This window comes from Ahaetulla prasina, chromosome 7 (assembly GCF_028640845.1).
Source record: "Ahaetulla prasina isolate Xishuangbanna chromosome 7, ASM2864084v1, whole genome shotgun sequence".
In the NCBI taxonomy this organism is placed as follows: domain Eukaryota; kingdom Metazoa; phylum Chordata; class Lepidosauria; order Squamata; family Colubridae; genus Ahaetulla; species Ahaetulla prasina.
The window spans coordinates 94,977,221-95,121,399 of record NC_080545.1 but is presented as its reverse complement, the minus strand read 5'-3'; the positions used below and the strand labels follow the sequence as shown (position 1 = coordinate 95,121,399).

At 43.1% G+C, this 144,179-nt stretch overlaps 2 long non-coding RNA genes across 2 annotated transcripts; one reads left to right on the top strand and one right to left on the bottom strand.

Moving 5' to 3' along the window:
• Window positions 1-34,605: 34,605 nt before the first annotated feature.
• On the top strand, window positions 34,606-109,404 carry LOC131202515 (uncharacterized). The gene is made up of 3 exons (XR_009156168.1): window positions 34,606-34,696; window positions 69,307-69,503; window positions 109,255-109,404. It is a non-coding gene; the product is annotated as an uncharacterized LOC131202515 (long non-coding RNA).
• On the bottom strand, window positions 74,253-120,798 carry LOC131202516 (uncharacterized). The gene is made up of 3 exons (XR_009156169.1): window positions 120,648-120,798; window positions 97,096-97,194; window positions 74,253-74,324 (listed from the first exon to the last, which is right to left on the bottom strand). It is a non-coding gene; the product is annotated as an uncharacterized LOC131202516 (long non-coding RNA).
• Window positions 120,799-144,179: the final 23,381 nt, after the last annotated feature.

Below are 144,179 nucleotides of genomic sequence, written 5' to 3'. Positions count from 1 at the left end.
CCTACCGTTCCTGTCATATTGTTTCCTTTCATTATATCCAATTGGTATAGTTATTGCATGCTTATACTTACATATATGCTTATATATTATATAGTTACTTTCATGCTTACGCTTAAGTATACTGTTGTGACAAAATAAATAAATAAATAAATAAATAAATAAATAAATAAATAAATAAATAAATAAATAAATAAATAAATAAATTTGGGGGTTCTCCTAACTGCACAGAATCTTAGCTAGTGGTTCTCCCGAACCGCTGCGAACCCCCAGCAGCCCAGCCCAGTGGTGGGATTCAACCAGTTCGCACCACTTCGGGAGAACCGGTTGTTAACTTTCTGAGCAGTTTGGTAAACTGGTTGTTGGAAGAAATCATTAGGGCAGAGAACCGGTTGTTAAATTACTTGAATCCCACCACTGGCCCGGCCCAGCCCACCCCTAGTCATGGTTTGAACCTAAGCACAGTATTCTCTGGTTCTAAATTGCCCCTTGTACTGGAGATCTCAGGTGCTGGAAATCCAAAGTAACAAAAAAAGAAGAAAAAAAAAAGAAAAGAAAAAAGGAGGATTATTCTTAAGCTTGTTTAATGAAGATCTGTCAACCACTTTGAAGATTGGAATGACACATTCCCCCCCAAAAAGTAATTCCTTGTTCAAAAGAAAAATGGTGACGTCATTGCCCTAAATTTATGCTTTTCTCAGAAGGGGGTTTCCTTGGGTCTTTTCGTGGTGTTTTACCGAACAATATTAAATTCATATAAATCATTATCCCAAGGAGTATCTGGAAACCTGTCCCAAAAAATAAATAAAATAAAATAAATCATAGATGACTCGTCAAGAAAACGACTAGCAATTTTAGCCGCAAAAATATTCTCTTCAGAATCTCTCTTTGAAATATTTCCTGGATTGTTCGCCCCCCCCCTCGTATCCCCATCCCCTATTTTACTTTGAATGGGTAGTCTCTGACTTAAAGCAGTTCATTTCATGTTTCAAATTACGACGGCACTGGAAAAGGAACTTACGACCATTTTTCACATTTCTAACCTCCGTGCAACATCCCCATGGTCACATGATCAAAAGTTGGACGCTGGGCAAATGACTCACATTTATGATGGTCTGGTCGCTGTGTCCCAGGATCATTTGATCCAGGGGTGAAATGCTCCCGGATCGGACAGGATCATGCGATCCGGTAGCGATGGCGGCTGCTGGTTCGGAGGATCGGTAGCAAAAATCCTTGGCCCCGCCCCCCCTGCATCTGCTGAGCCGCACCATCTGCAGAGTTTTTGTTTTTTTACTTTTAAAAGCGGGTTTTGCTTCAGCCGAAACAGGCCTTTAAAAGTAAAAAACAGCAGAACCTTACTTGTACTCTTACTTGTAGAAAACATGTTTTCTACAAGTAAGAGTAGAGATTCTAAGGCATTTACCTGATTACTGATGAATGCATGGCTCTTTTTCCAGCCCGAAAGCAGTTTCAGTTTCAGCCCAGACAGAATCAATCGCTTAGCTAATCTATTTCCTCGGGTTTTTTTTTTTTAATTTACATTTATATCCTGCCCTTCTCCGAAGACTCAGGGCGGCTTACAGTGTATAAGGCAATAGTCTCATTCTATTTGTATATTTACAAAGTCAACTTATTGCCCCCCCAACAATCTGGGTCCTCATTTTACCTACCTTATAAAGGATGGAAGGCTGAGTCAACCTTGGGCCGGGCTTGAACCTGCAGTAATTGCCTCAACCTCCTTCCCAGGCTGAAGGTAATCAACAACTGGCAGATGACCTGAATGAGTTTTACTGCAGGTTTGAAAGGAAACTACAGCCACCTATCTCCACAACCCCCATCTCAGACACACCAACAACAGCCAAGCCTCCTACAACTGACCCCATTTCATTGGGTTCACAACCCCTAGTGATCACAGAAAAGGAAGTGCAGGACCTATTTCACAGACAAAAGCCAGGAAAAGCTCCAGGCCCAGACAAGATAACTCCTTCTTGCTTAAAAGTCTGTGCTGACCAATTGGCCCCCATCTTCACCCATATTTTCAATAAATCACTAGAGATGTGCTATGTTCCTTCTTGCTTCAAACGCCTACCATCATCCCAGTGCCAAGAAGCCCACCATCAAGGAACTGAATGACTACAGACCAGTTGCTCTAACATCTGTAGTCATGAAAACCTTTGAAAGGCTAGTGCTTTCCTACCTGAAAACCATCACGAATCCGCTCTTAGACCCCTTGCAATTTGCATACCGAGCAAATAGATCAACAGATGATGCTGTTAATATGGCTCTGCACTACATCCTACAACATCTTGAGTCTCCAAAGACCTATGCAAGGGTCCTTTTTGTAGACTTTAGTTCAGCATTCAATACCATCATTCCAGACATTCTTCTAACTAAGCTAAACCAGCTACAGGTACCGGAACAGACTTGTAAGTGGATCACAAGCTTCCTAACAAACAGGAAGCAGCAGGTGAAGCTAAGCAAGATCACATCAAATACCTGTACAATTAGCACAGGGCCCCCAAGGCTGTGTGCTCTCCCACTTCTCTTCTCTGTATACCAATGACTGCATCTCCATTGATCCATTTGTTAAGCTACTGAAGTTCGCAGATGACACAACAGTGATTGGTCTCATTCGAGACAATGACGAATCCGCATATAGACGAGAGGTCGAACGACTAGCCTTGTGGTGCAACCAAAACAATCTGGAACTGAACACACTCAAAACCGTAGAAATGGTGGTAGACTTTAGGAAAACCCTTCCATACTTCCACCTCTCACAATACTTGACAACACAGTATCAACAGTAGAAACCTTCAAATTTCTGGGTTCTATCATATCGCAAGATCTCAAATGGACAGCTAACATCAAAACATCATTAAAAAGGACAACAAAGAATGTTCTTTCTGCGCCAACTCAGTAAGCTCAAACTGCCCAAGGAGCTGCTGATCCAATTCTACAGAGGAATTATTGAGTCTGTCATTTGCACCTCTATAACTGTCTGGTTCGGTTCTGCAACCCAACAAGAAAAACACAGACTTCAGAGGATAATTAGAACTGCAGAAAAAATAATTGCTACCAACTTGCCTTCCATTGAGGACCTGTATACTGCACGAATCAAGAAGAGGGCCGTGAAAATATTTGCAGATCCCTCGCATCCTGGACATAAACTGTTTCAACTCCTACCCTCAAAACGACGCTATAGAGCACTGCACACCAGAACAACTAGACACAAGAACAGTTTTTTCCCGAAGGCCATCACTCTGCTAAACAAATAATTCCCTCAACACTGTCAGACTATTTACTGAATCTGCACTACTATCAATCGTTTCATAGCTCCCATCACCAATCTCTTTCCACTTATGACTGTATGACTATAACTTGTTGCTGGCAATCCTTATGATTTATATTGATATATTGATCATCAATTGTGTTGTAAATGTTGTACCTTGATGAACGTATCTTTTCTTTTATGTACACTGAGAGCATATGCACCAAGACAAATTCCTTGTGTGTCCAATCACACTTGGCCAATAAAATTCTATAAATTCTATAAATAAATTTAATAACAGGCTTCTTACAGCCTGAGCTACCACGGCCTTTTTTAATCGGTGATCAACTGGCTGGCTTTGCTGACTGAGGAACTCTGGGATTTGAAGTCCACAATAAAATAAAATAAAATAAAATAATAAAATAAAATATTTGTGCAGCTTTCTGAGATTTGGTGTGTTTCTGTAGTGTTTCACTCTAACTACACAAACACACAAAATCTCAGAAAGCTGTATGTGGCATATTGTGTGTGTGTGTGTGTGTGTGTTAGTTGTGTGTGTGTAAAGTGTGAAAGTTGGTTTTTGAGCTTTTTGTAGCTGTGTGAAGTGTGAAGTGCAGCTGCTTTTACACTGTGTGTGTGTCAGTTGTGTTGTGTTGTGTTGTGCGTGTGTAAAGTGTGAAAGTTGGTTTTTGAGCTTTTTGTGGCTGTGTGAAGTGTGAAGTGTGAAGTGCAGCTGCTTTTACATTGTGTGTGTGTCAGTTGTGTTGTGTTGTGTTGTGCGTGTGTAAAGTGTGAAAGTTGGTTTTTGAGCTTTTTGTGGCTGTGTGAAGTGTGAAGTGCAGCTGCTTTTACATTGTGTGTGAGTCAGTTGTGTTGTGTTGTGTGTGTGTAAAGTGTGAAAGTTGGTTTTTGATACCTCTTATTGTTTTTTGATACTTTGTTTATTATTTTTATTATTTATTGTTATTGGCCACGCCCACCAAGCCATCTGACCACCAAGCCACGCCCACCGATTAAGCCACGCCCACAGAACCAGTAGGGAAAATTTTTAGATTTCACCCCTGATTTGATCCCCTTTTGCGACCTTCTGACAAGCAAAGTCAAAGGGGAAGCCAGATTCATTTAACAGCCGTGTTACTAACTTATTTATTTATTTATTTATTTATTTATTTATTATTTAAATTTTTATACCGCCCTTCTCCCGAAGGACTCAGGGCGGTTCACAGCCTGATAAAAAATACAAAATAATACAATATAAATACGATTAAAATATAATTTAAAAACTTATTAAATTGGCCACGGTTAAAATTTAGAATAAAAACCCATTAAAAACCCATAAGTTTAAAAACTAACCCAGTCCAGCGCAGATGAATAGGTGAGTTTTAAGCTCGCGACGAAAGGTTCGGAGGTCCGGAAGTTGACGGAGTCCTGGGGGGAGTTCGTTCCAGAGGGCGGGAGCCCCCACAGAGAAGGCCCTTCCCCTGGGCGTCGCCAGACAACACTGTCGCGCCGACGGCACCCTGAGGAGTCCCTCTCTGTGAGAGCGCACGGGTCGGTGAGAGGTATTCGGTAGCAGCAGGCGGTCCCGTAGATAGCCCGGCCCTATGCCATGGAGCGCTTTGAAGACGTTCACCAACACCTTAACAACTGCAGTGATTCGTTTAACAACTATGGCAAAAAAAAAGGACGTAAAATGGAGGGGGGGAAAACTACTTAGCAACTGTCTCGCTTAGCCATGGAAATTTTGAACTCCATTGTGGTTGTAAGTCCAAGACTACCACACATTTGTGTCTCTCTCTCTGTGTGTGGAATCTGCCACAGAAGGGTAGTTGTTATTGAAATGAAAGCTATCATTTCACTGGGGGGAAAGCAATATTGCATAGACATAGAATTCAGTTCTGCTTATATTTATTTTAAAAAGCACATCCTTCAAAGAATGAATGACTTGACCTAAAACCTCAACAAGAAAGGAGAGAAAAGCTACTTGTTCTCCAGAATTGAGTTGTCTACAAAGAACTAAGGTAACCTTACTCTGTCTTATTGACAGATATATAATTGGCAGTGTCAATCTCCAAATGATGAGGAGCTCAAGGAGGAGGAGGAGGGAGGAGGAGGAGGAGGGGGGAGGAAGAGGAGGAGGAGGAGGGGGAAGGGGAGGAGAAGGGAGAGGAGGAGGAAGGAGGAGGAGGAGGAGGAGGAAGTGGAGGAGGAGAAAAGCAAAGGTTGAATTATTAAGGATTTACCTCTCCTCCTATTCTTTTTTTTTTGTAACTCAACATTTTTATTAGTTTACCCAAATATAATATAAAATACAAAAAGAAAAAAAAAGGGAAAATAAGGGCGGGAACTGAAAACTTATTTATTTATCCAAGCGGGACTGGCCTGATTTTTAAATTTTTAAATTTTAAATTTTTCAATTTTAATATTTTATTGGGTATTTTATATGGTCAATTGGACGGTTTTAATTTCGGCCTTTATTGAATAAGTTTTTTAATTGTTATTTTAGTGTGTATACTAATTGTTTTAATGCAGGCTGTACACCGCCCTGAGTCCTTCGGGAGAAGGGCGGTATAAAAGTTTAATTAATTAAATAAATAAATAAATAAATAAATAAATAAATAAATAAATAAATAAATAAAATAAAAGTGTAGGGAAAAAAGAAAAATAAAGCATTAACTTCCAACGCCTTTCGGTGCAGTAGAATAAGTTAAAAGCATCAAACCTCATCTTTTTACTTTTTCGTAATAACTAGCCATTTCCATAATGACAAACCTATTTAATCAGCAGAACCCAAAATCAAGGTTTCATTTTCCCCCCCCCACTTCGAGCACAAAATCCAGAAGCGGTTTCCAAGTAGAAACAAAAGTCATTTGTATGGTTTTTTTTTTCCTTTGATCAAAGCAGTCGATTTGGCCATCTCTGCTCAACTCAGCTGGGTTTTGCAGCTGTTCATCCATTGTGAGAATCAAAAGTCTTCTTCCATTTTGGAGCATAAAGTAATCTTCCTGCCATCAACCTATATAACATCACAGTCCCATTTTTCCCCCCCTTCCAAATATTTCCCCATCAAACCCAAAAGAAAACTCTCTGATTTTATCTTTATTTTCACTTTAAGAATCCTCTGTATTAAGATGTGATATTTATTATCCTGAAGATGTATGCAATATTTCTTAGTTTTGTGTCATGCCCACCATAAATGATAAAAAGTCCCTTCTTTACCTTTGCATTTCCAATGTTCATTTGAAATGCCTTTATAGCGGTGGCAGTGGTGAAATCCAATTTTTACTACCGGTTCTGTGGGCGTGGGTTAGTGGGCGTGGTGTGGCTTGGTGGGCGTGGCAGAGGAAGGATAATGCAAAATCTCCACTCTCACCCCACTCCAGGGGGAAGGATATTGCAAAATCTCCATTCCCACCACACTATGGGGCCAGCCAGAGGTGGTATTTGCCGGTTCTCCAAGCTGCTCAAAATTTCCACTACCGGTTCTCCAGAACCTGTCAGAACCTGCTGGATTTCACCCCTGAGTAGTGGCCAAAATTGTGGAAACCTTTTGGGAAAAGTGTATTTTCTAAAACTAGCTAATAACACCACTTTTTTTTGGGGGGGGGGGAGTAGTGCCATAAAATTATATATCAATGGAAAGATAATTTAATCAGGAATGTAATGCAATCGCTTTTATGAAGGATTTGCTGTTAGAATAGCAATTACGGTATAAAGAAGAAAAGTGAAACATGTAGAAAAAACTACGTATGCAAAAATTATCACCATGTCAATTAATGCTTAGCTGGGTAACCTTTAGCATGAATGACGGCCTTACAACGTCTTCCCATGGAGTGAACCAAGTCTTTGAGTTCTGCAGCTGTAATAATGTGAAACCAAGATTGAATGATGGCTTCTATTAACTGGGTTTTACTGCTGGGTCGCTTCTGACTAACAAGTTTTTTTAGTCGGCTCCATAGATTTTCAATTGGGTTAAGGTCTGGTCTATTCCCAGGCCATTCCAGCTGTGGAATAGGATGATCTTGAAACTCCCCGCCAAAAAAGTGGTGTTATTAGCCATCAAACCTTAAAAATACATTTTCCCCAAAAGGTTTCCACAATTTTGCCCACTGCTGTATTCTTGACAACTTGTCCCGTGTTAAACACCAACGCTATGTCATCTTACAAAAATCTACCCCCCTCCCTTCTATTCTCTGCAATTGTCTCTCATCCCTGCCTCATCCACGTAATTTAAGCCCTCAAGCCATACTAGAGAAGGCGAGATCTAATTGGATGAAAGATTCCACCGCTTCCTTAACTTCTAATTTGCCGTAATAAGGTTTTCTTTGGAGAGGTCAGTCACCGGTGGTCATCTTGGCCCCAACAAGGAGAACAAGGAGTCCATTGGGGTTGTGGTGGGAACGGGTAAAGGAATGCCAGTAATTGATGTAGTGACAGCTGTGTCCTGCATGGGACAAGAGGAGGGCAGACGCAACGAAAGATCTGGTGCCATGATGCAAACAATGCTTTTGGTCCCGCAGAATAAAAGAAGGACAAAGGGTAGTGAGCAGAATTGCTCCCTGCTATTTACGTACAGCTTGTACTTTGGAGTAGGTGGACTGTCTGCTGAGGATTCAAATGCTATTCCAAAATTCACATATTTAATGTCTCTCTCTCTGTCTCTCTCTCTGTCTCTCTCTGTCTCTCTCTCCCTCTACCTACCTACCTTGTTGTTGTTAGTTGTGAAGTCATGTCTGACCCATCGCGACCCCATGGACAATGTTCCTCCAAGCCTTCCTGTCCTCTACCATCCTCTGGAGTCCATTTAAGCTCACGCCGACTGCTTCAGTGACTCCATCCAGCCACCTCGTTCTCTGCCATGCCGTTCTTCTTTTGCCCTCCATCATTCCCAGCATTCGGCTCTTCTCCAGGGAGTCCTTCCTTCTCATTAAGTGGCCAGAGTATTTCAGTTTCATCTTCAGGATCTGGCCTTCTAAAGAGCAGTCAGGGTTGATCTCCTCTAGGACTGACCGGTTGGATTGCCTTGCAGAAGTCTTCTCCAGCACCAGAGTTCAAAGGCCTCAATTCTTTGGTGCTCAGCCTTCCTTTTGGTCCAATTTTCACAGCCATACATCGCAACTGGGAAAACCACAGCCTTGACTGTACACACTTTTGTTGGCAGAGTGATGTCTCTGCTTTTTAGTAAGCTATCTAGATTTGCTATAGCTTTCCTTCCCAGGAGCAAGTGTCTTTTAATTTCTTGACTGCAGTCCCCATCTACCTACCTACCTATCTACCTACCTACCTACCTACCTACCTACCTATCCTCTATCTATCTATCTATCTATCTATCTATCTATCTATCATTTTTTTAAGAAATTTTTTTTAAAGAAAATGTTGGATAGCCATTTGTCTGAAATGGTGTAGGGTTTCCTGCCTGGGCAGGGGGTTGGACTAGAAGACCTCCAAGGTCCCTTCCAACTCTGTTATTATGTTATGTTATCTCTAATGTATCTCTAATATATATTCTATCTAATGTTGTATCTAATATTTTATGATGAATGTATTTTAAAATGACTATATTAATGATATCACAATTGCTGTATGTACACGGAGAGCTTATGCACCGGAAACAAATTCCTTGTGTGTCTAATCACAATTGACCAATAAAGAATTCTATTTTATTCCATATTTTGTTCTCTTCTCTTCTCTTCTCTTCTCTTCTCTTCTCTTCTCTTCTCTTCTCTTCTCTTCTCTACTCTACTCTACTCTACTCTACTCTACTCTATATTCTATTCTATTCTATTCTATCCTATCCTATCCTATCCTATCCTATCCTATCCTATCCTATCCCATCCCATCCCATCCCATCCCATCCCATCCCATCCCATCCCATCCCATCCCATCCCATCCCATCCCATCCCATCCCATCCCATCCTATCCTATCCTATCCTATCCTATCCTATCCTATCCTATCTATCTCTATTCTCTCTCTCTCTCTATATTCTATTCTGTTCTCTTCTCTGTTCTATTCTATTCTATCTCTATCTCTATCTCTCTCTATTCTCTCTCTCTATATTCTATTCCATTCTGTTCTCTCTCTCTCTATTCTATTCTATTCTATTCTATTCTATTCTATTCTCTACTCTTTTCTACTCTACTCTATATTCTATTCTATTCTATTCTCTACTCTTCTCTTCTCTTCTCTTCTCTTCTCTACTCTATATTCTATTCTATTCTATTCTATTCTATTCTATTCTATTCTATTCTATTCTATTCTATTCTATTCTATTCTATTCTACCTAATCTTACCTTATCTTAAGCAAAGGAAAAAAGGAAAGAACGCAGGTAGTTCTTGATTTAGTGACCGAAATTACATTGGCATGGAAAAAGTGACATGACTATACTTCACACTTAAAACCGTTAATCCCCATGGTCACGTGATTTACATGTTGATGCTTGACAGCTGGTCCATATTTATGATGGTTGCAGCGTCCCGGGTGTGCGTGTGTCATATGTTCTCCTTTTGTGGCCTTCTGACAAGCAAAGTCAATGGGGAAGCCAGATTCCCTTACCAACCATGTTGCTAGTTGAACAACTGCCGTGATTCATTTAACAAATGTGGCAAGCAAAGTTGTAAAACAGGACAAAAACTCATTTAACAAATTTCTCCCTTAGCAATATAAATCCTGGGCTTAGTGGTGGTCGTAAATCGAGGACTACCTGTATCGCCAAATGCCCTAAAGTTGCCATTTTCCCTCCCCCTCTGTTGAGAAAGGGCTGTTCAGTCTTAATGCAAAAAAAAAAGAAATATATAAAAAATAGTGGTTTCCCTCTTTATCACAAATGTATAAACAATTGTAGCAACTTATTGCCTGATTGCCTTCTCTTAAAATGTAACAAATGATTGCTTCTTTCCAACGGTGAAATCCAATTTTTTTTTACTACCAGTTCTGTGGGTGTGGCTTGGTGGGCGTGGCAGGGGAAGGATACTGCAAAATCCCCATTCCCTCCCCACTCCTGGGGGTAGGATACTGTAAAAGCTCCATTCCCACTCCACTCCACGTGAAGGATACTGCAAAATCCCCACTCCTGGGGAAGGATATTGCAAAATCTCCATTCCCACCCCACTCTGGGGACAGCCAGAGGTGGCATTTGCCGGTTCCCCGAACTACTCATTTTTTTTTGCTACCGGTTCTCCAAACTACTCAAAATTTCCGCTACCGGTTCTCCAGAACCTGTCAGAACCTGCTGGATTCCACCCCTGCTTCTTTCCATATTTCATCTCTTGTCTAAAGTCTTGTTTTTTCAGTGCATTAGCAAAAGCCCATTAAGGTTTACCAGAAATAAACAATAACATGTCTAACTTTGATCAAATAAACCAACCTTATATCCCTTGCTTTACTTCTAACTTGATCTGTAGTCTCTTTCAAATAATGCTGCAGAACTTGGTTTCTTTTTATGTATTTGCAATGGTTGCTGAATCCCAGAGTCATGTGATCACCATTTGCAACCTGCCTGCTGTGCCTCGTCCTCCCTTCTCTCCTCAGCTGGGCCCCTCCCATCTACACCCGGGCCTGCTATCAGACTTGGAGTCTGATAATGAAGATGAACGGCCTGTCATGCCTCCAGCGCCCGGCCCTAGCCCCATGCCTGGACAGGATGTCAGGAATGAACAAACAAACTCATACGGCGTGTGTTCCTTTGGCTCAGCCATCAAGGAAGCAGCCACGGATTGGAATTACTCGGCCCTACTCCTTCTGACCCCTCCCTTTCTCAAACAGCAGAAGACAATTCAAAGTGGGAGGATCCTCGCTTCCGGAGATCTGAGAGGCGACGCCAGCAGAAGGAAGGGTGGGGCAGGCCTGGATAAATGCTGAGTCAAAGAGCCACACCCCACAGCCTATATAAAGGACCTGCTTTTGGCATTCCAACTTTGAGTCAAGCAAAGTCTCATCTAGTTTGCTGAAGTCACAACTTGGACTCCTGCCTGCCCTGAGAAACCTGGAAGGAATTTGGCAAAGCTGCAGAGGCTTTGTTGCCACGCTTGATACGGACTTCCTAGACCCGGTCGTCGGAGGGGGAGGGGGACACGACACCGCCTAGTCCACTTCTGAGAAGCAAAATCAATCGGGGAAACTGGATTCGCTTAATAATGGCATGGTTCACTTAACCATTGCAGTGATTCATTTCACAACCATGGCAAGAAAGCTCATAAAATTGCCACGACTCCCTTTTACAACATCCTTGCTTAGTAATGGACATCCCATTCTCTTTTGAGGTGTGTGGAGAAAAATACGGAGAAGAGCAAGGTTTTACACCTGGGCAGGAAAAACCAAAGGTAAAAGTACAGAGTTTAGGGAAAATCTGGCTCAAAAACAATAATTATGAGAGGGAGTCCTAGTGGACGATCACTTAAATATGAGCCAGCAGTATGTGAAAGCAGTGAAAACAACGAATATAATCCTTGGTTGCATAAAGAGAGGCATAGAATCGAAATCATGTGAAGCCTTAGTATTATTTATTTATTTATTTATTTATTTGATTTCTATACCGCCCTTCTCCCGAAGGACTCAGGGCGGTGTACAGGCAAAAATAAAACAAACAGTGCAATATATAATTTAAAATGCAATTAAAAAACTTATTTTAAAATTGGCCTGAAAATTAAAATATACAGTAAGCTAAAAACCCCATTTAAAATTAGTTAATAAGAATTTTAAAAATTTGATAAAATTCAATTTAAGCCAGCCCCGCGCGAATAAAAAGATGTGTCTTCAGTTCGCGACGGAATGTCCGAAGGTCAGGTATTTGGCGTAAACCCGGGGGAAGTTCGTTCCAGAGTGTGGGAGCCCCACAGAAGGACCTTCCTGGGGCCGCCAGCCGACATTGCTTGGCGGACGGCACCCTGAGAAGTCCCTCTCTGTGAGAGCGTACGGGTCGGTGGGAGGCATGAGGTAACAGCAGGCGGTCCCGTAAGTACCCAGGCCCTAAGCCATGGAGCGCTTTAAAGGTAGTAACCAGCACCTTAAAGTGCACTCGAAAGGCCACAGGCAGCCAGTGCAGTCTGCGCAGGAGCGGTGTTATATGGGAGCTACGCGTAGCTCCCTCTATCACCCGCGCAGCTGCATTCTGGACTAACTGAAGCCTCCGAGTGCACTTCAAGGGGAGCCCCATGTAGAGAGCATTACAATAATCACTTTATAAAGCATTACAGTATCACTTTATAAAGCCTTGGTAAGGCCACCCCTGGAATACTGCATCCAGTTTTGGTAACCACATTACAAAAAGGATGTTGAGATTTTGGAAAAAGTTCAAAGAAGAGCAACTAAGATGATTAAAGGCCTAGAGACTAAAACATATGAAGAACAGTTGCAGGATTTGGGTTGGGCTAGTCCAGGGGTCAGCAACCCGTCCTCTGGAGCTGCTTATGGCTCTTTCATAGCTCTGCTGTGGTTCCCTGTCACTCAAAATATACGTCACAACCACCAATGTGTGACACCCACTGGCACGTGATTTATTGAGCTTTTCTTTTTTTTTTTTAATTTGAAAAGGTTTACAAAAACAAATAAATTTTTCTCCCCCCCCCGTCCCCCCTCCCTCCTCCCTCCCTCTAGAACCCTCCTCCCCCCGCAGACTTCCCGGAGCAAACACAAGGTATAGTTCAAGAAACTAACATTCATACATTAAATTTTTAAAGTCTAACACAATTATAATCCTTCTCTTTCGCATATCCTGACTTCCTCCTTTAAAATCAAAAATTACGTCCTTCATTCAAAGGCAGTCTGATATCTCTTAGTCTGATATCTATTTTGAATATAGTCAATCCATTTCTTCCATTCGTTTAAATATTTTTCTTGAGTATTGTCTTTCAAAAAGGCTGAGATTTTGGCCATCTCCGCCAAATTAGAAACTTTCAATATCCATTCTTCTATTGTGGGTAGTTCTTTTTTCTTCCAGTACTGTCCAATCAGTAATCTTGCTGCTGTTATCAAGTTCAAAATCAATTTAGTATCAATTACTGTATAATCCATCGTAATCCCTAAAAGGAAAAATTGTGGTTGAAACTTAATCATCTTCTTCAAAACATTCTGCATAATCCACCAAATTTTTATCCAGAGAGACTTAATTTTCTTACAAGTCCACCATACATGAAAATATGTAGCATCTGATGAATACTGGAAGATGGAATATCGTCTTGGTCTTGATCGATGAAGATTGGATATTAAAAACTATAAGATTCTGAAGACTTCAGGAGTGGAATGGATTGATATATATTTGGTGTTAATTGATGAAGATTGGATATTAAAAACTATGTATTTTATTGATGAACTGGAAATACTAATTTAATTGGAAGATTCTGAAGATTTTAGGAGTGGAATGGACTGATATATAATGGACTGGAAGAAGAATGTACTTTTTTGTTTGGGGGTCTTAGAGAGAGGAGTGACTATGGATTATGACTTATGTTGTATTTTAATTTATGATTGTTAATCTTATACCCTGTACTTTGTTCTGGGAAGTCTCGGGGTGGGAGGGGAGGAGTGGAAGGGGGAGAGGGGAGATGAAGGATCAATGTAAAGGAATGATTGAAGATATGTAATTAAGAAATAGAAATAATTTGAAATGAAATCGGGGCTGCTCAGCTGCCATTTCAGAAGGGAATGGAAAGGGAGAGGAGAGAGTGAAGGAAGAAAGTAGGTAGGAAAGAGAGAGGTAGAAAAGAGGGAAAGGAGAGGAAGAAGAAAGGGGAAAGAGAGAGGGTTAGAAAGGGTGGAAGAGAAGAGTGGGGAAGGAGGAGAGGATGTAGAAAAGCGAAGGAGAGGAAGGATGAAGAAAGTAGAAAAAAGTAGAGAAGGGAGGAGGAAAGGTTTGTTAAGGAAGGAAGTGGTAGCTGGGCAGGTCCGAATAAGTAACAAATGAAAGTTAATGACTAATGTTGAATAAGAGACTGTATATTGAATAGGTTGTTGGAAAATGGAAATAAAACTTTTTTACTAAAAAAGAAAAAAAAAGAAAATATGTAGCATCATCACAACTGCATCTCCAACATTTCGCTTGCATATCTGGATACATACATGATAATTTCTTAGGATCTAAATACATTTCATTTAGATTTATTGAGCTTTTCAACTCCTGGTAGGCCAACCATGGATAAATCCAAGAAAAGGAAAGTTTCAGAAGAAAACAGAACATTTAATTCAACTATATATGCTAGTTTTCTAGCCATTCAGGAAATAGTCAGCAGAGGAAGGGGTTGGGTGGCTCCCGCTGTTTTCTTTTCTTTGGAAAACGGGTCCAAATGGGTCTTTGAGTGTTTAAGATTGCTGACCCCTGGGCTAGTCTAAAGAAAAGAAGGACTGGGGGGGGGGACATGATAACAATATTCCAGTATTTGAGAGGCTACCACAAAGAAAAGAGGAGTCAAATCATTCTCCAAAATGCCTGAAGGCAGGAGAAGAAGCAACAGATGGAAACGAATCAAGGAGAGGAGCAACCTGGAATTAAGGAGAAAGTTCCTAACAGTGAGGACAAGTGGAACAGCTTGCCTCCAGAAGTTTTGGGTGCTTCACCACTGGAGGTTTTTAAGAAGAGACTGGACAGTCCTTTGGCTGAAATGGTACAGGATCTCCTGCTTGAGCAGGGGGCTGGACTAGAAGACCTTCAAGGTCCCTTCCAGCTCTATTTTGATTCTGAGGTCATAAGTCAAGGACTCCCTGAATGCTGCAATGGTAGAAAATGGAGTGTTGTATAATGGGGCCTATTGGAGTATAAGTCATGCTAAATATTTCAGTAATGTTCTCCCGAGGAGCAATGTCTACAGCAGGGGTCTCCAACTTTTTTTTTTTAATTTCTTTTTGTCTCAACAGTATACACAAACAATTGTCATAGATAAAACAACGTATCTTGAAGAATATATATATATGTAAAAAAAATATGCATCAACTATCTTAATTTGATATAATGAAGGGAACAATAGGACAGGAGCGGTAGGCACTTTTGTGCTCTTATGCATGCCCCTTATAGTCCTCTTAGGAATGGGGTGAGGTCAATAGTAGACAGTTTTTGGTTGAAGATTTTGGGATTTTGAGTAGAGACTATGGAGTCAGGTAATGAGTTCCAAGCATTAACAACTCTGTTACAGAAGTCATATTTTCTGCAATCAAGTTTGAAGCGGTTGACATTTAGCTTGAATCTATTTTTTGCTCTTGTAATATTGCGATTGAAGCTGAAGTAGTCTTTTATAGGAAGGATATTGCAATAGATGATTTTGTGTGTTAAACACAGGTCATGTCGAAGTCGATGGAGTTGTAAGTTTTCTAATCCCAGGATTTCAAGTCTGTTGGTATAAGGTATTTTGTTGTTTTCGGAGGAGTGAAGAACTCTTCTAGTAAAATATTTCTGGACTTGTTCTATTGTATTTATGTCAGAGATGTGGTATGGGTTCCAGACGGATGAGCTGTATTCAAGAATAGGTCTGGCAAATGTTTTGTATGCAAAATCTTTTGCATACAAAATGTTTTGTATGCAAAATCTGGCAAATGTTTTGTATGGTCCCTTTAAGACTTGTGGACTCTGGAAGTTGAAGTCCACAAGTCTTAAAGGGACCAAGGTTAGAGACCTCTGGTCTTCAGGACGATCCAAAAACTCAAGGAGGCAGCTGTGATCATGTGTTTGAAACCCCACCTCCTTTTGACCTGACCTACCAAGAAAGGTGTGGGACTTAAATTCTTAAAAATTTGATTAAATAAATAAAAAAAAATTATGTTGGTACAGCTGTCGTCTTGACTTTTTAGATCCTTCCTTGTGGATATACCAGATGGTGAGGCCAAAAAACAAACAAAACATGAACAACTTTAATATTTTCCAGAAGAAATATATCTTTGGAGAATTTCCAGTTGGGTTAAGTAGGAGCATTACACCCATATCATTAAAAAAGAGAGAGGGGGGTGGGGAGGGAGAAGAATTCAACTGCCTATGCGTAATATTTCTGGGAATAAGTACCCTCTGGCAAAGTCAGCTAGGACCTGAGATATTTTGGCATTCTCCTCTCCAAAAAAAAAAGAGATTTGAGATCCCTCTTACAAGTTGGGGTTGTTGAGCTGGCTGTTTAAATAAAAATGTGAACTGATAGGGCAAATCTATCAGGACCGATTGATGTTGCACCAACAAAGGAGAGCATTGGTAGCTCAAGATTGAAATAGAAGAGTCCTTGGCGCTCTCCGAGCTTCCTTGTTTCCTTGCAGAAGTTTCATTACCCAAACTAGGTAACTTCATTAGTGCTAGAAGGGAGCAAACCCCACTCCCTTCTAGCACTGATGATTTTATCTAGTTTCTAGTAATCATCATCATCATCAAAAGCCGGGACAAAGAGGGAGAAACAAACATTTTCAAAATTGAGCGTGTCCAGAAATATTTTACAAGAAGAGTCCTCCACTCCTCTGATCACAACAAAATACCTTATGCCACCAGACTTGAAATCCTGGGTTTAGAAAATTTAGAACTCCGCCGCCTTCAGCATGACCTGAGTTTAACTCATAGAATCATCTGTTACAACGTCCTTCCTGTTGAAGACTACTTCAGCTTCAATACACGAGCACACAATAGATTTAAGCTTAATGTGAACCGCTCCAATCTTGATTGCAGAAAATATGACTTCTGTAACAGAGTTGTTAATGCCTGGAATGCACTACCTGACTCTGTGGTCTCTTCTCAAAATCCCCAAATCTTTAACCAAAAACTGTCTACTATTGACCTCACCCCATTCCTAAGAGGTCTGTAAGGGGCGTGCATAAGAGCACCAACGTGCCTACCGTTCCTGTCCTAATGTTCCCTTTGATTGTATCCAATTTATATAGTTATTTCATGCTTATACTTATATATACTGTTGTGACAGATAAACAAATAAATAAATAAATAATTTTTTTTCTGTATTGTTTCTCTGCCTAAGATGAACTCGGCAGGAAAAAAACACCACAATCTCATTTGCAGGTGTTCGGTTAAGAGAAGGCAACCAGTGGTGGGTTGCTACCGGTTCGCCCTGGTTCGGGTGAAGGGGTAGTAGCAGCAGTGGGAGGCTCCGCCCACCCGCCCGGACGTCATCAAATACGCTCTGCGCATGCACAGAAGCAGCGCACGTGGAAGCGAACCGGTAGCAAAAGCAAGTGAAACTCACCACTGAAGGCAACCCTATTTGATCTACCTGCGAATGCAAAATGTCTACCTTTTTTGCACCTGGGTTAAGAATAATGATGAATTATGTTTTAATTAGTGGCCTGATTTACAAATCTACTCTGTCTGTGGGAGATTAATCAAGCAGCGAGGCTTTGGAAGGCAAGAAAAAAACAAACAAACAAACCCAGAAGAGGCAGGACTAGGCCCAACCCTTGAAGAGCGCACACACATACACACTCCCCAAGTTGTCAAAACAAATGGCTCAAACTTTGTAATTAATTTACAAGCGGATTTGGGTGCCTTCCAATGTAGAACATAGGCGGATTTTCCAGCTGTGTGTGTGATTCACGGAGAAAACTAGAATAGAATAATTTTTTTTTTTTATTGGCCAAGTGTGATTGGACACACAAGGAATTTGTCTTGGTGCATATGCTCTCAGTGTACATAAAAGAAAAGATACCTTCATCAAGGTACAACATTTACAACACAATTGATGGTCAATATATCACTATAAATCATAAGGATTGCCAGCAACAAAGTTACAGTCATACAGTCGTAAGTGGAAAGAGATTGGTATGGGAACGATGAGAAGATTAATAATAGTGCAGATTTAGTAAATAGTTTGACAGTGTTGAAGGAATTATTTGTTTAGCAGAGTGATGGCCTTCAGGAAAAAACTGTTCTTGTGTCTAGTTGTTCTGGTGTGCAGTGCTCTATAGCGTCGTATTGAGGGTAGGAGTTGAAACAGTTTATGTCCTGGATGTGAGGGATCTGTAAATATTTTCACGGCCCTCTTCTTGATTCGTGCAGTATACAGGTCCTCAATGGAAAGGAGGTTGGTAGCAAGGAACCAAATCTAATTCGAGGGCTGAATTTGTTACCGTCCTCCTTTGATGCGGTTCAGATAAGATCAGGGGGCGGGACTTCAGGAATAAGCCCCACCTTCCCTCTCGTTCCTTTCCCCTTCCTTCTTCAGGACAACTTTTCTTCCTGTCCCACGTAACGATCTCAGCTTTCTTTGACTACAGTTAAAGCCAAAGGTTCACAAAAATGTTCAACCAAAATCAACCGTTGGTGAGACCATGTCCCTCTTGCTGGATCTGATGGGTAGATTAATTTATTTGATTTATATGTTTCATTTCTGGACCCCTATCTCAAAAGTAGGGTGGGGTCTAGATGTGAACAGAGAGAGGTGGTCCCTCAAATTTTACTTCTTCCTTTGGAACAAAATATATTATTTTCTAGGTTGATGCAACAACACCCTTGCAACCCTAGATATTGATTGACCCAAAGTAGCCTATTGCTACCATCCATAGAAGAGAATATTTGTAACTTAGGGTTGAATTGTGGAGTCCTGGATACTCTCTCAGCTTGGCTGTTTTCTTTCAGGTGTCTCAATACCCAGCTAGGTCATCAGTGCTAAGAAGGGAGTGCGGTTTGCTCTCAGTTTCTCTTCAAATGGCTTGTACTGTCAGTGTTGGTGGGACTACCTTTGGGGTCCCTTGATTGGGTTGTTGCTTACTGTTAGCTTGTTTGACAATTCCTTGATTGGTGTTGTGTCCCACTCCTCCTCTGCCAGCCAGGTCTGGGAAGTCTGTATCAAGTGTGGCCACGAAGCCTCTGCAGCTTTGCCAAATTCCTGTCAGAGTTCTCAGGGCAGGCAGGAATCCAAGGTGTGACTTCAGCAACCAGATGAGACTTTGCCTGACTCAAGGAATGCCCAAAAGCAGATCCTTTATATAGGCCATGGGGTGTGGCTTCATGACTCAGCACTTATCTAGGCCTGCCCCTCCCTTCCTTTTGCTGATGTCACCTCTCCATTCTCCGGAAGTGGGGATCTGTCCATGTTTTGTCCTCCTGCTCAGCTGCCGGCAATTCTAGCTCATGGCTGGCTTCTTGCTCACACGCTGTAGGAGGGAGGTTTGTTTGCTCATTCTGTCTGGGCATGGTGCCAGGGCTGGGGGCTGGAGGCATGCCAGGCCATTCTTCTTCACTATCAGTCTTTGGCTCAGATAGCAGGAGATGGGAGGGGCCCGGCTGAGGAGAGGAGGGCGGGCGAGGCACAACAATTGGGGTGTTGTTTACTTCTCGATTGTTGGTCTAGTGTTAACCTTGGTGTTAATCTTTGCTCACATGGGTGTTGATTGCTGGTGAGGAGGTGTGATCATGTGTTTGAAATCCCACCTCCTTTTGACCTGACCTACCAAGAAATTCTGTTGGTACAGCTGTCGTCTTGACTTTTTAGATCCTTCCTTGTGGATATACCAGATGGTGTGTGGAGATGCGCGAGCTATTCTGGGACGAGGCACTTTTGTTTGCGGTCGCACTATAGCGCCATTTAGTTTCACTTACGTAACGTGAACTAAACTTATACAATACAAATTGTATATTTTCAGAAATTTAAATTGTCACGGGGAATTTTATGAAAACCGAATGAAAATGTTTTTAAATAATGCTATGACAATTTTTTAAAAAGTCAATTAAATTAAAAAAAAGGAAAGTGCTTCAGTATCGGACCAAACCCCTACCGTCCACCATGAAAGCTGGAACGCCCACTAATGAGCGGTAGGGACCAGGTCAGTGGTGGGATTCAGCCAGTTCGCACCACTTCGAGAGAACCGGTTGTTAACTTTCTGAGCAGTTTGGCAAACTGGTTGTTGGAAGAAATCATTAGGGCAGAGAACCGGTTGTTAAATTACTTGAATTCCATCACTGGACCAGGTTGACTATCACTGCTCTGATGTTTTTAGACTTGGCTTGGCCTAGGACGGTCACGGTTTCCCAATTAAAACTATGGTTAGGCCAGTGGTGGGATTCAAATAATTTAACAACCGGTTCTCTGCCCTAAGATCAGCTGGATAGGTGTGGCTCGGTGGTCATGTGACCATGTGGGCGTGGCCAACTCAATGTCACTCACTATGATTTACTTTGCCTTAGCTGTTACAATGTAATAAGGGTTAACCAGAGAGGCAGTTTCTGTAAGCAGGGCGATAAAGATTAGGCTAGAAACACCACCAGAATGTTTCCTTCCTGCCTTCCTTACAGGATTAACCCTGTAAAGTGGGAAAAAAACAAAATAAGATTTCTTCCAACAACTGATTCTCTGAACTGCTTAGAAAGTTAACAACCGGTTCTCCTGAATAGGTGCGAACTGGCTGAATCCCACCACTGGTTAGGCCCAGTAGTGAAATCCAATTTTTTTTTTATTGCCGGTTCTATGGCCGTGGCTTGGTGGGTGTGGCAGGGGAAGGGTATTGCAAAATCCCCATTCCCTCCCCACTCCTGGGGGAAGGACATTGCAAAATCTCCATTCCCACCCTACTCTGGGGCCAACCAGAGGTGGTATTTGCCGGTTCTCCGAACTACTCAGAATTTCTGCTACCGGTTCTCCAAACTACTCAAAATTTCCGCTACCGGTTCTCCAGAACCTGTCAGAACCTGCCGGATTTCACCCCTGGTTAGACCTCTAAATGCAGTACTCCCTGTGCTGCCCCCATCAGAAGCTGGCTTGTCCCACTCGGCTATCACAAAAGCCTACTCCATTCTTAATAAGTCAGATTTGTGTTGCTACATCCGCCTTTGTATAAAAGGAAGGGATTACTACGGTTACGTGTGGCTGTAGCAAAGTGTTAAAATGATTCAGACAGATTTAACTTAATCCTCTCCTAAAATCAAGGCAACAAAAGGTGCCAGCAAATTCTCTATTTTTAAACAAACGTGGTTTTTTTTTTTGAAAGACAAGATGAATCATGTTGATTAATTCACTTTCCAGAGCAATCCAATTTTACAAAACCCAAGTAGCGCAGAGCCTTTTTTTTGTTTTTTTGTTTCTTGAAAACCTCCTGTTTTGCCAAGTTGACAAAGTCCAACTTGTCAGATTTAAATCGTGTGTGAAAAGGTTTCTTTCTTTCTTTCCTTTTTTCCCCTTTGTTTAAAAAAGACAGATGTCACATTTCAGTTACTTCTGGCGGTTACTTTACCCGTTTCATTAAGCCACTTTTAGAAACATATATATATTAATTTTCCAAAGTATCTCTTGCAAACAAACATCTGCATATGTGTGTATGTTAGATTTTCTAGGGGAAAAAAGGAGAGACATCGTCTTAGAACACAAGGAAATAAATTTTGGTGAGAGAAAGTGAAGGTTGAAGGACTGAATAAAGGTATAGAAATGTTTAGAGAATTTATTTATTTATGGCATGCAGAGATCAATCTATTTCCAGAAAGTATATATATTTCTTTTCTTTTATGCACACTGAGAGCGTATGCACCAAGACAAATTCCTTGTGTGTCCAATCACACTTGGCCAATAAAAAATTCTATTCTATTCTATTCTATTCTATTCTATTCTATTCTATTCTATTCTATTCTATTCTATTCTATTCTATTCTATTCCATTCCACTCCACTCCACTCCACTCCACTCCACTCCATATTCTATTCTATTCTATTCTATTCTATTCTATTCTATTCTATTCTATTCCATTCCATTCCATTCCATATTCTATTCTATTCTATTCTATTCTATTCTATTCTATTCTATTCTATTCTATTCTATTCTATTCTATTCTATTTCCATTCCATTCCATTCTATTCTACTCTATTCTATTCTAGTCCATTCCATTCCACTCCACTCCACTCCACTCCACTCCATATTCTATTCTATTCTATTCTATTCCATTCCATTCCATTCCATTCCATTCCATTCCATTCTATTCTACTCTATTCTATTCTAGTCCATTCCATTCCACTCCACTCCACTTCACTCCACTCCACTCCACTCCATATTCTATTCTATTCTATTCTATTCTATTCTATTCTATTCTATTCTATTCTATTCTATTCTATTCTATTCTAGTCCATTCCACTCCATTCCATTCCATTCCATTCCATTCCATTCCATTCCATTCCATTCCATATTCTATTCTAGTCCATTCCACTCCACTCCACTCCACTCCACTCCACTCCACTCCACTCCACTCCATTCCATATTCTATTCTATTCTATTCTATTCTATTCTATTCTATTCTATTCTATTCTATTCTATTCTATTCTATTCTAGTCTAGTCTAGTCTAGTCTAGTCTAGTCAATTGCACTCCACTCCACTCCATTCCATTCCATTCCATTCTATCCTACCCTACTCTACTCCCATATTTTCTGACACTGCACACATGCACGGATGGCGCACATGAGCAAATTCCCATGTTTTGTGATGCTGCATGCATGTGCGGATGGCGCTCGCTCACATTTCCAGTGCTGGGCAAACCTGTTATTATGGTATGTGAAGCCCACCTCTGGCTGGGTGCTAACTTTCTACATCTGGAGGCAAGTCGTTCCACTGGTTAATGGTTCTAACTGCACCAAATAAAATCATGGTGAGGTTATTTTCAATTTTTTTCACACTTCCTCCAGTCTTTCTTAACAACTCACTCCTTTCCTTTCTCTGCAACAGCTCTCACATACCTTCCCCGAGGTCAGCTGTAGATTCCTCTTCAGTGTTCCAATAATATCTTTTGGATGTTATATATCTGTGATGGCGAATCTATGGCTTGCGTGCCACAGATGGCACGCAGAGCCATATCGGTTGGCACATGAGCGTTGCCCTAGTTCAGGTCCGGCGGGGCCTTTTGGGCCCACTGGAAGTCAGAAAACAGGCTGTTTCTGGCCTTTGGAGGGCCTCTGTGGGGATGGGGGATGGAGAAGGCCCATTTTCCATTCTCCCCAGGCTCCAGAGCCTTTCTAAGAGCCTGGGGAGGGCGAAAATGGACTCCCCCCAGGAGGCCTTCCAGAAGCCAGAAATGGCCTATTTGCTGTTGGGAAACGAGTCATTTCTGGCCTCTGGAGGGCCCTCTGGGGGGCCCCCCAGGGGTTTGTTTGTTTGTTTATTGTTTGTTTACATTTATATCCCGCCCTTCTCCGAAGACTCAGGGCGGCTTACAGTGTATAAGGTAATAGTCTCATTCTATTTGTATTTTTTTTTTTCAAAGTCAACTTATTGCCCCCCCAACAATCTGGGTCCTCATTTTACTTACCTTATATTTATTTATTTATTTATTTATTTAATCAAATTTATATACCGCCCTATCTCCCGAAGGACTCAGGGCGGTGTACAGGCATTTAAAAACACATAAATACAATTTAAAAAACAATTAAAAAACTTATTCTAAAAAGCCCGTTAATTTAGAATTAAAAATATAGAATAAAACCCAATTTAAAACCGATAATTTAAAATCTAGCTCAGTCCTGCACAGTTAAATAAATATGTTTTAAGCCCGCGGAAGGTCCGGAGGTCCGGAAGCTGGCGAAGTCCGGGGTAGTTCATTCCAGAGGTGGGGCCCCACAGAAGGCCCTTCCCTGGGTGTCGCCAGACGACATTGCCTGGCGGCACCTGAGAGACCCTCTCTGTGAGGCGCGGGTCGGTGAGGGATATTCGGTAGCAGTAGGCGGTCCCGTAAGTAACCAGGCCCAATGCCATGGAGCGCTTTAAAGGTGGTCACCAGAACCATGAAGCGCACCCGGAAAGCCACAGGTAGCCAGTGCAGCCTGCGCAGGATGGGGGGTATACGGGAGCCACGGGGGGCTCCATCTATCACCCGCGCAGCCGCATTCTGGACTAACTGCAGCCTCGGATGCCCTTCAAGGGAGCCCCATGTAGAGAGCATTGCAGTAATCCAGGCGAGGCGTCACGAGTGCGTGGTGACCGTGCATAGGGCATCCCGGTCCAGAAAGGCGCAACTGGCGTACCAGGCGAACCTGGTAGAAAGCTCTCCTGGAGCGGCCGTCAAATGATCTTCTAGAGACAGCCGTTCATCCAGGAGGGCGCCTAAGTTGCGGACCCTTTCCATCGGGGCCAATGACTCGCCACCGATGGTCAGCCGTGGATTTAGCTGACTGTGCGGGATGCGGCATCCACAGCCACTCTGTCTTGGAGGATTGAGCTTGAGCCTATTTCTCCCCATCCAGACCCGTCGGCCTCCAGGCACGGGACAGCACTTGATAACCGTTGGGGTGGTCCGGTGTAGAAAAGTACAGCTGGGTGTCATCCGCATACAGCTGGTACTTCACACCGAAACCACTGATGATCTCACCCAGCGGCTTCATGTAGATGTTAAACAGAAGGGGCGAGAGGATCGACCCCTGCGGCACCCCACAAGTGAGGCGCCTCGGGGCCGACCTCTGCCCCCCCGTCAACACCGACTGCGGCCGGTCGGAGAGATAGGAGGAGAACCACCGATAAACGGTGCCTCCCACTCCCAATCCCTCCAACCGGCGCAGCAGGATACCATGGTCGATGGTATCGAAGGCCGCTGAGAGGTCTAATAGGACCAGGGCAGAGGAGCAACCCCTATCCCTGGCCCTCCAGAGATCATCCATTATAAAGGATGGAAGGCTGAGTCAACCTTGAGCCGGGCTTGAACCTGCAGTAATTGCAGACTACTGTGTTCTAATAACAGGCTTCTTAACAGCCTGAGCTATCCCGGTGGGTGGAGAAGACTGTTTTTGCCCTCCCCAGGCTCCTAGAAAGGCTTTGGAGCCTAGGGAGGGTGAAAAACAGGCCTACTGGGCCCACCGGGCCATTAAGTGCCAAAAGCTGGGGGAGCATGGGGGAGGGTGTCACACGCGCATGCACAAGGGGGCAGGGCACATTGAATTATGGGTGTGGGCATGTGTGCGCATGACCTCCCCCGCCCCCGTGCTTCCCCTGCTTTTGGCACGTGACGGCAAAAAGGTTTGCCATCACTGTTATATATTATGTTCTAACGCTTCCTCCGTAGCCTTGTAAGTTTTGAAGCAATGCTAAATAGAGACAGCAACAGGATAGATATTTGTCTCCTGGTGCTGAGATGCGTAGCTTTCTTGTCCGATAAGAATACATGATTGATTAGATAGTTGGAGCTACAATTCTGCTTTAATTTGGGGATGGCAATGTTAGCTGTTTTCTTTTATCTTGGAGCTTTTGATTTGCTAATTACTTCTCACTTCCTGGTTTTCAAAATTAACTTTTGTATAATTTGAGGTTATATTTGTTTCACGTTCTGTGTTGTACTGGTACTCCTCAACTTACCACTTAATGATTTGAAATTACGCAGAGCTCTCCAAAGTTTTTGGAGTTCCAATCGCTGCCTTAGGTTTAGACTTAGGATAACTCTATGGTCACTTTGTATGGACACTAATCGGCATACATTAAAATAAAATTTCATTGCATGCAGCTCTCAAAGGGTCACCACCACCTCCAATATACACTACGTAAACATGACAAAGTAAGTAAATAAATGCAAGATTATGTTTATACCCACATATATTATATCACACCGAGAAACAGCAACACAGTCTAGTTCAGCTGTATACATGCACAGGGTGAGAGAAACTAAACTTGCAAGTTTACCAGACGGATGGCATAGGGAATAAAGTTGTTACAGAATCTGGAAGTCCTGCTAGAAATATTTTGAAAGCCCCTCCCAGAGGAGAGCAACAGAAACATACAGTGAAGTGGATGTGTGGGGTCTGTAACAATGCTTTGAGCTCTAAGCACATAGCACTTATAAGCAGTATCCTGAATGACAAGAAGTGAAGTTCCTATAATCTTCTCAGCCATCCCTCAACTTCCCTATGGTCAGGTATGTCATAAATCACATTCTCCAACAGAGCACTTTCACAGGCTGTAGAAAACATGCCTCTCCAGCTGGCTCTGGTAACCTAGGCTGCAGCCTTGAGGAAGGTATGTGTGGAATGTGCTTCTGGTTGTTGCCGTGTTTTTTTTTTGTTTTTTTTTTGTTTGTTTACATTTATACCCCGCCCTTCTCCGAAGACTCAGGGCGGCTTACAATGTATAGGGCAATAGTCTCATTCTATTTGTATATATTTACAAAGTCAACTTATTGCCCCCCCAACAATCTGGGTCCTCATTTTACCTACCTTATAAAGGATGGAAGGCTGAGTCAACCTTGGGCCGGGCTCGAACCTGCAGTAATTGCAGGCTTTGTGTTCTTAATAACAGGCCTTACCAGGCAGTGTTGCTCTGTCAGTCCCCCCCCCCCCCGCCTCCTGCCTATGGCAACTTGAGAGCAGGCCAGGAATGCTTTACAAGTTGACAACATGGTTGTATTTTGGGGTTTTGACAACAACTCTCATTTCCAGCTGCTTCTAGTGTCCCAGTGTCTGTCTGTCTGTCTATCTGTCTGTCTGTGTCAATGAATACAATAAGAATCTTGCTTCATAGAGAGAGAGATGCAATGTTATGACAAGGAAGTTTTGCTTGTATGCGCTGGCAATTCCACTATTACTTATGAGCAGGGATGAAATCCCGCAGGTTCTGACAGGTTCTGGAGAACCGGTAGCGGAAATTTTGAGTAGTTTGGAGAACTGACAAATACCACCTTTGGCTGGTCCCAGAGTGGGGTGGGAATGTGGATTTTGCAGTATCCTTCCCCTGTCACACCCACCAAGCCACATCATGCCCACCAAGCCACACCCACAGAACCGGTAGTAAAAAAATTTGGATTTCATGACTGCTTATGAGCCTACATGGCAAATTGCTCCTGAAAGATCATTTCATGACTCTGGCTTAAGAACAATTACATTCCAAGTCAAATCTTGCTGCTTTGGAGAAATTCTGTGATTTGGATTCTCAGTGACAATATCAGGGTTCCAAGTAACACCCCCAATGAAATCAAACTCTGAGGCTTGCAATTCCTCAAAGTTAACTTTTATTAGAGATATCGTATTGGCACATCTGTGGAAAACCCGAATCTGAGATCTTCCGGGTTTTCCTCACCCAAAAGAAAGTTCAAGACCTTGCCCACTTCTCCCACATGTCCATCACTGCTCCAATCAGTTCCTTCACGTACAGAAGACAACCTCCACTTTCTTCTCAGCACAGCTGTCGGACACCATGGCCTTGAACTTCTCTGCGAAATTTTTTAATGGCTAATTCTACTTCACTCATGCAATCCCCTCTCCCAAATTCCCACGGTAGGATTGTGGCAGGCCTGGATCCTGAAGGCACCAAGGTAATACGGCTTCCAGGCCTGACATACAATTCATGGCAAAACAGATGTCCCTCAAGTAGCCAGGACGGCATTGTGGCAGAGACATAACGAATTCTGGCTGGAGAAGTCTCTTTGGAAAAAGGAGGGATTATAAGATTGCCCACTCGTACTCCGGATAGCTTCTCCTTGTGAATAGACTGCAGGAACTCTGGTTTCTATGGTTTGACTTGTGAACCAAGGAGCTGCGAGTTGAGGGATTTCAATCAAGGGAGAACCGGTAGCAGCGGTGGCAGTGGTGGCAGGAGGCTCCGCTGACCTGCCCAGATGACATCATGGATGCTCTGTGCCTGAGCAGAAGGCTCTGTGTATGCACAGAGGTGGCGCGTACGTGCGCTCACATTTGCAAACCGGTAGTGAAGGGAGACAGTGGTGAGTTTGTCGATCGAAAGGTCAACAGTTCAGCAGTTTGAATCCCTAGTGCCACGTAACAGGGTGAGCTCCTGTTACTTGTCCCAGCTTCTGCCAACCTAGCAGTTCGAAAGCAGGTAAAAAAATGCAAGTAGAAAAAATAGGGACCACCTTTGGTGGGAAGATAACAGCGTTCCGTGCGCCTTTGGCGTTGAGTCATGCCGGCCACATGACCACGGAGACGTCTTCGGACAGCGCTGGCTCTTCGGCTTTGAAATGGAGATGAGCACCGCCCCCTAGAGTTGGGAACGACTAGCACATATGTGCGAGGGGAACCTTTATCTTTACCTTTAGTGAAGGTAAGTAAATACCACTACTGGTCCAGATTGATTTGAAATAAGATTTAGAAATTAATTATAGAAATCCTTCCTGTGGGGGAAATGCGGTTGTGTTGAATTCTTGAGGAAAGACATGATAAGATCAGTGGTGGGATTCAAATAACTTAACAACCGGTTCTCTGCCCTAATGACCAGCTAGGTAGGCGTGGCTTAGTGGTCATGTGACTGTGTGGGCATGGCCAACTCAACGTCACTCACATTGATAGGCACTTTGCCTTAGCTGTTACAATGTAATAAGGGTTAACCAGAGGCAGTTTCTGTAAGCAGGGCAATAAAGATTAGGCTAGAAACAACACCAGAATGTTTCCTTCCTGCCTTCCTTACAGGATTAGCCCTGTAAAGTGGAAAAAAACAAAATAAGATTCCTTCCAACAACTGGTTCTCCGAACTGCTTAGAAAGTTAACAACCGGTTCTCCCGAATAGGTGTGAACTGGCTGAATCCCACCACTGGATAACATGGGACTTTGAAAGTTACACACTGGAGGGAACTAGAAAGGAAGTAAGGATTACAATTAAAGGAGATGAACATTTAAATGTGACTTCCTAATATAGAATAGAATACTTTAGCAATGGAGGTGCTGCACCATATTTGTGAACCAAGGATCTAGAAGTTAAATTTAAAAGTGTCTGCCATTATAAATAGGCTAAGTTTAAAAGATGATAAGGAAGAGGAACAAGTTTTACTGGACAAGACTGAGCTTGTTTCGAAAATGGATTTAAAAATGACAGGCTACAAGAATGATATGGAAAAAAGATGTTACGCTGGATATAGACATGAAACTGTCTGAAGCCTTCATGATTAAAAAGGAATATACACATAAGAAAATAAAAGAATGACCTGGATAACTTTCCTATATTGGATTTATAAAAGAGACCTGTTAATATCAATGAAAAATTGAAAAATAAAAATAAAAATAAAGGAATAGGGCGTTATTTGAAGGGATGAAAAATCAGGATTGTTAAAAGTAAAAAAAAGAAGGAGTTTAAAGTTGGTTGATTTGATCGAGGTTAAAATAGATACACGCTGTTATGTCTGGTGATGATTAATGGAGTTTTGCTGATCAGGATTGAACAATGAGGTTTTAAGGATTTGTTTATAGATAAGGACCTCCGGACCTTCTGTCGCGAGCTCAAGACACACTTATTCATCTGTGCAGGACTGGCGTAGATTTTAAATTTTATAGGGGTTTTAAATTGGTCTTAATATTTATATTTCTAGTTTTAATAATTTGGGCATTAGAATAAGTTTTTTAATGTTTATTTTAAATTGTATATAAGTGTTTTATATGCCTGTGAACCGCCCTGAGTCCTTCGGGAGATAGGGCGGTATATAAATATGAATAATAATAATAATAATAATAATAATAATAATAATAATAATAATAATAATAATAATAATAATAATAATAATAATAATAATAATAGATAGAATAGGGAAGGAAGAAATTCTTTGTTCTATTTAAAGAGGTGATAAGCTGTCAACATTATCAACCACAAAGTAAAAAGGGTCAACCTATTTTCCAAAGCACCAGAAGGCAGAACAAGAAACAATGGATAGAAACTAATCAAGGAGAGGAGCAACCTGGAATTAAGAAGAAACTTCCTAACAGTGAGGACAATTAACCAGTGAAACCAATTGCCTCCAGAAGTTGTAGATGCTACATCATTGGAGGTTTTTAAGAAGAGACTGGACAGTCACTTGTCTGAAATGGCATAGGGGTTGGGGCCTAATCCTGCAACCGTTCTTCATATATTTTAGTCTCCAGGCCTTTAATCGTCTTAATCGCTCTTCTTTGCGCTTTTTCCAAAGTCTCAACATCTTTTTTGTAATCCCTTAAATATGAGCCAGCAGTGCACGGCAGCGGTCAAAAAAGCCAGTGCTGTCCCAGGCTGCATTAATAAAGTCTTAGCAAAACCACACTTGGAATAGTCCATTCAATTTTGGTCACCACAATATAAAAAAAGATGTTGAAATTCTGGAAAGAGTGTGGAGAAGAGCAGCAAAGATGATTACAGTTCAGGATTAATGATTACCAACAGTTACAGGAATTGGGTAGCGAAAAGAATGATTAGGGGAAACATGATATCACTGGTTTAATATTTGAGGGGCTGCCACAAAGATGAGAGGGTCAAATTATTTTCCAAAGCGCCTGAAGGCAAGAGAAGAAATAATGGATGGAAACTAATCAAGGAGAGAAGCAACCCAGAATGAAGAACTAACTAACTAACTTAGAACTAACTAACTAAGGAGGAATTTCCTGACAGTGAGAACAAGCAATCAATGGAAGGACTTGCCTCCAGAAGTTGTGAATGCTCCAACGCTGGAGGCTTTCAAGAAGAGACGGGACATCCATTTGTATGAAATAGTGTAGGGTCTTCTGCTAAAGCAGGGCATTGGACTAGATGACCTCCAAGGTCCCTTCCCCCTCTGTTATACTGCTACGGGTAAGGCTTCCCCAGTAACCAAAAATATAATATAATATAACAACAGAGTTGGAAGGGACCTTGGAGGCCTTCTAGTCCAACCCCCTGCCCAGGCAGGAAACCCTACACCATCTCAGCCAGATGGTTATCCAACATTTTCTTAAAAATTTCCAGTGTTGGAGCATTCACAACTTCTGCAGGCAAGTTAACATAACATAACATCAGAGTTGGAAGGGACCTTGGAGGCCTTCTAGTCCAACCCCCTGCCCAGGCAGGAAACCCTACACCATCTCAGTCAGATGGTTATCCAACATTTTCTTAAAAATTTCCAGTGTTGGAGCATTCACAACTTCTGCAGGCAAGTCGTTCCACTTATTAATTGTTCTAACTGTCAGGAAATTTCTCCTTAGTTCTAAGTTGCTTCTTTCCTTGATCAGTTTCCACCCATTGCTTCTTGTTCTACCCTCAGGTGCTTTGGAGAACAGCCCGACTCCCTCTTCTTTGTGGCAACCCCTGATATATTGGAACTCTGCTATCATGTCTCCCCTAGTCCTTCTTTTCATTAAACTTGACATACCCAGTCCCTGCAACCGTTCTTCATATGTTTTAGCCTCCAGTCCCCTAATCCTCTTTGTTGCTCTTCTCTGCACTCTTTCTCCAAAGGAGAAATTTCTGCTTGATGTCCTTGATGTTAGAACAATGAATCAGTGGAACGACTCGCCTCCAGAAGTTGTGGATGCTCCAACACTGGAAGTATTCAAGAAGAGGTTGGATAACCATTTGTCTGAAGTGGTGCAGGGTTTCCTGCTTAGGCAAGGGGGGTTGGACTAGAAGGCCTCCAAGGTCCCTTCCAACTCTGTGATTCTATTCGATCGTCCTCTCAAGATGGAAGCACGGGAAACAAGGAAGATTGCAGGTTCATTTAGTCACTGTTCAAAGTTACAACGGCAGGGGAAAAAAAAGTGACCGATGACCCTTTTTCACACTTAACGACCGCTGCAGCCTCCCCCGTGGTCACGTGATCAAAATTTAGATGCTTTGACAACCGGTTCACACACGTATGACTATTGCAGCGTCCCGGGGTGCATGCGATCCCCTTGGGGCGACCTTCCGACAAGCAAAGTCAAAGAGGAAGCCAGATTCACTTAACAACCGGGTTACTCCCTTATGCACTGCAGTGGTTCACTTAAGGACGGCGGCGTGGAAATTGGTAAGATGGGGGCAAAACTCAGCCACCGAAATTTTGGGCTCCGTTGTGGTCGTACGTGAAGAAGGACTAGCAATACAGAATGTTGGAGAGAGAGAGAGAGAGAGAGAGAGAGGTTATACAATAGCAGAGGAAACATCCGCACACATTTTGGGGCTACCTCTTAATAGAATAGAATAGAATAGAATAGAATTTTTTATTGGCCAAGTGTGATTGGATATACAAGGAATTTGTCTTGGTGCATATGCTCTCAGTGTACATAAAAAGAAAAGATACCTTCATCAAGGTACAACATTTACAACACAATTGATGGTCAATATATCAATATAAATCATAAGGATTGCCAGCAACAAAGTTACAGTCATACAGTCATAAGTGGAGAGAGATTGGTGATGGGAACCATGAGAAAATTAATAGTAGTGCAGATTCAGTAAATAGTTTGACAGTGTTGATGGAATTATTTATTTAGCAGAGTGATGGCCTTCGGGGAAAAAACTGTCCTTGTGTCTTGTTGTTCTGGTGTGCAGTGCTCTATAGTGTCGTTTTGAGGGTAGGAGTTGAAACAGTTTATGTCCTGGATGGGAGGGATCTGCAAATATTAATTAATATTTAATTAATTAAATATTATATTTAATTAATTAATGTGCTAAGTGTAAGAACAGCATACTGCCTGAGGATATTTCGCCGATCGCCTTGTCTCCATTGCGGTGAAATCCAGAAAGAATATCCTCTTTTAAACCAAACCGATGGTTTTGAAAAATAACATTTTTTTTTTGCAAAGGAGTTGATGCAGAAGGCAGCGAAGCTCTTCTGACCCAAAAGATTTATAACCTCTCCCCCCCCCCCCCGCCTGCCCATTCCCCCAGTTTCTGTAATTGCTGGATTTTGAGCTGTACATTGTGTTTTTTTTTAAAGTCATGGCTAAAATAGTCTTTGAAATGATGTGGCAAAGGGCTTCTAGAACTGTCACCTTTTCTTAACCTCTGTTTTTCAGCCTTAGTTTATATATCCTCCTTGTTTCAGGCTATTCAGTGTGTGTGTGTGTGTTGAGAAAGACACTTGCTCTAAGGCAAAAAAACAAAGTCTTGAGCACTGGCAGTTTTATCCATGACGCTTCAAATTCCTTTTGCTGCTGACTGCATTTTCACCTTCAAATCCCGAAGGTCACCAGAAGGTAATGTTTTCATTAAAACATACCTGTTAAGTTGACCTGAAGCCGTAACCAAAATAAATCCCTTGAAAATGCAGACACCTGAAATCTCTTGGTTTCTTCCAGAGAGGGGGGAGGAGGAGGAGGAGGAGGAAAGAAAGGAAGAAAGAAAGGAAGAAAGAAAAAAGAAAGGAAGAAAAAAAAGAGGAAGGATATGAAAAGGAATGAGTAGGAAAAGAGGGAGGGAGGAAGAAAAAGATATAAAAATAAAGGGAAAACAAGAAGAAAGGAAGGAAAGAAAGAAAGGTAGGTAGGTAGGTAGGAAGGAAGGAAGGAAGGAAGGAAAGGAGGGAGGGAGGGAGGGAGGAAGGAAAAAAGGAAAGAAGGAAAAAATGAAAAAAGAAAGAAAAGCAGGATGGAGGGAGGGAGGAAGAAATGAAGGAAGGAAAAGATACGAAAAGAAAGGAAAAGAAAAAGGAAGAAAGAAGAAGGAAGAATGGAAGGAGGAAACGAAGGAAGGAAGGAAGGATAGAAGAAAGAAAGAAAGAAAAAGAAAAAACAGGAAGGCAGACAGGAAGGAACGAAGGAAGGGAAGAAAAGAGAGAGGGATGGTGAGAGGGAGAAAGGGAAAAAGGAAAGAACGAAGAAAGGAAGAAAGAAAAGGAGGGGGAGGAAGAAAGGAAGAAAAGAAGGGAGGATGGAAGGAAGGAAGAAAGAGAAAGGGAGGGAGGGAGAAAGGAGGAGTGGGAGATAGGAAAGAAAAAAGGAAGGAAGAAAGGAAGGAAGGAAGGAGGAAGGGAAGGAAAAAGTAAAGGAGGGAAGGACGAAGAAAGGAAGGGATCAAGGAAAGAAGGAAAGAAAGAAAGAAAGAAGGAAATAAGGAAGGAGGAAAAAAGTCCTTAAAAATCAAATTTGTCATCTTGTAGGAATCTCTGATCCTAAACCTGACTTTTTCCTCAAAGTGGTCACCTAAAGCTTGCTAAGAATGCTCCATGCTCCATGGTGTATAAGATACACATGTCGAATAATTATGACAATTTAAAGGAAGCTGCACCCTGTCTCTGCCTTGTGGCGAACAATGGTGACTAGATAACTATCCGCTTTGAGGATGCTAAAATATTCCTGCTTGTTGCTTCTTCTTTCTGGTCTCCTCAGCTAAAGCCAGAACTGAAACCAAATGCTATTCCAATCCAATATATCTTTAAATAAATGAGTGTCCTTTGGAAAATAGGTCGTCTGGCTGGCCGATTAAAGCTTTCTCGTGTAATACCGGGCTATCAATCTACATATTTACGCAATCTGCCTATCTGCCTATCTTCCTGTTCATCTCTGTGTTATCTAAGCGTTTAAACTTAGTTCACACCCTTTCATGTACAGTTCCAGCAGCAACTAGCAAAAAAAATCTCACACTATATTTAATTGCCCGGTTTTTAGCTTTCCTTTCCCTATTTATTTTTCTTCCAGTTTTCCTCGAGTATGCTTGAGAGTTATTGAACTAGGGGTGAAATGCTACCAGTTCACACCGGTTCGGGCAAGTTGGTAGCGGCGGCAACAGGTGGTTTGGAGAACTGGTAGTGCCCGGATGTCATTACTTCCTGGTTTTAACCAGGAAGTAACCTGTTTTTTTACCCTCTGCACATGCGCAGAAGGCTTTGCGCATGCATCAGAGGGTCCAAAATCGCATTACCAAACCGGTAGGGAAGGTAAGTAGATTTCACCCCTGCATTGAAGCCCCTCGTTTTATTATTCCATTTCAGTCAAAATTTGGCGCATTTCAGCTCAGTAGGAAGGCTCTGAAAACCAGAGCCTGAAGAAATGCATCTGTTTTTTTTTTAAAAATAAAAACATGGTGCTTCCAGATTTTTCAAAATCCAGTTCTGCTTAATCACACACTCTCAGTGAGAGTCAGAGCAGCATTTTCTTTAGTGAATAAAAGTTGTTCTAATAATTATTTATTATAATGATATAAGTGGTTAAGGTATCAGGCTGGAAAGCAGGAGGTGGTGAGTTCTAGACCTAACTTAGCCGTGGAAATCAATTGGGTGACTTTGGGCCAATCACCAGGAGACTGTGAGTTCTAGTCCCACCTTAGGCCTGAAATCAGGGTGGATGATGTTGGGCCAATCACCAGGAGACTGTGAGTTCTAGTCCCGCCTTAGATCTGAAAGCAGGATGGATGCTGTTGAATCAATCACCAGGCGACTGTGAGTTCTAGCCCCGCCTTAGGCCTGAAAGCAGGATGGATGACGTTGGGCCAATCACCAGGAGACTGTGAGTTCTAACCCCGCCTTAGGCCTGAAAGCAGGATGGATGACTTTGGGCCAATCACCAGGAGACTGTGAGTTCTAGTCCCGTCTTAGGCCTGAAATCCGGGTGGATGACGTTGGGCCAATCACCAGGAGACTGTGAGTTCTAGTCCCGCCTTAGATCTGAAAGCTGGCTGGGTGACTTTGGGCCAATCACCCGGAGACTGTGAGTTCTAGTCCCGCCTTAGGCCTGAAAGCAGGATGGATGACTTTGGGCCAATCACCCGGAGACTGTGAGTTCTAGTCCCACCCACAGCCCTTAGCTGTGTGGCTTTGAGCCAGTCCTTCTATCACAGCCCAACCCACCTCACAGTTTACTGTTGTGGGGAAAATAGGAGAAGGAAGATGTGTTGGCTATATCTGCCACCTTGAGTTATTTGTACAAAATAAATAAATAAATAACAAAGGGCGTGATACAAATAAAATAAATAAATAAATCCGAAGAAGGATAATGTCGTTCGCAGGAGTGACGTTTCCCCTTAGGTCACCCCATTCCTTCTACACAACTGCTTTCAAGATTTCTCATCGGGTTGTGTGAAGTGAGCTGGATTTGCTTTGAAGGAGGGACTGGATATTATGCAGGTGGGGGGGCATCATTTCCTTGATCAAAGCGAAGGAGGGACCTCGAGAAAGAAATTCATATCAAACTGGGAGAACTTCAGGAGAACTTCTTGGTGCTCCATCCAAGTGCCAATCAAAGGCCCTCTTTTCTCGGGAAGATCAAAGAAAGTGTTAAAATGTGAAACAGAGAGCCGAATTATTCTTATTTCCTGTTATCTCCGGGCAATATGTAGATAAATTAATTTCAGTCTTGTGTAAGTACAATAATTCTTCAGTAAAGAGAATCGGATGGACAGATGGAGACATTAGATACCGTAGGCGCTTCGCTGCCATGACGCACATAAGGACATTGGTCTCGATGAGGCACGTAATTAGAAACCGAAAACTCATTTTCCTTTCCTTTATTTATTTATTTTTTAACTGAAAATTTTACTCATATTTTCCAGATTGAAACAGATACCGTATTTATCGGAAAAGAAGATGACCTGAATTTAAGATAGCATCCCCACAAAGTTAGATTAGGCCTAAACTCCCGGCCCTACAAATCGCATCTGGCCCCATTATTAGATAAAATGAATGTGATGTCTTTCCTGCTTTTAAAGTTAAATTATGTGAAAGGGACAGGAAGGGAAGGGAGGGAGGGAAAGAAGAAGGCTAGTAGAGCAGGGCCTCTGGTGGCTCAGACTGCTAAGACAGTCTGTTATTAACAGCAGCTGCTTGCAATTACTGCAGGTTCAAGTCCCACCAGGCCCACGGTTGACTCAGCCTTCCATCCTTTATAAGGTAGGTAAAATGAGGACCCAGATTGTTGGGGGCAATAAGTTGACTTTGTATATAATATACAAATGGATGAAGACTATTGCTTGGCATAGTGTAAGCCGCCCTGAGTCTTTGAGAAGGGCGGGATATAAATTCAAATTAAAAAAAAAAAAGAGTACTGTAGAATAGAATAGAATAGAATAGAATTTTATTGGCCAAGTGTGATTGGATATACAAGGAATTTGTCTTGGTGCATATGCTCTCAGTGTACATAAAAGAAAAGATACGTTCATCAAGGTACAACATTTACAACACAATTGATGATCAATATATCAATATAAATCATAAGGATTGCCAGCAACAAGTTACAGTCATACAGTCATAAGTGGAAGGAGATTGGTGATGGGAACTATGAAACGATTAATAGTAGTGCAGATTTAGTAAATAGTTTGACAGTGTTGAGGGAATTATTTGTTTAGCAGAGTGATGGCCTTCGGGAAAAACCTGTTCTTGTGTCTGGTTGTTCTGGTGTGCAGTGCTCTATAGCGTCGTTTTGAGGGTAGGAGTTGAAACAGTTTATGTCCAGGATGCGAGGGATCTGCAAATATTTTCACGGCCCTCTTCTTGATTCGTGCAGTATACAGGTCCTCAATGGAACCCACAAGCTACCATTTATACTGATTAATGCTTGATTATTGTAGGTGGTCCTCAACTGACGACCATAAAAATGAGGCCCAAATCTCTGTGGTTAAGGGAAACCTTTGTCAAGTGAGTTTTGCCCCAATCCTATGACCTTTCTTGCTGTAGTTGTTAAGTGAATCACTGCAGTGGATAAGTTAGTCACCCAGTTGTTAAGTGAATCTGGCTTTCCCGTTGACTGTGCTCACCAGAAGGTCACAAAAGGGGATGACGCAATGAGGGTGTTCCAATATTTGAGGGGCTTCTACAAAGATAAGGGCGTTAAATTATTGTTGTGTCTTGTCCGCTCTCACAGCAGCCGGGGCCTTCTTATCTGCTCCTGAACACGGAGGAATGTATGCCTCCCGGCCCCAGTCCTGGCTCCATGCCCAGACAAGCTGAAGAGGAGGGGGCACCTCCCGGTCCCAGCCCTGGCTCCATGCCCAAGCAGGCTGCAGAGGAGGGAGCATCCCCCGGCCCCAGCCCTGGCTCCATGCCCAGGCAAAAGGAGCAGCTAGACCCCTCCCCCTCCTCCACAGCATGTGAGCCTGAGGAAAGTTTATTTCCAACAGCTGCTGATTGGAATGACCCTCGCATCAGAAGACTGGATAGGCGGAGGCAACAGAAGGAAGGGAGGGGCAGGCCTTAATGAGTGCTGAGTCATGGAGCCACACCCCATGGCCTATATAAAGGATCTGCTTTCTGGCATTCTCTGAGTCAGGCAAAGTCGAACTTATCTTGCTGAAGTCACTTTCTGGTCTCCTGCCTGCTCTGAGGACTTTGCTAGCACTTTGGGCAGAGCTGCAGAGGCAAGCCTGATTCGGATTTCCCTGACCCGGTCGTCAGCGGAGGAGTGGGACACGACAATTATTTTCCAAAGCACTGAAAGGAAAGAAAGAAACAACGGATGGAAACTAATCAAGGAGAGAAGCAAGCTAGAACTAAGGAGAAATTTCCTCACGATGAGAACAATTAATCATCGGAACAACTTGTCTCCAGAAGTTGTGGGTGCTCCATCACTGGAGGTTTTTTAAAGAAGAGATTGGAGAACCATTCGTCTGAAATGATGTAAAGTCCCCTGCTTGAGCAGGAGATTGGACTACAAGACCTCAGGGGTTCCTTCCAACTCCGTTATTCTGTATTCTGTGTAAGAGATAATTGTAGGAAATGAGCAGGCTGAGCCTAAGGGAGGGAGTCAAATGCATCATCAGTCTCAAGTCCCTTCATGCCCACAAGAGATCTAAGTCCAGCCCACCTTGAATTCCATTGACTCTTATCTACCGCCAATTTCCTTTCACCATTAGTAGTTCAGATTTTTGTAGAGAGCTTTAGCGTAAGTAAACATTATCTACATCTGTCTGTCTCTCTACTTGTCTGTCAATCTATCTATCTAACATCTTTCTTTCTCCTTCCTACCTTCCTGCCTTCCTTCCTTCCTTCCTTCCTTCCTTCCTTCCTTCCTTCCTTCCGTCCTCCCTCCCTCCCTCCCTCCCTCTCTCCCTCCCTTCTCCGTATCTGTCTATCATCTTTCTTTTCTTTTCTTTTCTTTTCTTTTCTTTTCTTTTCTTTTCTTCCTTCCTTCCTTCCTTCCTTCCTTCCTTCCTTCCTCCCCCCCTCCCTCCCTCCCTCCCTTCTCTGTGTCTCTCTATCATCTTTCTTTTCTTTTCTTTTCTTTTCTTTTCTTTTCTTTCTCTCTCTCTCTCTTCTTTTCTTTTCTTTTCTTTTCCTTCCTTCCTCCCTCCTTTCCTCCCTCCCTCCCTCCTCTGTGTCTCTCTATCATCTTCCTTCCTTCCTTCCTTCCTTCCTTCCTTCCTCCCTCCCTCCCTCCCTTCCTTCCTCCTCTGTGTCTCTCTCTTTCTCTCTCTTTCTTTCTTTCTCTTTCTTTTCTTTTCTTTTCTTTTCTTTTCTTTTCTTTTCTTTTCTTTTCTTTCTCTCTCTCTCTTTCTTTCTTCCCTTCCTTCATTCCTCCCTCCTTCCCTCCTTCCCTCCTTCCCTCCTTCCCTCCTTCCCTCCCTCCCTCCCTCCCTTCTCTGTGTCTCTCTATCATCTTCCTTCCTTCCTTCCTTCCTTCCTTCCTTCCTTCCTTCCTTCCTTCCTTCCTTCCTTCCTTCCTTCTATGAAGAGAGAGAGAGAGAGAGAGAGGGAGGGAGAGAGGGAGAGGGAGAGAAAGTGGGATGTGTATGTATAGTAGAGAAGCAGAGGAGAGAAAAGATATGCGAAATTGCAGTGAAGGAAGCCGAGAGGAGCCATGTTAATGTGGCGTCACATTTTTATCATTAGCGGCCATTTTATTCCTTCTGCTTTATTTGTTTGCGGTGAGAAACCCTCCACGGGATATCATTAGAGCAGATAAAACTCTCGGTTTTTAATCCCACTATCTGTCCTCCAGATACCAATTTTCTTTTTGACAACATCAGCTTAAAAAAATACAAAACAAAACCCACCATGGATGGATCTTTGTCTTCCCTCTTTTCTGGGGAAAAAAAAATAAAAATAAAATAAGAGCACACACTATGCAGGCATCGATAACGCTCCGAAACAAAAAACCCCGCGTATGTTAATCTACGTTTATTTTGTGAAATTTTAAACTTGACAGGTGGAAACGAGTCGGAATGAGGGTTTCCCCCTGTCCCCAGGGCTCGGAGACTCCTAGAGGAACAAAGGATGCAAATGTAGTGATTAGAATCTGGAAGGCTGAGATAAAAAGGGTTTATCGGTAGAACAAGGGCCATTTGGATGGCATATTAGATGGGGCGATGTGTTGGCCTGAAACCTGGCTGTGGCTTTGTCTGAGAAATAATCTTGCTTTTTAAGTGAATTTAATGGGCTGTGAATAAATGTGCAAATAGCTTTGGGATTCGGCTTCCCCTTCACATCCCTGCCTCGCATAAAAAGGCCACCGTGCAGAAGGATATTGTTCTTGTTTGTCGTCGCTATTATTGTGGGTACGTCGCACAGTCAGCCGTACAGTCGCACAGAGCGGATTGGGCTTTTTTGTCCACCTCTCGAATCCTTCCCAAGGACCTGGGATGGGCAGATGTGGGCGTTGGGTGGTATCAGAGGTCTCTCGTCGCAGGATGTAAGCTGTGCCAAGCGAAGCTGCCTTTCGCAATTGACCGATGGGGATTTTGTCAATGCCAATGCGGTGTTCAAGGGATGATCCCAGTGGTGGGATTCAAATAATTTAAATTAAAATCCCCTCCCCTGCTATCACAGTGGATCCTGGGTGCTGTGCTGCCCGGGCTTAGGACCCGGGTACTTACGAGACCGCCTGCTGTTACCCTATGCCTCCCACCGACCCGTACGCTCTCATAGAGAGGGTCTCCTCAGGGTGCCGTCCGCCAAACAGTGTCGGCTGGCGGCCCCCAAGGGTAGGGCCTTCTCTGTGGGAGCATCGACGCTCTGGAATGAACTCCCCCCTGGCCTACGTCAAGTGCCTGATCTTCGGACCTTCCGTCGTGAGCTAAAAACATACTTATTTATTCAAGCGGGACTGGCATAATAGTTTGATTTTAAATTGGGGTTTTATTAATATTCTTAAATATTTTAAATTTAATTTTAATTATTAGCCGTTTTTGTAATTTTGCTATGTTTTAATTTGTTTTAATTGTACATATTTTGCATTTTATCTCCGGCTGTACACCGCCCTGAGTCCTTCGGGAGAAGGGCGGTATAAAAATTTAATAAATAATAATAATAATAATGGAGAAATGGGAAATGAATTGGCCAGCACGAGGGAAGGAGGAGGAGCAGGGAGAAGAAAGAGGGCATGCGACCGTCTCCTTCCCTCATGCTGGCCGTTCTGTTTCCCATTTCTCCATTGCAGCGCAGTGACCAGGATCCACTTTGATAGCAGGGGGTGGGCGGGTGATTTAACAACCGGTTCACATGAACTGGTGTGAACCGGCTGAATTTCCTGACAGTGAGAACAATTAACCAGTGGAACGACTTGCCTCCAGAAGTTGTGAATGCTCCAACACTGGAAATTTTTAAGATGTTGGATAACCATCTGACTGAGATGGTGTAGGGTTTCCTGCCTGGGCTGGGGGTTGGACTAGAAGACCTCCAAGGTCCCTTCCAACTCTGTTTTTATATTATAATTCAACCCCCTGCTCAACCAGAAAACCCTATGCCATTTCAGACAAATGGATGTCTAGTCTCTTCTTAGAAACCTCCAGAGATGGATCATCTTCTACCAAGCCATTTTACTGATTGATTGTTCTCACTGTCTGGAAATTTTTCCCTAGTACTAAATTGCTTCTCTCCTTGGTTACTTTCTATCCATTGCTTCTTGTCCTGCCTTCTGATGTTTTGAAGAATAGTTTGACTCCCTCTTCTTTGTGGCAGCCCTTCTAAATATTGGAACACTGCTATCATGTCTCCCCTGGTCCTTCTTTTCAAGGACCAGGGAGTCCTTGACATAACCAATTCCAGCAACTGTTCTTCATATACTTTAAACTTTAGTCTTACCAAGGCCATTTAAAGCAGTACAGATTTACAGAACTGGAAGGGACCTTGTAGCAGTGGTGGGTTTCAAATTTTTTTTACTACTGGTTCTGTGGGTGTGGCTTGGTGGGCATGGCATGGCTTGGTGGGCATGGCAGGGGAAGGATACTGTAAAATCTCCATTCCCTCCCCACTCCAGGGGAAGGATACTGCAAAATCACCATTTTCTCCCGATCAGCTGGGACTCAGGAGGCAGACAATAGATGGAGGTAGAGCCAGTCAGAGGTGGTATTTACCGGTTCTCCGAACTAGTCAAAATTTCCACTACTGGTTCTCCAGAACTGGTCAGAACCTGCTGAAACCCACCACTGCCTCATTGGTCATCTAGTCCAGGGGTCTGCAAACTTGGTTCCTTTAAGACATGTGTACTTCAACTCCCAGAGTTCCTCAGCCAGCAAAGCTGGCTCAGGAACTCTGGGAGTTGAAGTATAGAAGTCTTAAAGGAGCCAAGTTTGCAGACCCCTGATCTAGTCCAATCCCCTCCTGCCCAAGCGGGAGATCCTATGCCATTTCTGACAAACAGCAGTCCAGCGTCTTCTTAAAAGCCTCCTGTATGAACCCTTCATGCCATCTTGATTCTATCCCTCTTGATAATGTCAACAAACCACCTGCCTGTTGTACTTTTGAACCCTTCACCAAAATGGACATTGTGGAGCAGGGGTCTGTAACCTTGGTCCCTTTAAGACTTGTAGACTTCAACTCCCAGAGTCCCTCAGCCAGATTTGCTGGCTGAGGGGCTCTGGGAGTTGAAGTCCACAAGTCTTAAAGGGACCAAGGTTGGAGACCACTGTTGTGGAGGAAGTAGTCATCTTGCCACTTTGCTTGGAGAAGAATTGAATTTTCTCCCAGGCGGTTTTTTTTCTTCTACCTAACGTTCAGCTTCTGTTTTGGAGGAGCGAGAACGTTTCTCAAGGCAGCGTTCTTGGACCAACGCTCTTCATACTATACGTAAATGATCTCTGTGACCATATCTCAAGTTATTGTGTCCTCTTTGCTGACGATGTCAAACTATTTAACACCACCAACAATACTTCTACCCTTCAAAAAGACCTTGACTTTGTATCCGATTGGTCTAAAACTTGGCAACTCCAAATCTCAACCAGCAAATGCTCAGTCTTACATATTGGGAAAAAGAACCCAAACACTAAGTACAAGCTTGATAGACATTACCTTACAGATGACCCCCACCCTGTAAAAGACCTTGGAGTTTTCATATCAAATGATCTAAGTGCCAAAGGCCACTGCAACTACATTGCAAAAAAGGCTCTAAGAGTTGTAAATCTAATTTTGCGTAGCTTCTTTTCCAAAAACTCTACACTACTAACCAGGGCATTCAAAACATTTGCCAGACCCTTTCTTGAACACAGCTTACCTGTCTGGAACCCATACCACATCTCTGACATTAATATAATTGAACGTGTCCAGAAATATTTTACAAGAAGAGTTCTCCGCTCCTCTGTAAACAACAAAATACCTTATACCACCAGACTTGAAATCCTGGGATTAGAAAACATAGAACTCTGCCGACTCCAACAAGACCTGTGTTTAACACACAGAATCATCTATTGCAATGTCCTTCCTGTTAAAGACTACTTCAGCTTCAATCACAATAATACAAGAGCAAACAATAGATTCAAACTTAATGTTAACTGGTTCATTAAAATTCATTTAAATTGAGGACCTGTATACCGCACAAATCAAGAAGAGGGCCGTGAAAATATTTACAAATCCCTCACATCCAGAACATAAACTGTTTCAACTCCTACCCTCAAAACGATGCTATAGAGCACTGCACACCAGAACAACTAGACACAAGAACAGTTTTTTTCCCAAAGGCCATCACTCTGCTAAACAAATAATTCCCTCAACACTCTCAAATTATTTACTAAATCTGCACCACTATTAATCTTCTCATCGTTCCCATCACCAATCTCTTTCCACTTATGACTATATGACTGTAACTTTGTTGGTGGCAATCCTTATGATTTATATTGATATATTGACCATCAATTGTGTTGTAAATATTGTATCTTGATAAATGTATCTTGTCTTTTTATGCACACTGAGAGCATATGCACCAAGACAAATTCCTTGTGTGTCCAATCACACTTGGCCAATAAAAAATTCTATTCTATTCTATTCTATTCAATCTTGATTGCAGAAAATATGACTTTTGTAAGAAAGTTGTTAACGCTTGGAACACACTACCTGACTCTGTGGTCTCTTCTCAAACTCCCAAAAGCTTTAACCAAAAACTCTCTACCATTGACCTCACCCCATTCTTAAGAGGACTATAAGGGGCGTGCATAAGAGCACAAAAGTGCCTACCGTTCCTGTCCTATTGTTTCCTTTCATTATATATGCGCTTATATGTTGTATAGTTGTTTCATGCTTATGCTTATATATACTGTTGTGCCAAAAATTTTTTTAAAAAAGAATCTCCATGACCTCTTCCCCTCCTCCCTTCTCAGTTTCTAATTTGTTGGGTTGTTTTTTTTTTTGGGGACTTTCCGAAGGAATTGTCCTCTTTGTGCTTGGTATCAGATCCTTGTCACACTTCAGTGGTTGCACAGGTGACAACCAATGGTTTCCACGCTCCCCCCCCCCTCATCCTGCCCTGCAGTCTCCCAGCTAATCCCCTATCAAGAATCTGGCTTTCCAAAACAGTCATCAATGCATCCATCAAATGCAGCCCCGGAAAAGTGACATTTCGCTGACTCAGCACTTTGCCAGGGTTTGACCCCTGGAGCTTCTCAAACTGATAACCGGCTTTTTCACCAGCATTTAAATAGCTTACAGTAGAGCTGAAATGTTTTGTGTTTTTGGGGGGCAGTCCTTAAAAGATGCATTTCTTCTGTTAGTCTGGAATATTAGTCTCTTCGAAAGAGACAGAGGAATCTCCCTGATAAGGTAAAGGTAAAGGTTCCCCTTGGACATACGTTCTAGTCGTTCCCGACTCTAGGGGGCGGTGCTCATCTCCGTTTCAAAGCCGAAGAGCCAGCGCTGTCTGAAGACATCTCCATGGTTATGTGGCTGGCATTACTCAACGCCAAAGGCACACAGAACGCTGTTCCCTTCCCACCAAAGGCGGTCCCTATTTTTCTACTTGCATTTTTTACCTGCTTTGGAACTGCTAGGTTGGCAGAAGCTGGGACAAGTCACGGGAGCTCACCCCGTTAGGCGGCACTAGGGATTTGAACCGCTGAACTGTCGACCTTTCGATTGGCAAGCTCAACGTCTTACCCACTACACCACTGCATCCCTATCAATCTCCCTGATACAGATGCTTAAATAATTTGGTGATTGGTCGCTGTTACAACGGTTCATTTAGTGACCATTGGAATGGTACTGAAACAAGTGACTGATGACTGTGTCTCACACTTACAACCATAGCAGCATCCCTGTGATCCTCCTCCTCCTCTTTTAACCATAATCCCTTGCGGGGTGGAGTCTGGGCAATGGAATGGAGCAGAAGGAGTTTACTGGCCGGATGCCCTTTCCTGTCGCCAATGCGGAGTTTTGTTCAGCAGATACATTCTCAGTGCACCCAGAGAGAGAGAAACATCTGCCTCTACCTAGGATCGAACTCACAGCCTCCTGATTGTGAGTGGAGAACTCCACCTGTCGGCCACCGCCCCACTGCAGCATCCCCATGATTTATTTATTTATTTATTTATTTATTTTATTTGATTTTTATACCGCCCTTCTCCCGAAGGACTCAGGGCGGTGTACAGGCATAATAAAACCGACAATACAATATACAAGTTTAAAATACGATTTAAAAAACTTATTTTAAATTAGCCCAATAATTAAAATTTACCATACTAAGAAAACCCCGTTTAAAATTAATAAATTTAAACATTAAAATCCCAATTTAAGCCAGCCCTGTGCGGATAAAAAGATGAGTCTTGAGTTCGTGACGAAATGTCCGAAGGTCGGGTATTTGGCGTAAACCCGGGGGAAGTTCGTTCCAGAGTGTGGGAGCCCCCACAGAGAAGGCCCTTCCCCTGGGGGCCGCCAGCCGACATTGTTTGGCGGACGGCACCCTGAGAAGTCCCTCTCTATGGGAGCGTACGGGTCGGTGGGAGGCGTATGGTAACAGCAGGCGGTCCCGTAAGTACCCAGGTCCTAAGCCATGGAGCGATTTAAAGGTCATAACCAACACCTTAAAGTGCACCCGGAAGGCCACAGGCAGCCAGTGCAGTCTGCGCAGGAGCGGTGTTACATGGGAGCTACGCGTAGCTCCCTCTATAACCCGCGCAGCTGCATTCTGGACTAAACATGATCACGTGTTTTAAACGTGGATGCTTGGCAGCTGGCTCATATTTATGTCAGTTGCAATGGAGTACTGTTATTGTTATCAACTTAACGAGATGGATATTGTCCTTGACTTACAACCATTCGTTTAGTGACCGTTTGAAGTGATGACGGCCCGGAGAAAAGTGACTTATGGGTGTTTTTCCCACTTATGAGCATTGCCGTATTTCCATGGTCACATGATCAAAATTCAGACGTTTGGCAACTGGCTCGTATGTATGACGGTTACAGTGTCCCGGGGTCATGTGATCCCCTTTTGCGACCTTCTGACAAGCAAAGTCCATGGGGAAGCCAGATTCACTTAACAACTGTGTTACTAAATGAACAACTGCACTGATTCGCTTAACAACTGTGGCAAGAAAGGTCGTAAAACGGGGAGAAAAATCACTTAACAAATGTTTCACTTAGCAACAGAAACGTTGGGCTCCCTAATACAGGGTCGTAAATCAAGGACTCCCTGTATTTCTTTACGAAATGGATATAGCTGCTCACCTCGCATTTGGGACTCTGCAAGTCCTTGCTAAAACTGACGTTTATTTATTTATTTATTTATTTATTTATTTATTCATATTTATATACCGCCCTATCTCCCGAAGGACTCAGGGCGGTTCACAGGCATATAAAACACTTATATACAATTTAAAATAAACATTAAATAACTTATTCTAATGCCCAAATTATTAAAACTAGAAATATAAATATTAAGACCACTTTAAAACCCCTATAAAATTTAAAAATCTACGCCAGTCCTGCACAGATGAATAAGTGTGTCTTGAGCTCGCGGCGGAAGGTCCGGAGGTCCGGAAGTTGACGGAGTCCTGGGGGGAGTTCGTTCCAGAGGGTGGGAGCCCCCACAGAGAAGGCCCTTCCCCTGGGCGTCGCCAGACGACACTGTCTAGCTGACGGCACCCTGAGGAGTCCCTCTCTGTGAGAGCGCACGGGTCGGTGAGAGGTATCCGGTAGCAGTAGGCGGTCCCGTAAATAACCCGGCCCTATGCCATGGAGCGCTTTGAAGGTGGTTACCAAAACCTTGAAGCGCACCCGGAAGGCCACAGGTAGCCAGTGCAGCCTGCGCACTGTTTGGACAACAGCTGCCGTTATGCTTATAAAAATTAGATTGAGAAGTAGAAAAACCATAAACTATTTTTTGGGGGAATAATGGGGGTTTCATTTGAACCTCCTGCTACTTTTTATAGCTCTGAATGAGCCAATGTGGAATTAGAAAGGGCCACAAGGTAGAATAAGTTTGATGTACTGCAATCTGCCTAGTTTAGATGAGATTTGGCTGGCCAGACTTTTCTGAAAAACCTCCAGAGCTGGAGAATCCAAGATCTTTGTGGGTGGAGAGTAGAGTAGAGTAGAGTAGGGTAGGGTAGGGTAAGGTAGGGTAGAATAGGGTAGAATAGCATAGCATAGCATAACATAGAATAGAATATATGGCGTGGCGTGGCATGGCGTGGAGTACAGTAGAGTAGAGTAGAGTGGAGTGGAGTGGAATGGAGTAGAATAGAAAATATGGAATGGAGTGGAATGGAGTAGAGTATAATAGAGTAGAGTAGGGTACAGTAGAGTAGAGTAGAGTAGAGTGGAATAGAATAGAAAATATAGTATGGAATGTAGCGAAGTGGAATGGAATAGAATAGAAAATAGAATAGAATAAAATAGAAAATAGAATAGAATAGAATAGAATAGAATAGAATAGAATAAATAGAATAGAATAGAATAGAATAGGGCTGGAAGGGACCTTGAAGGTCTTTTAGTCCAGCCCCCTGCTCAAGCAGGAGACTGTAGTTGGACAGATCTTACTATCAACAATTAAATGGAATAGCTTGCCTCCTGGACTTGCAGGTGCTCTGTTGCTGGAAGCTTACAAAAGTAGAGTGGATGACAATTTGACCAGGACAGTATAAGGTCTCATGACCTTATACATGACCTCTGGGGTCCCTTCCACCGGACGATTCTATGTTCCATGTTCTAAATACCGTGATCAGATCTTTAACCACCATGGCGCAATTGTGTAATGCATCAGTGCCTCGGTTTTCCTCTTGGGAGAGACATCCGTTAATGGGCAAGGTAGAATATTTCTCTAATTTGATTTCCCTCTTTTGACTTTGAGGGAGGCTTCCCCACAGCTCCTTCGTTGCTATGCATCGATTTGAAGGTCCTTCCGCTGGCTGTGAAGCTGCGGTTGCGTTTCCGCCTAATAACTTTCCGCTGAGTGCCCAAGCGGGTTGGTTGTTGCATCAGGAAATCACTGCAACTCAGAAATGTAAGAGCAGCTACTTTGTTCCTAGGAAGTCATCTTTGGTAGGTTTGGCTCCCCCCTCCCATTTCCTTGTTCCGGTAGTTTTGGCCGCTGGATGCCTTTATACCTCTTTTGCTGGAAACGGGGTCAGGTCAAAGAGATTGTGGCTGTAATAGCTAATTACCATCCTCTTATTCGAGGTTGCGATGCGAGACATAAATCAGACAGCTGCTCGTTTGGCTGGTGCCCCTTTGGGTGATTAGCCTGGTGTCGGTGAGCAAAGTTGGGATCAAAAGGCCCCATCCTGACGGCCAGGGGTCATGAAGCATGGTTGGGTTTAATGGCCGGTCCTTGCCAGAGCTAAAAGGAAGTTTATACTCAAAGGCCATTAGCCCAGCAGCTCTGTTCGACCATTGGAGCAAGAAAAGGAAATGTGTTTATTAAGCCACTGATAGGGATGGAAGGAGGGGAGGGAGGATTGGGGACCCCCAGTTTCCAAAGAGTGATACAAAACCAAAGACAGACCATGAACGTTCATATTAACATCCCACCTGGTTCATGTTTGTGCTCTTAACCGTGGCCTGCTGAAGAAGTTGGATTAGGAGAAGAGATTCATTTAGATTCTCATGAACTTTCAGCCATGAAAACATAGAGAATAGAACAAAACAGAACAGAACAGAACAGAGTATAGTAGAGTAGAATAGAACAGAACAGAACAGAACAGAACAGAACAGAACAGAACAGAATAGAATAGAATAGAATTCTTTATTGACCAAGTGTGATTGGACACACAAGGAATTTGTCTTAGGTGTATATGCTCTCAGTGTACATAAGGAGAATAAAATGCATTCATCAAGAATAAAAAAGATACAACACTTAGTGATAGTCAAGGTTACTAATAAACTGTCAAATTGTACTAAGAAACAAATAAAAACAATATAAATTGAAAGATACAAGCAACATGGTCATAGTAATAAGTGGGAAGAGATAGATACTAGTGAGGAAGAGAAGAATAAGAGTAATACAGTCTTAGTAAATTATTTGAGTGTTGAGGGAATTATTTGTTTAGCAGAGTGATGGCCTTCGGGAAAAAACTGTCCTTGTGTCTAGTTGTTCTGGTGTGCAGTGCTCTATAGTGTCATTTTGAGGGTAGGAGTTGAAATAGTTTATGTCCAGGATGTGAGGTGTCTGTAAGTATTTTCACAGCCCTGTTTTTGACTCGTGCAGTATACAGGTCCTCAATGGAAGGCAGGTTGGTAGCCATTGTTTTTTCTGCAGTTCTAATGATCCTCTGAAGTCTGTGTCTTTCTTGCTGGGTTGCAGAACCGAACCAGACAGTTATAGAGGTGCAAATGACACACTCAATCATTCCTCTGTAGAACTGGATCAGCAGCTCCTTGGGCAGTTTGAGCTTCCTGAGTTGGCCAGAAAGAACATTCTTCGTTCAGCCTTTTTTATGATGTTTTTGATGTTAGGTTAGATAGGGTTAGAAGCAGTGGTGGGCTGCAACGAGTTTAACAATCGGTTCTGTGAGTGCGTGCTTTGCCCTTGCACACGGTCTTCGCATGCATGCGCACCTATTGCGCTTGCGCGCAGCGTTCAGAATACAGCATTTTGAAGCTCAGCTGCTTACCTTCTAAGGCAGCCCCGGTAAGTAGAAAAGCGGAGGAATGGAAATCAGGTGTACTGCACGGATCAGCTGAGCCAGAAAGAAAGAAATATGGGACAGGATAGGGTGGGGGCAGGTAAACGAGGCCAGCTGTTTGTCGGAACTACCGGTTTGCCCGAACTGGTCTAAACCAGCAGCAGCCCACCACTGGTTAGAAGAAAACTTGGTGGCTTTCTAGTCCAACCCCTGCTCAAGCAGGAAACCCTATACCATTTCAGACAAGTGACTGTCCCGTCCATTCTTAAAAACCTCCAGAGATGGAGCACCCACAACCTCTGGTGGCAAATAGTTCCACTGGTTAACTGTTCTTCCTGTTAGGAAGTTTCTCCTTAATTCCAGGTTGCTTCTCTCCTTGATTCATTTCCATCCATAGTTTCTCGTCCTGCCTTCTCTGATGCTTTGGACAATAAGTTGTCCACGGTGGACAGGGCCGCGGTGTGGCTCAGGCTGTAAGAAGCCTGTTATTAAAACACAGCTGCCTGCAATTACTGCAGGCTCGAATCCCACCAGGTCCAAGGTTGACTCAGCCTTCCATCCTTTATAAGGTAGGTAAAATGAGGACCCAGATTGTTGGGGGGTTAACTATAAAATAAGTTGACTTTGTAAATATACAAATAGAATGAGACTATTGCCTTACACACTGTAAGCCGCCCTGAGTCTTCGGAGAAGGGCGGGATATAAATGTAAACAAAAAAAAAAATTGACCCCCTTCCTCTCTGTGGCAGCCCCTCAAATACTGGAACACTGCTATCATGTCGTCCCTCCCCCCCTCCCCAGTCCTTCTTTTCTCTAGACTAGCCAAACCCAAATCCTGCCACCGTTCTTCATACATTTTTTCCTCTGTTTCCTTCACTTTTTCTTTGAGCCAAGATAACCCCTGAAACTTTGGGGGCAGCAAGAAGGTACCTTCACAGCAGCAATGTATCTTCTTGGAGTGCCAATTGGAGCCGTTGAGCTGAAATCTGACCCACGTCGAGTTCCATATATGGGGGGGGGGTGTTAATGAAAAGAAAAAAGACAATAAGACCCCTTTCCCCTTCTCCTTGTTAGCGTAGATTAGGTCAGGACCTGCTTGGCACCATCAACATTCTTTCCTTCCCTGCCTTGAACTCTAAAAGAGACAAAAAGCTAAAACATCCCAGGTACGGTGAGCCAACGAGCCAACGCACCTTCTCATTTCGGTCTAAAATTTCACTTAATGCAATGGTGGCGCCAGGCCCCTGCGTAACCCGGGTATCGCTAAGCATATGTTTATGTAATGTGCAGGCATGCCCTGGCAATCCGGCCCATTCTTTGCTAAAAGCTTTAAACACTCCAGGTTCACTCATCCAAAACCCTTTATGGTCTCAGATATCTCTCCACCGCCCACCCACCCCACCCCACCCCCGGACTTTCTCGGAAACTGGCCTGAAGCAGAAAACGAGGACTGGGGAAGCAGAAATGGGCCAGACAAGAGAGACGGAAATGTTGAGTATCGTTTCAGCAGAGCGCAGGTGCTGCCCGAGTAGAGAATTTGTCCCTACTCTGGGGCCAGCCAGAGTTGGTATTTGCCGGTTCTCTGAACTGCTCAAGATTTCTGCTACCAATTCTCCAGAAACCTGTCAGAACCTGCAGGATTTGACCCCTAAGTAGTACCATAAAAATATATATCAATGGAAAGATAATTTTATTATTATTATTTATTATTATTTATTAAATTTTTATACCGCCCTTCTCCCAAAGGACTCAGGGCGGTGTACAGCCAAAATAAAACACAATATATATACAATTAAAATCAAAATTTAAAATAGAGCATATTACAAAAAGGCCGATAGTTAAAAATTTAAATTTAAAATTTAAAAATTTAAAACCCCAAAACAATAAAAACCCCAGTTTAAAATATTAAAAACTATTATTAATTTAATCAAAGAATGTAATGCAATAAGTTTTATGAAGGATTTGCTATTAGAATAGCAGTTACAGTATAAAGAAGTATAAACCTTACAGTATAAATGTTCATTTGAGATACCTTTATATTCAGTAATGGCCAAAATTGTGGAAACCTTTTGGGAAAAGTATATTTTCTAAAACTAGCTAATAACACCACTTTTTTTTTTTTGCAGTAGTACCATAAAATTATATATCAATGGAAAGATAATTTAATCAAAGAACGTAATGCAATAAGTTTTATGAAGGATTTGCTATTAGAATAGCAATTACAGTATAAAGAAGTATAAACCTTACAGTATAAATGTTCATTTGAGATACCTTTATATTCAGTAATGGCCAAAATTGTGGAGACCTTTTGGGAAAAGTGTATTTTCTAAAACTAGCTAATAACACCACTTTTTTTTTTGCAGTAGTACCATAAAATTATATATCAATGGAAAGATAATTTAATTAAGAATGTAATGCAATAACTTTAATGAAGGATTTACAGTTACAATATAGAGAAGAAAAGAGAAACACATAGAAAAAATGAGATATACAAAAGTTATCACCGTAGAAAAAATGAGATGTGCAAAAATTATCACCATGTCAGTTAATACTTAGTTGGGTAACCTTTAGCATGAATTACGGCCTTACAATGTCTTCCCATGGAGTGAACCAAGTCTTTTAGTTCTGCAGCTATTATTATAATGTGAAACCAAGATTGAATGATGGCTTCTATTAACTGGGTTTTATTGCTGGGTCGCTTCTGACTAACCAGTTTCTTTAGTCGCCTCCATAGATTTTCAATTGGGTGAAGGTCTGGGCTATTCCCAGGCCATTCCAGCAGTGGAATAAGATTATCTTGAAACTCCAAAAAAATTTTTTTTTTTTTCAAAAATGGATTAGATAACCATTTGACCCAGATGGCATAAGCTCTCCTGCTTTTAGAAGGAGGTTGGACTAGAAGACCTCTGAGGTCCCTTCCAGCCCTTTGGTTCTATGTTCGATCTTCAGACCAGAGCCCAACCACAACAGCTATTTTTTCCCTCTCTCTCTCCAAAAAGTCAAAATCAGAGCTGCAGCTACTGTAGGTGGCCATGTGCGATGTGTGTATGGCAACTAATGAAAAAAAATGAGGCGGTGCTGTCAATTATGGGCCGGTGAATAGCGCAGGCTGGTAAAAGCCTGTTATTAAGAACACAAAGCCTGCAATTACTGCAAGTTCAAGTCCCACCAGGCCCAAGGTTGACTCAGCCTTCCATCCTTTATAAGGTAGGTAAAATGAGGACCCAGATTGTTGGGGGGGCAATAAGTTGACTTTGTAAAAATATACAAATAGAATGAGACTATTGCCTTATACACTGTAAGCCGCCCTGAGTCTTCGGAGAAGGGCGGGATATAAATGTAAACAAAAAAAAAAAAATTATACAAAACCTGGGTCACATTCCTAAACTTTTTGAATCTTCCCAGGAGCTTCCGCCCTTGTCTCTGTTAAATTTCATTCTTCAAAATATCAAGAGTGTTTTGTTTTCGATCCAGAGATTTTAATAGCTCTCCTGTCAGATGACCCATTAACATTTAATTAATGGTTTCCAATGAAGTCATACATGGGTACCACCTTCTCTTCTCTTCTCTTCTCTTCTCTTCTCTTCTCTTCTCTTCTCTTCTCTTCTCTTCTCTTCTCTTCTCTTCTCTTCTCATCCTTTCCTTTCCTCTCTCTCTCTCCCTTCTCCTCTCCTCTCTTCTCTTCTCTTCTCTTCTCTTCTCTTCTCTTCTCTTCCTTTCCTTTCCTTTCCTCTCTCTCCCTTCTCTTCTCTTCTCTTCTCTTCTCTTCTCTTCTCTTCTCTTCTCTTCTCTTCTCTTCTCTTCTCTTCTCTTCCTTTCCTTTCCTCTCTCTCCCTTCTCTTTCTTTACTTTCTTTTCCTCTCTCTCCCTTCTCTTTTTTCCTCTTTTTTCTCTTCTCTTCTCTTCTCTTCTCTTCTCTTCTCTTCTCTTCTCTTCTCTTCTCTTCTCTTCTCTTCCCTTCCCTTCCCTTCCCTTCCTTTCCTCTCTCTCCCTTCTCTTTCTTTCCTTTTCTTTCCTCTCTCTCCCTTCTCTTTTTTCCCTTTCTTCCTCTCTCTCCCTTCTCTTTCTTTCCCTTCCTTTCCTTTCTTCCATTCCTTCCTGTCCTTTCTTCTCTCCCTCCCTCCTTCCTTCCCTCTTTTTTCTTCCTTCCTTCCTTCCTTCCTTTTCCCCTTTCCCTCCTTCTCTTCTCTTCTCTTCTCTTCTCTTCTCTTCTCTTCTCTTCTCTTCTCTTCTCTTCTTCCTTTCCTTTCCTTTCCTCTCCTCCTTCCTTCCTTCCTCCTTCTCTTCTCTTCTCTTCTCTTCTCTTCTCCTTCTCTTCTCTTCTTCCTTTCCTTTCCTTTCCTCTCCTCCTTCCTTCCCTTCCCTCCCTCCCTCCCTCCCTTTTGTTTTCTTTCCTTTCCTCTCTCTCCCTTCTCTTTCTTTCCCTTCCTTTCCTCTCTCTCCCTTCTCTTTCTTTCCCTTCCTTTCCTTTCTTCCATTATTCCATTCCTTTCTTCCATTCCTTCCTGTCTTTTCTTCTCTCCCTCCTTCCTTTCTTCCCTCTTTCTTTTTTCTTCCTTCCTTCCTTCCTTCCTTCCTTCCTTCCTTCCTTCCTTCTTTCCTTTTCCCCTTTCTCATCTCGTCTCTCCTCTCCTCTCCTCTCCTCTCCTCTCCTCTCCTCTCCTCTCCTCTCCTCTCCCTTCCCTTCCCTTCCCTTCCCTTCCCTTCCCTTTCTTTTTGTTTCCTTTCCTGTCTTCCATTTCCCCTTTTCTTTTCCTTTCTCCCTTCCTTACACTTGACCTATAGTTTGAAGTTCCTTTAAACATGTATTTATTAACAATGGTCACATAAGGGGTCATTTGCAACTTAAAACAGTTTAAGGCAAAAAACAAACAAACAGCAGAACACTTGAACAAAATGTCTACAATGCAAAAATTAAAGGGGAAATAAAAAAACCCTGATCTAAAATCCTGATGGGCCCCATCAGGTTAAGCAGTTATAAATAGCTCATACCTCTGAAGGAAATTAAGAAGATTTTTTTTCTTAAAATGACTCACATTTCTCATACCTACCCCTTCACGTTTTATTGGCATTTACCAAGAGTGTCAATAAAACTGAACAAAGTTGATTCTCCTTTTTTTAAGCATCAACCTGGAAGAGAGAAGTAGGTTTTTTTTATTTAAAAAAAAACCCAAGCTCAGAGCATAACAAGCTGGGCTAAATTTAGCAGTGGGGTAAAATGAGGACTAAAAATAAACTCTTATATGCATCACCTTGCGGGGTGAGATATGAACTGAGATAGGCATACCAAAAAAAGCTGCTTTTCAGCTGCAAATATTCAAATAGGGTTGTAAGAAAAATGCAACAATCTACCACTTTGGAACCAGGGACTGGTGGAAGATAATTCTACCTACTTACATTAGTCTCTTAACAAACATCCAGAAGGCTGAAGAATTATGTACAGGTAGTCCTCAACGTGGGGGATGTGGTGGCTCAGTGGCTAAGATGGTGAGCTTGTAGATCGAAAGGTTGGCAGTTCAACGGTTCGAATCCCTAGTGCTGCCGTGTAACGGGGTGAGCTCCCGTTACTTGTCCCAGCTTCCGCCAACCTAGCAGTTCGAAAGCACGTAAAAAATGCAAGTAGAAAAACAGGGACCACCTTTGGTGGGAAAGGAACAGAGTTCCGTGCGCCTTTGGCATTGAATCATGCTGGCCACATGACCACGGAGACATGTCTTTGGACAGCGCTGACTCTTCGGCTTTGAAACGGAGATGAGCACCGCTCCTTAGAGTCGGGAACGACTAGCACATATGTGCGAGGGGAACCTTTACCTTTACCTTTGTCCTCAACATACAACAGTTCATTTAGTGACTGTTCAAAGTTACAATGGTACTGAAAAAAGTGACTTATTATGACCGTTTTTCACACATAGGACCTTTGTAGCAGCCCCACGATTCATGTGATCAAAATCCAGAAGAATAGAATAGAATAGAATAGAATAGAATAGAATAGAATAGAATAGAATAGAATAGAATAGAATAGAATAGAATAGAATTCTTTATTGGCCAAGTGTGATTGGACACACAAGGAATTTTTCTTGGCACATATGCTCTCAGTGTACATAAAAGAAAAGAGACGTTCATCAAGAATCATAAGATACAACACTTAATGATAGTCATAGGGTACAAATAAGCAATCAGGAAACAATCAATTACAGTATCAATCATAAGGATACAAGCAACAAAGTTACAGTCATACAGTCATAAGTGGAAGGAGATGGGTGATGGGAAGGATAAGAGGATTAATAGTAGTTCAGATTTAGTAAATAGTTTGACAGTGTTGAGGGAATTGGTTCATATTTATTGGTTCATATTGGTTCATATTTATGACCGTTGCTGTGTCCCAAGGTCACGTGATTCCCTTTTGCGACCTTCTGACAAGCAAAATCGATGGGGAAGCCAGATTTGCTTCACAACAGTTGTTACTAACTTATCAGCTGCAGTGACTCACTTAACAATGGTGACAAGAAAAGCCATAAAATGGGGGGCAAAACCCATTTAACAAATGTCTCACTTAACAACAGAAATTGGGAGCTCAGCTCTGGTCATAAGTCAAGAACTACCTGTAGGCTTCCTTGAATTGTACAAAAGAAAGGTGAAATATGGATTTAGTAATAAATAAAAGTTTCAACTCCATAGATCGTTAAGGAAAGAATGTAAGTGGGTGGAATTATATTGTACCAGTTCCTGGTTCCAAAGTGGTAGGATAGGATAGGATAGGATAGGATAGGATAGGATAGGATAGGATAGGATAGGATGGGATGGGATAGAACAGAACAGAACAGAACAGAACAGAACAGAATAGAATAACAGAGTTGGAAGGGACCTTGGAGGTCTTCTAGTCCAACCCCCTGCTTAGGCAGGAAACCCTACACCACTTCAAACAAATGGTTATCCAACATCTTGGAGTCCATTTAAGCTGGCAAGGGAATTATTGGGATTGAATTCCGTAAATCCTGGCTCGGGAATTTTGGAAGTCCATGAATGCTGGCTACAGAATTCTGGTAATTGAACTCCACAAATGCTGGTTAGAGAATTTTGTGAGTCTACGAATGCTGGCTAGAGAATTCTGGTAGCTGAACTCCACAAATGCTGGCTGGGGAATTTTGGAAGTCCATGAATGCTGGCTAGAGAATTCTGGTAGCTGAACTCCACAAATGCTGGCTGGGGAATTTTGGAAGTCCATGAATGCTGGCTAGAGAATTCTGATAAATGAACTCCACAAATGCTGGCTGGGGAATTTTGGAAGTCCACGAATGCTGGCTAGGGAATTCTGGTAGCTGAACTCCATAAATGCTGGCTGGGGAATTTTGGAAGTCCACGAATGCTGGCTAAAGAATTCTGATAAATGAACTCCACAAATGCTGGCTAGGGAATTTTGGAAGTCCATGAATGCTGGTTAGGGAATTCTGTGAGTTCAACTCCACAAATTCTGGGAGTTGATGCCTATCCATTTTAAACTTTCCGAGTCTGGAAAACATTGCTCTACCGTAATGTAGGGCAATGAAAGTAATTTTTCCAGAGGCTTTCAATCTTGACACTGTGCGTTTCAACATCTGGATGTTGCTTCTGGATGCCAGTACAGCCATCCCGGTGATCAAATCCCTCCACCCCCCCATGAGTGGATTGTCAACTTGATTACTGACTTTTTGTCGCGGAAACCTAGTTTTGCACAGCTGTAAAATCCAGCAGATGCTAACCCAGCATCGAGAGTCACGTAGGGAGGCAGATGGCATTCCCAGGCAAGAGCCAGGCATTTTCAGCGACTCCTCGCATGATGGATGGTTCTGGAGAGATAAAGCCGATCATTAATTAAGCATGGAAATTGATGTTTGCCATAGATGGCATTGGCGAGGCTTCTGAACCGTTTTTTCCCCTCCTTCCCACCTTTCCCCTACAAACTTGTTATCAACGACATGCAGGGGATTATAGCAATAGGTGTCATTAAATCATCAGAGATTTATTCTCTTTCATCTTTCTTGATTATTCATTTGCATAAGTGCAGGAAAACAAGAAAGACCTCAGATGGAGGGGTGGGGGTTCTTATGGGGGAAAGAGAAAAGGGAAGAAAAGAAGGAGAGGAGGAGGGGAGGGGTGGAGAGGAGAAAGCCCATGATGTCATCGCTGCGGCTCTGCAAAAGTTTTGGTCACCAAACGAGGGAACGAGCGATTGGATGTTCGTTGTTTAGAAGAAGGATAGTAGGAACTTTGCTGCCATGTTGCAGAAGTTTGGTCCAGGATGCTGAAAAACAAGGCCCTCCTTATTCACCAGGATAATGCCCAATCCATCACAAGATTGAAATCCCACAGGCCAGCATAGACAATCCCTCCCTCCCTCCCTCCCTCCCTCCCTGCTTCCTTCCTTCCTCGCTGCCTCCCTATTTTCCTTCTTTCCTTCCTTCCTTCCTTCCTTCCTTCCTTCCTTCCTTCCTTCCTTCCTTCCTTCCTTCCTTCCTTCCTTCTTTCCTTCCTTCCTTCCTCTCTTTCTTTCTTTCCTTCCTTCCTTCCTTCCTTCCTTCCTTCCTTCCTTCCTTCCTTCCTTCCTTCCTTCCTTCCTTCCTTCCATCCTCTTTCTTTCTTTCTTTCTTTCTTTCTTTCTTTCTTTCTTTCTTTCTTTCCTTCCTTCCTTCCTTCCTTCCACCACCCACTCCAGCACAAACTCACCTCCCTAAATTGAATTTTCTCATGTTTAATAGAATAGAATAGAATTTTTTATTGGCCAAGTGTGATTGGACACACAAGGAATTTGTCCTGGTGCATATGCTCTCAGTGTACATAAAAGAAAAGATACGTTCATCAAGGTACAACATTTACAACACAATTGATGGTCAATATATCAATATAAATCATAAGGATTGCCAGCAACAAGTTATAGTCATACAGTCATAAATGGAAAGAGATTGGTGATGGGAACTATGAGAAGATTAATAGTAGTGCAGATTCAGTAAATAGTCTGACAGTGTTGAGGGAATTATTTGTTTAGCAGAGTGATGGCCTTCGGGAAAAAACTTAATTAAATTAAGTTTTTAATTAATTTATATATATATATATATATATATATATATATATATATATATATATATATATATATATATATATATATATATATATATTTTCTGAGGTTTCGCTGGTGTTTGTATGTAGATATGTAGATCTTTGGTTATTCGGGTTTTCTCCCGCGTAAAATTGGAAGTGTCTTGGCGGCGTTTGACGAAGTCTCATTCGTCATCTTCAGGCTTCAGCCGTGCTTTCCCAGAAGCACGGCTGAAGCCTGAAGATGACGAATGAGACTTCACGAAACGCCGCCAAGACACTTCCAATTTACGTCGAGAAATCTGTGAACCAAAGATCTACATATATATATATATATGTATGTATGTATGTATGTATGTATGTATGTATATATGGATGGATGGATGGATAGATGTATATGCATATGCATATGTATATGTATATTTCATATCTCTTAGTTGTCCATCTCCCTGGGACAGGGGCTTTGAGCAGTGAATTGACCTGTGTTGACCAACACATACTCATTAACAGGCGAAAACACAAAGCCCCCTGGTTTCAATGGGACATTGTCACTTTCCTTTCAGTGGCTCAGTGTTTACCGGCTAAGTGCTAATATGTTTTCGTCGTGAAAATTTAACTCTGTCAAAATAAACAGCTTCCATTTTGTATGACTTCATTGGCAATTTCTCCTGTCTCTCCCTCGGTGTGTGCGCGCGTGTGCATGTATGTGCGCACACTTAAATATATGTCTATAAAAATGCCAAGGCTTATCACCAGAGTGGAAGCCACGATGAGGGAAGAGATAGCAGCAGGAAATTAAAAAAAGAGAGAGAGAGAGAGAGAGAGAGAGAAAAGAAAAAGAGGAAGGAAGGAAGAAAACTATTACTCAGTTGAAATAATAAGTTGGAGAAATGGAGAGAGGGTGCAGGAAATCATATATTACTGGTGGGCTATATTAATAACAGTGCAGGGTAAAAAAAAAACACAACCCCATAAAACTTTCTGTGTCTAAAAAACTATATCATGTCAGGGGAAAAATTGGTTCCCGTAGACCACCCTATTTTAATCCAATGCTAAAAGAGAAGCTTGGTCAAGATGAATTCCTTGCAAAGCAATCGTTTTAAAGGATGGATCACTGGAGGCTTGGAACGTGGAACGACTTGCCTGCAGAAATTGTGAATGCTCCAACACTGGAAGTTTTTAAGAAGATGTTGGATAACCATTTGTCTGAAGTAGTGTAGGGTTTCCTGCCTAAGCAGAGGGTCGGACTAGAAGACCTCCAGGGTCCTTTCCAACTCTGTTATTTGATCATTCTGTTATTCCGGTTGGACCTTCTCAATTGGCATCAAAGGACATCACAATGCAACAATGTCTCTTATTGTCCATCCATTGGTCAGGGAAGGAACAACAGGGCCTCTGTGGCTCAGACTGGTAAGACAGTCTGTTATTAACAGCAGCTGCTTGCAATTACTGCAGGTTCTAGTCCCACCAGGCCCAAGGTTGACTCAGCCTTCCATCCTTTATAAGGTAGGTAAAATGAGGACCCAGATTGTTGTGGGGGCAATAAGTTGACTTTGTATATAAATATACAAATAGGATGAAGGCTATTGCTAACATAGTGTAAGCCACCCTGAGTCTTCGGAGAAGGGCGGGATATAAATGCAAATTAAAAAAAAAAAACATCAATAGAGAGAGGACTTCGCAATTACCACCCAGGCTTCCTTTATGAGTCCAAATTGGAGAATAGGTTGACCCCCCCTCTTCTTTGTGGCAACTCCTTAGACAGCTTAGACAGGAAGACAGCTATCATGTCATTCTCTAGTCCTACTTTTCATTAATTGCAATTAAGATTGCAGGGAGAAATATCAACAACCTCAGATATGCAAATGATACCACTCTAATGGCAGAAAGCGAAGAGGAACTAAAGAGCCTCTTGATGTGGGTGAAGGAGGAGAGTGCAAAAGTTGGCTTGAAACTCAATGTTAAGAAAACTAAGATCATGGCATCTGGCCCTCTCAATTCCTGGAAAATAGATCCAAATCGGGCCTCTGGTGGCTCAACAGACTAATGCAGTCTGTTATTAACACAGCTGCTTGCAATTACTGCAAGTTCTAGTCCCACCAGGACAAAGGTTGACTCAGCCTTCCATCCTTTATAAGGTAGGTAAAATGAGGACCCAGATTGTTCGGGGCAATAAAAGTTGACTTTGTATATAATATACAAATGGATGAAGACTATTGCTTAACACAATGTAAGCCGCCCTGAGTCTTCGGAGAAGGGCGGGATATAAATTCAAATTAAAAAAAAAAAACATCAATAGAGAGAGGACTTCGCAATTACCACCCAGGCTTCCTTTATGAGTCCAAATTGGAGAATAGGTTGACCCCCCCTCTTCTTTGTGGCAACTCCTTAGACAGCTTAGACAGGAAGACAGCTATCATGTCATTCTCTAGTCCTACTTTTCATTAATTGCAATTAAGATTGCAGGGAGAAATATCAACAACCTCAGATATGCAAATGATACCACTCTAATGGCAGAAAGCGAAGAGGAACTAAAGAGCCTCTTGATGTGGGTGAAGGAGGAGAGTGCAAAAGTTGGCTTGAAACTCAATGTTAAGAAAACTAAGATCATGGCATCTGGCCCTCTCAATTCCTGGAAAATAGATCCAAATCGGGCCTCTGGTGGCTCAACAGACTAATGCAGTCTGTTATTAACACAGCTGCTTGCAATTACTGCAAGTTCTAGTCCCACCAGGACAAAGGTTGACTCAGCCTTCCATCCTTTATAAGGTAGGTAAAATGAGGACCCAGATTGTTCGGGGCAATAAAAGTTGACTTTATATATAATATACAAATGGATGAAGACTATTGCTTAACACAATGTAAGCCGCCCTGAGTCTTCGGAGAAGGGCGGGATATAAATTCAAATTAAAAAAAAATAGGTGGGGAAGAAATGGAGGTAGTGACAGATTTTATTTTCCTGGGCTCCAAGATCACCACAGATGGGGACTGCAGCCAAGAAATTAAAAGACGCTTGCTCCTGGGGAGGAAAGCTATGGCAAATCTAGACAGTGTACTAAAAAGCAGAGACATCACCCTGCCAACAAAAGTGCGTATAGTCAAGGCTATGGTTTTCCCAGTTGCAATGTATGGCTGTGAAAGTTGGACCATAAGGAAGGCTGAGCGCCAAAGAATGGAGGCCTTTGAACTCTGGTGCTGGAGAAGACTCCTGCGAGTCCCTTGGACTGCAAGGCCATCCAACTGGTCAGTCCTAGAGGAGATCAACCCTGACTGCTCTTTAGAAGGCCAGATCCTGAAGATGAAACTGAAATCCTTTGGCCACCTAATGAGAAGGAAAGACTCCCTGGAGAAGAGCCTAATGCTGGGAAAGATTGAGGGCAAAAGAAGAACGGGATGACAGAGAATGAGGTGGCTGGATGGAGTCACTGAAGCAGTCGGTGTGAGCTTAAATAGATTCCAGAGGATGGTAGAGGACAGGAAGGCCTGGAGGAACGTTGTCCATGGGGTCGCGATGGGTCGGACACGACTTCGCAACTAACAACATAAGACAGGATCGGAACTTCGGGAAATCTGGAACCCCAAACTCAGAGGAAAAATGGAGAGAGGGAGAGGCTGCATCAGCCCTGAAGAAGAAAATTGAGCTCCGTTTCAAAGAGAGACGATGGAGAGGGGTGTGTGTGGGGGGAAATTACACCCATTAGCAATCTCCCAACTTCCCAAAGTCGGTTCATATATCAAGCTGACAGTAACCCCAACTACGGATAAACTCTGTATTGACTTAGAGATCTGTTTCCTTTTGCATTGTCGGGGAGTGCTGGGTAGAGAATGCGGTGCGAATCACATGGCGGTTCAACCTGTAAGCGATTGGGATTGAAAGAGGCGACTGTTTACCCGTCAATCATTTGGGAACAAGCCTTTTGTACCTGGAGCCCAACTGTCCCAGGATGGGGAGGTTTGCATCAGGGAGGGAACGGTGGGAGGGTGGGAGGGGGAGGGAACCCAGCAACTGACAATGCAGGGCCTGTCAATCTCTTTTCCCCTAATGATTATGTACTGGGTCAAAGTACGCTGGTGCTTTAGAGGATAATTACAACTGTGGTGACTTAGGCAAGACTATCAGGAGGAGGAGGAGGTCACAGACAGGGGAAGATTGCCAACCATTTCGATTGGGGGGGGTGGAAATGCGCCCAAACAGGATACAGAGTGCGGAAACTGCGTTTGGTAGGGGGATGCAAACCGGTTGGCTGGTTGGGGAGAGCGAACCAAGGTGGTGGATGGGGAATTGTTTGGTTGGTGCTTCCTTGTCTGGATCCACTTTGCTTCTGGTAAAACAAAACAAAAAACAAGAACAGAAACAGAAACAGAAACAGGGAGCTTCGTTCAGTGAGAGTTGGAAGGTTCTGTGCAGGATCTTAGCTCTTCCTAAAAAGGTAACGTTTCCCCTCGTACATATGTGGTAATCGTTCCCGACTCTAGGGGGCGGTTATCATCTCCGTTTCAAAGCCGAAGAGCCAGCGCTGTCCGAAGACATCTCCGTGGTCATGTGGCCAACATGACTCAACACCAAAGGCGCATGGAACGCTGTTCCCTTCCCACCAAAGGTGGTTCCTATTTTTCTACTTGCATTTATATACCTGCTTTCGAACTGCTAGGTTGGCAGAAGCTGGGACAAGTAACGGGAACTCACCCCGTTATGGAGCATTAGGGATTTGAACTGCTGAACCGCCGACTTTTTGATCGACAAGCTCAGCGTCTTAGCCACTGAGCCACCGCGTCACCACTTAGCTCTTCCTAGCACTGCGCTGTTCTGGACGGAGGGCTCTGTCATTGCTGTTGGGATTTGTTGGAGCCACTCTGCCATCTTAGGAGTCATGGCCCCTGAGTGCTTCTGTATTAACACTGGGACCACTTTGGCCTTTCTCTTTCTCTTTCTCTTTCTCTTTCTCTTTCTCTTTCTCTTTCTCTTTCTCTCTCTCTCTCTATCTGTCTATCTTTCTATCTACCTACCTACCTACTTACCTATATTCCTTTCTCTTTCTCTCTTTGTGTCTAGCTATCCATCTGTCCATCAATTCATCCTGTCTATCATCTTCTGCCTGCCTGCCTGCCCGCCTGTCTCTGTCTCTTTCTCTCTCTCCCTATCTCCCTATCTATCTTTCTTTCTTTCTTTCTATCTATCTATCTATCTATCTATCTATCTATCTATCTATCTATCTATCTATCTATCTATCTATCGTCTTATATCTTTCCCTCCCTCTCTCTCTCATCTAAACGTATCTCTCTATCGTTTCTTTCTTTCTTCCTTCCTACCATTCTTCCTCCCTCCCTTCCTTCATCCATATCTATCTATCTATCTATCTATCTATCTATCTATCTATCTATCTATCTATCTATCTATCTATCTATCTATCTATCTATCGTCTTATATCTTTCCCTCCCTCTCTCATCTAAACGTATCTCTCTATCGTTTCTTTCTTTCTTCCTTCCTACCATTCTTCCTCCCTCCCTTCCTTCATCCATATCTATCTATCTATCTATCTATCTATCTATCTATCTATCTATCTATCTATCTATCTACCTATCTATCTCTGTCTTATATCTTTCCCTCCCCCCTCTCTCATCTAAACGTATCTCTCTATCCTTCCTTCCTTCCTTCCTTCCTTCCTTCCTTCCTTCCTTCCTTCCTTCCTCCCTCCCTCCCTCCCTCCCTCCTCCATATCTGTCTGTCTGTCTGTCTGTCAGCCAGCCAGTCAGTCTGTCTATCTCTCATCTCTCATCTTTCCTATCCACTTATCTACCGCAACCTACATTTGCAGCACTCTTCCACTATCCCAGAGGTAACTCAAAAGCCTCAAGAATCACAAGTCTACTTCATCCCCTTTTAAGCCCAACCAAGTTACTGGCCATCCCTACTTCGTGGGGGGTGTAAGAATTCACCCGGTCAGTTACGCGCAGTTTAAGGATGGACGGCATTGTTTTCCATTCTTAGCATCTAGCAGCGTGTTTATATGATAAGGACCTAACTCGATAAATTATGAGCAATGTGCCCCAAGAGGAAAGTGAGACAAGGGAAAACTCTGTAGGAATCTTAGTCCCATTTCTGATTTTTTTAAAAAAAAAAAAACTCTGGAACACACCATTTTTCCATGAACTTTGCCTCCATCCCCTCCCGCCCACTCTGCAAATTATTACAATAGCACAGTAGGATGGTAATATAAAGTAGGCCCTTCTCACACACTATTTAATAACCTGTATTTATCATAATTACACAGCTAACAAGCAGCTTTTTTAATACAGCAATTCCACCTCCCCCCCTTTTCAATTTTCTTAACCTTTTGAGACGGTTCCATGTACTCCTTAACCTTCAGGGTGGGGTGGAGAGGAAGCAGGAATAATTATTTAACTAAGAAAGAGACTCCAAAACTCCCTTTTTTTTTTTGGTCTTCCACATGCTCATTCATGTCTCCCTCCCCAGTTCGGGGTTCAGTCCTCAGTTCCAGTGAAACTGACAAAGCCAAATTCATTCAATCCATTACTTTGGAATGCTTGAACACGGGACCCGAAAGAGACGATAAGACTGCATTTAGGCCTTACTACGTCCAGGAGACAAGCTAATAGTTTGGCGTTTTACCTACTTGTAGACTTCCAATTAATCATTTCAAGAGCCAGTTCTAAACACCACTAAAAGCTACTGGTTTAAACGCCGGAGCTCCCTTCCCAAAAAATACCTCCAAGAGGCAGTTCAGAAAATGGGTTCTATCTCTTAAAATAATCTGCAGTTATTTTCATCTATTTACCTACAAGGAGTCCTCGACTGACGACTTACGATTGAGCCCCTCCCCAACACACACACACACAATTTTTGTATGGCTAAGCGAGACACTTCTTAAGACCACAACAGAGCCCAGATTTTATGTTGCTGAGCGAGAAGTTCGTTAAGTGAATTTTGAGCCATTTTACGATCTTTCTTGCCAGCGTTGTTAAGTGAATCGCTGGATTTGTTAAGTGAGTGACTCGGTTGTTAAATGAATCTGGCTTCCTCTTTTTTTTTTTTTTATTTGCATTTATATCCCGCCCTTCTCCGAAGACTCAGGGCGGCTTACACTATTTCAAGCAATAGTCTTCATCCATTTGTATATTATATACAAAGTCAACTTATTGCCCCCAACAATCTGGGTCCTCATTTTACCTACCTTATAAAGGATGGAAGGCTGAGTCAACCTTGGGCCTGGTGGGATTCGAGCCTGCAGTAATTGCAGGCTGCTGTGTTTTAATAACAGGCTATCTTATAGCCTGAGCCACCAGGGCCCGTGTTTTACAGCCTGTTTTACAGTCTTACAGCCTGATCCCAGGGCTCTTTGACTCTTACACCAGGGCTCTTTGACTTTGCTCATCGGAAGGTCGCAAAAAGGGATCACATGACCCTGGGGCACGGCAACCGTCATAAATATGAATCAGTTGCCAAGCATCCAAATCCCATGACCAAGGGGATGCTTCAAGGGTCATAAGCAGAGGTGGGCTTCCCATACTGTAACTACCGGTATGCCCAGCACCGGAAAATTGGACGCACATGCGTGTGGAGTCACAAAACATGGAAATTCGCTCTCACACGCCATCTGCACATATGTACGACCTGAAACAACACAGTAATTTGCACGCGCGTGCCGTCCACACATATGTATGATGTCAAACAACACAGCAATTAGCTCGCATGCGCCGTCCACCCATATGTGTGGCGTCAAAAACACAGCGATATAGGACGAGATTGCGCCCTGGTGGGCGGGCAGGCTAACCTGCAGGTCACCACTATCGGTTTACCCAAACTGGTCCGAACTGGCTGAATCCCACCCCTGGTCATAAGTGTGAAAAATAGTCATAATTTGATTTTTCAGTGCTGTTGTAACTTTGAACAGTCACTAAACGAACTGTTGTAAGTCAAGGATTATCTGTATATACATTTTCAGGTGTTACTTTTTTTTAAAAAAAATAAATAGACAAGCACATCACAGTATTTCTTTTAAAACTGGAGGAAAATATCTTAACATATGAATGATTTTGTGCATCTATTGTTTCAAAACAGCTTTTGCCTACGAAACAAATCGAACGTCAAGAATAGGCCCTGAAGAGTCGTAATTACATCCAGGAAGGGGAAAAAAAAATATTTCAGGTTCAAGGCAGGAGCAGAATCCTAACTAGGGAGTAGGAAAAACTAATCAGAAAAGAAGCAAATAGATAGAATTACTACAATTAAAAATGTTACTCAACTTGCTAATCATGCTGATCGTCTTAATTTTGAAATTGAAACTAGCCCAACTACTGAAAAACTGGATGAGTTAAAAGGGTTTTATGTGGCCTGAAAGGAGAGCCAGCTCATTTTCTTTAGGTTGTCATAGCTCTATCTAGAACAGCGGTTCTCAACCTGTGGGTCGGGACCCCATTGGGGGTCGAATGACGATTTGCCAGGGGTCGCCTAAGACCATCGGAAATATGGGAAGTATACTTGTGAGTTGAAGAATCGCGCTCCAATGGTTGACTTCACAAGCCAGCTGCAAGCTCTTCAAATCGCTAGCCGAATTCAGCTTCAGGCGTGATCAATTCAGAAAGAGAGAAATCTTTGCTCTGATGTCTCCCTCTCAAGCCAGCTGCAATCACTCCCAATCGCTAGCCTGGCTTCAGGCGCGATAATAGGGGAGGAGTCTCCGCTTTAATGCCTCCGTCCTCAAGGCAATCGCAAGCAGTTCAGATCGCTAGCCAATATGGCTTCATGCGCGATAAATTCAAAACGAAAATAATTTTACGGTTGGGTCGCCACATCGTTGGGAATTGTATTAAAGGGGTCGCCACATTGTGGGGAATTGTATTAAAGGGGTCGCAGCACTATAAAGGTTGAGAACCACTGATCTAGAATGTTGGAATAGAGTAGAGAATGGGAGAGGAGAGGAGAGGAGAGGAGAGGAGAGGAGAGGAGAGGAGAGGAGAGGAGAGGAGAGGAGAGGAGAAGAAAGAATAGAGTGGAAGGGACAATGCAATGGAATGGAGAATGGAATGGAATGGAGGGGAGAGGAGAGGAGAGGAGAGGAGAGGAGAAGAAAGAATAGAGTGGAGAGGACAATAGAATGGAATGGAATGGAATCGAGGGGAGAGGAAAGCAGAGCAGAGTGGAGGGGAGAGGAGGGGAAGAGAGGAGAGGAGAAGAAAGAATAGAATGGAGTAGAGTAGAATGGAGAATGGAATGGAATGGAGGGAAGAGAGGAGGGGAGGGGAGGGGAGGGGAGAGGAGAGGAGAGGAGAGGAGAGGAGAGGAGAGGAGAGGAGAGGAGAGAATAGAGGAGTGGAATGGAATGGAATGGAATGGAATAGAATAGTATAGAATAGAATAGAATAGAATGGAGTAGAATAGAATAGAATGGAATAGAATACAGAATGGAATGGAATGGAATGGAATGGAATAGAATAGAATAGAACAGAATAGAGTAGAACAGCAGAGTTGGAAGCGACCTTAAAGGTCTTCTAGTCCAGCCCCCTACTCAAGCAGGAGATTTTGTACCATTTCAAAAGTTTAAAAACTGCACATTAACAAATGTGGCAAGAAAAGTTGTAAAATGGGGCAAAACTCAACAAATTTCTCACTTAGCAACATAAATTCCGGGTTCAATTGAGGTCTTAAGTCAAGAACCATGTTGCTCACTTAACAACTGCAGGAATATATTTAACCACGGCAGCAAGAAAGCTTGTAAAAATGGGGCAAAACTCACTCAACAACTGTCTTGCTTAGCAGCAGAATGTTTGGACTGAATTGTGGTCATAAAGCTGAGGCAAGGCCGACTCTAGGGGACGCTGCTCATCTCCGTTTCTTAGCCAGCGTTATCCGAAGACATTTTCTGTGGTCATGTGGCCAACATGGCTACATGCCAAGTGGTACCTATTTATCTACTCGCATTTGCATGCTTTCGAACTTCTAGGTGGGCAGGAGCTCAGGAACGGGAGCTCACCCATTGCGCGGCACTCGGGCCTCGAACCTGGGCTGTCAGCTTTCCAGTTGACAAGTCCTGTGTCTTTAACCACTGGGCCACTGAGGATCACCTATATATTTTCTGATTTTCTATCAGGTAGGTTATCGCCGAGCAGCCCCTCCCCTCATCCCTCTCTTGGTCAACAGAATCTGTGAAAGCATGGCTGTTTTGCTCCAATCCGTCTCATTTTTACGTTTCCTTTCTCTTGAAGGCCTTGCTTCTGAGGCAAATTCATCGTAAGGCCATGAGTGTTGGCGTGCAGATGGCAAGCTGAGATTAAACCCAACGGAGGCCTCGCTAACCCTGGTGCCGATGGAGATGGTTATCGAGCTCGTGAGCAAAGAATATATCTTCACCCAGCAAGATTGCAGATAAAATTATGAATATCGGTAGAAGACTGACACGTGGGTGAGTTTCAAGGAACACACGCTGTCAATTTTATCTAAAAATCTAACTAACCAATTTTTTTTGTTGTTGCTTTTTTGGGGGGGCGGGGTAGTGTGCTTCTTCATTTTGATGACGCACAATGTTTCCCAGTGCAGTGGTGCGTGACATTAAAAGCAGAGTGGCTTGCCAGTCTCTTTTTAAAAGGATGTGCTCTGCCGTGGTGTTGTGGGTGTGTGTTTTGAGGAGAGACAGACATATTTCCCCCTGTGAAGCTTTGCTCCTATTCCTTGTTATCCGCTTTATTTATGTATTTTATTTTATTTTATTTATTTATTTGTCAAACACAACAGTATATGTAAGTATAAGCATGAAATAACCATACGAATTGGATACAATCAAAGGGAACATTAGGACAGGAACGGTAGGGACATTGGTTCACTCATGCACGCCCTTACGGACCTCTATGGAATGGGGTGAGGTCAGTGGTGGGATTCAAGCAATTTAACAACCGGTTCTCTGCCCTAATTATTTCTTCCAATAACCAGTTTGCCAAACTGCTCACAAAGTTAACAACCGGTTCTCCCGAAGTGGTGCGAACTGGCTGAATCCCACCACTGGGTGAGGTCAACAGGAGATAGTCTTTGGTTAAAGCTTTGGGGATTTTGGAAAGAGACCACAGAGTCAGGTAGTGCATTCCAGGCATTAACAACTCTGTTACCGAAGTCATATTTTCTGCAATCAAGATTGGAGCGGTTCACATTAAGCTTAAATCTATTGTGTGCTCGTGTGTTGTTGCGATTGAAGCTGAAGTAGTCTTTGACAGGAAGGACATTGTAGCAGATGATTTTATGAGTTATAATCAGGTCATGCTGAAGGCGGCGGAGTTCTGTTAGAGTGTTAACTATTAAGTTAGAGTTCTAACTTCTGTTAGAGTGAGGTCTGCCACAAAGAAGAGGGAGTCAAGCTATTCTCCAAAGCACCTGAGGGCAGGACAAGAAGCAATGGGTGGAAACTAATCAAGGAGAGAAGCAACTTAGAACTAAGGAGAAATTTCCTGACAGTGAGAACAATTAATCAGTGGAACAACTTGCCTCCAGAAGTTGTGAATGCTCCAACACTGGAAGTTTTTAAGAAGATGTTGGATAACCATTTGTCTGAAGTGGTGTAGGGACCTTGGAGGTCTTCTAGTCCAACCCCCCAGGAGACCCTATGCCATTTCTGACAAATGGTTGTTCAATCTCATCTAAAAAGAATAGAATAGAATAGAATAGAATAGAATAGAATAGAATAGAATAGAATAGAATAGAATAGAATAGAACTTTTTATTGGCCAAGTGTGATTGGACACACAAGGAATTTGTCTTGGTGCATATGCTCTCAGTGTACATAAAAGAAAAGATACCTTCATCAAGGTACAACACTCACAACACTTAATGATAGTCATAGGGTACAAATAAGCAATCAAATCATACTAGGAAACAATCAATATCAATATAAATCATAAGGATACAAGCAACAAAGTTACAATCACACAGTCATAAGTGGAAGGAGATGGATGATGGGAAGAATAAGAGGATTAATAGTAGTGCAGATTTAGTCAATAGTTTGACACTGTTGAGGGAATCCAAAACCTTCAAGTGTTGGAGCTGCCCCAATTTCTGGAGGCAAGTCCTTCCACTGATTAATTGTTCTAATGGTCAGAAAATTTCTCCTTAGTTCTAGGTTGCTTCTCTCCTTGGTTATCTCAAAGGTGCTATTTTTCAAGAGACAACTGGACTTTCTGGTTTTTCTTTAAAGACGTTTCGCTTCTCATCCAAGAAGGTTCTTCAGCTCTGAGTGGTCTGGAGGTCAACTCTGAAGTCAGAGCTGAAGTAGTTCCTCGGATGAGAAGTGAAACATCTTCAAAGAAAAACCAGAAAGTCCAGTTGCCTCTTAGAAGAAAGCGCCTTTGGGACAGCCATGACCTGGAGGACTGAGGATCTCCATAGATGCTTTCCACTCATTGCTTTTTGTTCTATCCTCAGGTGCTTTGGAGAATAGTTTGACTCCCTCTTCTTTGTGGCAATCCCTGAGATACTGGAAGACTGCTATCATGTCTTCCCTAGTCCTTCTTTTCATTAAACTAGACACACCCGATTCCTGCAACCACTCTTCACACATTTTAGCCTTCAGCTTCCCTAATCATCAAAGTTGCTCTTCTCTGCACTCTTTGTAGAGTGGCTTTGCAGAAGAGCTGGACTGAGTTCAGTGGTCAAGAGCACAGTGAAAAATCCCAATGCTGCATTTGCAAAATGTGTCATGCTTGGTTAGTGTTGACCTTGAATGTGGATTTAGTGTGCCTGCGTGGCTTTGCCGATTGTGCAAAGCCAGTCTGTTTGGTAAGTCTGTGGTTGCGCAAGCCCTCCTCCCCCAAGGGGTTAATTCTGCTATGCAGGGCCCTATAATGTCGTTTTTGAGGGTAGAAGTTGAAACAATTTATGTCCAGGATGTGAGGGGTCTGTACAGATTTTCACAGCCCTCTTTTTGACTCGTGCAGTGTACAGGTCCTCAATGGAAGGCAGGTTGGTAGCAATTGTTTTTTTTCTGCAGTTCTAATTATCCTCTGAATTCTGCGTCTGTCTTGTTGGGTTGCAGAACCAAACCAGACACTTATAGAGGTGCAGATGACAGACTCAATAATTCCTCTATAGAACTGGATCAGCAGCTCCTTGGACAGTTTGAGCTTTCTGAGTTGGCACAGAAACAACATTCTTTGTTGTGCTTTTTTGATGACGTTTTTGATGTTAGCTGTCCATTTTAAGTCTTGAGATGCCTCCTGAAAAAACACCTTTGTGACAACCATGACCTGGATGACTGAGAATTTCCATAGACATTTAGCACTGATGGCGGTACCCAGTTTGGGTAATGAGATGTCTCAGTGGTGGGTTTCAAATTTTTTTACTATTGTGGGTGTGGCTTGGTGGGTGTGGCATGGCTTGGTGGGTGTGGCTTGGTGGGCATGGCAGGGGAAGGATACTGCAAAATCCCCATTTCCACCCAATCAGCTGGGACTCAGGAGGCAGAGACTAGATGGGGACGGGGCCAGTCAGAGGTGGTATTTACCGGTTCTCCGACCTACTCAAAATTCCTGCTACCGGTTCTCCAGAAACCCACCTCTGAGACATCTGCAGGAGAACAATCAGAGAGCACTAAGGACCTCTCATTTCAAACGTGAGCTATAAATATTCTCCTTTAGTGCAGAGGTCTCCAGCCCCCGGATCGTGGACTGGCACCAGTCCGTGGCATACCAGAAACTGGGCCACGCAAACAAGCAAAGCCCCAACCATGGGATGCAGGAAACACGCTAAACCACACCCAGTCCTGTCTGTAGAAAAGTCTCCCTCCACAGAACTGGTCTCTAGTGCCCCCAAAGTTGGGGTTAGTGTTAGCGTTAGCGTTAGGGTTGGGTTAGGGTTATGTTAGGGTTGGGTTAGCATTAGGGTTAGGGTTAGGGTTGAATTCCAGGAATTCCAAGGAATTCAGTGATCCTTAAATTGTGATTATAGTTTGCCCGTGTATTATTGCGGTTGAAGCTAAAGAAGTCATTGACAGGTAAGACGTTGTCGCAGACAATTTTGTGTACTTAGGTCAGACCGTAGGCAGAGCAGTTCCAGGTTGTCCAAGCCCAAAAGTTCAAGCCTGGTGACATAAGGGATTGTATTGTGTTGTGTTGTATAATTCCATTCCATTCCATATTTTCTTTTCTTTTCTTTTCTATTCTACTCTACTCTACTCTACTCTATTCCTTCTATAGAATATTTGTAGCTCAAAACTGAATTATGGGGTCCTTGGTGCTCTCTGTGCTTGATTGTTTTCTTGCAGACATTTCATTACCCAACTAGGTAACATCATCAATGCAAGAAAAGAATGAGGTTTCTATTCCATTCCATTCCTCTCTCCTCTCCTCTCCTCTCCTCTCCTCTCTTCTCCTCTCCCCTCTCCCCTCCCCTCTTCCCTCCATTCCATTCCATTCCATTCCATTCCATTCTCCTCTCCTCTCCTCTCTTCTCCTCTCCCCTCTCCCCTCTCCCCTCCCCTCTTCCCTCCATTCCATTCCATTCCATTCCATTCCATTCCGTTCTCCATTCTACTCTACTCCACTCTATTCTTTCTTCTCCTCTCCTCTTCTCTCTTCCCCTCCCCTCCCCTCCCCTCCTCTCCCCTCTGCTCTGCTCTGCTCTGCTCTCCCCTCCCCTCCATTCCATTCCATTCTCCATTCCATTCCATTCTATTCTATTGTCCACTCCACTCTATTCTTTCGTCTCGTCTCGTCTCGTCTCGTCTCGTCTCGTCTCCTCTCCCCTCCCCTCCTCTCCTCTCCTCTCCCCTCCCCTCCATTCCATTCCATTCTCCATTCCATTCCATTCCACTCCATTCCACTCCACTCTTTCTTCTCCTCCCCTCCCCTCCCCCCCATTCCATTCCGTTCTATTCATTGCAGTTCTAAATCGAGGACTACCTGTAACCAAGTGTGCCAATTGGTTACGTCACTTCCTAAAGCCCACTTGATAACTTGGAGAACAAAGTTTTCTAAAAAGTGTTCCGCGGTTGAGTAAGATGCCCTCTGAATGTCAAGAAAGAACCACCGGATCAATAATAAATGTGCATTGTTAGACTCTCCCAAAAAAAAAGCAAAAAATAAAATAAAAGCAAACAAACCCTGGAATAATTCATTATATGGTGGGTGACAGAATGATGGTCTTGAAGCTTAGCTTTTCTAATTGAAGTAAGAAGTGCTTGCAAGTGAGGGAGATATATAGCATTGCTTTCGGGTATCGTTAACTGGTTTGTGGAGTGTCGCATCCTGTAAACGAAAATATAATTGAGTAGCATAAATGTCACCAGGATAAGAAATAAATTAGCGCACATAGACAACAATTCAAAGTGTCGGTCAACTAATAGGATTGGGCCAAGTTACTTTGCTGTCTAATATGAAGGACAGGGCTGGGATCCGATGCAGGGAGTCCTCAACTTACAACCAATTCGTTTAGGGACCGTTCGAAATGACAACGGCACTGAAAAAAAGGGACTTATGACCATTTTTTTCCACCCTTACAACCTTCTTCAGAGCTGAAGGAGCTTCTTGGAACAGAAGCGAAATGTCTTCAAAGAAAAAACAAGGAAGTCCAGTTGTCTTCCTCCCAAAAAAGGAACCACGACCTGGATGACTGAGAATCTCCATAGACATTTAGCTATGTACTTTTGGGATGAGCAACCTTCAAATGGTGCGGGAATATGAACAGGATTTCCAGAAAAATTGCGGACTACCGGACCCATGTGTGCTTCTGTTTGAGATGCAGACAACACAGACTCATCCCCATCAGCCTGAGCCTATCTTCAACGGTGAAGAGACACAGGGCAGAAAACATCCTGCAGCCAAGAAGACTCCATATCTATTTTCACCACTCAGGTGACCTAAAAGGACACAGACAAACCTCCAGGTGGCCTCAACGACTCTCTGAAAGAACGCAAATGACCAGCTGCCTGCAAGGAATATAAATCCTTCCATTCCCCACCATCCAGTCAGAGTTGAAGAAGCTTCTTGGATGAGAAGCAAACTCACTTCAAAAGAAAAAAAACAAGGAAGTCCAGTTGCCTCCTGAAAAAAGCACCTTTGGGATACCCTTACAATCGTTGCAGCATCCCCATAATCACACGATCAACATTCAGACGCTTAAAACAATCTGCATAAGATGTTTTATAGATGGCACCAGTGGTGGGATTCAGCCAGTTCGCACCTATTCGGAGAACTCGGTTGTTGGAAGAAATCTTATTTTGGTTTTTCCCACTTTACAGGGCTAATCCTGTAAGGAAGGCAGGAAGGAAACATTCTGGTGTTGTTTCTAGCCTAATCTTTATTGCCCTGCTTACAGAAACTGCCTCTGGTTAACCCTTATTACATTGTAACAGCTAAGGCAAAGTGCCCATCAATGTGAGTGACGTTGAGTTGGCCATGCCCATACGGTCACATGACCACTGAGCCACGCCTACCTAGCTGGTCATTAGGGCAGAGAACTGGTTGTTATTTGTTAACTGGTTGTTAACTGGTGGGATTATTTGAATCCCACCACTGGATGGCACTTTGTACCCGCAAGGTTGGCAAAGACGTTCAAAGTCAGCCAAATTTTGGAAGTGCCACCAGATACCTGGGTCCTATTATCATATGTGGTGGACATGTATAGAAGCAAAAAAAAAAAAAATACTGGACAAAAATATATACATGACTGGAAAAGATGATAAAGCAGCACATTGATTTAAAACCAAAAATATTTTTGTTGGGGATTTTACCTGAAACTTATAGTAAAGAGAACACATATTTAATTATCCATGTATTAACTGCAGCTGGAATTGTATTTGCACAAAAGTGGAGAAGTGAAGAGATCCCTATGGATGAGAATGTGATTAGGAAAAATACTAGAATGTGCAGAAATGAACAGATTAACGCCTGCAATTAAGGAGAAAGAATGAACTGAATATTATATGATATGGGAATTATTTTATGAATGGTTTGAGAATAAAAATGAAAGCTGAAAATAAAAGAAGGAGATTAAAGAAGAGGAGAAAATATGTTAAGATAGAGATGTAAACAATATGAGGATTGTTATTATGATTATTATACTTAATATTATTCTTATTAGAAGATACGTTAAGAGGGAAAAATGAATAGGTTTACTATGTTCAATGTTACAATTGTAAGATCAGCGAATTAATATCAGTGTAATGAATGCTGTTGTAAATCTTGATGGTGATTACACATCAATTTGCACCCAGATGACACACTTTTTAAGAGAAGATGGAATGTTTATATTAAAGCAAAGCAAAAATTCTTATTAAAAAAAACTTTTAGACGCTTAGCAACTGGCATCGACTTATGATGCTTGCAGTGTCATAAGTGTTCTGTCCCCCTCGCCTCAGTCTGAGCGATGACTTAATTAGCCGGCACTATCAGCTCTGGCAGCAAACTAGCGAGCGTGTGCCAAGTGTCTCTGTTATCTCCCTGGATGCCGATGAGTCAACAAACAGTACTTCAGCTCTAGTCAAGCAGTTGATTTGCCTGCTACGAAGAGGTATAGCAGCCCTTGCTGCTTTTATATCCTGTGGGGTGTGGCTCCATCACTCAGCACTTCCAGGCCTGCCCCACCCCTGCTTCTGTTGTTCCCGCCTCTCCTGCCTACGAAACCTAGGGTCCAGCCAGGCCTGATTGCCATCAGCTGGGTCTGGAGGTGTGGCCTGAGGCGGGGAAAGAGTCAGGGGATGGAGGCCTCGTTATCTCCTCCACCTGGCCTGCCTCTGGCTCCTGGAGCTGAGCCAGGGAAGCTGGTGCTCCTGAGGTAAGTCCTGATGGCCCTTCCCCCTCACTTTCCAAGTCACTTTCTGGCAGGGGGTCCAGCTCGGGGGGCGCAGACACAACAATAAGTCTCTTTTTCCGTGCCATTGTAACTTTGAACTTTAACCGAACTGTTGCAAGTCAAGGACTTACCTGTATTAGGTGCAACTTCAATGCAATCATCCTTCCCAGAATGCTAGAACCGATGATGACAAATATTAATTATTAGAATTGAATCCAAGCGCAGAAATCCACCTACCAAAGTTTTTTTTTTTTAAATGACAACAGAATAAGAGAAGCTTTCTTTCAATCCAAGATGATATGAATTATTCAGGCGCTATCGCCTTGCAGTGGTTTTGAATTGCTTAAATTGGGACAGCCTGCCTAAATTACACCTGCATTTAGAATAGAATAGAATAGAATAGAATAGAATAGAATAGAATAGAATAGAATAGAATAGAATTTTTATTGGCCAAGTGTGATTGGACACACAAGGAATTTGTCTTTGGTGCATATGCTCTCGGTGTATATAAAAGAAAAGATACTTCATCAAGAATTTTAAGGTACAATACTTAATGGTAGTCATAGGGAACAAATAAGCAATCAGGAAACAATCAATATAAATATAAATCATAAAGATACAAGCAGCAAAGTTACAGTCATAAGTGGAAGGAGACGGGTGATGGGACTGATGAGAAGATTAATAGTAGTACAGATTTAGTAAATACTTTGACAGTGTTGAGGGAATTATTTGTTTAGCAGAGTGATGGCCTTCGGGAAAAAACTGTCCTTGTGTCTAGTTGTTCTGATGTGCAGTGCTCTATAGCGTCGTTTTGAGGGTAGGAGTTGAAATAGTTTATGTCCAGGATGTGAGGTGTCTGTAAGTATTTTCCCAGCCCTCTTTTTACTCGTGCCCATATATAGGTCCTCAATGGAAGGCAGGTTGGTAGCCATTGTTTTTTTCTGCAGTTCTAATCATTCATTGAAGTCTATGTCTGTCTTGCTGGGTTGCAGAACCAAACCAGACAGTCATAGAGGTGCAGATGACAGACTCAATCATTCCTCTGTAGAACTGGATCAGCAGCTCCTTGGGCAGTTTGAGCTTTCTGAGTCGGCGCAGAAAGTTTAATAATATAATAATATATAATATAACAACAGAGTTGGAAGGGACCTTGGAGGCCTTCTAGTCCAACCCCCTGCCCAGGCAGGAAACCCTACACCATCTCAGTCAGATGGCTATCCAACATCTTCTTAAAAATTTCCAGTGTTGGAGCATTCACAACTTCTGCAGGCAAGTCGTTCCACTTATTAATTGTTCTAACTGTCAGGAAATTTCTCCTTAGTTCTAAGTTGCTTCTCTCCTTGATTAGTTGCTTCTTGTTCTGCCCTCAGGTGCTTTGGAGAATAGTTTGACTCTCTCTTCTTTGTGGCAACCCCTGAGATATTGGAACACTGCTGTCATGTCTCCCCAGTCCTTCTTTTCACATTTTAGTTTAAGGGAAGGTAGATAATGCAAGGCATTTTGTCAACACTGGTTGCCAGGGAGTGGATGTGAAATCTCTCCACTGACTCAAAGCCATTAGAGTCAAACTAAAGGCCTGGGGCCCGGATCCGGCCCACAGGGTGCTTAGATCTGGCCTGCATAGCCACCCTGGAAACAGCCAAGGACCAGCCCGCAGTGTCTCTGCCAGTGAAAATGGAGCTCATGATGGCTTTGTGCGGCCCTCCTGGGCTTCATTTTCGCTGGCAGAGCAGTGGTGGGTTTCAATTTTTTTTTACTACCGGTTCTGTGGGCGTGGCTTGGTGAGTGTGGCGTGGCTTGGTGGGCGTGGCTTAGTTGGTGTGGCAGGGGAAGGATACTGTAAAATCTCCATTCCCACCTTACTTTTTTTTTTTTTTTGCATTTATATCCCGCCCTTCTCCAAAGACTCAGGGCGGCTTACACTATGTCAAGCAATAGTCTTCATCCATTTGTATATTATATACAAAGTCAACTTATTGCCCCCCAACAATCTGGGTCCTCATTTTACCTACCTTATAAAGGATGGAAGGCTGAGTCAACCTTGGGCCTGGTGGGACTTGAACCTGCAGTAATTGCAAGCAGCTGCTGTTAATAACAGACTGTCTAGCAGTCTGAGCCACTCAAGGACCCTTCATGGGAAGGTTACTGCAAAATCCCCATTTCCTCCCGAATAGCTGGGACTTGGGAGGCAGAGAATAGATGGGGGCGGGGCCAATCAGAATTTTTACTACCGGTTCTCCGAACTACTCAATTTTTCCGCTACCGGTTCTCCAGAACTGGTCAGAACCTGCTGAAACCCACCTCTGTGGCAGAGTGCTAGCAAAACAAACTAGTAGCAAAAATGGCATTTGTTCACAGGAGTGACTGCTGGCCACGCCCACTATGGCCACGCCCCCCCCAGGTCAAACACAATCCTGATGCGGCCCTCAATGAAATTGATACCCCTGATCTAACCCATTGCAAATGAGATCTGAAGCAATCCTGAAATCATAGCAACGGAAAAGAACTTTAGCAAAGCGTTGAATTGAACGCCGGTGGCCTGTGGAGCATTGGTTGCAAAGCCGTATGGAGTTAATCGTGTGTTAAAGAGAACAAGTTCCGTTATTTTATTATTTCCTATTTATTTATTCATTCGGCTCGTGACCTGCCCTTTTTCCCCCTCCTCTGGCAGGTCCTGGAGGCAGACTCATAACAATAATAAATTAAAATCTATATTGAAGTGAATAGTAAAATAATTTGCAATTAAATGGCTGCGGAGAGAGAGGCATTTTTTTAAAGAGATTTCAAAGCGTCAGGATGAATTAAGAGATGGATTAGAGATGGATTAAATGAACACCTCTCGCAAGTCTTTCAGAGAAAGATCAATGTGCTGGTTTGGGAGATCAGATTCTCTCCCGAATTCATGGCTAAAGGGCCACTGGTGAGAAATTTCACCTCCTCATTTTTTATGGAGATTCTCAACCATCCAGGTCATGGTTGTCCCATAGGTACTTTTTCTTCAGAAACGAAGAAGCATCTTGGATGAGAAGTGAAACGTCTTCGAAGAAAACAAAACAAAACAGAAAGCCCAGTTGCCTGTTGAAAAAGCACCTTTGGGTTTCACCCAGTGGTGAAAGCCTTTTTTTTTTTGTTACTACCGGTTCTGTGGGCATGGCTTGGTGGGCATGGTATGGCTTGATGGGTGTAGCTTGTTGGGCGTGGCAAGGGAAGGATACTGCAGAATCTCCATTCCCTCCCCACTTCGGGGGAAGGATACTGCAAAATCCCCATTCCCTCCCCACTCATGGGGGAAGGATATTGCAAAATCCCCATTCCCTCTCCACTTCAGGGGAAGGATACTGCAAAATCCCCATCCCGTCCCCACTCCTGGGGGAAGGATATTGCAAAATCCCCATTCCCGCCCCACTCCAGAGGAAAGATACTGCAAAATCTCAATTCCCTCCCCACTCCTGGGGGAAGGATATTGCAAAATCTCCATCCCCACCCCATTCTGGGGCCAGCCAGAGGTGGTATTTGCTGGTTTTCTGAACTACTCAAAATTTCCGCTGTTGGTTCTCCAGAACCTGTCAGAACCTGCTGGATTTCACCCCTGGTTTAACCTCAATGCGTGGAGGGAACCAGAGTGGAAATAATGGGTCACCCAAAGGCCTATACATCAATAAACCCCATAGATGTGATGTGGGAGTATGTTTTTTCCTCTTCTTTTGAGTTGATGTGATGGAGTTCGTCTTCAAAAGAAAGATTTTCTTGATTTCTTTTAAGGATCAACTTCATATTTGTTCTACAACGTCCAAGGTTGTTCTCCAAGGTCCCTTCCAATTTTTTTTTTATTATTATTATTATTATTATTATTATTATTATTATTATTATTATTATTATTATTATTATTATTATTATTATTATTCCGCTGAGAAGACAGGATTATACTCTAAATCAGTGCTTCTCAGCCTTGACCATTTTAAAAATATCTGGACTTCAACGCCCGGAATTCCCCAGCCAGCATTCCATTCCATTCCATTTTAGAGAATATTGGTAACTCAGAGTGTAAACTGTGAGATCTTTGGTACTCTCTGACCTTTGTTGTTTTCTGCCAGACATTTCAATATGAAACTAGATAACTGTTCTGACCTAGGCTCCCTTAAAAAGCAGGAAGCAGAGTCTTGGTCCTGGCAAAACCTCTTTTATTTACACGACTGTGAATTACTTTCATTCACAGTCAGCAAGGCCTGTCCAAACAGTTTTTCAAAGGAATATTTATCAACACAAACTGTTCTGTCCCCCCACCTCACATACGAAGACACACGAGCAAATGACGTCTACCAGTAATTTATTTTTACAAGCCGACCTGAATCCCTTTAGCAGATAAAAGTGCTGGCAGCTACTTTCTGAATGCCTGCCAAGTTTCTTATCACCTCTAGAAACAGGAGTCAGTGTATCTGTAGTCCGTTGCTGGGGCAACCAAGAGTTCAAAGAGTATTCAGAAGTCATTCACAAAGTCCAAGCCTTAATTCCAAAAAATATCCCATCCGAAACTCACGATATGCAGTTTTTGTCCGTCACAGAGCCTGCAGAACAACCCCACCCAGTTTTATCCCCTGTGGGGCATGGCTCAGTGACTCAGCAATCTCTGGCCCTTCCACACCTCTTCCTTTGCTGCGCACGCCTCTCCTTCCAACGCTGCCTGGGATCAATCCAAGATTGATTTTCATCACTCCTGTTGTGTCTGCTGCAGCCCCCGAGCCAGGCCTCCTGGCTGAGAGTGATTCAGAGAGTGAGGGGGAAGAGCCAACAGGGCTTCCCTCTGCGGGACCTTCCTCTCTGGCTCCACTCCAGGTCCCAGAGGCAGACCAGGTGGAGGAGGAGGAGCTGACATGGCCTCTTTCCCCCAACCCTTCCTCCTCCTCCCTGGCAGAGCTCCAAGAGCCAACTGAGGAGAGTCAATTGTGGCTAGATGCAAAGCGGTGATGCTGAGTGAAGTGTGTGCAGCAAAAGGAAGGAAGGGGCCGGCCCAAGGAGTGCTGAGTCACGGAGCCACACCCCACAGAATATAAAAGTGGGTGGAGCTGCCTTCGGGCTCCATAACGGACAAAAACAGACTTTTGGGAGCTTTGGCTGTGCTATTTTGTGATTCAGACTTTGGCTTCTGTTTATTCCTGAACTGCAATTATGCTGGTCTGAGGAGAACTTGGCAGGCAATCGCAGGTTCGTTGCCAGAACTGTTATCTGTCGTCGGAGTAAATTGCTGGCAAAGATAGTCAGCTCGCATGTCTTTTTGGTTGTGGTTGGGAGGGGACAGAACAACTCCCTATTACTGGGTGCTCTGACATGCCTTCCTCCTGGCCTTCAGCTGGAACCTGAGGCGTTGCCAGAAAGGAGGGTCCTGGAGAGGGAGGCCTTGTCAGCTCCTCCCCATCACTTTCAGAGCCATCTTCCTCCATGAGGACATGCTCGGGAGCCAGAGTCACAACACAAACCTTATCTCGTTTGGCAAGCTGCCATGTAACTTGTTTCCAAATGCAGTGTAAGGCAAAATGTAGCACAGTCTCTTAGAGTCATAAACAGAACTTTCCACTCTTGAAATGACTGACTGAATGAACTGTTTCCTGCAAAAGCCCACTCCCTGTTCGCTCCTCTTTTGTTTCCTATGGGAAGGGCCAATCACCTCCAAGGTGTGGCTTTACTCCCAAGTCGACCCTGCTTTCTGAGTTGTTCTTGTCTTATGGCAGCTTTGCGGATGTGCACACTGGGAACGGGCTCCAGCTGTTCCTCTGCCTCGCTGCTGTCTAACTCCCTCTCTGCCTCCAATTCAGAGCCCTCATCCAAGCTTTCCCCAGCCCCCAGGACTGGCCCACATTCCTCCCCAACCTCTTTACTATCCGACTGCCGGCAGGCCACAACAGTAATATCATGTGGAACTATGGTATCTCCATCTCCATCATCTCTAGAAAATAGTCAAACCTTTTATATACATTTGCCAAGGAAATCATCCAGACGTGGATGGCGTCCTTGATAATTATCAGGAATCAAATTAAATTTGAAGGACATCTTGCTTTTACTTTGTAGTTTAGCCTATGGTGGCAATTCATTTGAACCAGGCCAACATGTCAAGCCATCCTATGGTTTATATTGGGCCACTGCAAGTTATGTTAACTTAGGTTTAGGACTTAATCTGATAAATGAACCCAAAGTTTATGGAACTATGCTTGCTTTTGCTTCAGTTCTTTGAATTGTGTGATGTTTCGTTTTAGAGATCTATCTGAAGTTAATTCAGCTGAAGATCTGAAACACATCAGTTTGCCATACTGGATGTTTGAATCAAATCATCGTCCTGCATACCTCTGAATCAATTTAGCAATTGAGAATGTATTTGCAGATGCTCAGAAATTGTTTTCCTAATCAGTCAAGATTGCCATATTCCCAGCTGCAATGTACCGCTGTGAAAGTTGGACCATAAGGAAGGCTGAGCGCCAAAGAATTGAGGCCATTGGATTATGGTGCTGGAGAAAACTCCTGTGAGTCCCTTGGACTGCAAGGCGATCCAACCGGTCAGTCCTAGAGGAGATCAACCCTGACTGCTCTTTAGAAGGCCAGATCCTGAAGAGGAAACTCAAATACTTTGGCCACTTAATGAGAAGGAAGGACTCACTGGAGAAGAGCCTCATGATGGGAATGATTGAGGGCAAAAGAAGAAGGGGACGACAGAGAACAAGGTGGCTGGATGGAGTCACTGAAGCAGTCGGTGTGAGCTTAAATGGACTCCAGAGGATGGTAGAGGACAGGAAGGCCTGGAGGAACGTTGTCCACGGGGTTGTGATGGGTCAGACACGACTTCTCAACTAACAACAACAAATCAGGCAAGAAAAGCAAGCCAATTAGGTTCATTGCATTGAATCAAGGTATCTAATCAGTTTCCTGAACTGATTCAAATCGGAATGGACTGAGGAGCCAAACTCTCCCCTTTTTCCTCGTTTGAAAACCAGGTCTTTAAACAATGGTTGGCAGCTTTTGGCCATCCAGAAATTGCCAGATTATAAGAGTTATCATCCTATAGTGACTTCAGCTCCTGTCAATCATAGACAGGAACATCTGCGGTATCACAGTGAGAAATGTACAGATCTGTACATTGGAGAAACAAAACAGCCACTTTACAAACGCGTGGCACAACATAGAACAAACCCATCGGGACAAGATTCAGCAGATCCATCTGCATTTCAAAGACAAAAGTCAGGCTTTTGAATACAACGAAGTCCACATTCTGGACAGAGGGAACTGCTGGTTTGAAAGAGGGGCAAAAGAGGCAATTTATATTAAAATTGAACAGTCCTCTCTAAACAAGGGCAGGAATATGATACCACCGATCTCCAGTTTACCACACAATCCTTTCAGCGTTTCCAAGAAGTTTCCATAACCATTTGCACAATTCAGGTGACCCTGAGGACATAGATAAACTTCCAAGTGGCCTCAATGACTCTCAGAAAGAGTGCTAACATCCAGATGACTGCAAGGAATATAAATCCTTCCATCTTCCACCATTCGGTCAGAACTGAAGAAGCTTCTTGAATGAGAAGTGAAACCTCCTCAAGCAAAAACAAAGTCCAGTTGCCTTTTGAAAAAAGCCCCTTTGGGATGTGCAGTACCACAGGTTCTCCGGTCTTCCTTTGACCCTTGACTAATATCCGATCTTTTCTCTCAAAATAAAAAATTGTCTTGCAGAAACACAAGTATCAACACTCCAAATGAACATCTGGGGATCGGAAGAATTGAACATTCCAAATTTGTCAGGCTTTTATTTCTCAAAAGTGTTCCCCTTTTTCAATATTTTTCTCTCTGTCATTTATTGCCTTTATTGCTAAACTCTTTCTGCCTTGGTCGATTCTGACACGCTTCTTCCGTTCCAGAATCTGATTTTTTTTTAAATTTCTTTTTGTCACAACAGTATACACAAACAATTGTCATAGATAAAACAACATGTCTTGAAGAAAAAATATATATATATATATATATATATATATATATATATATATATATATATATATATATATATATATATATATATATATATATATATATATATATATATATATATATATATATATATATTTGTTTTCTGAGGTTTTCACGGGTGTTTGTATGTAGGTCTTTGGTTGTTCGGGTTTTCTCCCGTGTAAAATTCTCCCAGAAGCACGAAGCTGAAGCCTGAAGATGCATCAACTATATTAATTTGATATAATGAAGGGAACAATAGGACAGGAACGGTAGGCATTATTGTGCTCTTATGCACGCCCCTTATAGTCCTCTTAGGAATGGGGTGAGGTCAATAGTAGACAGTTTTTGGTTGAAGATTTTGGGATTTTGAGTAGAGACTATGGAGTCAGGTAATGAGTTCCAAGCGTTAACAACTCTGTTACAGAAGTCATATTTTCTGCAATTAAGTTTGAAGCGGTTGACATTTAGCTTGAATCTATTTTTTGCTCTTGTAATATTGCGATTGAAGCTGAAGTAGTCTTTTATAGGAAGGATATTGCAATAGATGATTTTGTGTGTTAAACACAGGTCATGTCGAAGTCGACGGAGTTGTAAGTTTTCTAATCCCAGGATTTCAAGTCTGTTTGTATAAGGTATTTTGTTGTTTTCGGAGGAGTGAAGAACTCTTCTAGTGAAATATTTCTGGACTCTTTCTATTGTATTTATGTCAGAGATGTGGTATGGGTTCCAGACGGATGAGCTGTATTCAAGAATAGGTCTGGCAAATGTTTTGTATGCTCTAGTTAGTAGTGTAGAGTTTTTAGAAAAGAAGCTGCGTAAAATTAGGTTTACAACTCTTAGGGCCTTTTTCGCTATGTAGTTACAGTGGGCTTTGGCATTTAGGTCATTTGATATGAGAACTCCAAGATCTTTGACAGGGTGGAGGTTTTGAGCATGTTCTGCTAACAGGAATGGATGCCGATAGTTGGCTGGTCTTTGCCATCTTGTAGATAAGAAATACCATTGGTTTTAATAGCAAGTTTTGGGCTTCACACTTTGGAAGTAGCATAATGTGCTTTCTCACAGATGAACTAGCAGTGTGTATGAAGGTAATAGAATTCTAGCGCCCTCTATGGGGTTTAAGGTGTGAAAGGAGGCACGTAAGAAAAGAGAAAACTACTTCTCTTTTGCAGAAAAAAGAAAAAGTTCTGAGGATAAAAATCATGATGCTCCTGATGACCAACAGACAGTATATGGCCAAACAGTCTCTGTATACTTCTTTTATCTCTCTCTCTCTCTCTCTCTCTCTCTCGTTTTTATATTCAGTCCACATTCGTTCCACACCTAGTTTTTCCTGATTTTATCTCTTCTTGTTTCAACACACAATTTTTAGTACTCTATTCCCATTGCATTCAACACACTGCTATGGCTTTTTTTCTTTCTTTCTGATGTACCTAACTCTCACATCCATGTAACAATGTGGGCAGAAAAAGATGTGCTCTTTCACAAATATACATTCTTCTGAGAATGTCTAGCGCAGGGGAGATTTCAACAAAGCAAATAGACAAATGGGACTCACCTTGGCAAATTTCTAGGGGAGTGAAGCTTCTTCTTCTTCTTCTTCTTCTTCTTCTTCTTCTTCTTCTTCTTCTTCTTCTTCTTCTTCTTCTTCTTCTTCTTCTTCTTCTTCTTCTTCTTCTTCTTCTTCTTCTTCTTCTTCTTCTTCTTCTTCTTCTTCTTCTTCTTCTTCTTCTTCTTCTTCTTCTTCTTCTTCTTCTCCCCCTCCCCTCCTCCCCCTCCCCCTCCTCCTCCTTCTTCCTCCTCCTCTTCCTCTTCCTCTTCTCCATCTGCTTTATTAGTCCAGCATCATCTTGTCTCCTCCTCCTCCTCCTTCCTCTTCCTCTTCCCTCTTCCTCTTCCTCTTCTCCACCTGCTTTAATTAGTCCAACATCATCTTGTCTCCTCCTCCTCCTCCCTCTTCCTCTTCCTCTTCCTCTTCCTCTTCTCCACCTGCTTTAATTAGTCCAGCATCATCTTGTCTCCTCTTCCTCCTCCTCCTCCTTCCTCTTCCTCTTCCCTCTTCCTCTTCTCCACCTGCTTTAATTAGTCCAGCATCATCTTGTCTCCTCCTCCTCCTCCCCCTTCCTCTTCCTCTTCCTCTTCTCCACCTGCTTTAATTAGTCCAGCATCATCTTGTCTCCTCTTCCTCCTCCTCCTCCTTCCTCTTCCCTCTTCCTCTTCTCCACCTGCTTTAATTAGTCCAGCATCATCTTGTCTCCTCCTCCTCCTCCCTCTTCCTCTTCCTTTTCCCTCTTCCTCTTCCTCTTCTCCACCTGCTTTAATTAGTCCAGCATCATCTTGTCTGCTCCTCCTCCTCCTCCTCCTTCCTCTTCCTCTTCCTCTTCCTCTTCCCTCTTCCTCTTCCTCTTCCTCTTTTTCACCTGCTTTAATTAGTCAAGCATCATCTTGTCTCCTCCTCCTCCTTTCGCTGATGTAACTTTGCAACTCTTGCAAATTGAGGATTATCTGTATTGGTTACTTATTTATTTAGCACATGGTAAAATACTGCATTGGTATAAGACATCACCAGTAGCATTCTCCCAAACATCAGTCGTAGGTATGGTTTGCACATACATGTACAGCAAACAAGATGCATAATTACTCCATAAGCGAATCACATCCATAACTGAAATTGTCTCTAGTCACACCAATTTAGTACACCTGTAGTTTCCCATCTTTCAACATTCTCACAGCATTTATGATTCCCTTTCAGATGTGACATCACACGTTTCAATTTCACTCTTTTAAGATATGAGCATTGTATCTCCATACAGTAAAGACCCCCATAGATCCCCTTACAAATCTTTAAAATACTCCTTACAGCATTCCCTCATTAGAGTTTCATCCCAACTTCACCTTTTTAATTATAATTCCATTGATTCTTCTGCCAACTCCTGTTTATAGTCTTTTTTACCCACTTGCAAAACAATGTTTATTTCCTGAAAATCATTTTATATAGATAGTTCTGGATTTACAACAGTTTTGTTTAATTGGACAAAAAGTACCATTTTATCCAACCAGTACAATTAAGACTGGGTGAAACCAAGCTTAATAGAAGTAACTGCTTATACTTCCTTATATTTCCTCATATACATGTGTATATACTATATAATCATTTTGGGTGAGGCTTGTGTATATTGTTATGACAAAAATAAATAAATAAATAAAAATAAAACTGTGAGAGGGATCTTGGAATCTTAGTGGACAACCAATTAAATGTGAGCCAGCAGTGTGAGGCGGCAGCCAAAAAAGCCAACTAAGTTGCATTAACAGAGGGATACAATCAAGATCAAGTGAGGTAGTAATACCACTCTATAAAGCCTTAGTAAGACCACACCTAGAGTACTGCATCCAGTTTTGGTCACCACACTATTAAAAAGATGTTGAAACTCTAGAAAGAGTGCAGAGAAGAGCAACCAGGATGATTAGGGGACAGGAGGATAAAACATTTGATGAACGGTTGCAGGAACTGGGTATGGCTAGTCTAGTGAAGAGAAGGACCAGGGGAGACATGATAGCAGTCTTCCAATATTTGAGGTGCTGTCACAGAGAGGAAGGGGTCACTATTTTCCCAAGTACCCAAAGACCAGACAAGGAATAATGGATGGAAACTGATCAAGAAGATATTTAACTTAGAAATAAGGAGAGTTTTTCTGACAGTGAGAACAATCAACCAATGGAACAGAAGTTGCCTTTAGAAGTTGTGGGAGCTTCATCACTGGAAGAAGAAGAAATTAGAAACAAGAAGAAATCAATTAATTCAATTAGAATAAAGTTGGAAGGGACCTTGGAGATCTTCTAGTCCAACCCCCTGCTCAAACAGGAGACACGTACCATTTCAGATAGGACTGCCCTCTGTCAAAAATGGTTTGTCAGATAGGGTTTGCTTGGGCAGGGGGTTTGAAATAGGTGATCTACAAGGTCCCTTCCAACTCTATTAATCTGTCTATCTGGATGGCATTTATGACCATTTTTCACACTTATGACCATCGCACGGTCCCGTGATCGAAATACAGACTCTTGGCCACTGGCTCGTATTTATGACGGTTGCAGTGTCCTGGGAGGTCACGTGATCCCCTTTTGCGACCTTGTGACAAACGAAGTCAAACGAGGAAGCCAGATTCACTTAACGACTGTGTTACTAATTCAACAACCGCAGTGATTCACTTAACAACCGTGGCAAGAAAGATCGTAAAATGGCCCAAAATTCGCTCAGCAACAGAAATTTTGGGCTCAGTTGTGCTCGTTTGTCGGGGATCACCTGTGTGGCCATGGAAGGCAACTTCTGAAAGAGATGGGGACACCCCCCCTTACCCCAACCTTCACTGTGTGGAAACTTCAAGCTGTGACGATTAAACATTTCCACAGAACTGTTTCATATTTTTTTTTCTCTCCCAACTACTGCACAACATATTAAATGGGGAATATAATGAAGCAAAAGCCACAAAGTGGGCGGTTTCCATGAAAGATTTGGATAGTTTTGCATATCCGTAGGAGGCATCAAAGTAACTTCACTACCACCTCTGGAATGTTCTGGAAAAGTAGGTCACCATTAGTGCTCCCCAGTGGCTAGGAGGCAATTGAAGCTTCCTACAGAGATGGAAAACATATGCAAAGAGACCAGGGTGAGGATCGACATGGAAGTAGTAGTGACTTTCTCAGGGGTTCATGAGGTATTTCCATTGAAAGGCACAAAGTTGTGCCTTTGTGATGAATCACCTCAGGATTTCAAGTAGGTGAACAAGAACAACCAGGTCATCTTCAGGCAATCCGGTTGTTTTACAACAACCCAGTTGTTTTACAACCTTGTTTTACAACTAGCAGTATTAAGCTGAGGTAAAGGTTCCCCTCGCACATTTGTGCTAGTCGTTCCCGACTCTAGGGGGCGGTGCTCATCTCCATTTCAAAGCCGAAGAGCCAGCGCTGTCCAAAGACGTCTCTGTGGTCATGTGGCTGGCATGACTCAACGCCAAAAGGCGCACGGAACGCTGTTCCCTTCCCACCAAAGGTGGTCCCTATTTTTCTACTTGCATTTTTTACCTGCTTTCGAACTGCTAGGTTGACAGAAGCTGGGACAAGTAACGGGAGCTCACCCTGTTACGAGGCACTAGGGATTCGAACCGCTGAACTGCCAACCTTTTGATCGGCAAGCGCAGCATCTTAGCCACTGAGCCACCGCATCCCTGTCATTATTAAGCTACCTGGTCCATAGTTCTGTGGTCCTTACCTGGTCCCTTTTCTTGACTATAGGTAATCCTCGACTTACGATCACGACTGAGCCCCATAATTTCTGTTTAATTAATTTATCATTTTCAAGTGGCAGTTCTAAACACCACTAAAAACTACCTGTCTAAATGTGGAGCTCCTTTACAAAGGTGAGAGTCAAGTTACAAGCCGTATTCCTGTAAGGGACCTTGGAGATCTTCTAGTCCAACCCCTTGCTCAAGCAGGAGACCCTTATACCATTTCAGACAAGTAACTATCCGATCTCTTCCTCCGGAGACAATTCAGAAGGTGTGTTCTTTGTCTTAAAGTAGAGACGATCTGCTATTGCTTCATCTATTTAGTTACAGGTAGTCCTTGACATACGACCCTAAATTTTTATTGCTAAGTGAGACAATTGTTAAGTGAGTTTTGCTCCATTTTACAACCTTTCTTGCCAGAGTGGTTAGGTGATTCACTACACTAAGTTAGTAACAAGGTTGTTAAATTTTTTATTTTATTTTTATTTATTTATTTTGTCACAACAGTATATATAAGCATAAGCATGAAAATAACTATATAATATCTAAGCATATATATATAAGCATAAGTATGTGATAACTGTATTGATTGGATGTAATGAAAGGAAACAATAGGACAGGAACGGTAGGCACGTTTGTGCTCTTATGCACAAATCTGGCTGCTCCCCATGATTTTGCTTGTCAGAAGATTGCAAAAGGGGATCATTGTAATTTTGAATGGTCACTAAACGGATGGCTGTAAGTTGAGGATTATTTTTATTTTTATTTATTTATTTATTTATTTATTTGTCATAACAGTATCCATAAGCATAAGCATGAAGTATCTATACAACACATAACTATATATATGAATATAAGCATGTAATAACTATATAAATGGTATCTAATGAATTGTCTGTCTTGAAATTATGAATTATGAATTATCTGTCTTGAAAGCATTTTTTTTTTTGCCTTTTCTAACTTCTGTGATTTACCAATTCTCTGGTAGCTTGCCAGCTCTCCAAAAGTTTTCAAAAACTATAGACAATGGTTCTCAAATGATGTCCGCTAACTTCTTCAGCATCTGAGAGTTCAATTGGTTTGCCCATGGAGAATTGAATTCATTTAAGGTGTTTTTTTTTTTGAGGGGGGGGGAGGGGGAGGGGAGGATTTTGACCATACCTCAAGCTGAGTCTTGAGCCTCATTTCCCCTTTTGCTCAATCATGTTAAGGAAGGTTTCTCCGCTTCTTATGAGAGGAGAGGGATGCGAAGAGGGTATCAGGCAGTTGGCTTATTTATTAAGCGGATTTCTATTCCATCCCGACTCCCAGTGGCTCAGATAAATAAATAATACAGTTAAAATATCCAGTGTACAGTCTAAAACCACACACACACACACACACACACACACACACACACACACACACATATATTCTGAGGTTTTCGCGGGTGTTTGTATGTAGGTCTTTGGTTATTCGGGTTTTCTCCCGTGTAAAATTGGAAGTGTCTTGGCGACGTTTCGACGAAGTCTCATTCGTCATCTTCAGGCTTCAGCTTCGTGCTTCTGGGAGCAATGTGTGATTGCAGCTGTTTCTTCCTTTTAACTGCTCCTGGGGGTTTGCACCGCCACCCAGCACAGATCAACTCCGTAGCCAAGACACTCATTTCCAGAACAAAATGCTTAGCTGATGAACAACACCTAAAAACCGAACTACATACTCTCACTAACGTACTAACATCCAATGGATTTCAAAGAAATAAGATTACCAAGCTAATCCAAAAAGAACCCCCCACTAAAATCCAAGACAGAGAACAAGAAAACGGCACAGCCCTCCTCCCATATATAAAAGGCACCACAGACAGAATCAGCAAGATCCTCCACAAACACAACATCAAGACAGCATTCTGCACAAACCGAAAAATATCCACCATCCTAAGAAACCCCAAAGACAAAATTGAGTTAGAAAATCAAGGAGTATATGAAATCCCATGCACCGCCTGCCCCACCACATACATCGGACAAACCAACAGAAGAATAAGTGCACGCATTGAAGAACACAAGAACTCAGTCAAAAAAGAGGAACCAACTTCTTCCCTGGTCCAACATCTTAAAGCCACAGGACATGATATTGACTTTAAAAAGACCAGAACTATCGCCAAAACTGAACACTTTAACAACAGAATAATCAGAGAAGCCATTGAGATAGAAAAACGCCCACACAGCATGAACAAACGAGATGATACCTCCCGCCTACCAGCCATTTGGAAACCCGCCCTTATTGACAAACGAGTCCCTAACACGAGGAATGACACCAGACCCACACTCACGAGGTCCACACAGGATGTCACCACCACACATCCACCCAGAAAGCAGACCCAAACCCACACTGATCAGGAAGCACGACCAAGGACCAGAAGCCAGACCACAGCTGCAACATTAGCCATTTCAAACCCCTCCAATCCATACATGCAGCAGACAGACACCCACTATGAAGATGTAGCACGACCACGAACACGAAGCCAAACAACAGCAATGCAGCTCACCAGCTCAAATCCCCCTGCAACTCAGACTAATCTGAGCACAACCAAGCCCCCACCCAAACAGGACACACCCCCAGCCAATCAGAGCAGAAACCCCCCCCCCATCCAATCAGAGCACAGCCAAGCTTCCACCCAATCAGTTCAAACCCCCACTAGCAGTTAAAAGGAAGAAACAGCTGCAATCACACATTGCTCCCAGAAGCACGAAGCTGAAGCCTGAAGATGACGAATGAGACTTCGTCGAAACGTTGCCAAGACACTTCCAATTTTACACGGGAGAAAACCCGAATAACCAAAGACCTACATACATACATACATACATACATACATACATACATACATACATATATACACATACATATATATACATCTATCTATCTATCTATCAAGAGTTATGGGCAACTCTACACAGGGGCGCGGTGGCTCAGGGGCTAGGACGTTGAGCTTGTCAATCTAAAGGTCGGCAGCTCAGTGGTTTGAATCCGTAGTGCTGCTGTGTAATGGGGTGAGCTCCCGTTACTTGTCCCAGCTTCTGCCAACCTAGCAGTTTCGAAAGCATGTAAAAATGCAAGTAGAAAAAATAGGGACCACCTTTGGTGGGAAGGTAACTGCGTTCCGTGCACCTTTGGCATTGAGTCATGCCGGCCACATGACCACGGAGACGTCTTCGGACAGCGCTGGCTCTTCGGCTTTGAAACGGAGATGAGCACCGCCCCCTAGAGTCGGGAACGACTAGCACAAATGTGCGAGGGGAACCTTTACCTTTACCTTTACCTACCTATTCAGTTTTCTGCCTACCTTAGCAGAACTGTTAACACAGATTTAAATTCTATTATGCTGAGATGAACGCTGAGCTTTATTAGTTTTGGGGGACAAAACCCCCCACAGAGGTAGCTGGTGCCGGCGTCAAAAGACTAGATCAGATAAATTGGTCCTGGTGTTCTTGGAAAGAAATATGAGTTTCATTTCATATCGCTTTTGAAAATCATACCCAGGTCCGTTGGAATTAACTGTCTCAGCACTTTGTAAGATGAGATGTTCAATGGGTAGGGTGGTGGAAAGGCAGCAGTATTATTAATTCATTTGCAGTGGCTGGGCTATCAATATGACTACGGCACACAGGACGTTATGGCAGGGAAGTTAAAGTGGTCAGCAGAAGGCAATGAACTAAAAAAATGATTAATCAGGCATTTAGCTGGTAGACATTTATCTATCGTGGGGCATCTGATGGATGGCACGAAGAGGAGATAAGAATTTTTGATTTGCAGAGTTTGGAGATCCCATTCCTAGAACAGGACCATAAAACCTCTTTAAAGGTTTGCTTAGAAGAGGCAAACTCTTATATACATCATAATTTACGGAGCTAATGAATGCATTTCATGGAGTAGACCGGTTGTGGTGCCTGGAGTTTGCACCCACAGTCTTCTCTCAAGGGCAGGAGGCAGGGGTGGGATTCAGCCAGTTCAGACTGGTTTGGGGAAAACGGATGCTAATTTTACATCTGGTTCACCGAACCGGTAGTTACAAGGACTGGCTGGCCCACCTCACCCCACCCTGCTCCTCCCAGGAGTCTCCATGCGGTCCATTTTGGATGCCAGGTAAGTGCAGCGCCTACGCAGAGGCTCTGGGAGGGCGAAAAACGGGCCTCCCAGGAGTTCTGGAAGTCTGGAAACGGGGCCCTTTCTTGCCTCCGGAAGGCCTCCAGAGCCTGGGGAAGGCCATTTTCACCCTCCCAGAGGCTCAAGGAAGGCCTCTGGAGCTTGGGGAGGGTGAAAACGCCCCGCACCCCCACCATGGTGTAGGAGGCTGAGTAGGCCACGCCCACCCAGCAGCTGGGCAGAGAACTGGTTGCTAAAATTTTTGAATCCCACCTCTGGCAGGAGGGAGTAGATTGCAGCAGCAGTGGTGGCCATGGGTATCTCATGTGGGCATACAGTGCCAGCCAATTGCCTCAGGATGAGACGGTCTATGGAAGTTCTCCATCATTCAGGTCGTGGTTGTCCCAAAGGTGCTTCCCCCCCAAAAAAAAAATCAAATAGACTTTCTTGGTTTCTTCTTCTGCTTTTTTCCTTTGAAAATGTTAGAACTGAAGAAGCTTCTTGGATGAGAAACTGAAATGCAAGTGGGCATTGTGCACTGCCCAAAGGCTACCCTACAAGGGCAAATTATGTATTGTAAAGATCCCTTGCAGGTGGGGGATACTTCCAATAAAATCTACTGGATTCCCTGCATGGATTGTCTCTGTGACTGTTGTGTCTGCACCCCCCGAGCTGGGAGCCCTGCCAGAAAGTGACTTGGAAAGTGAGGGGGAAGGGCCATCAGGACATATCTCTGGAGCACCGGCTTCCCTGGCTCAGCTCCAGGAGCCAGAGGCAGGCCAAGTGGAGGAGATAATGAGGCCTCCGTCCCCTGATTCTTTCTCCCCAGGCCATGCCTCCAGACCCAGCTGATGGCAATCAGGCCTGGCTGGACCCTAGGTTTCGTAGGCAGGAGAGGTGGGAACAACAGAAGCAGGGGTGGGGCAGGCCTAAGAAGTGCTGAGTCATGGAGCCACACCCCGCAGGATATAAAAGCAGCAAGGGCTGCTATACCTCTTTGTAGCAGGCAAATCAGCTGCTTGACTAGAGCTGAAGTTCTGTTTGTTGACTCATCAGCATCCAGGGAGATAACAGAGACACTTGGCACACGCTCGCTAGTTTGCTGCCAGAGCTGATAGTGACGGCTAATTAAGCCATCGCTCGGATGGAGGCCAGGGGGACAGAACAGCGACTATGTAGGACAGACGGGGAGGAAACTAACTACCAGAACACAAGTGAATGGTCAGACCCAAACTCATTGGTAGCCTCACATTGCAATGAATAAGGACATACATTCAATTTTGCAGCTAATGAGATTGTTGGACAAGCAGGCCCAAAAACAGCCAGGGAACTGATGAAAGCCTAGGCCTTTGTCCGTCAACAGGAGTGCTGATTTACCACCAGCTTATTAAATACTTAGTTACCGAGGGCTTGGCAGAAGCACAAGGAAACAACAGCCAGTGACTTAACACCTCCATCAACACCCCAATCAACAACTGAAAATCCACACACAACTACGCACCACGTATCGTACTTTTCAGAGTATAAGACACACTTCACACACACCCCAAAAGAGGGTGGAAATGTTGGTGTGTCTTATACACCGAATACAGTCATTTTTGGCCTCCCGAAGCCCTGCCTGACGTGTCCCATTTTTGTGAAAAACGGGGCATGCAGAGGCTTTGAGAGGCCTGCAGAGTGCTCCTGTGGGCTGGGGAGGGCAAAAATGCCCTCATTTTTGGCCTACCAAACCCCACCCCCCCATGCATCATGTTTTTGCCCTCCCTGACCTCCAGGAGCACTCGGCAGGCCTCCCAAACCCTCTGTGAGCCCCGTTTTTGCGAAACAGGAAGGGAGCAAAATTCACTTAGCAACGCCCTCACTTAGCCATGGAAATGTAGGCCTCCATTGTGGCCGTAAGTCAAGGGCTGTCTGTACTGCTTCTCACAGAGAAACTTTTAAAAGCTGGGCCACTTAATATTTTCAAACCTTGGTTCTCTCTTTTGGCGGACATGATCAGGTTCAAATTATTCTACTTTGGACACATGTTGTAAAGTACTAGCGCTCTGGATAAGGCAGGACAAGAAGCAGTGGATGGAAACTAATCAAGGAGAGAAGCAACTTAGCACTAAGGAGAGATTTGCTGACAGTTAGAAACAATTAATCTGTGGAATGACTTGCCTCCAGAAGTTGTGAATGCTCCAACACTGGAAGTTTTAAAGAAGATGTTGGATAACCATTTGTCTGAAGTGGTGTAGGATTTCCTGCCTAAGCAGCGGGTTGGACTAGAAGATCTCCAAGGTCCCTTCCAACTCTGTTGTTCTGTTATTTTGTTACGGTTCTAATGATGGGAAAGGTGGAAGAAGAAGAAAAAAGGATGAACAGAAGCAAGATAGATGAATTCGTTTCATGCATCTTTGGGCGATTTGAAGGAACATGTTAGAGGTAGATAATCACAGAGAAAAATCTATGTGGTCAGTAGGAGTCTAAAATCCTCTTGATGGCTCATAATTAATCAATCAACCACTCAGCATCTAAATTATTTAACTCCCTGTTTTTGATAAATAGCCAAAGTTAAGTTGTGTTAAAACTCTCGGATATCTGACAAGTGAGGTAGATTTAGAAGTGGAAAAGAGATTTAACTGCTTTGTAATTAACATATTGGATAAAGGGAAGCTCTTCACAATCTTATATTTTAATTATAATGAGGGGGAATGAGAAATGTAAAGCCAGCTGATTATATTTGATTGTTTTATCTTTGGAATTTTGTTGTAGTTTGGTTTTATCTGCTTGTAACCTGCTGTGAGTCAATCTGATTTGGGAGTATACAAATATAGTAAACAAATCGCGATATACTTACAAAATGTAATTCTTTAATGATGTGATTCTTCAGACGTAATGAACTTCTTCGCCCATTTATCCTCAGCCAGCATTTTCTATTAGGAAGATTATTTTAGACCTACACGGAAAGCAAGGGGATAAAGAGAACAATAAAACTTATGTTTGTATTGTTCTTTTCCAAGTCTCCTTTCTATTTATGCATGCTCATATTTGCAAGCTAACAAATTAGCAAGTCGTTGTGTGTGTGTGTGTTTGTGTGTGTGTGTGTGTTGGCTCATGGTTAAGATGCTGGGTTTGTCATTTGGAAAGCTGGCAGCCCAGGTTCGAGACCCAAGTGCACGACGGGATGAGTTCCTGTCCTCGCCTCACCTCCTGTCAACCAATGGTGGAATTCAAATTTTTTTACTACCGGTTCTGTGGGTGTGGCTTGGTGGGAGTGGCAGGAGAAGGATACTGCACTCTAGGGGAAGGCTATTGCAAAATCTCCATTCCCACCCCACTTTGGGGCCAGCCAGAGGTGGTATTTGGTTCTCCAAACTACTGCTTTAGTCATTTTTGTTCCAAATAAATATTTATTTATTTATTTATTTATTTTATTTTATTTTATTTTATTTTATTTTATTTTATTTTATTTTATTTTATTTTATTTTATTTTATTTTATTTTATTTATTTATTTGCATTTATATCCCGCCCTTCTCCGAAGACTCAAGGCGGCTTACACTATGTCAAGCAATAGTCTTCATCCATTTGTATATTATATACAAAGTCAACTTATTGCCAACAATCTGGGTCCTCATTTTACCTACCTTATAAAGGATGGAAGGCTGAGTCAACCTTGGGCCTGGTGGGACTTGAACCTGCAATAATTGCAAGCAGCTGCTGTTAATAACAGACTGTCTTAGCAGTCTGAGCCACTCAAGGACTATTATTAATATTAATAATATTAATATTAATAATATTAAAAAATAAGCTTCCATTGAGTCAAATTCTTCAGCAGATTAGGGAAAGTCAGTCAAACTTTGGAGTTTCACATCTTCTTTTCAAAGTTCATCGTGTGGCTTTAACTCATTTGAAGAGAATCTGGTGAATTCTTATAGTTTTTTTTAATAATTATTCCTTGCACATTTCTTTATTTCAGAATGTTCCCCCCCCCCCAGGTAATTCATAGGGGGAGGAAGTAAGCAAAGAAAAAGATACCGAGACACACACACACAGTGAGAAGGAAACAATTATTTCAGTAATGCAATTTGATGCCACAGGTTCTCCAAACAGGGCAATGAATATGGAGATGCCAAACTTTCGATTAGTCGCTCAGGTGTGTGGAAACGCAGTGCAAGGCCATTATTAATCAGGAATAAATTGAGGGCTGCAATCTCTCTTACGGTATCTGCGTGACAAATGAAGAGAGTTGCATCTGATTCCAAAAGCGCCCTCAAGTTTTCAAATCAATATGTGTCCGGTGTAGAACCACAACTCCGATCGGGATAAGGAATGCAAAAGCTCCTAGTGTAACGTGTGAGGAGGGAGAGCGAACAAAGGACAAGCAAGTTGAATGGAAGGAGCCCCCCCTTTTTAAATCTGAGGGCATTATTATTGTTATTTCCAGCATGTGTTTCATTTAGTGATAAGATGCACCGGCGCTAAATTAATGCTACCTAGTTTTAGCCGATAAGCCCGAGGTAATGAACGCATCTTCCATCCATCTCTAGGAAAACGTAAATTAGAAACAAAATGAAGGTGTTTATATAACTCTTTTTTTCCCCTTTTTTAATTTGCTCTTTCAACGCTCTGGAGTGGCTGCTGAAAGAGTTAGAGATAAAGTTTTTAATGCAAATGGGCCAGAAGGTTCCCAAACCATTCTACGCTCCTGCTTATGCACGCTTCTTATAAAAAGTGGTTTTGCTGTAGGAAAAAATGTCATTGAATTTCAGGCCCTGGAAAATAAATGCTCCTTGAGTTGGAAGGTAATAGGCTTGATAGCAAATGAACGTATGATATTCTTCTGCTTTTTCCCAGTTCTGTGATTGGTAGCTCTGAGTATATATGTATATACTGTATGTCGCTGTGTATGTTTGTGCGTGAGACACACAAAGAAAGAGAAGGAAAGAGACTGTGTGTAAAGAGAGAGAGAAAAGCATTTGAGAGAAAGAAAAAGTGAGAGAATATGAGTATGAGAGAGAGAAAGAGAGAGAGAGAACGAAAGAAAGAAAGAAAGAAAGAAAGAAAATGTGTGCATGAGAGAGAAAGCAACAGAGAGAATGGTATGAGAGAGAAAGAGAAAAAAGAAGGAAGGAAGAAAGGAAGGAAGGAAGGAAGGAAAAAAGAAAGAAAGAAAGAAAAGAGAATGTGTGCATGTGAGAGAAAGAGAGTGTGCATAAGAGAGAGATAAAGAGAAAAAGAGGGAGAAAAGAAGGAAAGAAGGAAGAAGGAAGGAGGAATGGAAGGAAGAAAGGGAGGAAAGAAAGAAAGAAGAAAGAAAGAAGAAGGAAGGAAGGAAGAAAGAAAGAAAGAAAGAAAGAAAGAAGAGAATGTGTGCATGTGAGAGAAAGAGAGAGCGTGCATATGAGAGAGATAAAGAGAAAAAGAGGGAGAAAAAAAGGAAAGAAGGAAGAAGGAAGGAGGGATGGAAGGAAAGAAAGAAGAAAGAAAGAAAGAAGGAAGGAGGGAAGGAAAAAGAAAGAAAGAAAGAGAATGTGTGTATAAGAGAGAAAAGAGGAGAAAGAGAAAGAAACAAAGTGAGAAAGAGAGTGTGCATAAGAGAGAGATAAAGAGAAAAGAGGAGAAAAGAAGGAAAGAAGGAAGAAGGAAGGAGGAATGGAAGGAAGAAAGGAGGAAAGAAAGAAAGAAGAAAGAAAGAAAGAAGGAAGGAAGGAAGGAAAAAAGAAAGAAAGAAAAGAGAATGTGTGTATGTGAGAGAAAGAGAGTGTGCATAAGAGAGATAAAGAGAAAAAGAGGGAGAAAAGAAGGAAAGAAGGAAGAAGGAAGGAGGAATGGAAGGAAGAAAGGGAGGAAAGAAAGAAAGAGAAAAAGAGGGAAGAAGGAAGGAAGGAAGGATATGTGTATGAGAGAGAAAAAAGAGGGAGAAAGAGAGAAAGAAACAAAGTGAGAAAGGGAGAGAGTAATAGAAAGAAAGAGAGAGAGAAGAGACTTGAAAATTGCTGTAGCATCTGTTTATTTAAAATACATAGGCACAGCATACCAGCGAAGAAGAAGCCAACATACATGGGCCACCCAGGATGATCTAAATCTGGCATGGCTCCAGCACCCCACGATCTTAAAGCATCTTTGGAGTCTGAAACCAGAAACCTATTTGTCATGTTGGCTTCCCCAGTCCCAAAATACCCGTTTCTCTCTCTCTTGTAAATAGCCCTTTTCTCCAAGTTGTTCAGATCTACACCTGACCCTCAAATTAGGAAAATGCAACGCGTAGCTTTTTAGAATAGAATAGAATAGAATAGAATTTTTTTATTGGCCACGTGTGATTGGACACACAAGGAATTTGTCTTTGGTGCATATGCTCTCAGTGTATATAAAAGAAAAGATACCTTCATCAAGGTACAACATTTACAACACAAATGATGGTCAATATATCAATGTAAGGATACCAGCAACAAAGTTACAATCATACAGTCATAAGTGGGAGGAGATGGGTGATGGGAACGATGAGAAGATTAATAGTAGTGGAGATTTAGTCAATAGTTTGACAGTGTTGAGGGAATTATTTGTTTAGCAGAGTGATGGCCTTCAGGAAACAACTGTTCTTGTGTCTGGTTGTTCTGGTGTGCAGTGCTCTATAGCGTCGTTTTGAGGGTAGGAGTTGAAACAGTTTATGTCCTGGATGTGAGGGGTCTGTAAATATTTTCACGGCCCTCTTCTTCTTCTTTTTTTTATTGAAAAAGTTTTAACAAACATTTTTCCCCCTTTTCCCCCCCTTCCCCCCGCAAAACCCCCTTCCCCCCTCCCTTCACCCACCCCCCGCTTCCCGGGTCAATCACAAGGTATTGTTATACATAAACCAAACATAGAATAAAATTTTCCCTTCTAATCCAATTCATACTATTTGTTCCAGATTATATAATAACCTGTCTCTTCTTTCTCTTTAATTTCTTTTGTTAACTTGTCCATTTCGGCACATTCTGAAACTTTCCCTATCACTTCTTCATCTGTTGGTGTCTTTTCCTGTTTCCAATTTTGTGCAAATGTTATTCGTGCAGCTGTTATAATGTGTAAAAGCAGATATTTTATTTCTTTGGTGTATGTTCTCCTAAGGATTCCTAGTAAAACTGTTTCTGGCTTACTTTCAACTAGTTATTCTGTTATTTTTTCTAGCCACTTTTTTTTTTTTTTTAAAGAAAAGAAAATTCACAATGCCTGGCCTGAGGGCACGAGTTCAAATCTTAGTTAGGAGCATGCTGCTTTCTCAACATGGCTGCTGCATGATGGCAGCAGGGAGAACAAGGCGATGGATGGGTGTTGGATCCAACAAGGCGGTGAAAAACATCTTACTGAATCCAACTACATTACAACCTCATGATAGATTTATGGGGCCTGGGATGGGGGCCAAACTGTTCTCTTCTGGGGGTGACAATCTGTCTTGGAAAGGTGGATCCAGCAAGCCAAGGTGCTGAATCATATAAGTGGGAGAAGAAGGAGGTGACGATGAGAAGGTTGGGTGCTCCCCTCTGGCACGTAGTCCCATGATCCAACCCAAAAGGATAATGACGGAAATGAGGTATTTACTACTTAGTTCTAAACCGTGCAAATTGATGTGTGAAAAGCACCATGAAGAGTGATGGCAAGGAAAGAAAGGAGGAGGAGGAGGAGGAGAAAGGGAGAAGGGAGGAAAAGGGTGGAGGATGGAGGAGAATAAGGAGGAGAGGATGATGAAGAACTGGGAAGAGGAGGAGCTAAGATGGAAGAGAAGAGAAGAATAAAGAGTAGGAAGGGGAGGAAGAAGAAGAAGATGAGGCAGAAGAAGAAGAGAAGGAGAATTAGAATCAGAAGAAGAAGAATTAAGAAGAAATAGCAGAATTAGAAAAAGAATTAGAATTAAGAAGAATTAGAAGAAGAATCAGAAGAATCAGAAGAATCAGAAGAATTAGAATTATTTAGAATTAGAAGAAGAAAAAGAAGAACTAGTGTAATGTATCTTTAAGAGTTTTGGAGGGAAACTTGGGCGGGAACAAGCACGTTGTTCATTGGTTGAAGCCTCAGCCAAAACTGTATATAAAGAGGTTTTCAGCGGCGGTGCTGGGTTCACTATAAACTAAAGAGCTGTTGTCACTCACTGGTCTCCTGCCTCTTTATTGCCCGAATCTAACATTGGCGGCGAAGGTGGGATATTGAGGCAGAGATCACAAAAAGAGCTGAAGTAACCAGGAATCCACGAACCCAGACAGTAAGGGCGGAAAGCAGCGATGTCCAGCTACACACCGCCAGCGCCATTCGACCCAGCTAAGGAGAAATGGGGTCGTACATGGCTCGTTTCAGTGTTTCCTCGAGCGAGCGAACTCAAGGAGTCTCGGACAATCGGAAGCGGCGTGCTTCCTAAGCCACTGCGGTCCAGAGGTTTTCGACACCGCAGAGTCACTTTCAGAGCCGATGCGGTACAGTCGGTACCGTGGCAAACACTGCAAGCGGCACTTGAGCACAAGTTCGTGAGGCAGCGGGTACAGCGCGAGGGAATCGATTAGTGTGTACATGGCGGCGTTGAAAAGCCGCGAACCATTGTGAGTACAGAGATTTGGAAGGCGCCTTGCTCGACCAGCTCATTTGTGGGGTCAGGGACATCCGATTGCGGCGGCTGCTGTCTAAAAGCAACCTGGCGCTGGCAATAGCCTTGGGCGAGGCCAGGGCTCACGAGATGTCACCAAGCGGCAGAGACCCTGCAAAGCGCAACGCCAGGGCTGGGCGCAACCCGGTCCACAATGAGGAGTCAGGCCGAATCGGAAGGTGAGGAAGAGGAAGAGGTTTTCCACGGGAGGCGGAGAGAGAAGACGGGCGAATCGTGAGTTGCGGGGGCCAACACCAGCGACAACACTGCAAGTTTAAGGCGGGTTTGCGGCGGTGCGAAAAGAAAGGCCACATAGCGCAGGCCTGTCGAGCCCCCCAACCTTCCGCCAAAATTCAAACCGACCAATCAGAGCGCGCGGGAGCAGCGGCGGCCCGGGATTGGTCCATTCAAAAGCGCGAAGTTAAACCAGACTGCCGTGAGTGGGTCACGCATCAGCGACTAGAAAAAAGATTTTACCAAGACACACATTGAAGGGTGCCGTGCCAACTGGAAGTGGACACCGGCTCATCAATCACGATTATGTCCTGGGACACCTCGTGAGAGACTTGCCAGCCGTCATGAGCGCAAGCTGCAACCCCAGAAGCTGAGAGTGCAGGACTACCAAGGGAATCGAATCCCTGTTCGAGGGTACGTCCGTCCAAGTCAAGTATGGACAGTTCAAGAAAACCCTGCCAATCACCATAGTGGATGGAACCTTACCGAGTTTGCTAGGACTGGACTGGTTCCGAGCTTTGGGCATGGGGTGACTGGGGTCTTCCGGAAGCAGTCGACCTCAAGGATGAACTAATGAAGGAGTTGAGGGCGTCTTTAAAGACTGCCTGGGCAAGTAGGGACCCCTATTTCTTTTAATCTAGACCCACAAGTTGCCCTATCAGGTTAAAGGCTAGGAGGTTCCATTCGCCCTAAAGCTGAAACCGATGTCCTTTCCAAAGGATTCAACTTTGCAGTCACTCCCAAATACATCCCCACTGAGACCATTATATGGAGTTGAAACCAGCCTGACCAAAATCAACCCCGGCGACGCTAACAAAATCAGACTAAATCACCAACATCCTCTGCAGCAGCAAGCCACCCAAAAGCAACTTACAAAGAGGAACAGACAGCACTACTTAACCTGAAAAAGATACCAGCATAATAATCCTACCAGCAGACAAGGGCAACGCCACGGTGGTTATGAACACATCTGACTACCAAACCAAATTAACCAACCTACTCCAAGACCCTGCATACAAGCCCCTAAAACAGACCCCACCACCTACCTAGAAAACCACTAGATCCAAAATAAAAGCCTCCCCATCAGCGAAGAAATCCAACAAAGAATCATTCCAGAGAGAAATCATCCAGATGCCCTAAGCTCACGGCCTCCCAAGATACACAAAGAAGGAACCCCCACTCAGACCCATAGTCAGCTCCATAGGCTCACCTCACAAAACCTAGCCAAATCGCCAAACAACTACAGCCCTATGCAGAATCCATCGCCTCACACGAAAAAAAACTCATTCCAGTTCATAGAGATCATAAAGAAACAAAACTTACAGCGACCTACTGTGAGCTTTGATGTCATATCTTCACCCAAGTGCCAATCAAAGAAGCCTTGACAGCTATCCAAAACAAATATAACCCCCAAGCACATACTAGATCTGACCAACCACTGCCTATCCAACACATACTTCATCTATAACGGACAAAAATACAAACAAATAGAAGGCGCACCCATGGGATCACCCTCTCACCTGTCATTGCCAACCTCTACATGGAACACTTTGAAACCCAAGCACTAGAAAAATCTGATCACAAACCCAAACTCTGGCTCAGATACGTAGACGACACCTTCATAATCCCACACGGAAAGAAAACTTGAAAACTTCCTCACACACCTCAATAGCCTACACCCCAAAATACAGTTCACCATGGAAACAGAAGTTAACAACCAACTTCCTTCCTAGATGTCTTAGTCTACAAGAAACCCAATGGCTCCTAGGACACACCATCTACCAGAAGAAAACACACAAACCGCTATCTGCATGCACTCACACCACCACCCAGCACAGATCAACTCCGTAGCCAAGACACTCATCTCTAGAACAAAATGCTTAGCTGAAACAACACCTAAAACCGAACTACACACTCACAAACGTTAACATCCAATGGATTCCAGAGAAATAAGATTACCAAACTAATCCAAAAGAACCCCCACTAAAACCCAAGACAGAGAGCAAGAAAATGGCACAGCCTCCTCCCATATATAAAACCACAGACAGAATCAGCAAGATCCTCCACAAACATAACATCAAGACAGCATTCTGCACAAACCAAAAATATCCACCATCCTAAGAAACCCCAAAGACAAAATTGAGTTAGAAAATCAAGGAGTATATGAAATCCCATGCACTGCCCCACCACATACATTGGACAAACCAACAGAAGAATAAGTGCACGATTGAAGAACACAAGAACTCATTCAAAAAGAGGAACCAACTTCTTCCTGGTCCAACACTTTAAAGTCACAGGAATTGACTTTAAAAAGACCAGAACTATCGCCAAAACTGAACACTTTAACAACAGAATAATCAGAGAAGCCATCGAGATAGAAAACGCCCACACAGCATGAACAAACGAGATGATACCTCCGCCTACCAGCCATTTGGAAACCTGCCTTATTGATTGTCCCTAACACGAGGAATGACACCAGACCCACACTCACGAGGTCCACAGGATGTCACCACACATCCACCCAGAAAGCACACCCAAACCCACACTGATCAGAAGCACACCAAGGACCAGAAGCCAGACCGCAGCTGCAACATTAGCCATTCAAACCCTCCAATCCATACATGCAGCAGACTGACACCCACTACGAAGATGCACCACAAACAAGCCAAACAGCAGCAGTGCAGCTCACCAGCTCAAATCTGCAAACAGACAGACCAGCACAACTGAACCAGCCACCCCCATCCTCAGACAACCCAGTCCCCACTAGCAGTTAAAGGAAGAACAGCTGCAACACATTGCTAAGCAGAGAGATGAAGATACATGAGAAAACCCAACATTATAACAGAAATCAGAAACAAATATATATATATATATATATATATATATATATATATATATATATATATATATATATATATATATATATATATGTTTTCTATTTTATGTTTGTATATAGGTCTTTGGTTGTTCGTTTTCCCGTAAAATTGAAGTGTCTTGCTTTCACAAGTCTCATTCATCTTCAGGCTTCAGCTTGCTTCTGGGAGCAATGTGATCGCAGCTGTTTCTTCCTTTAACTGCTAGTGTTTGAACTGATTGGGTGGGAGCATGCTCTGATTGGATGTTTTTCTGTGCTCTGATTGGCTGGGGTGTGTCCTGTGTTGGTGGGGCTTGGTGTGCTCAGTCTAATCTGTGCTGCAGATTTGAGCTGGTGAGCTGCACTGCTGTTTGTCTGCTGCACAATGGATTATTTGAATGGCTAATGTCTGCGGTCTGGCTTCTGGTCCTGGTCGTTTCCTGATGTGTGGGTTTTGTGCTGGGTGATGTGTGGTGGTGACATCCTGTGTGGACCTGTGAGTGTGGGTCTGGTGTCATTCCTCGTGTTAGGGACACGTTGTCAATACATTTCAAGGCAGGTATCATCTCGTTGTTCATGCTGTGTCTCTCATATTTCTGATTATTCTGTTAAAGTGTTCAGTTTTGGCGATAGTTCTGGTTTTTAAAGTCAATATCGTGTCCTGTGACTTTAAAGTGTTGGACCAATTGACTTCAAGAAAGTTGACACTTCTAATTGACTCTTTGGACTCTGGCCCAGTCACGTCCAAAGAAGTGGCTAGGGCATCTTACAAGGACATTACAATAAGGACTGTAATGGGTTGGGTTCAAAGGGGATGGCCCGCTGCGCCGGGTGAGCGGTTCAAAGAATTTGTGAAAAAGCGAGAAGAGCTATCGGTTCAAGGGGGGTGTCTGTTATGGGGAGATAGGGTGGTGATCCCAGAGAAATTACGGAAAAAGGTACTGGAACTCCTGCATGAGGGCCACCCGGGGATCGTGAGAATGAAGGGTCTAGCAAGGAGCTATGTGTGGTGGCCCTTGATGGACAAGGAAATTAGCGACAGGGTAGGGAAATGCCAAGCCTGCCAAGAGTCAAGGCCACTACCCCCTACGGCCCCAATCAGAGAGTGGGAGAAACCCCAGGGGCCATGGTCTAGGATCCACATCGATTTTGCCGGCCCGTTCCACGGGCAAACCTTTCTAGTGGTAGTAGATGCCTACTCCAAATGGCTAGAAATCATCCTCATGAGATCCACGACGGCCGAGTCAGTGATCTTAGTCCTGAGGCACCTCTTTGTAACCCATGGGTTGCCAGACACCCTAGTTTCCGACAACGGCCCGCAATTCACGGCAACCCAGTTTGAAGGGTACTTAGCGGAGGAGGGCATCAAACATGCCCTCTCGGCGCCGTTCCACCCGGCGACGAACGGACTTGCAGAACGTTTCGTTCGGAGCGCAAAAGAAGCATTATCTAGGGTAAGGCCAGGCGATTGGCAAACAAAAATCGATATCTTCCTAGCAGTCCAACACAGAACCCCCTGTGTAACAACTGGCCGCAGCCCGGTGGAACTATTGATGGGCAGAAAGCTCAGGTGCCCATTAGACCGTCTACACCCAGCGTACACCCCAGATGGGTACAAGGGGGCACAGGGTAAAACAAGAGAAATGGCAGTAGGCGACCCGGTATGGGCACATAACTATAGCGAGGGCCCAACATGGCTAAGAGGAAAAATCCTCGAGATAACCGGGCCAAAATCATATCTGGTAGATATGGAGGATGGCCGGGTCTGGAGACGCCACATAGACCAAATAAGAAAACGGATTGCAAGTCAAACAGAAACAAATCAGCCAGGCCCTGACTACCAAATGTTTGACTTCACAGCTGACTCAAACCCGGGACAAACGGGGGACTTATCTGAGTCCGATGAGGTCCAGCGACACCAATCGGGTCCTCCTGAAGACAGCAGGGACGACTCTGCCAGTAATCCAGGGCCGGATGGCCTAGAGGAGGAGCTAGCAGGAACAAACAGTCCCTCTGGCCAGCTCGACTCACTCCCAGAAAATGGATTGCGCAGGCCCGAGAGAATTAGGAGACGCCCAGTCTACTTACGTGACTACGTAGAGAAATAAGATGCTAATTTTATGTAAATGTGGGTACAATGCGTTCTGGGAGGGAAGGAGTGTAATGTATCTTTAAGAGTTTTGGAGGGAAACTTGGGCGGGAGCAAGCACGTTGTTCATTGGTTGAAGCCTCAGCCAAAACTGTATATAAAGAGGGGTTTTTCCAGACAGCAGTCACTGGGTTCACTATAAACTAAAGAGCTGTTGTCACTCACTGGTCTCCTGCCTCTTTATTGCCCGAATTTAACAACTAGAATTTAAGAATTAGAATTAAAAGAAGAATTAGAAGAAGAAGAAATAGAAGAATTAGAATTAAAAATTAGAAGAAGAATTAGAATTAGAAGAATTAGAACCAGCGTGCCTACTGTCCCTGTCCTAATGTTTCCTCTATTTGTATCTATTTTATGTATTCAATTCATGCTTATACTTAAATATATTACCTAATACATTCTTGACAAATAAATAAAATAAATAAAGAAGAATTAGAAAAATTAGAAGAAGAAGTAGTAGTAGTAGAAGTAGAATAATAATAATAATTAGAAGAATTAGAATTAGAATAATAATAATAATAATAATAATAATAATAATAATAAGTAGAAGTAGAAGTAGTAGTAGAATAATAAGAACTAGAATTAGAAGAATTAGAATAATAATAATAATAATAATAATAATAATAATAATAATAAGTAGTAGTAGAAGTAGTAGAATAATAATAATAACTAGAAGAATTAGAAGAATTAGAATAATAATAATAATAACTAGAAGAATTAGAAGAAGAATTAGAAGAATTAGAATAATAAGAATTAGAAGAATTAGAATAATAATAATAATAATAATAATAAGTAGTAGTAGTAGTAGTAGTAGAAGTAGTAGAATAATAATAATAACTAGAAGAATTAGAAGAATTAGAATGATAATAATAATAACTAGAAGAATTAGAAGAAGAATTAGAAGAATTAGAATAATAAGAATTAGAAGAATTAGAATAATAATAATAATAATTAGTAGTAGTAGAAGTAGTAGAACAATAATAAGAACTAGAAGAATTAGAATAATAATAGTAATTGTTATTGTTGTTGTTGTTATTATTATTATTATTATTATTATTATTATTATTATTATTATTATTATTATTATTATTATTCACATGTGGCACATGTTTGTTTACATGACTTTCCACAGCTGTCGGTGGAATGAATCCATTTTCTTCCTCTCAGTAGATCCGAGAAGAGTGCTGGTTTCCACGCTAACAAAATGGCTACAGAATATGGCAGCAATGGACCTGTGAGACTCAATCAGAGAATGAGGAGGATCCCATCTTGCTGCCCTTGCTCGGCAAGGAGGCCAAGCCAAGGACCACAGTCTCTCTTGCCTCTGGATGGGAGTGGAGGAGGAGGGGATGATGGTTATCCCAGCCAAGGAGCCTTAGGAGGGAGAGGGAGGGATGGGAGGAATCCAACGGCCTTCCTGAGGTGGCCAGACTACCTGGAGGAGTTATGATATCATTTGAGGTGAAAAGTCTTTCCAGTTAACCAAAGAGGGAACTGGGGGGGGGCAGAAGTGGGGGTGGTGGGGGCAGCGGGAGAGGGGGGAGGAGGGGAGGGGGAGAAAACAAAAGCACTAGAGCAGTGTTTTTTTTTCCAACTTTGGCCACTTGAAGATGGGGAATTCTGGGAGTTGAAGTCCACACATCCTCAAATAGCCAAGGTTGAGAAACACCGTACTAGAGAATCAGAAGTGGCTGCCACACAAGCACCCCTTGCCACACCCTCCTGCACACGCACACGCACGCACACGCACGCACACGCAGAAACCTTACAAAAACCTTATTGGTTATTTTTTTTAAATCCCTGACATTGGTGACTAGGAATGGGCTACTCTTGCAAATCCTGGATGAGAAAAATAAAGGAAGAATGGAAACTTATCGTTTTTATAAGGGAAGCGTATCATTTTTATAAAGCCCCCTCACTTTCTCTCTCTCTTTCTCTCTCTCTGTCTCTCTGTCTCTGTCTCTCTCTCTCTGTCTCCGTCTCTCTCTGTCTCTGTCTTTCTGTCTCTGTCTCTCTCTTCCTCTATCTGTCTCTGTCTCTCTCTTTTTCTCTTTTTCTCTGCCTCTCTCTCTGTCTCTCTCTCTGTCTCTGTCTCTCTTTCTCTATCTGTCTCTGTCTCTGTCTCTCTCTTTTTCTCTTTCTCTCTGCCTCTCTCTGTCTCTCTCTCTGTCTCTGTCTCTCTCTTCCTCTATCTGTCTCTGTCTCTCTCTTTTTCTCTTTCTCTCTGTCTCTGTCTTTCTGTTTCTCTCTGTCTCTCTTCTCTCTGTGTTTCTCTCTTCGTTTCTCTCTTTCTCTCTCTGTCTCTGTCTTTCTCTCTCTCTGTCTCTCTCTCTGTGTCTCTGTGTCTCTCTTTCTCTCTCTGTGTGTCTCTCTTTCTCTCTCTCTCTTTCTCTCTGTTTCTCTGTGTCTCTCTTTCTCTCTCTCTCTCTCTCTCTGTGTCTCTCTGTCTCTGTCTCTCTGTCTCCCTATGTTTCTCTCTTTGTTTCTCTCTGCTTCTCTCTTTCTGTCTCTCTCTCTCTTTCTCTGTCTCTCTCTGTCTCTCTCTTGCTCTATCTGTCTCTGTCTCTCTGTCTCCCTGTGTTTCTCTCTTTGTTTCTCTCGGCTTCTCTCTTTCTGTCTCTCTTTCTCTCTCTCTTTTTCTCTTTCTCTGTCTGTCTTTCTGTCTCTCTGTCTCTCCCAATCCCTCTCCCTCTCTCACACAGACAGACAGACAGACAGACAGACACACACACACACACAAACACACACACAAACAGAGGAAGACACAGGCAGACACTCAGTGCACAGACATGCCTACACCCACAGAGTCATGCCAAGGTTCACCTCAAAAATTCCATTTCATGGGAATGAAATCTTTGTAATAATGACATAAATTCCTCCCGACCCTAGGAAAAATCTCACTGAATTTCAATTCACCTCCTTGAATTTCAGTTCAGCCCGACTGGTACCCCAAACTCTCTCAGCACAATCTATCTGATATTTACATCAACCCCTCTCGTATTTTCAAGGTAAACGTTCCATACTGAGATAAAAACGTGTCAGATTTTACACATTCCCGAGCAGAATTATTCTACTCCAGAACGCAGCTATGTTTATATTCATTCTTGGCTTATTGAAGTGTACTGTCAATGTACTGTCTTGCCTTTGACCCCACCCTGGTGTAATTTATTCTGGGAGCAACGTGGTTACACAATAAATAGATGCATCATACAGGTGAACAATCCATGTACATATATTCTAAACCACTTCTTCAGTTTGGTGCAATGGAGCAATTGCTCAATCAGAATGGAGCTGGAAGGGAACTTGGTGGTCTTCTAGTCCAATCCCCTGCTCAAGCAGGAGACCCTCCACCATTCTGGACAAATGACTGTCCAATCTGTTCCTGAAGACCTCCCGTGATGGAGCACCCACAACTTCTGAAAGCAAGGCTGGTTAATTCTTCTCACTAGTTCTCCTTAGTTCTAAGTTGCTTCTCTTCTTGATTACTTTCCACCCATTGCTTCTTGTCCTACCCTTTGGTGCTTAGGAGAATAGCTTGACTGCCTCTTCTTTGTGGCAGCCCCTCAAATATTGGAAGACTGCTATCATGTCCCCCCTAGTCCTTAATTGTTCTCACAGTTGGGAAGTTTCTCCTTAATTCCAGGTTGTGTCTCTCCTTGATTACTTTCCATCCATTATTCTATGAAGTTCAAGGACCCTCCTCGTTTGGGCGAGAACTTTCTACTTTTTTTTAAAAAAAAATCCTTCCATCTCCTTCTCCTTCTCCTTCTCCTTCTCCTTCTCCTTCTCCTTCTCCTTCTCCTTCTCCTTCTCCTTCTCCTTCTCCTTCTCTCTCTCTCCCTTCCCCCTTTTCCTTTCCTGAAATTCTCAAGAAGCGACTGGGAAATGCCCACACCCGATGACAAATGACTTAAGATTTGGAAATCGCGCGAGGCGTCTACGATGGGTTCTGCGGAGTATTTAGCAACACTAGAAACTCAAGGTGATGCCTGGAGAAATTGGGTGAGACGGTGCACATCATTACTCAAGTGGGCCTTTAATAACTTTTGCAACGCTTCATGAGAGGCAGCCAAGCGTGCATCGTGGCATGCTCGAACGTGAGCAGGTCTCTGTCTCCTGTTCTCGCCAGGCTTCCCCCAGGAAGATGAGATTGAGAAGAGACAGCGGGTTGAGCCTTTGCCAGGTGTGATCATAGAAGATCAGAGCTGGAAGGGATCTGAGAGGTCAGGTCATCTAGTCCAGGGGTCACCAACCTTTCGGACCTCAGGGACCACTAAATTCATAATTTTAAATTCTGCGGACCACTAATACGATTTGCCTAATGAGCGGCTGGGTGGGCGTGGCTAGGTAGTCATGTGACTGGGTGGGCGTGACCAGCTCGATGTCACTCACATTGAGGGGCACCTCACCAGCCTCTACTTACCCCTCCCACCCACTCCTCTCCTGCCCACCTGGGCTCCTTAGGGCCCCAACAGGAAGCAGTTGCTGGAGCTAAGCAGCCACCATGAGAAAGAGTTGGCAAAACAGCTCAGTTCAAATTGGATCTGACTGAGAAGGAGGCTCAGCAGAAGCACCTCACTGAGGACTATGAGCACAGGCTTTCCAAGCAGAGGGAAGACCTGCGAGAGTGCAAGGCCAGGTACCGGCTCCTGGAGGCTCAGCGGGCTGAGATGGTCAGCCAGTTCCAGGCCATGATGCAGTCCCACTGGAACAAAGTCCTCCGGCTCTTCGCCACCAGCAGCACTTCCCTCCAGCTTTTGCCCAAAGCCCTGCACCAGGAGGCTGAAGCAGACCCTGAGTCAGAATTTCTGCCCCCCCTCCGACCCACACAAAAAGACCCCGAAGGGGGAGACTATCTGCAGCAACACAAACATTCATTGCACATATCTGGCCCAGGAGCCATAGTTTGAGGACCCCTAATTTAGTGCAACATAAAAAATGCAAATAATTTTTCTGCGGACCACCAAAATTTTCTTGCGGGCCACCAATGTTCCACGGACCACCAGTTGGTGACCACTGATCTAGTCCAACCCCTGCTCAAGCTAAACCAGGGGTGTCAAACTCAAGGCCCGTGAGCCAGATCTGGCCTGGTACTTAAATTTGGCCCGCGAGAAAATATCAAAGGACCGGCCCACAGTGCCTCTACCAGCCAAAAATGGGCCCTGTTTTCAGCCCCCATTTTCAGCCTCCCCAGCCTCTTGTAGCACTCTGCCGGCCAAAAATGCCCCCCCTGCAGCCCATTTTGGCCAATAGGGTGCTGCAGGAGGCATCCATCCCGTTTCCTGTCCCCTCCTATTGGCCCATGGAGAACTACAATGCTGATCCAACCCTCAAAAAAAATCCAGTTTCACACTCCAGCCCTGTACTATTTCAGACAAAGGGCTGTCCAGTCTCTTTTCTTGAAAGCCTCCAGTAATGAGGCACCCGGAACTTCTGGAGGCAAGCTGTTCCACTGATTAACTGTTCTTAAATGTCAGGAAATTTCTCCTTGGTTCTAGATTGCTTCTCTCCTTGATTAGTTTCCACCCATTATTTAATGTCTTGCCTTCTGGTGCTTTTTAAAAAATTAATTAATTCATCAGTGGAATGGGTTGCCTTCAGAGGTTGCGGATGCTCCAACACTGGAGACTTTAAAGAAGAGATTGGACAAGTTATTAGTCTGGAATGGCATAGGGCAGGGGTCTGCACACTTGGCTCTTTTAAGACTTGTGGAATTGAACTCCCAGAATTCCTCAGCCAGCTTTGCAAAGCCACCAAAGCTGGCTGAGGAACTCTGGGAGTTGAAGTCCACAAGTCTTAAAGTTGCCAAGTTTGCAGACCCCTGGCATAGGGCAATGATGGCTAACCTGTTTGTTGTCGTGTGCTGAAAGAGTGTGTGGGCACACGTGACAGAGCGTGTGCCTGCCTGCACCCATAAGGCAATGCGTGTGTGATTCTCCCGTGCCTCACCCCCCATTCTTGTGCGCACTCCCACCGTGTTTTGCCTGCCCCCCCGGCACATTCATGCACGACCCCTCCCGCACCGTTTTGGGCCTAACAGGCCTCCCTGCAGCCTTCTGGGACCAAAAATGGCCAGGCTTTTTTGGGTCCCAGGAGGCTACAGGGAGGCCTGCTAGGCCCAAAACGGGCCATGGGAGGGGGGCACTACCTCCCCACATGCAAACCCTGCCCCCATGCATGTGCAGCAGAGACCTGAAAATCAGCTGGCCAGCAGGAGGCACACGCATATACGGGATGGAGCTGAGCTGGGTGACAGCTTGCGTGCCCACAGAGAGGGCTCTGCGTGCCACCTGCATGCCATAGGTTCACCATCACGGGCATAGGGTCTCCTGCTTGAGCAGGGGGTTGGTCTAGAAGACCTCTGTGGTCCCTCCCAACTCTGTTATTCTGTTATTCTATCCCTTCCACCTCGGTTCTTCTGCTATCTTCTAAACCTTTTTGTCTTATCTGCCTTTGAGATGGGAAGCTTGAGATGCTACCGATAAATTAAAATCCCAAACGGTGCCAACTAGTGCAGGGGTCTCCAACCTTGGCAACTTTAAGACTTGTGGACTAGCACATATATAGAATAGAATAGAATAGAATTTTTATTGGCCAAGTGTGATTGGACACACAAGGAATTTGTCTTGGTGCATATGCTCTCAGTGTACATAAAAGAAAAGATACGTTCATCAAGGTACAACATTTACAACACAATTGATGGTCAATATATCAATATACTAGTCATTCCTGACTCTAGGGGGCGGTGCTCATCTCTGTTTCAAAGCCAAAGAGCCAGCGCTGTCCGAAGATGTCTCCGTGGTCATGTGGCCGGCATGACTCAATGCCAAAGGCGCACGGAACACTGTTACCTTCCCACCAAAGGTGGTCCCTATTTTTCTACTTGTATTTGTTATGTGCTTTCGAGCTGCTAGGTTGGCAGAAGCTGGGACAAAGAACGGGAGCTCACCCCGTTACGCGGCACTAGGGATTCGAACCGCTGAACTGCCAACCTTTCAATCGACAAGCTAAGCATCTTAGCCACTGAGCCACCACGTGTACATATACACAAATAATCATCTCACAAATATATATATATAGAGAGAGAGGTACCCTGTTTTCCTGAAAATAAGATCCAGTTGGAAAATAAGGCCTAGCATGATTTTTCAGAAGGCTCGTAATATAAGCCCTACCCCAAAAATAAGCCCCAGTTAAGTTTGTCAACAGACAGAGGTGTTTAGTACTGTATTTTCCCCAAAATAAGACCTAACTGAAAAATAAGCCCTAATGCGTCTTTTGGAGCAAAAATAAATATAAGACCCGGTCTTATTTTGGGGGAAACACAGTAGTGCTCAACTTATGACCACCATTGAGCCCAAAATTTCTGTTATTAAGTGAGACATTTATTGAGTTTTGTTACCACCACTCTTGCCACAGCTGTTAAGTGAACCACTGCCAGTTTTAAATTAGTAACACGGTTGTTAAGTGAATTTGGTTTCCCCCATGGACTTTGCTTGTCAGAAGGTCACAAAAGCAGATCACATGACCCGCAATGACACTGCGATTGTCATAAATATGAGTCCATTGCCAAAGCATCTCAATCTTGATCCCGTGACTATAGGGAATGGCGCAACAGTCCTTGGTGTTGAAAAACAGTCCCCAGTCCCTTTTGTCAGCGCTGCTGTAACATCGAATGGTCACTAAGTGAACTATTGTATGTGGAGGACTACTTCTACACTGCATAGGGATGCGGTGGCTCAGTGGCTAAGATCCTGAGCTTGTCAATCGAAAGGTCGGCAGTTCAGTGGTTCGAATCCCTAGCGCTGCGTAACAAGGTGAGCTCCCGCTACTTGTCCCAGATTCTGCCAACCTAGCAGTTCGAAAGCAGGTAAAAAATGCAAGTAGAAAAACAGGGACCACTGTTCTGTGTTAGTAGGTACAGCGTTCCGTGCGCCTTTGGCGTTGAGTCATGCCGGCCACATGACCACGGAGATGTCTTTGGACAGCGCTGGCTCTTCGGCTTTGAAACAGAGATGAGCACCGCCCCCTAGAGTCGGGAACGGCTAGCACAGATGTGCGAGGGGAACCTTTACCTTTTCCTGTACACAAATCATCATCTCAAAGTCAATTCGACCGGGTGGAGATTTTTGAATGTTTCCACACAGCTAAGCTTTTACGCCAGATTTAAGCCATGGCTGGAATCATGGGGAGCCAAATTTCTTTCCATTTGGCCAAATCTGCCGCGGTTCAGCCATGCAAAATAAGAGAATGGCTTCTGAGCATTTGCCTGGAGCTTCCCTTTGTAATCTCATTTTCTCCATCTCCAGCACTTAATTGCCAAATGGATATTGTGAGGATTAATTAGTTAAATGTTTGTACCGTGCTTTGAAAATGTCAAGTGCTACCGTATTAAGGAGGGGAGAAAAAAAAATATTATTAAAAGCCTGCAGGGTTTTTATGCCTTTCTCACAATAGAGGAAAGGAGGGGCCCTTTACATCTCTGATGAGGTAACTTCAAATTGTTCTTAATTTTCGTTTTAAGAAAAGCCTCAACGACCTTCAATTATAGGAGACACCCTATCTTTTTACTTATCTTCTCCCTCCCTCGTCGTAAATCACGAAGTGCCATTCATCTGAGGTTTTTCTGATGTACCTCTTGGAGCAAACAAGGAAAAAAGGAGGGAATTTTTATTTTGGAGTTATGACAAGGCAGTTTTTTTTTTAGAGATGATGGGAAGAAGCCGGCAGGAAAGACAGAGTGGTGGAAAGTTTTCCTATGCCAGAAAAATACACTACATGGCTAGGTTTAAATTAGCTCTGGGGAAAGTTAGCATCTGGATCTTATACTTTTGAGTATCTATTGTGTTTCGACAAAATTCACTTCATACACCTGTGTTCATCCAGTAGGGCAGTCACAAAATGGTGGACATAAAATGGCAGCCATAAAAGTGGCGGACATAAAATGGTTGACACAAAAATAGATAGATAGGTAAGGTAAAGGTTCCCCTCGCACATATATGCTAGTCATTCCTGACTCTAGGGGGCGGTGCTCATCTCCGTTTCAAAACCGAAGAGCCAGCGCTTTCCAAAGACTTCTCCGTGGTCATGTGGCCGGCATGACTAAACACCAAAGGCACACGGAACGCTGTTACCTTCCCACCAAACATGGTCCCTATTTTTCTACTTGTATTTTTTACATGCTTTCGAACTGCTAGGTAGAACTACTGGCAGAAGCTGAGACAAGTAACAGGAGCTCACCCTCTTCTGTCACACTCAGGATTCGAACCGCTGAACTGCCAACCTTTCGATCGACAAGCTCAGCGTCTTAGCCACTGAGGTACCGCATCCCATATATATATACTGGGTATAGGTATGTAGGTCTTGGCATTTTCGGGTCTTTTCCCGTGTAAGATTGAGAGTATCTTGGCGACGTTTCGATGAGGTCTTCACCAGCCTGAAGTTAATGAGTGAGACCTTGTTGAAACTTTCCCAAGATACTCTCAACCTTACACAGGAAAAGACCCAAAAATGCCAAGAAATAAAGCGACTGCCTGTGAGGGCTCCTGGATTGGGGCTGAAAGGCGAAAGGGAAGCAGTATGCTCCCTCCCATATTGGGGTAGACCAGGTTGCTTCGATAGAAAAAAAAAACCTCTGATGATAGATAGATAGATAGATAGATAGATAGATAGATAGATAGATCATGTTTATGTGCCATACAATAAATAAAAATGTAAGAGACAAAGAAAGAGGAGAAGGGAGGGAGAGAGAGGGAGAGAGATCTCAATTTTATGCATGCGAAACACATCCAGGTTACTCAATCTGGATGTCTCGGTTTTAAAGACTTGAATTTGATTCACAAAGTTAATATAGTTTGGGGAAAAAATCAATAAATAATGTCAGTAAATTTCCTTTGCACTGAATCTCCAAACTGAGTATTATACACACCTCTTCTCTACTTGTCCCGACTTTAAATTATGTAATTTTGGTGCAATTGGTATGAACGTTTCCCCAGACAGCCATTTCTGTCTTTAATTTGGCATACGTACTTTGAAGAAAAAAAATACCGTCAATCTCATGAATATTGCAGGTAGAGTTGCATCAAAATGTTTTTTGCCCAATGTTTCCCCAGTGTTCTAGAATCTAGATGACACACAAGACTTTTTTTAAAAAAATATCATTAAAAATGTAAGAGTATAAGAGATTTTTTTATGCATTGTCGCAGTGATGAAATTCAGATTTTCTTACTACCGGTTCTGTGGGAGTGGCTTGGTGGGCATGGTGTGGCATGTTGGGCGTGGCAGGGGAAGGATACTGCTGTTCTGTTTCCCTCCCCCAATACTCCCAACAAAGAGTCAGTCAAAGGCCTTCTTTTCTAATTTATTTACATAGATAAATGTTCTGGCCACGTCTACCCACGGGCCTGCCAAGTCTCTGGAGATAACGAGGAAATTATAGATAAGGCCAGAATTACTCACGAATATATTCTTCCCTCCATTGATACAGTTTGCCCGCGCAAATTCACTGCTTTGTCCAAGACAAAAAACCAGGAAGTTCCGCCTCCTTTTTATAGTCTCTGCAGATGTCACTGCATGACCATCATTCTTTGGCTTTGTCCCAATGCTTCCTCTGCTGCGCGCGCCGGTCACGTCTGCGCAGTCTTGCATCACTCCAAAACTGTTCTTGGGGCGTTGCCAAATCAGAAGAAGGCCCGGGAGAATCAGGCCTTGCCGGCCCCTCCTCCTCCCTTTGGGTGGGTGCCAGGGAGGGAGAGGGCCCAAGAGAAGCAGGCCTTGCCAGGTCTTCTCCCTCACTTTCTGAATCATCTGAGTCCAGGAGTCCGGGTCCAGGAACCTGGGTCACAACAACTGCAAAATCTCCAATCCCTCCCCCAACTCCAGGGGGAAGGATATTGCAAAATCCCCATTTCCTCCCTACTCTGGGGCCAGACAGAGGTGACATTTACCAGTTCTCCGAACTACTCAAAATTTCCGCTACCGGTTCTCCAGAACCTGTTAGAACCTGCTGGATTTCACTCCTGGATTGTTGTGAGCTGCAAATAAAAGAAAGGAAGGAAGGAAGGAAGGAAGGAAGGAAGGAAGGAAGGAAGGAAGGAAGGAAGGAAGGAAGAAAGAAAGAGAAGTAAATAAATAAAATTATTAGACATAAAAAGAGAGAACTAGGTAAAGATGTTCATGTGGATTTATTCCACTGGTCATTGCCTACTCTAGGTGGCACTCAGCTCTGCTTTGAGGCCACTGAGCCAGCACTGTCTGAAGACGTTTCCACAGTAATGTGGCTTGCGTGACCTCAAGGAGAGCTGTTATCTTCCTGCCGAAGTGGTACCTATTTATCTACTTGCATTTGCTTGCTTTTGAACTGCCAAGTGGGTAGGAGCTGGAGCGAGGAATGAGAACTCACCCTGTCACATGGAGTTTAGGTCTTTCCAGCCGACCAGCCCAGCATCTACCCAAGAGCCACCGCACTGCCCGAGAGAATGAGACAAAGATGAAAAAGGATTGGATAGGGCAAAGCTGGCTGAGGAACTCTGGGAATTGAAGTCCACAAGTCTTAAAAGAGCCAAGTTTGCAGACCCCTGGGATAGGGGAACTCTGAAACGTGTTCACGTATATACATTTAGGTAGGTAAGATAACATCTCCTCAGTTTACATTAACACTAAAATTACAATTGGAAACAAACACTGGTTCAAAACTGAAAGAAAAGTCTTTGCGACGGCACCTGTTTTTGTTTCTTCTACTTTAACACCCTGTCGGCCTTTCATAAAGGTTGTTGATCTGCAAACTTGTTCCTACATGCCTTTTTTTACGGTGCGTGCCCTGACTCAAGAGTGGTGAAGCCTTCTCAAACAAGAACCGTTCCTGTTTAATTCTCAAGAGGCAGCTTAACTTCGGAGATCCTGAAGGCGAAGGCCGTCATGTATCTAAAGCTCTAATCCTATTTGCATTTAAGGGATCCCATTCAATCCTACAGATCCACCAGATTTCGTAGGAGTAGACACCGTATAGTCAACAGGTTGGCATTCATGGGATGTACAGAAGTATAGGAACTTAATACAACTACAGGTAGTCAGGGGTGAAATGCTTCCAGTTCGGACTGGATTGGGTAATCCGGTAGCGATTGTGGCAGGTGATTCGGAGAACCGATAGCAATGGCGGCACGAGGCTCTGCCCACCCGCCTGAGTGTTGTTACTTCCTGTGCCACAGCTGTATTCGTCAGAGCCTCTTTTTTTAACTTTTAAAAACATTTTTTACAACCTATTCGCCAGAGCTGATAGTAAAAAAATGCTTTTAAAAGGATAAAAAAAGGCTCCAACAATCACAGCTGTGGGGTGAGATCGTCAGAGCCATTTTTTTATGGGGGTGGGGGTGGGGGGAGTCTGTTTTTGCTCTCAGCAGGTTTCCCTGCGGGGGGGTGTAGGCAAAAAACGGGGGTGGGGATTTTTGAGACAGAGAGAGAGAGAGAGAGAGAGAAAGGAAGGAAGGAAGGAAGGAAGGAAGGAAGGAAGGGAAGGAAGGAAGGAAGGAAGGAAAAAGGAGAGGAAGGAAGGAAGGACTACAAACCTGGCACTAGACACAGCATCAGAGGATAATCCAGGGCTGGAAGGGACCTGGAGGTCATCTAGTCCAACCCTGCCCCAGCAGGACATCGTTAGTGAGTTTCTGTCTTTTGATTCCCCCAGTCAAATGGTTCCATAGCCACGCCCACCCAGTCACATGACCCCCACCAAGCCACGCCCACTAAGCCACACCCACAGAACCGGTAGGAAAGAAATTTAGATTTCACCACTACAGGTTGTCCTCGACTTAAAACCGTTCATTTAGTGACCGTTTGGAGTTACAACAGCACTGAAAAAAAAGTGATTTATGACTAGGCGTCCATGTAGTCCTTGACTTACAAACCATTCATTTAGTGACTGATTGAAGCCACAACAGCACTGAAAAACGTAATTTCTGACCAGTTCTCATACAGATAGTTCTCAACTTACAAACATTCGTGTAATGACTGTTTGAAGTTACAACAGCACTGAAAAAAGTGATATATAACCCGACTTAAACAGTATTTAAGATGTTGCAGCATGCCTATATCATGTGATCCAAATTTGGCACTTGGCAACCAACATGTATTTATGATGGTCGCAGTATCTATCCCTCAGTGAGGATCTTGTGATCACCTTTTAGAATTAAAATTATTAGAATAGAATTTATTGGCCAAGTGTGATTGGACACACAAGGAATTTGTCTTTGGTGCATATGCTCTCAGTGTACATAAAAGAAAAGAAAAAGAAAAATAATACCTTCATCAAAGGTACAACATTTACAACACAAATGATGGTCATAGGTTGCAATTTAACCCTTAGTGATAGCAACAAAAAGTTACAGTCATACAGTCATAAGTGGAAAGAGATGGGTGATGAAAACGATGAGAAGATTAATAGTAGTGTAGATTTAGTAAATAGTTTGACATTGTTGAGGGGATTATTTGTTTAGCAGAGTGACGGCCTTCGGGAAAAAACTGTTCTTGTGTCGAGTTATTCTGGTGTGCACTGACTTTGTGACTCACTTAACATCCACGTGACTTACCAACAGAAATTCTGGCCCCAGTTGTGGTCTCTTCCAAGGAAAGACCCTCCCCCTTCAATAATGTCTCTTTAATAATAGCATCAAGGTTAGCTCCTAAATTTTTGTCGCTCAATTATCTTCACTTTTTATTCTCAGGAGTAGAAAAGATTGTCTGTGAATATTTTTGGAAATATCCCCCGCTAGAGACCATTGTGACTTAGTGTATACCAGTTGATGGTGACCAGATTGTCATTGCTTCCTTCAATCTATATATATAAAAGTGAAAACCACTCATGCATCAATCACGAAATCTCCAGAACCGTAAAGCCTACAAACTTGAAATTTGCCACGTATCTTCCTCTTGGCTTCTAGTTGCTCACTAAGAAAGGATTTTTTGAAATGATCATCAGAGCAATATAGGACATACTAATGCTAAATACTCCTTAGCATCAGAGCTAAATCTGTTCCAAATGCAAAACACAAGCAGAGGAGAGGAGTTTCACTTTGAGTTTTACTTTCACAGCAGGAAGCAGCTTTAATACAGAACACTTGAGCTAAGCCACGCCCAGCCTCCTTTCTATCTCCTTCTTGCTCACACAACAAATACTGTTTCACTTTCCAAACAGCCCTCTGATGCTAAGGAGTTCTACTCCCCCTCCCCACCTGAAAAGAAATCTGTTCCAAATGCAAAAGACAAGCAGAGGAGAGGAGTTTCAGTTTCAGTTTTACTTTCACAGCTGGAATCAGCTTTACTACAGAACAGTTGAGCTAAGCCACGCCCAGCCTCCTTCCTGTCTCCTTCTTGCTCACACAGCAAATACTGTTTGAGTTTCCAGACACCCCTCAACTCTCTCACATATTGACAGGATGCTAGTCAGATGAATACCGATGAATGCTGCGGGCTGGGACATTCTACTCCCCCCACCCCCCGTTCCAGCTGCTACTTGCATTATATTAACACACACTGATACTACAGAGTTACACATTCTACATTAAATTTCAGGCTGTGTCAATTTATCAGGTCCGAGCACATAGTTTTGTAGCAAAGCATAAGTGTCGAGCTAGTAGTTTATAAAAATAAACCATCTGACCATGATGGCCAAAAAGGGCCCATGGGTCATCATCCTATGATTCTGAAGTTCAGATTCTGAATTCTGAATTTTTAATTCATTAATACAGATAAGTAGAGCGGTTCCTAAAGTAGGCAACTTTGGCTACCTGTGGCCTTTCGAGTGCACTTTAAGGTGTTGGGGGCAATAAGTTGACTTTGTATATAATATACAAATAGGATGAAGACTATTGCTTAACATAGTGTAAGCCGCCCTGAGTCTTCGGAGAAGGGCGGGGTATAAATGTAAATAAATAAATAAATAAATTTAAAGCGCTCCATGGCTTAGGGCCTGGGTACCTACCGGACCGTCTGCTGTTACCACATGCCTCCCACCGACCCGTACGCTCTCACAGAGAGGGACTTCTCAGGGTGCCGTCCGCCAAACAATGTCGGCTGGCGGCCCCCAGGGGAAGGGCCTTCTCTGTGGGGGCTCCCACACTCTGGAACGAGCTTCCCCCAGGTTTATGCCAAATACCTGACCTTCGGACTTTTTGCCGCGAACTGAAGACACACCTTTTATATCATGGGCTGGCTTAAATTGAATTTTAAATGTCAAATTTTATTAATTTTAAATGGGGTTTTTTAGTGTATGGTAAATTTTTAAATTGTCAGGCTAATTTAAATAAGTTTTTTAAATTGCATTTTAATTGTATTTTGTATTGTTTGTTTTATTCTGCCTGTACACCGCCCTGAGTCCTTCGGGAGAAGGGCGGTATAAAAATCAAATAAATAATAATAATAATAATAATAATAATAATAATAATAATAATAATAATAATAATAATAATAATAATAATAATAATAATAATAATAATAACTGCTTGTGACCCTTATTCATTCCATCCATCCATCCATCCAACCATCTCTATCTATCTATCTATCTATCTATCTATCTATCTATCTATCTATCTATCATCTATCTATCTCTTCTATCATTCATCTCTCTATCACTCTTCTATCATTCATATCTATCTATCTATTTATCTATCTATCTATCTATCTATCTATCTATCTATCTATCTATCTCTTCTATCATTCATCTCTCTCTCTTCTATCTATCTATCTATCTATCTATCTATCTATCTATCTATCTATCATCTATTTATCCATCCATCCATCCATCCATCCATCCATCCATCCATCCATCCACAGTATCTATCTATCTATCTATCTATCTATCTATCTATCTATCTATCTATCTATCTATCTATCTTTCATCTCTCTCTCTCTTCTCATTCTTATCTATCTATCTATCTATCTATCTATCTATCTATCTATCTATCTATCTATCTATCTATCTATCATCTATTTATTCATCCATCCATCCATCCATCCATCCATCCATCCATCCACAGTATCTATCTGTCTGTCTGTCTGTCTGTCTACCTACCTATCTGAGCCATGGTGGCACAGTGGTTAGAGTGCAGTACTTCAGGCTACTTCTGCTCGCTGCCAGCTGTCTGTAATTTGGCACCAGCTCAAGGGTGACTCAGCCTTCCATCCTTCCGAGGTGGGTAAAATGAGGACCCAGATTGTTTGGGGGCAATATGCTGATTTTGTAAACCGCTTAGAGAGGGTTGTAAAGCATTGTGAAGCGGTATATATTGCTATTGCTATCCCTCCCATGCAACCATCCATCCATTCGTGCTGAACTGACTCAAATCAAAGATTGTTTTTTTTTTCCTTAACTAATTTACTTTATCAGCTCAGATGCCTTTTCCAAATTGATTCTGCTAGCTAAGCCAAACCGATTCCCACCATCAAATCGTGTAGGCTTTTGTTGAATTTACCCAGGCTTTGTTTCTTGTGGTGCTTGGTCAATCCTCCCCTTCACAGTGGGGAAGTGTGCATCCATGTGCAAGTGTGCATGAGAGGAGAAATCAATATAACGCTGAAACCATCTGCTCATTCTCATTCTCCCTGAGCAAAAATGGGAAATAAATACATAAGCATTGAGCATTTAACTTTCGAGTGGAATAAAGAGCAGCGAAGTGTCTCATGGACTATCAAATGAGTTCTCACCTTCTTTCATATCTTCTGCTTAGCAATTTCCTTTTATTTGCTTAGATTCCTTTGGGTCATCTTTCAAGATCAGGGTAAAATGAAGCTCCATAGCTCTTTGGGGATTTTTAATACCTCGTGCATGTTTCATTGTAGAACGTGCACGAGGTATTACCTAAGTAAAAAAAAGGAAGCCAGAGTTAAAAAGGTTTCGTTTTTTATTCAACCATCATATCTTGAAATGGGTAGCCCTTGGCTTACAACAGTTCATTTAGTCACTGTTCAAAGTTATAACAGCACTAAAAAAAGTGACTTACGACCTTTTTTTCACAGTTATGACCTTTTTTTTAAAAAAAAAAAACAGAAACAAAAAAATTTGTTTCTGGAAATGTTTTGATGGAAATCGCTTTACTCTGGATCTCAACTGCATCAAGCATTTTCAGAGTTTTTGAAATCCTTTGGATCAGGGCTAATTAGACAAGAGGTCGAACGACTAGCCTTGTGGTGCAACCAAAACAATCTGGAACTGAACACACTCAAAACCGTAGAAATGGTGGTAGACTTTAGGAGAAACCCTTCCATACTTCCACCTCTCACAATACTTGACAACACAGTATCAACAGTAGAAACCTTCAAATTTCTGGGTTCTATCATATCGCAAGATCTCAAATGGACAGCTAACATCAAAAACATCATTAAAAAAGGACAACAAAGAATGTTCTTTCTGTGCCAACTCAGTAAGCTCAAACTGCCCAAGGAGCTGCTGATCCAATTCTACAGAGGAATTATTGAGTCTGTCATTTGCACCTCTATAACTGTCTGGTTCGGTTCTGCAACCCAACAAGAAAAACACAGACTTCAGAGGATAATTAGAACTGCAGAAAAAATAATTGCTACCAACCTGCCTTCCATTGAGGACCTGTATACTGCACGAATCAAGAAGAGGGCCGTGAAAATATTTGCAGATCCCTCGCATCCTGGACATAAACTGTTTCAACTCCTACCCTCAAAACGACGCTATAGAGCACTGCACACCAGAACAACTAGACACAAGAACAGGTTTTTCCCGAAGGCCCTCACTCTGCTAAACAAATAATTCCCTCAACACTGTCAGACTATTTACTGAATCTGCACTACTATTAATCGTTTCATACTTCCCATCACCAATCTCTTTCCACTTATGACTGTATGACTATAACTTGTTGCTGGCAATCCTTATGATTTATATTGATATATTGACCATCAATTGTGTTGTAAATGTTGTACCTTGATGAACGTATCTTTTCTTTTATGTATACTGAGAGCATATGCACCAAGACAAATTCCTTGTGTGTCCAATCACACTTGGCCAATAAAAATTCTATTCTATTCTATTCTATTCTATTCTATTCTATTCTATTCTATTCTATTCTATTCTATTCTATTCTATTCTAATTTGTAAAAGCCTGAAAATATTTTGGGGGGCTTTGGGTCCCCCCTTTAAAAATGTAAACAAGTACTGCTGATAGCCAGAAATTTAAATTTCACATGTAATATTTCCCAACGAATTTTCATCTATGTAGATCCTGAGTGGATCTTTTGTTTTTTTTTAATTTGGCAGATAATTAAAGGTGTTGATGTGATCGAGCCCTGAAAACGAGTGCAGAAAGTTTGATACTTGGCAGGATATTCCTCACCATGCTTCACCACGTATGGAGCAATAAAGAAACCCGTCCTGCTCCTTTTGAAGCCTCTGGTGAAATATTTTTATCTAAGTCATCAGATTTAGCAATTTGTAGCTGATCTAATCTCTCTGGAGAATCCTTGCTCTCCAAATTGCATTCACCAGGTTGGCTTCGGTTAAATCTGAGCGTTCAAACACGGCAGCAAAGTTACAAATTGTACCACGTGGGGTTTTTTTTTCCCCTTTTCGTTTCCCTCCCTTCCTCCCCCTCTCATTTGGTACTCATTTGTCTTGAATCAAAGAGATCTGCAGATTTGCTTAACAATAGGTCTTTGTGAATCATATCACCGATTGCCAATGCATCTTAGGTAATTAACATTATAGGCAACTACAGAGTCATGTCGCCACGGTTAATGTTCAACACTATTATGAAAAGGGGGGAAAAGCAAGTTAATTCACCTGCCCTTTTTAATTACCTTCTCTTCTTTCATTCCTGCCAGTCTAAATTGGCGTGAAAAAGGAGAAAAAGAAAGAAAGAAAGAAAGAAAGAAAGAAAGAAAGAAAGAAAGAAAGAAAGAAAGAAAGAGGTAGGAAGGACAACACTCTTCATATTATACATTAATATGAACACTCTTAATATTAATTATTATTAATATATAATAATAATAATAATAATAAAAATAATAAAAATAAAAATATTAACACTCTTCATATTATATATTAATGATCTCTGTGACCATATTACAAGTAATTGTGCTCTCTTTGCTGATGATGTCAAACTATTTAACACCACCAACAATACAACTAACCTTCAAAAAGACCTTGACTTTGTATCTGAATGGTCTAAAACTTGGCAACTCCAAATCTCAACCAGCAAATGCTCAGTCTTACATATTGGAAAAAAGAACCTAAACACTAAGTACAAGCTTGATGGACATTACCTTGCAGATGACCCCCATCCTGTTAAAGACCTTGGAGTTTTCATATCAAATGATCTAAGTGCCAAAGCCCACTGCAACTACATCGCAAAAAAGGCCTTAAGAGTTGTAAACCTAACCTTTTTTTAAAAAAAAATTATTTGAATTTATATCCCGCCCTTTTCCGAAGACTCAGGGCGGCTTACACTGTGTTAAGCAATAGTCTTCATCCATTTGTATATTATATACAAAGTCAACTTTTATTGCCCCCAACAATCTGGGTCCTCATTTTACCTACCTTATAAAGGATGGAAGGCTGAGTCAACCTTGGGCCTGGTGGGACTTGAATTTGCAGTAACTGCAAGCAGCTGTGTTAATAACAGACAGACTTAGTCTGCTGAGCCACCAGAGGCCCTTGCGTAGCTTCTTCTCCAAAAACACTACACTACTAACCAGAGCATATAAAACATTTGCTAGTCCAATTCTTGAATACAGCTCGCCTGTCTGGAACCCATACCACATTTTGACATCAATACAATTGAACGTGTCCAGAAATATTTTATAAGAAGAGTTCTTCACTCCTCTGAATACAACAAAATACCTTATGCCACCAGACTTGAAATCCTGGGTTTAGAAAATTTAGAACTCCACCGCCTTCGACAAGACCTGAACTTAACTCATAGAATCATCTATTACAATGTCCTTCCTGTCAAAGACTACTTCAGTCCAATCACATTTGGCCAATAAAGAATTCTATTCTATTCTATTCTATTAATCTCTGACATTCCAGCACAAAATGGATTGAAACAATATAATACCTTTGGACTCTCAAATGACACTTATGACTTATAATCACAATTACAACCAGAGTTCCATTTGCTAAATGATGTGATCAGACCTGATTTTTATGTCCATTTTTACATGGTTGTTAAGTGAATTGGTCATTAAGTTAATCTAGCATCCCCCACTGGCTTTTCTTGTCAGAAGCTGGCTGGGAAGATCGCAAATCATATTCACATGACCATAGGACATGACAAGCCTTTGTAGATGTGAGCCAGTTGCCAACTGTTGCCAGTTGCCAGTGGCTGTCTTTTGAAGACCACTTGACGGCTGTCTCCAGGAGAGCCTTTCACCAGGTCCGCCTGGTTTGCCAGTTGCGTCCCTTTCTGGACCGGGATGCCTTATGCACGGTCACTCATGCTCTCGTGACATCTCGCCTGGACTACTGCAATGCTCTCTACATGGGGCTCCCCTTGAGGAGCACCCCGAGACTCCAGGTAGTTCAGAATGCGGCTGCGCGGGTGATAGAGGGAGCCCCTCATGGCTCCCATGTAACACCCCTCCTGCACAGACTGCACTGGCTGCCTGTGGTTTTCCGGGTGCGCTTCAAGGTTTTGGTAATGATCTTCAAAGCGCTCCATGGCATAGGTCCGGGTTACTTACGAGACCGTCTACTGCCACTGAATGCCTCCCACCGGCCCGTGCGCTCTCACAGGGAGGGACTCCTCAGGGTGCCGTCGGCCAGGCAGTGCCGACTGGCGACGCCCAGGGGAAGGGCCTTTTCTGTGCGGGCTCCCACCCTCTGGAACGAGCTTCCCCCAGGACTTCGTCAACTTCCTGACCTTCGGACCTTCCGCCGCGAGCTCAAGACACATCTATTCATTTGCGCAGGACTGGACTAGATTTTTTAAAATTTTAAATGTTTAAATTTTAGATTTGGTTTTAAATTGGGTTTTATTGTTTATATGTCTATTTTAAATTTTGGCCTATATAATAAGTTTTTTAGATGAATGTTTTACTTTGTATATTTATGTGTTTTTATATGGCTGTACACCGCCCTGAGTCCCTAGGGAGATAGGGCGGTATAAAAGTATGAATAAAAGTAAAAAAAAAAGTAAAGTAAAACTGCCGAAATCATGAGCATGTGACATGGGAGTGTCACATGATCATCCAAGTCATAACTTTGGGGGAAAGTTTTAAGTCACTTGTTTTTAGCACTGTTGGAACTCCAAATGACTGTTAAACACATAGTTGTAAATGGAGAACTATCTGTACTTTTTTTATGTTAAACATATGTTGAAATTTTCACAAAATTCTGGTATGTCCTAAGAGTTCTCCAAAACATAATTTTATTCTCTGAGTAGAAGACACAATCATTTTTTTTTCATTGACAATTCCTGTTAATTGACACGTTTCCAATATTGTGGAGAAGAAAATTCAATAGCCATCCTAATGAAATTTGAACTTTTGAAAAATGAATCAAAATATCAAAGTGCCCCATCCAGTGATCTACTGTAGAAAGAGTTCGCAAGCTTTAAGCATTTATTTTAAAGAGACGGAAGTTTGACATATTCATACATATTATTAAAAAGATTGCAGGAAATGCGGTTGGATGTATTTATTATGCATATGTTTTATTATACGAAACGAACGCAGATCTAATTTTAACAGTCAATCAAAGCAAGATTTGATCTCAAACGCTACTTAAGCCCAAAAATTTGGGGCTGCAATAAACATTTATCAGAAGAGGAAATTGCAATATAAATATTTTTTAATATCTGTTGATGGTTCCACCAAGGATTTTGGCTGCTTTTTCTCAAGCAAATGGTAGCCTCAGATAATAGTCATAAAGTCTTGACTAATTAATATAAACATATTTCTCAGAGGGATTATACATTCCTGGTTTTCCAATGCTTTGAAGTATTGAAATCAGATTTCACTGCAAGGGATCTGGCAGTTAGCAGTCTATCCCAATCTAGTTCCAATAGTTTCTCACACATGGATACATCTTTGTTTAATCACCTCGGGGATCTGGGAAACTGGATTTTGGGCAGTGGTGGAATGCTTCTGATTTAACAACCGGTTAAGTGAGCGCACGCTGAAAATGGAGCATTTAGAAGCTCAGCTGCTTACCTTCCAAGTCAGCAATGGTAAGTAGAACAGTGAGGGGGGGGGGTGGAATCAGCTGTGCTGCGTGGTTGAGATGAGCTGGAAAGCAGGAAATAAAAGACAGGATAGGGCAGGGACTGATCGTCGGAGCTACCGGTTCATCCGAACTGATCCGAACCAGCTGAATACCACTTCTGATTTTAGGGGAATATTTTAGAGTTGATCAATGGTAAATAGAACAGCGAGGGTGTGTGTGTGTGGAATCAGCTGTGCCATGTGGTTGAGATGAGCTAGAAAGCAGGAAATAAAGGACAGGAAAGGGCAGGGGCTGATCGTCGGAGCTACCTGTTCGCCTGAACCGGTCCAAACCAGCTAAATACCACCTCTGATTTTAGGGGAATATTTTAGAGTTGATAGGGGAGCCATTGCCATCTCTAGGTTTGCTTCATAATAATTTAATAATCATCTGCTCGAGAGCCAAATATGGCAGTTCTTGACTTACAGCTGTAAATTGGGACCAGAATTTCCAGTTGCGACGGTCCCAAATTTTTACCACATGACCATGTGAATGCTGTGATTGTTGTAAGTGCAACAACTGGTTGTAACTCAGGTTTTTCAGTGCTCCCGTAACTTCAAACGGTGGCTAAACGAGTGACTGTAACCAGAGAGCTAGCTTCTTGGCCAACAGAATTTCATACAAATGGCCCCAGGTAGTTACTGCCTTAAAATTATGTCATATTGCTAATTGATGACAGATGTAATTCAAAACAAAACTTCTGTGTTTTTTTTTAATCGTACGTAGCGTACAAAATACGTTATGTACTATAAAAACATAGATTGATGATTTGCCTTCCTTGTCTGCGTTGTAATTCTTATCTACAGATTCTAAGATATTGAAGATAAAAGTCATGTTTTTCTTATCAGATTGGGTGGCCTGCTCTCGTTTGCCAAAGCCGCCTTAGGTATTAAAATAATCACAATGGATTTCAAAGGGGATTCCCTGATGGAATATGGCACATATTCCCATTTTACTCAGACTAGATTGATTTTATTCTTTGTAACTTCCCCTGTATAAAGCTTTGGGTAATCATGTTGGGCTATAGCATCAGTAAATCAACGGTTGGGCTGCTGGCAGTTTGCAGGGGTTCGGGAGAACCTCTAGCTAAGATTCTGTGCAGTTTGGAGAACCCCCAAATCCCACTCCTGGCTGCACCCCCGCCCCCCCAGGAGTCCCCACGCGACCCGTTTTGGATGCAAATAAGTGCAGGGAACGCCCAGAGGCTCAGGGAGGGCAAAAAATGGGCCTACCAGAAGTTCAGGAAGGCTGAAAATGGGCCTGTTTCTAGCCTCCAGAGGACTTCCAGAGCCTGGGAAGGCTGTTTTTGCCCTCCCGGAGGCTCAAGGAAAGTCTCCGGAGCCTAGGGAGGGCAAAAACACCCCCCCACCCATGGTGCAGGAGGCCGACTAGGCCACGCCCACCATGGCCATGCCCACCCAGCAACTGGGCAGAGAACCCGTCACTAAAATATTTGAAGCTCACCCCTGAGTAAATCAAAACTTGAAACTTTAAAAATATTCCAGAATGCAATGAGGCCTTGTAGGTTGCTATCAAACGGCAATTGTGAATACAGGGTAATCCTCAAATTTCTGTCACAATTGAACCCCAAATTTCTGTTGCTAAGTGAGACGGTTGTTCAGTGAGTTTTGCCCCATGTTTTGACGTTTCTTGCCACCGTTGTTAAGTCAATCCCTACAGTTGTTACTGTTAAGTTCGGGCAATGAAGAGGCAGAAGACGATACAAGTGACAACAGCTCTTTAGTTTATTGTGATCCCAGCGGAAAACAACAGGAAAAAACCCCTCTTTAAATAGTAATTTGGCTGAGGCATCAACCAATCAGCAACGTGCATTTTCCCGCCCAAATTTCCCTCCTAAAATTCAAATACATTACACTCCTCCCCTCCCAGAACACATTTTACCATATTTACATAATTTTTGCATAACATTTGCATGTTATTTTTCCACGTAGTCACACAGGTAAACAGGGCGTCTCCTAACTCTTTCTGACCTGCGCAATTCATTCCCTGGGAGTGAGTCGAGCTGGTCGGAGGGACTGTTTGTTCCTCCCAGCTCCTCCTCTGGGCCCTCCAGCCCTGGATTATTGGCAGAGTCGTCCCTGCAGTCCTCTGGAGGAGCTGGTTGGCGCCGCTGGACTTTCTCAGACTCAGCTAAGTCCTCCGATCGCCTCGGGGTTGAGTTAGCTGTTGGTTCAAATATTTGGTAGTCAGGGTCTGGCTGTTTGGTTTCTGGATCGTTTTGTATTCTTTTCCGTAATTGATCTATGTGGCGTCTCCACACTCGGCCATCCCCCATGTCCACTAAGTACGACTTTGGGCCCGTCACTCCTACAATTGTTCCCCTTAGCCACGCTGGCCCCTCACTATAGTTATGTGCCCATACCGGGTCACCTGTTGTCATTGTTCTGGTTTTTTCCTTCGTGCTTTGGTACCCATCAGGGAGTATGTTGGGTTTAATCTATCTAGGGGGCACCGGAATCTTCTACCCATTAATAACTCTGATGGGCTGCGGCCGGTGGTCACACAAGGAGTTCTATGTTGGGCTGCCAGAAAGGTATCAATTTTGGATTGCCACTCTCCTGGGCTAATTCTAGATAGCGCTTCCTTGGCACTGTGTACGAAACGTTCTGCAAGTCCGTTTGTCGCTGGGTGGAAAGGTGCCGAGAGGACATGTCGGATGCCCTCTCCTGCCAAGTACCCCTCAAACTGGGTGGCTGTGAATTGTGGGCCGTTATCGGACACTATGGTGTCGGACAACCCGTGTGTCACAAATAGATGCCTCAGAACTGTGATTACAGCTTCCGCTGTTGTGGTTTTCATGAGTAACATTTCTAACCACTTCGAGTAGGCATCTACCACAATTAAGAAGGTCTGCCCATGGAACGGCCCGGCAAAATCTATGTGGATCCTGGACCAAGGACCCTGGGGTTTCTCCCATTCCCTGATGGGGGCTGTTTGGGGTAGTGGCCTTGATTCCTGACAAGCTTCCCTACTCGGTCGCTAATGTCTTTATCCATTTGTGGCCGCCACACATAACTTCTCGCTAGGCTTTTCTTCCTCACAATCCCTGGGTGGCCCACATGCAATAGCTCCAACACATGCCCTCTTAATTTCTCCGGAATAACCACTCTATCCCCCTATAACAGACAACCCCCTTGTACCGACAGTTCCGAACGCTTCTTTGTAAACTCTTTGAAATGATCCCTCGGTGCAGTGGGCCATCTCCTCTGCACCCAACCAATCACAGTTCTTACAATAATGTCTTTGTAAGATGCTCTAGTCACTTCCATGGATGTGACTGGGCCAGAGTCCAAAGAGTCAATTAACAATACAGGCGTCCCTGGGGTCGGGTCTTCAATAGTCTCTGGCAACGGGCATCTACTTAAAGCGTCCGCATGTCCCAAATCCTTGCCCGGTTGGTGAGACAGTTGGTACGAATATGCTGCCAGGAAAATAGTCCAACGGGTCAGCCTGGGTGATAACATAACCGGTGTTGGACGGTCCCCTGCCAAGAGTCCCAATAAAGGTCTGTGGTCTGTGACTATTTCAAATGCCGCCCAAACAGGTACTCGTGGAATTTTTTAACCCCAGAGACTATAGCAAGGGCTTCCCGGTCTAGTTGGCTATGGTTCCTTTCCGCTGCAGACATCGTGTGGGAAAAATATGCGATAGGGGCTTCTGACCCATTCGGTAATCTGTGGCTGAGGACAGCCCCTACCCCGTAGGGTGACGCATCACAAACTAGTACTAGTGGCAACGTCCCATTGTACTGAATTAAAAGGCTGTTGCTGGACAGAAGATTCTTAATGCCTTCAAATGCCTTAGCCTCAACCCTGCCCCAAGTCCAAACAGATGTTTTCGCTAGCAGTTTATGTAGCGGTTCGGCTACCATTGCCTTATTTTTTAAAAATACCGCATAGAAGTTTACAAGCCCCAAAAATGCTTGCAATTCCGTTTTGTTTTTTGGGGGTGGGGCCTTTCTAATGGCTCACACCTTGCTCTCCGTCAGGTGGATGCCTTCCTTATCGATCCGGTAACCCAAAAATTCTACAGATTCAACTCCTATCTGACATTTGCTGAGTTTAACCTTAAGCTCCGCTGACCTGAAAATGCCCAAAACCTTCCGCAATTTGACCCCTAATTCTTCCAAGTTCTCTGCTGATACCAGTACATCATCAAAATATGGAACTACTCCCGGAAGGCCTTGTAGGAGCCGTTCCATTAGGTTTTGGAATAACCCGGGGGCTACACTAACTCCGAACTGAAGTCGAGTGCAATTAAAAGCGCCCCGGTGTGTGACAATCGTCTGTGCTTCAGCCATTTCATTGTCAACTGGTAGTTATTGGTAGGATTGAGCCAGGTCTAGTTTGGCAAAAACTTGTCCCTGTCCTAGTGAGTGCAACAAATGTTGGACTATGGGGACGGGGTAAGCGCTCTTCTGCAATGCCCTGTTAAGTGTTGCCTTATAGTCAGCACAAGTCCGGACCGATCCGTCCGGTTTGACTGGGGTCACTATTGGTGTTTCCCATTTTGCATGGTCGACGGGGACTAGTATTCCCTGGTTTACTAGTTTGTCTAATTCCCTGTCTATCTTGGGTTTGAGAGCGAACGGAACTCTCCTAGCTTTTAACCTCATGGGAGCTACCTGGGGGTCTAAATTGAATGAGATTGGGGTCCCCACGTACTTGCCCAGGCTGTTTTGGAAAACGTCCTCGAATTCCTTCAACAATTCATCCTTCAGTTTGACTCCATTGCTGTGGATCCCGGTTATGCCCATTCCAAGGGCTCGAAACCAGTCCAGTCCCAGTAAGCTGGGCAGGCTCCTGTCAACGATGGTGATCGGCAGTGTTTTCTTTAATTGTCCATATCTTACTCTGACCGTTGTGGCTCCTTTAACAGGGATCCAGTTTCCCTGGTAGTCTTGCACTCTCAGCTTTTGGGGTTGCAGCTGTCATTTCGCGACTTTTGGCAGGTCCCATGTGATCATGTCCCAGGACATAATTGTGATTGATGAGCCGGTATCCATCTCCATTTTACACTGTACTCCTTTGATGTAGGTCTTGGTGAATATTTTCTTTTCTAGTCGTGTCGATGCGTGGCGCACAGTGGTGTGGTTCGACTTTGCGCCTTTTTTTGAACTGGCCAATCCCTGGCCGCTTCGCGGAACCGGCGCCCTGTTGATTGGCCGGTTTGAATTTTTGGCGGGAAGGTTGTGGGGCTCGGCAGGCCTGAGCTATATGTCCTTTCTTTTCACACCGCCGACAAATTGCGTCCTTGAACCTGCAATTCTGTCGTTGGTGCTGGCCTCCGCAACTTACGCACTTGTCGCGGTTGCCTCTTTCCAGCCTCCCGGTGTGGAAAACCTCTTCCTCTTCTTCCTCTTCCCAATCTGCCTGGATCTCTTCGCTGTGGACCGGCGTTGCTTTCGCTGAGGGACTATGAAGAGGCAGGAGACGATACAAGTGACAACAGCTCTTTAGTTTATTGTGATCCCAGCGGAGAACAACAGGCAAAAACCCCTCTTTAAATAGTAATTTGGCTGAGGCATCAACCAATCAGCAACGTGCATTTTCCCGCCCAAATTTCCCTCCTAAAATTCAAATACATTACAGTTACATTAGGAACAGAGTTGTTAAGTGAATCCGGCTTCCCCTTTGACTTTGCTTGTCAGGAGGTCGCAAAGGGGATCACATGACACCAGGACCCTGTCATAAATATGAGTCGGTTGCCAAGTGACTGATTGTTGATCACATGACTATGGGAATGCTGCAACAGAGGGCAGGACAGGAAGTGATGGATGGAAACTAATCAATGGAGGACATTCCCAATATATGGTTGAACCTAAAGCTATTCCTTAGATTGAAACCTTTTAATAGATGGAAAAACATGTTGAGTTATCTACTTAAGAGGCTTCTTGAAGAGATACTCATCAGATAAGTTAATCCTTTGATCAGCAAATTACACAGCACTACACAGTACATTGCAAAGTTGGTTAACAGCCATGTAACACCTCTCCTGCGCAGACTGCACTGGCTACCTGTTGCCTTTCGGGTGCATTTCAAGGTTTTGGTTACCACCTTCAAAGCGCTCCATGGCTTGGGGCCTGGGTACTTACGGGACCGCCTGCTGTTACCGACCCGTACGCTCACACAGAGAGGGACTTCTCAGGGTGCCGTCCGCCAAACAATGTCGGCTGGCGGCCCCCAGGGGAAGATCCTTCTCTGTGAGGGCTCCTACTCTCTGGAACGAGCTTCCCCCTGGTTTACGCCAAATACCTGACCTTCGGACCTTTCACCGCAAATTGAAAACACATCTGTTCATTCGCGCGGGGCTGGCTTAAGGCTTTTCTTTTAAACTGTTTAGATTTTTTAAATTTTAAATTTTATTTATGTTTTAAATTGGGGTTTTTAGATTTTAAATATTTTAATTTTTTGGCCAATTGTATAATAAGTTTCTTAATTCGTTTTTAATTGTACATGGTTTATGTTTTATCTTGGCTGTACACCGCCCTGAGTCCTTCGGGAGAAGGGCGGTCTAGAAATCTAATAAATAAATAAAAATAAATAAATAAATAAACTTCAGGTGGTAGATTTAAATATTTAAACAGCCCCAGTTGAACAGAATAGAAATTACAGAGTTAGAAGGGATCTTGGAGGCAGGGGTGAAATGCTCCTGGTTCAGATTGGATGACCCGATCCGGTAGTGATGGTGGCGGGTGGTTCAAAAAACCGGTAGCAGAAATCCCTCCCCCCGCCCCAGCTGAGCCGCGTGGTCATCAGAGGGGTTTTTTTCTCTTTCTTTTAAAAGCATTTTTTCTTCGGCCAAAAAAATGCTTTTAAAAGTAAAAAAAACAAAAAAAACCCCACCAAAACAAAAACCAAGCCTCTGATGATCGTACAGCTCAGCTGGAATCGTCAGAATCCTTTAAAAGCTTTTTTTCCTCTGGCGATCCCAGGTGAGTTGCCTGATCATCACAGACTTTTAAAAGCAGTTTTAAAACGCCCACAGAACTGGTAGTAACAATTTTTACATTTCACCCCTGCTTGGAGGTCTTCTAGTCCAACCCCCTGCTTAGGCAGGATACGTTATACCACTTAGAACAGGGGTGTCCAAACTTGGTCCTTTGAAGAGTGGTGGACTTCAACTCCCAGAATTCCCCAGCCAGCATGAGCTATAAATATGAGCAAGTTGCTGGCTGGGGAATTTTGGGAGTTGAAGTCCACCACTTTTCAAGGAGCCAAGTTTGGACATCCCTGACTTAGAAGAACCTAATTAGAAGAACTGAATGGAAGCAGTCATGCTTTAATAAGTGTGTTTTGGGGTGATGTTTCCTTTTGTATTATATATTTGGACGGAATTTACTTTCCCTCATTCTCCTGAGGAAATTCACCATGAATCCTTGCCACTTGCACTCACTAACCCTAAAAGTAGCATAACCATTACTGTCGTTGCATAGTTTTTAATGATGTCCTGATTAAAACCAGTTGTCACAATAATAGTCGATAGTATTACAACATGTTTACTACCAAACATCTCTTTTCATTTTAGCCTCATCTACTTTTCTCGGCGAGTGATGCGGTGGCTCAGTGGCTAAGACACTGAGCTTGTCGATCGAAAGGTCGGCAGTTCAGCAGTTCAAATCCTTAGTGCCGTGTAATGGGATGAGCTCCTGTTACTTGTCCCAACTTCTGCCAACCTAGCAGTTCGAAAGCACATAAAAAATGCAAGTAGAAAAAATAGGGACCACCTTTGGTGGGAAGGTAACAGTGTTCCGTGCGCCTTTGGCATTGAGTCATGCCGGCCACATAACCACGGAGATGTCTTCAGACAGTGCTGGCTCTTCGGCTTTGAAACAGAGATGAGCACCGCCCCCTGGAGTCGGGAATAACTAGCACATATGTGCGAGGGGAACCTTTACTTTTACTTTTCTGGGCAAAGAAGATGAGACTAAAATGGGCACTTTTCTGCAGTACAGTGGCGTGAGACATGTAGAGATCTGTACATTGGAGAAACAAAACAATCGCTTCACAAATGCATGGCACAACATAGGAGAACAAACCCAATCAGGATAAGATTCAGCAGTCCATCTGCATTTGAAAGACAAGGCTCACTCTTTCGAAGACAACAAAGTCCACATTCCTGATAGGGAGGACCATTGGTTTGAAAGAGGGGTCAAAGAGGCCATCTACATTAAGACTGAACAACCCTCTCTCAATAGAGGGGGAGGGATACAATACCACCTATCTTCTATTTACAACACAGTCCTTTCAGCACTTCTATAGAAATGACGCTATAGAGCACTGCACACCAGAACAACTAGACACAAGAACAGTTTTTTCCCGAAGGCCATCACTCTGCTAAACAAATAATTCCCTCAACGCTGTCAAACTATTTACTAAATCTGCACTACTATTAATCTTCTCATCGTTCCCATCACCAATCTCTTTCCACTTATGACTGTATGACTGTAACTTTGTTGCTGGCAATCCTTATGATTTATATTCATATATTGACCATCAATTGTGTTGTAGATGTTGTACCTTGATGAACTTATCTATTCTATTCTATTCTATTCTATGAAAGTTTCACACCCATTTTCACTATTCAGCTGACCCTGAGGGCAGACAAACCTCCAAGTGGCCTCAATGACTCTCAGGGATAATACCAATGACCAGATGAATGCAAGGAATATAAATCCTTCCATTTTCCGCCATTGAGTCAGAACTGAAGAAGCTTCTTGGCTGAGAAGTGAAACATCTTCAAGGAAAAGCAAAGTCGAGGGACGACTTCCGGTATCCGGTGGCAACGGACGTCTGGAAGGCTTCTCCTGCCTCCAGTGTCCGAATCCGGCCGCCGAGGCCCTTAGGGGCCAGGTGTTCCGAAAAGGACACCTGCCGTACGGACGGCTCGCCAGGGGTCCCCCAGCCGATATACAGGACTGGGGGGACCGATGCTGGCGCGTCCTAGGCTCGGCGGGGTGCGGAGGCCACAGGCCGCGGCCATTACTTTGGTCGTCGCCTGGGCCGCTGTGCCCGGTGACACCGGGGCTTTGGATTTATAATTGCAGCAGCCTGGTGGTGAACAGGGAACGGAGAAGAATTGAGGAATGAAGAAGGAAGGAATATCGGCAAGCGTGGTGGAGTACTCCGGAGTGCGGGGGTTTTCTCCCTGCGACTGGAAGAATCGAATCACTTTGGAGAGGAGAACTTAAAATAACAAGATTACCGGTTTTGTGGAGCTCTGGAGAGAAGAGGTGATGGAGAAATTTAGGAGGGAGGGTTTGAGGCCCCCTCCTCTGGGGAACAATGGTGGCGCCCAGCTTCCGCCTTCACTATGAGAATCTTGATGACATCACTTCCCTTCGGCTTCCTGGTTGATTAACTGTACTCTGGACTCGTTGCTCCTGTGAGTGCCCCCTGGTGGATCCGGAGGAAATTATAAGGATACTGTGCTTGCCTGAGGATTTTGAAAAATTTTTTTTTTTTTTAAATGGCAAAAGGTCAGGGACCAACTGCTGGAGAAATGGAAGAATTCTGGAAAAGTTATCTAATATGGACAAGAAACTGGATGAAATAAGAGCAGAAATTGTGACTATCCAAAAGGATTTAAAGGATACTCAACAAGTCTCAGCAGAAAATAAGCAGAAAGTGGAAGGTCTGGAGGGTGAGATGCGGGCAGTGCAGAAAAGAGGGGAGACGACAAGCAATGCTGTGCTTGGACTACAGATGGATAAAATGTCTTATTTCCTTAGGTTTCAAAATTTGGAAGAAGTGGACCAAGAAGACTTGAGAGATGTTGTGACTAAACTGTTGGGAGAATTTCTTGGGAGAGGTGTTGATTTTATGAATTGGGATGTGGATCGAGTTTATAGAGTTAATTCACAATATGCACGCACGCATGCAGTTCCTAGAGAGGTTCATGTCAAATTTGTGAAAAGAGGCGAGATGAAATTCTTAGAAAACATAGGAGTGGGGCACTGACTTATAGGGGCAGGAGATAGCCATTCTGAGGCAGATTCCCAGACAGGTACGTAAAATGAGAAAGAATTATTCCTTTTATACAAGCAAATTGTACAAGAAGGGAGTGGGCTTCAGATGGCTGATGCCAGAGGGATTGATGATTTTCCGGGAGGGCATTACGAAAAAAATTAGTACAATTGCGGAGGCTGCGGCCTACGTGGAGGAACACAAAGCCCTCTTGGATTTAGATGACCCAGGAGTTGAAGAAGGGGAGGTTATAGACCATGGGGCGGAGGCGGCTGCCGCTGTTGCGGCCCTGGAGTTGGGTCAGGCTGAACCCAGAGTTCTGAGATCCAAAACTAGGAAGTGATAAAGATATTTGGTATTGTGTTGGTTTTCCTTATTCTCTTTCGTATGATATTCTGATTATTCTTGACCCTTCCTCATTGTGTATGTAAGATTGAAACTTAGCTACTTCGTTTCACCTGCTTGCCATATGGCTGTTGTATGTGTTTAAAATTTTGAGTAAAATTCTTATCATGTATAAGAAAAATGAAAATTTACCATACCTGATATGTATTTGCATAAATCTTTTTTGACCAATAAAAACTTTTTATATAAAAAAAAAAGGAAAAGCAAAGTCCAGTTGTATGTGTTTTTTTAAAGCATCTTTGGGACTTCTTTTTTTTTCTCTTTTCTTATTTTTTTCTATTCATTTTTTGTATAATTTTTATGTACTTTTGGTTCTTTCCATATTTTTTATTTTTACACTTCTGGGAAAAGTAGAAAATGTTAAAATGGGCACTTTCTTGCAGTACAATGCAGTGAGACATGTACAAATCCGTACATTGGAGAAACAAAACAGCTGCTTCATAAACGCGGCACAACGTAGGAGAACAAACGTATATCAGGGAAGCCAATAGCAACTTTCCCACTGCTTCATCAGGTAATCAGCAAAATAAAATAAAAAGCAAAAATTTACCACTGTATTGTGATAAAAATGGGTGCTAAAGCACACATTAACCACATCATAAGACTCTGTAACTTATCCCATTGTAACCTGAAGCGTGTTTGATCTGCTAAGTAAAAGACTAACAGCTTTGTAATTATATCTGGTGTTTGCCTTTGTTAGTTTTCACCTTAGCTTGTGTGTACCTGTAGATGTGCCTTAATGTATTACATAAATCAAGTTTGTCTGGTTAATTCAATATCAAAGTATTTTGAGAACCCAGATGATGGTTAAGCATGTTGAACGAATCCCAGCATTTAAGTCTGTACAGAGTTTTCCACTATATTTTCACGCATGGGAGGAGAAACAGCAGCTTCTATATGTAACTCTTTAAAGCAGCTGCATCTTTTCCCGTGATGATGTGGTGGCTCATCACAACTGACAGGAAATCCAGGGGAAAGTTGTAGCTGCTTTAAAGAGCTGCAGAAACTTAATAGACCCACATGTCTTGGGTTAAACTTTGGTGGAACTGAATTGGAAGCACTGCATACCCCCAATAAGTAAGGCACTCAAAGAGCCACAGTGGTCCTTATTCTTGAAATGGGTACAAATTCCTTAGCTTAATATATTAACTAAAATTAAGATACAGCAATAGCACTTATGTACCACTTCATAGTGCTTCACAACTCTCTCTAAGCGGTTTACAGAGTCCGCATTGGGCCCCAACAATCTGAGTCTTCATATAGCCATTCATACAGTTAAAGTGAGAGTCCAGGATGGTTGAGATGCGGTGGGGGGGGGACTCCATACGTGTGCATTTGTTTTTAAAATCTTGAAGTGATCGTAAGGATGATACAATCTGTACATTTCTACAGGCAATGTTAAATATCATTTTTCCCCCCCTATGGAAAAGTAACTGCTTCAAGATTTAAGGTAGATGACCAGACATTTGGAACAGAGCAACAAAAGGCAGAGTTTGAAGTTGAATTATATTGAAGAGCCCTGGTGGTGCAGTGGCTAGAATGCAGTATTGCAGGCGAACTCTGCCCACTGCCAGCAGTTCGATCCTGACTGGCTCATGGTTGACTCAGCCTTCCATCCAGATTGTTGGGTGCAAGATGCTGACTCTGTAAAGCCACTTAGAGAGAGCTGGAAAACACTGTGAAGCGGTGTATAAATCTATTGCTAGCGTGATGTACAAAAGATTTAATTGTCAAAATTTATCAGCTCTTGCTGAAATTTGAAATGGAGGGTGAACAAGTGAAAGAATGCATTAGAAAAAGGCTTTTGGACATATTCTCTCTTATCCTTTCTTTTTCCTTCTCTTCTATCATTTTGTCTTTATTTGTTTTTTGTTATTTCACTTTTCTCTAATTCTCATATCTTTAACTTCAAATTTGTAGTGTTTTTACTTTCCCGTACACGAAAATTTCCTATCAATAAAAGGTTACTTTCTTCAATAAAATACTGTAAACCTGCCCCTGGAATAGGTGTGCCAAGAGAAGTGTGTGTGTATGTGTGTGTGTGTGCATAGGTCTTGGCATATTCGGATCTTTTCCTGTGTAAGGTTGAGAGTATTTTGGCGACGTTTCGATGAGGTCTTACTCATCATCTTCAGGTTGGTGCTTTCGGCTTCGTGCTTGTGTGAGCAAAGCGTGGTTGGAGCTGCCGTCTCTCTATAAATACTGGTGGGGAGGTGGGGAGTGTTGCTGTAAGCGGGTTGGTTGGCTGTGTGGTTGCATCTTGAGTGGGTGTTTGCAGATTAGTCGGCTGTTTGGTAGCATCCTGTGTGGGTGTGTTCCTAGTTGTGTTTATTAGTCTTTTGTGTTGTAACGACCTGGTTAATGGGCTCTGTGGAAATGTCCTGAGTTCTGGGAATGTGACCTCCTGAGTTTTGTGCTGTAACATCCTGGGTGGTAGGTTGTGTTGTAACATCCTGAGCTTTGGTGTTGTGGCCTCTGGAGTTCTGTGATGTGATGTCCTGAGCAGATGGCTGTGATGCAGCATCCTGGGTTTTGGTTTGGCTCCGAGTTCAAGGTCTTATCATGTGTTCATGGCATGTGTCAGTTTGCTTTGTGTGGTGATCAGAGAGGGGTGCAGCAGCCAGTGGTGCCAGCGTGGTCTGGCTTCTGGATGGTGGTTGTGTTTCTTTTGTGGTATGGGTTTGGGTTTGAATCTGGTGAGGATGATTGGTGGTGGCGTCATGTGTTATCCTGGGTCTAGTGTCAATTTTCGTGGCTGGGACTCGTTTGTTGACTAGGGATAGACATCTGGAAATATATATATATATAGGTCTTTGGTTATTCGGGTTTTCTCCCACGTAAAATTGGAAGTGTCTTGGCGACGTTTCGACGAAGTCTCATTCGTCATCTTCAGGCTTCAGCTTCGTGCTTCTGGGAGCAATGTGTGATTGCAGCTGTTTCTTCCTTTTTAACTGCTAGTGGGGGTTTGAACTGATTGAGTGGGAGCTTGGCTGTGCTCTGATTGGATGGGGTTTTTTGTGTGCTCTGATTGGCTGGGGGTGTGTCCTGTTTGGGTGGGGGCTTGGTTGTGCCCAGATTAATGTGAGTTGCAGGGGGATTTGAGCTGGTGAGTTGCATTGCTGTTGTTTGGCTTCGTGTTTGTGGTCATGCTACATCTTCATAGTGGGTGTCTGTCTGCTGTATGTATGGATTGGAGGGGTTTGAAATGGCTAATGTTGCAGCTGCGGTCTGGCTTCTGGTCCTTGGTCGTGCTTCCTGATCAGTGTGGGTTTGGGTCTGCTTTCTGGGTGGATGTGTGGTGGTGACATCCTGTGTGGACCTCGTGAGTGTGGGTCTGGTGTCATTCCTCGTGTTAGGGACTCATTTGTCAATAAGGGCGGGTTTCCAAATGGCTGGTAGGTCATGCTGTGTGGGCGTTTTTCTATCTCGATGGCTTCTCTGATTATTCTGTTGTTAAAGTGTTCAGTTTTGGCGATAGTTCTGGT